This window comes from Cryptomeria japonica, chromosome 4 (assembly GCF_030272615.1).
Source record: "Cryptomeria japonica chromosome 4, Sugi_1.0, whole genome shotgun sequence".
NCBI classification, from domain to species: Eukaryota; Viridiplantae; Streptophyta; class Pinopsida; order Cupressales; family Cupressaceae; genus Cryptomeria; species Cryptomeria japonica.
The window spans coordinates 710,344,955-710,489,133 of NC_081408.1; positions in this window are offsets into that span (position 1 = coordinate 710,344,955).

Below are 144,179 nucleotides of genomic sequence, written 5' to 3' on the forward strand. Positions count from 1 at the left end.
AAAATCTCACCACAAGAAAATAGAATCAAGTTGCCTAAAATTGGGAGAGGATATTTTAGGTAGTGACAACATGACCCCATAGGTTCAAATGGATTGTCGATAAGTGTCACAGTCTCTGAGTTACACTATGTCAAAGTTTGTCCATTTTTTCTACTTTGAGTGCTCAAGGGAAAACGTCGCTACGAGGTGGCTCGTAATGATTGGACATCTTGGGGCACAAGACAAGGGAACACCTAGTGAAAACCCAGGCATCTGGATGCGTTCACACTAATGGTTCATTCCCACGACAAGCAAAATGAACGATGCACTATTTTGCGACATCTCATTGACAGTTTTTGATGGTTTTTGATGCGACAGAAAAAATCTCACCACAAGAAAATGGAATTGAGTTTCCTGAAACTGAGAGAGGCTTTTTTAGGTAGTAACAACATGACCCCATAGGTTCACATAGATCATCCATAAGTGCCACAGTCTCTGAGTTATGGGACGTCAAAGTTTGGTCGATTTTTCCACTTTGAGTGCTCAAGGGAAAACATCGCTACGAGGTAGCTTGTAACGATCAGATGTCTTGGGGAGTGAGACAAGGGCACACCTAGCGTAAACTTGGCCACCCAGATGTGCTCACACTGACATTTTGTTCCCATGATAAGTAAAATGAATGATACACTATTTTGCCACTTTTCACTGATAGTTTTTGACGGATTTTGATGCAACAAAAAAAATCTCACCACAAGAAAATGGAATCAAGTTGCCCAAAACTGAGATAGAAATTTTTAGGCATCAACAACACCACCCCATTGGTTCACACAGATCATCCATAAGTGCTTCAAATCTTATTTTATAGGTGATTTGAATGAATAGGTGTGTCTCTTACCCTAAGGCTGACTTGTTATGGAATAAAATTTAAATGAAAACCTTACCTAAGCTGACTCATCCTTAGATAAATTTCAAATCTTCTTTGTGTGCTCAAATCTTGTCTTAATTGGTTCTTGAAATGATGAACTTCACTCCATAAGAATGAGTTTATGAAATAATAACTTCACTTCAATCTCTTCATGCACGAAGGACTCAAAGCAAATTCACTCAATCAAAATACACAATATCAACATTACCGGTATCAATACTTGGGTATACGCAATATGAGCAATAGATAGTTTAAAAGTATATGCCATATGAGTTACAAGTAATGAACAAATTGGATCACATTTCAAGACATATACACAATGAACAAATTTGATCACAATTCAATAGCAAATAACTAAGTTTCAGGAATAGCATGGTTCATATATATCAATGAACAAATTGGATCGAATAACAAGTTTCATATATATCAAAATGAACAATAATCATGTACATATATCAAAAAATGGCACAGATGCCAAATCAATAATAGTTACAAAATTGTGGCATGTGCCATGTCTGTCAAAGTCGATATATACATATACAAATGTTGAATATATAAAAAATTGGTCCTTCAATGACCACAACTATAACTATATGTCTCTATTGGTATCTATGACTGTGGCAAATCATCAAAATTGAGCCTCTTCGAAGCAGTACGTGGCTCTGCAGGTGGCTGCACAAGGATAATTCAAATATCGAATCAAATATATTTTCTCAATATAGCATCAAAATAACTAAATATCGAACTCTAAATTGTTTGAAGTTGAAATGTTGATTACCTCATCTCTATCTTCTACAATTCAGTGAGGCTGAGGATCTGTGGGATGTCTTGAAGGAGGCTGTAACTGGTAAAACAACATTAATACATGTTAATGACATATATATCAAATAACACATAATAAATAAAAATGAATAGACTTAAAAACTAAAGCATACTGGAGCCTCAGATGGATGTGTTGTGGTTGTAGGAGGGAAAGTCACAGATGAATCAGTTACGACCATTTCCTATATCCATGGTAAGTGATCCAAAAGTAGTTAACTAGACGGTTTCAACTCTGTTGTGCACTTAGTGAAAAGGAGTTGATCTAAGACAAACATACCTTTTGCCTTGGTCGTGTTGGATCCCATAATATATGTGTAGGATTTTTACTGAAATGGAATGGTAGAATAACAGTAGGAAGTTTGGAAGGGGCTTGTAATAGTTTAAAGACAATCATACAAGTTAATAACCCAAAGTTGTTGACAAACTAGATAAAACAAATATTTTTAACATATGTAGAAAAAATGCACACCGAAGCCTCATATAGTTCTCCTATAACCTTAGGAGGCCTAGTCGAATATGGTGTAGCTATTACCATTTCCTGTATGAAAAATGATAACATATGATACAGACATAAAATGATTTAGTTATTTTGAACAAGCAAGAATGAAATCCAAAGTGAATATGAAGATATCACCTTTGCCCTCTGCTGAACCTCATCAACATCAGGTGCATTCATTAATTCCTTAAACCCCATATGTTTTCTATATATAGAACAAATAAATTAAGTGCATTTATCAATATCTACATATACATGTTTAATCATAATACATTTCAACAATTGAATTTAAATTGTAGTGAATTACCTTCTGTCATTTGGGTGTCCGAGAGGATATCTTTTTCTGCCTCGGAGTACTAAAGGATGGCTTTCTCACACAAGATGTCCTCGAGGCAGGTGGGGTAAACTAATGAAAAAAATTTAACATAAGGGAAAAGAGCATGTATTTAATATATCGCTTAAGTCAAAAATATATAAATCTAAATGGTACTGCATAGCTATCTTGGCCAAAGTCAATGGCTAAAAGCGTGACATCATCAAGTTGGGACATCTCAACCATTGATAAGCCCTAGAAAATATCAAGTAATGATAAATATAATTAACAAAATATATTTTGAATCCAATGTATTATTATATTTTTAACAAATTTACAAATCTTTACCTCTGGTGGCGAAATTACTCATGACCGTGGAGTCAACTGAATAGTATGTGGTGTACTACCACCACTTGTTGCACCCTGCAATGCATTTTATTTATATGTCACTTTAAAAATGTTCTAAAAATAAAAATTCATTTCTTTTTATAAGATTTAGTCACTTAATTGATAACATGTCATAAACAGAATTAAACACAATTGTGTCTGATATAGAGGGTACAACATATTGAGCACTTCGTCGATGAGGGCCACATCCTCTATAGTGGAAGCATGGCATCTACTCTCGCAACATGTACATGAATGAGATGTCCCACCATCCTCGTCCGCATTAGTGTCTACACCAGAACATACACCCTGGCAGGTGGGGCACATATGTCGAATGGGCTGGCTCGTGCCAAATGTTGCATGAGGTGCTGCTGATGAAGGAGGTACCACTGAGGAAGGAGGTGCTATTGTTTAAGGAGGTGTCACTAATGAAGGAGGTGCTGCAGGTGCTGGTACATCCTCTGCTCTAACCAGCTGTGTGCCATGGTGAACAATGATATCAGTCAGTGATGTAGCTGCCTGAAGAGTCTATAATTCCATAGAATCCTTCAAGGATATAGGGACAGTGACATGAACCATGGGTTTAGGAGTTGTACGCCTCCTATGTTGTGGGTCTACCACCCTATGGGCCCTAGGTCTATCCTGCACAAAGCCTCTCCCTCTGCCCTAGAATTGTCGGATGTCAAAGTAATTCAACTTCTCGTCGAGGATAAACTCATAATACAACTTTCTCAAAAAATATAGAGGCACCTCCCAATTATTACAAGGTGGTTGGTCAAAGACCATATACCACCTATCCCAAAAAGATTCTTTCAACCTAGCATAAACACACCAATGTATAGGAAACCGAGTCATATTTAGTTCTAGGTTGTTACTGGTAACATGATCGGTGAAAAGAGCACATATGTCAGCTTTACCTATGCCCTTTTTCTTCACTTGATCATATGACAACCCATCTGCATAACATGTTCGACATCTATCCCTTCATGAACCCCATTTCGTAACGTCCCTAGATACCTCATTTGCACTATTAGCCATTGTTTCTAGTGTTCTGGCAAGGGTTGAGTGGTGCTCAAGCTTAGAGGTCCTCAACCTATTCACCAATATAGAAATTTGGGCACTATTTTGTGCAAGGTGATTGATGAGATCATCTTGTATGGCATCTACCTGATCTAATGGAGGATGTGGAGGGTTTTGGGGTGGTGGTGGTTGTTGAGGAGCAACATTTTTAGGATTTTGAGGGTTTTCTTGTTTCTCTTGTGCAATGTTAACAGGGTTTTCTTGTGTTGCTTGTGTAGGAGGAGGTCTTTGTTGTCTATTTCATTTTTGGGATTGCTTGAAGAATCTGATATCAAATTAATAAAAACAAAACTTAAATCAATTAAAAAACCCTAAATTAATTAAAATGCAAAGAAAAATAATCAAACAAATCAAATCTTACCTGTTCGATGGGGTGCCATTGTTGAAAATTGCTCTCGATGTTGGGAAAATAAAAAATAGTTGCAAACCCGTGCGAGTTCTATGCTTTTTTGGCTTCTCCTTGATGTTGTTCCATGGGTTTTGGCGTTGAAAATGACCAAAACCCATGGCCTACACAAAAGAAATATGTTTCTCAAAACCCGTACGGGTTTTGAGAAACTTTAAATTTTTTTATTTTAAAAAAATGTTCCTCGAAACCCGTACGGGTTTTGAGGAACTTTTGGTTTTTTATATTGTTTTTTCTCTAGCCTTGGTGTTACCAACCCTAGCACATTTTTGAAATTTTTGAACCCGCACGGGTTATGAAATTTTTTAATTTTTTTTGGCATGTGGCCACTTTTTTGTTCACCATCTTGGTGCACTTACCCCAAATGTCAACTCAAATTTACAATCATTGGTTGTAATACCCTAAAAATGGTCATCCAAAACCATGGGCCCCTAATATCGACTAACGTGCTTAAATTCAATAAAATTCATCAAGGTCCTGAATCAAATAATCAATTTAAATCAATCACGAGAGCTTGATTAATTAATTCCTAAGGTATAAAAATGCAACATGGCAATTACAATTAATTAATTGATCACATTCAAAATTTAAAATAGAAAATCTTTTTAAAATCAAATATCTCATTTATTTAATTAAATATCTTTTGCATATTTAATAAATAAATAAAAATTGTCATAAATCTTCGAAAAAAGGAAACAAATCAAGAAAAAAGAATTAATTTGAAAAATATGGAAATTATGAGCACAAAAATTCAAAAAAGGAAACAAATCGATTGAACTCAGGAAAAATGGAAAGAATTTGAGTTGCTAATTTGAACTCAATCTTGTCTCTCCAAAATGGAATTAAATTGTCCAATCAAATCATTTCACTTGGATTTTGCTTCCTTTGAATCGATCTCAACCGTTCATTAAAGATGAATCCTAACATTTGGTCTCCATCTTGATTTTCCTATAAATTCAATCTCTCATTCTTCAATCAACATCCGATAATTTTACATTGTTATTATGCTAATATTGTGTTGTCTGGGTTATCAAGGAAATTTTGAAGAAGCTTTGCATAGTTAATTTATCAATCAACTTAGTTTTCATTTAGCTTTCATTTAATCTTAGAATCATTTAGACTTCTAGTTCATTAGCTTAGATTCATTTCTCTTATCTAGCTTCAATTTCTTGCATATAATCTAGCTTAGCTTCATTTAGAGCTTTGATCATTTAGATTGATAATCTCATTTCACTTAATCAATTAATCATGCATTCAATCTTGGATTTAGTTATTAATCTTGCATTCGCCTAGTTGCATGCATTTAGAAATCCTCCGTTTGAGTGTAGTCTATGTCACTGGATAACTTAGCAATCCACACTCGCACTTTCTAGGAGGCAATAAGCCAACTTTCAATGGATTTCATTTTGTTGTTTTTGATTAACTAACCCATGCAAATAATGGTTTATTGAAGTGTTTGTGCCCTTGCAGGTTCCCCAAATTTCACACATACATTTCTGGCATCCACCGTGGGCCCGAACCCACGAGTACAAGATTTCTAATGTTTCTTGAACATATTTTATGTTTGATCTTTATAAATAATAAACATGTGTTAAATTTGCAAATAAAAATATTTCTTTTTGCTTGTTCTTATGTGACAGTAAAAAATGGTCTTTGTTAGGAGGGTATAACTTTTTATTGAACCGTTGGATCTAAACCAATTTTTGATATGTTGTTTAAAAACAAGTTTTTGGTATTTTAACCAGGGAGATGTTCCTAATGTTGTCAGGTTCAAAGTTATTAATGACACTGTGCAATACTATCATTTTACTTGTTCTTTTGTGACAGTCAAAAATGGTCTCTATTCGAAGGGTATAACATTTTATTGAACCATTGGATCTAAACAAAGTTTTAATATGTTGTTTCAACCCAGGTTTTCTACATTTTCACTGAAGAGATTTGCCTAATTGTGTCTGGTTTGAAAGTTATGAATGACAGAATGCAGTACTATCAAAACTGTCATAACTAGGATAGTCATAAAGAATGGAAATTCTTGTTAGATTAGTTTAATTTATAGTTTGCATGCTAGAATTTTCTTTTGATTATTTTTTTTATGTTATTTTGGCAACTAATTTTGGGATTTTAATGTTTGCAGGTTCGCTTGGCAAAGAATTCAACCATTAAACATATGCTTGCCAAAGATTATAAACTCGAACTACTGATATCTTTGTTTTGCAGGTTGCCTCGAGAGATACAAACAAACATTCTATCTTCTTAATCGTTTTAGGAACACTTCAATTTGTATAAGGGAAAGAACTCTATTTTAAGTGTTTTTGGGAAAAAAATAGAGTAGGAGAGTATTCTCTTGTCCATTCGAAAAATTAGAAATCCAAATCATGAGGTTTTTTCTATTAGAGTTTGAGATCTGCTGATACCTTTAGAGGGCCTGCCTCCCGACAAGCCCCTAAGGCTCGGTGAGAGGGAATGACCCAAGTGAGTCCAAACAAAGCCAGGAATCCAAATCACTATAATAAAACACTTCTGGGGTGAAAGTCCTAGGAGACAGAATAATCGTTGACACTGCTTCATTTATGAGTGTCTCATGTTGAGCATCTCGTAGGGCCTCGCGGTCTAAATCATGCTTGTGTGACTACATGGTTTCAACATCCTGTTGGGTTTAATAATATAAATCGCGCTTGCGTGACAGTCAAGTATTCCTTCCGAATGAAACCCTTACTACAAACTTTAGGTTAGAAGATACCTGACTCACCTCCGAAAGGAGGATACTCTTTGTGCAATGGGATAGCTGGTTCCCCCCAAGATTACTTTCCATATCATGCCCTCATTAGTATTTGGAATCGGCTAATACGACATTGAGAATCCATTGCATGAGACTCAATGGACATATTCTGATTAGCTATTGGGTGTGTACCTAGGTTGCAGGAAAAAGTTTTCCTTCTCAACCAACTTCCATAGGGTTAGCGTGTTGTGCTTGTTATCATTTTACACCTACTATTTGTTGTGCTTTTTGTATACACATAACAATGGCTATGAGCGATTAAATAAATATTTAATATTTATTTAATAATTACTCTTCTATTAAATAATTAATTTGAAAAGATTAATTTATTTAATTCATTTCATGTCCTATTAATTAATTTAATTGAAACATTTTATTAATTAATTCATTTATCCTTTTCTTCTAATCAATTAATTAAATATCTAATATTTAATTATTCCTCTAATCAAAAAATTAAATATCTAATATTTAATGGTTATTCTTCTATCCTATCTAGTCTCAATTATTAAATGATTTCTTAAATTATTTAATCCCTTTTCCAACTCATCTTCCATCTCCACTTCATCTTTCCTTTGCCAACTCATCAATCATGTGGCTAAAGATATTAATATTTCTTAAATATTAATTCATCATTTATCTCCAACTTTCAAATTTAATGAAATATTGTGTATGTACACATATTTCTTAACCTTCTTCTATATTCTCTCCAACATCCCTACATCTTAGGAAGGACTTGAGTCCACTTGTCCTCTCATGCCTAAATCTTCTCCAACCATCCCTAGATTTCCTCAGTCAGCAACCCAGTCAAGGTGAGATGAGTGACACTTGTCTTCTCCTTCCCCCTTTCTCTCAACCTTCACCTTTTCTCACAGCCATCCAAATCTATAGATCTGATCATGACCATTGATCTAGGCCACATCATCTTATCCTCTCAAAGTCTATAAAAATGGGAGTTTGAGTTGAGAAAGAGTTAGTCTGCAAGTGAGTTTTCAAGTTAACCATTTGTGAAAACTTATGCATCCGTGAGTTTTAATATTGAAGCAAATAGCAAATAGCAATTAGCAATTTAGCATAATCATTTAGCATTGCATATCACAGTATCAGTTATCAGTCCATTCTTCATATGCCATCTTGGAAGCTATCAGTGCTTGTCTGAGAGCACATCATCTACAACTAGGAACAATGGAGTTAGGACATAATGAGACTTAAATCATGAAGGTAAAATAGTGTTTTTATTTTAATATTCATTTCATGTAGTTTCATTGATTGAGTTTGGATTTCCTATAGCATTTCCTTTGTATTTTGTGAAACTAACATGTTGTAGGTAGTATTCTAATGATGAAATTCAAGTCAACACACTTTTCATCCCTCAAAATAATTGAAAAAAAACCTCAAGACAATCATAAACATCAAACTGAAATTGAAAGACAAACTGAAAACTAAGTCAGTGATCAAAACTCTATCAAAACTCATCCTGGGTCAGTCCTAGGTCGTACGAGCCAACAACAAGTTAGCGTTTTGTCGTTATAGTCAAATTTAAACTCGTACAAACAAACATCATTATTGCCAAATTGTCATTCTAATCAGAAAGGTCCTCATACGAGTCAGAGAAGCAACTTGTACGAATCTATGTATCCATCGTCTGACCTTGAAAGTTACTCATTCTGGTCTCATACTCTATTGTATGAAAACCTGTCCTTAAGTCCTGAAATCAGTTAGTATCCTAGAGAAGACCTCTATTGTCCTTGTTGTCCAAACATCCTCTTTTCTACCATAGTCAATATCCATGTTTGATCGAGCATCAATATCTTATATGTCCAATCCTCAAGTGTTGAGAAGATGAAGCCTTAATCCAGAGGCTAAACTGAAAAAGAAGCATCCTAGTCCTAGGAAAATCTATAAGAGGATAAAGTTGTTATACATCAACCATTAGCTCTTCTTGTCACATAGGGTGTTCCTAAGACATATGTGGTTATACCTTCAAGGGAAATCTAATGAATTTGATGAAGAACCCCTAAGAAGTAGGGCTTTTGCTCAGAAATCCACATTCAGCTAAAGCTTAAACAAGGGAGGGAAGATCAATCCCCCTCTATTTCTAGAAGTTTGCATCACTTACACCAAGGCTCAACCTGAACCTCCAACCCTTGAGAGAGAGTAAGAAGTCAATTTTCCCTTTGTAGGACAAGAATTCTACTAAGATAACTACCTTGTCCACTTTTGTATCCAAAATATATCTATCTAATCTTAGTCTCCGTTAAGCTCATTTATCTTCATTTTTCAACAACAAACATAGAATTAAACTGAGAAAACTTGGATCTCGAGTAAAAATCTTCTTTATAACGTACCCTTGTGGTAGTGTTGTGTGATTTGTCTATCACATCCTAGCTAGTTCATCAATCAATCATCAAATCAAACCTTGATCTTTTTGATTATCTTAGGTCACATCTTAAATGGGATATATCTTTCTCGAAACCATATTTTGACCTCATCTCTTTATCTGAACATCACATTGGACAAACTAGCTCCAATTTGATCTTGACTTCTACATAACCTCCTATATTGGTCACATAAAGTTTCCCATGCCTTTTCAAACCCGAAGTTCTCATAAGAAAGTTGACGAAAGTAAGGACAACCTTTTTCATTACAAACTAATCCATTCTTGCAAATCAAAATTGTCATAAATCTCCATGGTTACCTTGGCCCAATAAATTCAAGATCTCAAGCGAGAAATATATGAAATTAAAGCCCAACAAAAATATTCAAAGACCCCTCTTGAGATAAATGATATCAAGAACACCAGACTTCAAGAAATACTAAAATAATTATATAAGATGGAACAAAAAGTAATTGAAAATCAAAAGCCAAGTCTCATACAAGATCACAAGATAACTTCACTAAGACAAAAAGACATTTCCTCCAAGTATCCCCTAGATAGACAGTTCACACCTTTGGGGCAATCTATCGAGTTAGCTTTGAAAGAGCTTCTTAAGCATAATCTTATCATATTTCCTAACAAGACCACATGGAGATGTGAATTTTTGAGTAATTATTGTGCATATCATAAGCATAACAAACATAAGAATTCAATGTGCATGGAATTAAAACATAAAATTCAATACCTCCTTGATGATGGTGTTATTGAAATTGAAGATCCTAATAATTCACCTAAGAAGAAACTAGATGTCATTATTGAGAATGATCAAAATTATGAACCTATGTCTAGAAATGGACCACATGTAGCCTCCATCTCTTCCATGATGTCTCCATCTCCTGAGGCTTCTCAACAACAATCCATACCATATTCCTCAAATAATGAGCCTAATGATGAAACTTTTCATATTGACCCTCAAGGGATCTCTCCTATGGAAATACAAGCTAATCCAAATCTTGATATAAGTTCCTCAGATGATTTAAAAATCTTAGACCCTATGCCATCATGCACTCCAATTCCAAACATTCCCACTCTAGAGAGTCCCACTCAAAATGCTTCCCCATCATGCAAAAACATGAAGACCTTCCAATAATCCTCCATGCATATCAACAACATTACCTCTTCCTTAGAAATGGTTTCATTTTAAGAGGGTAATCTGAAAAATGAAAAAAAAAGTCCTATCATTAAAATAGATCAAGACACCAAAACTCTCTGATCCTATCCAATGGTTGAAAAATATCCCACCTCCCTAGAATCCCATGATGATCCCTTTATACCTTTCCATTTCTTCCAAGATGAACTCCTTCCATCTCAAGAGAAAAACATCTTTCCAAATCCCATTCCTAATCCACTTCCTAAGGAATATCATGACGCCTCTTCCACCTTTTCAAACAATCTTATTCAAAATGAAGAGTCAAACATCCTTCCTACTCTATCCAATGATCCTCTTCCATGTCAGGATCAAAGGATCCCTTCATCTCCTTGTAATAATCCTCCATGTTCACCTCAAGGATCCATCATGCCTACTGTATGCGGGAAAAGTGGGCGAATAAAACTCAATATGTGAAAATATGGTTAAATACTAGTCCACACACACACATAGGACTTCTAGATGCAAGCTATGGAGTAACGTAGTGTTACTCAGCTTCCCAAGGAGGGTCCCATGGTTCTCTATCTCACAATGTCCCTCAAACCAACGTTTTTGCTCTCAGATCACTGAGCAAAATGGTTTAGGGATGGCAAATATGAGAACGAGAGATGCTTTTGATTGATTTTAGTATGAGATGTGTTGTAAGCTATATATGATGCTAAAATGCAATAAACTAAATGATAAGATGACAAGATTAGTATGAATACTATCCTAGCATACTATATTTAGTCTATGATTGAACTAAAATGATAAAGAAAGTAATCTAAGCATGCATATTAGTCTAATTTATGATCTAAAAGAGGCTAAATGAGGAGCATATATAAAATGAAAGCTTAAAATAATTTGAGCATAAGTGTGATGCTTCAAATTTGAAAGAAGATTGTTCAGAATGGAGGAATGAGAGCTCTATTTATAGCACAAACAGGGCAATGGATGGTCAGGATTGAAAGGTTTAATCAAGGGCCAGGTTTGAAAGTTGAGGATCCATGTGCACAATTTGTACCAATGACATGGTAACAAGTGTCAACATAGGATTGGGTTGAAAGAAGAGGTTGGAGGCATTAAAGGCCTGAGAAGACCTCATGGTTATCTAAAGGCTAAGGGTCAAGTCTAAGTTAGATTTACCCAATGGATTAAGATTTAATCCAAGGATAAACCTTTGTGCAAATGATTAAGAGATAATCATGGTCAAAGCATTAAAGGCCTGATGAGACCCTTGGGTTGGATAGAGGTTGAGTCAAAACAAATGTTTTAACCATGTGGGAAGGTTTGAATTAACCATTAATGGTTATTGGAGACTTTGGGGATTAAGTGGTTGAAGATTGGAAGCCTTTAATGGTTTTCAAAAACTTTAAGGGTTTTGGTGGTTGAAGGTTGAAAACCTTCAATGGTTATCAAAGACTTTGGGCCATTTGAGAAGTGACTTCCCTTTGCTTAGGGATGTGACAAAATTTAGAGGAGGGTTAGGTTAATTAGAAGCGATTAGAAGATTCTAGAAGGGATTAGGAAGGGGTTTGGGATTTTACAAGTGGATGGAGGGATAATAGGATTTAATTGAATTAAATGATTTTCATTCAATTTGGTTACAATTTGGAGAAATTAAATAAATTAGATTTATTCAATTTGGGATAACTTATTTAATTAAATTTGAATTTAATTAAAAGTGGATAGGGGGGATTTAATTGAATAAAATGATTTATTCATTAAATGGATATAGTGAATTTTATTTAAATAAATTGAGTAATTTATTTAATAAAATAGAAGAATGTGGATAATTTAATTAAATTGGATTTAATCAAATAGAAAAATGAACATAAAATATTCATTTAGGAATATGGTCATTTTTATACGTCTACACCTAAAAATCCCTCTCATGATCCTATCATTCCCTACATTCCACTTCCACCTCATAATGGACTCGCGTCTTCTTCCCAAAGCAAAGTGTATCCTACGAGTCAAAATATTTATAAAGGCAAAGGGGTAGACCTTCACAAGCAAGAACCCCTCCATATTAAAGAAAATATTAAGGTTCATGGCCTCAGTGACATTCCTCAAGATGTTGGTATCCCTACTAAACCAAAATCCAAATGCATGCCTTTCCCTTCATCCCTTCCATCTATTTTAGGACCCTATATCCCTCCATTTCTTATGCAGGATCAACAAAGACATACATCTTCGAGCATCTTTCATCCATCTAAAATACCTCCATATTATTCCTATCTATTCATAAATTATTTTCCTTCTCCATGCAATTTGGATGCCAACCATAAAAGTCACAAGTCAAGTAATCCACATGTATTCAAGGATCGACATGTCACATCTAATCGACATGTCAAAACAAAGAAAAATATGATCCAAAAAGAAGAAGAAAAATCTAAAAGGATGCAAAGGCCCACTAAGAAAAAGAAAGAAAAATCAAAATTTATATGGGTTCCTAAGGAACTTGTAGAAGCAATGCATTCCAAGGAACTACAAAAGCATAAAAAATCAAAAACCATGTGGATCCCTAAGCAGCTTCTTGAAGAACAACAGTCTAAAGAAAAATCAAAATTGGCATCGAAAATTGTTGTTCCTCCATCCAAACCTTCCAAATCCTTATGTCCCAAAATCCCTAGTTGTTCCTCCATCAAAATCTTAAAATCTAAGATCCACTTTTCGTCCATCACTCTATCCCTCAATATGTGTGCCAATGTTGATCCCACAAATATTTCCTTTCACTCCTACACCAACCTTTCAATATCCGATCCATTATCCAACACCTCTTTTTCACCCTTTCATCCCCCTTATCCAATCCTTTGCATAATACTTTACTCTAGTTTCATTTCATCATCCTACCAACATCTTTGAGCATACCTTCATAGCCATGATCTACTACAAAACATATTCCAAGGGTAACAATCCAAAGAAGCAAGACACTGCAGTCCTTCTTCCATCTCCTATCATGCATCCATTATCTTCCAAAAAAAAAAAAATATTGAAAAAAAAGTAAAGAGAAATAATCTCGTCCATGAGTGAAAACCACTTCTTGTGGCACCGTGGGCAAGTACCATGATGAAAACCTGGCAAACATGCATCATGCATAATCCATTATCCTTTTGCACTTTACACTTGGGGCAAGTTCCATCCATGTACATCCATATATTATCCTTCTTCCTCCATTATCTTTCATCCTCAATTATCCCTCATTCGCTCTATCTACATTCATATCCCTTTTCCACCTTTGATCTTGATAAGGTTAAGGATCTTTATAGGTTTTTTATGTCCTATATATTGCACTTGATCCCTACTCTTCCGCTCCTATCCATTATTTTATCTATTTCTTAATTTTATCCTTCATTGCCACCTTTGATCTTGCTTATCCTATTTGCCTCCTATCTAAAACCCATCTCTTGATCTTGATCAAAATTAAAGACATAAAATGTAACAAAACTCTTGACATGATCATTTCTTTGGACCATATGACATTCGTTACACCATACCCTTTCTTTATATTGCTATATCTGGTCCCTTTTCTTGGATTGACATGCTATCCTATTGCAAGATAGTCCTTGAAAATTGCATAAGCTTCCTCCATCATTCACTTATCCCTTTTTATCCCATTCATTCATTCACTTGCTCAAAATCACTTTTACCTTGCTAGACACTAGGGGCAAACATTAAAAAATCATAAAAAGTCCTGAAAAAAAATCCCCCCCACAAAAAAAAGGGATTTCTGCCAAGAAGGTAAAAAACCTAGTAAACAACCGCCTCTTGTGCTCACAGGCGCTCCATCTATCAACGTAACTTTGGCATTCCTTTCTTTTATTTGCTTCTTTTCCTGTTTTCTTTTTCTTGTGCATAATCTTTAGTCACTTCCGTGACCCCCTTGGTTCTCCTTAGAATCCTCATGGCTTACAATCGATCAACATTATATTCCTAGGGCACTTCAATCTTAAAGCCCTTATCAGCTCAACCAAGCCATCCTTGTGTCATTCAAGTCTAGATCGTTCACTCTGAGTCAGTCATCTATCTCCTACCTTATACAGAGTTTTGATCACTGAGACTCTATCAAACATGGAAAACAAGAACAACTGAAAATAACAACTCAAACCACTTGAGCTATGCTGACGTTTTCTTTGTATTTTGTCTTTTATATTGGCTTTCACTCATTATTCCTATTGGCTCCCAAATCAACAGATTGGATAGGTTCTAAAGAAATGCCAATTCCTATGATCAAACCCTCCAATTGACTTGGCCAACTTATAGAGTGAACCTATTTGGTTGCTAACTCTCTCACTTTAGGCTCTACAGGACCTAGGCGGGTATACCTATTCACCAGTTGTTTTTTAATGACCAGTGCTTTTTATAGTAGATTAAGTATCTTGATCTGGTTTCCTCCTATCTTATAATGGCATAAGTTCCTAGGATGGAGATATAGCAGATGAGTTCAAGATTGTTGTTGTAGAAGCTATTCGATCTATGTTTCCTACTTAGTTACTCCTATTGCTTTGAAATAACATATGATGAATATGGTGATAAGTGTAATTTGTAAATAGCCAGTGCCTTCTTCGCTGTATGGGCTACAGAGTCATTATATCTCCTTTAGGACTTACTGTGCGAACTTGTGAGACAGTTTTTAAACCCACCCCTTTATGGATCTGTCAGTTATTATTTCTTATGAGATCAATTGAATGCCTATATCATAAGTTGCTTGAATTAATTTAACCCTACCTTTAAGGGACCATTCAAGTAAGCACTGCAAAGAACAATTACAATTCACAAGCAGAACTTTTATCTCAACCTTATAACATACAACATAAATTTCATTCAAAGAATATGAATAACCTTATCTCCTTTAGATAATATCACAAGCGACTGCCAATAACAAAATGAAATAATCCACAACACATACGCAAAGAAAAACGACTGATCATAGTATGTATTCCATCAAAATTTGTATAACAGAAATCTTACAGGCTGTCATACATTGCTGTTTTGTTTCAACAATATCTCCTTTTTATATTACAAAAACCTCTCTCATATATATATGAGAGCAAAAGTTATTTATGAAAAGACATGTCTTTTCGAAACACTAATTGTTAATTTTGAACATTCCTAACAAACTTAAGTAAAAAGAGATTAAGAATTCCTAAGTGATGAATATAATCATCCTCTTTAAAAGTCTTGATCTTAATACTCTATTTCTTCAATTCTTCTCCTTGTGAAAGGTATTCGAATATGATCTGGTTGACAGTAGGGGCCATGTCTTTGCTTTGATCCAACCTTGATAGAGCCCGATCCTTGATGCTCATAAGTTCATTCCGCAAATCTTCCATAGACATTACTCCTCCTTCTTTATAAATCGAGGGCATTCCAATAGGGCTCCCATCATCCAATTCTTTAAGATCTCCTTTTAGCATATCTTCGAATTTAACATGATCTTCTATATATGAAGTCCCTTCAGCTTTCTCCTCTTGCGTCGTCACATCAATATTGTTTATCACTTCATGCAATCGTGTTTTTAACCTTTCATGCTCTCCTAATGCCTTAATGGTTCCAGTGTACACCCTCCAATAATGTTCGACATGTATAAGCATGGTGTTGAATCGGTGTTCAATGATATCATTAACCAATTTATCCATCTTTTACTGGATATTATTTACCTGTTTGGTAGCCTTATCCGCTTGATACTTCCAATACAGAACATCAGAAACATCATCCAAGCTCTGCCCTATGGGATATGAGGTATATTCGCTTAAAGGAGTTCCTGTCTCAAGTTGTAATATCTTCATTTGTAACTTTTGATTCTCCTCTTTAGATCTTTCATATAAGCCCTTATAGGTAATGTTTTCCCTGACCAAAAACTCTGTCTGATCCAAATTTAATTTGGTTACATCCAGGTTCAATTTTGCAGTGACCCTAGGGTCAGTCTTTCCAACCTGATGAATCATAAGGTGCCCAAAGGTTTCTTCAACATCCACAATAATTGGTCTTTTTCCTTTCGGATACAGTGCCCATTGTAGGAGAGCTTTTTGATCAGGATCATATCTGGAACCTAGGAACAATTTATCTATTTCTTGAGGCAACACTTGTTGATTCAAGTCCTGCTTCTTCAAAAATCCATCAAACAGAAGTGCTGAATTTATGTCCCAACCAGAAAAGATGATAACACCAGCCTCTTTTAATATTTTCCTCCCTTTCTCAGGGGTCATATCTTTCATGAGGGTATCGATTTCATCCTGTAGCCTTTTCATCTATTCTTCTTCTGGTCTCCCAGCCATACTTCATTTCACATGAGCCCCTTTATACTGGTACAAGAATGAAAGGAATTCCATTGAAGAAGCGAATCCGTCATCAGCAACAAAGTCCTCATGCTCTGTCATCCTTATATCAACTACATCTTTAATATTGAATTCACCAGTGTCCACATCTACCTCTGCTTCAAAACCAGGGGGATAATCTTCTCTTGGGGAGTCAGCAGGGATGCTACTAGCAGCAGATTTTGGTGACATGTGAGCCAATGGTTGACTATCCTTTTCAGTGTTGATAAAATGGAGGAACTGTGGGGGGACTCTATGCATAATCTCTACCTCATGTTGAAGTAGTTTTTTGGCTATTTCCAAAGGATCTTGGAGGTTTCCAAGTAGGTCTCCATCCACCATCCCCTTTGCTCTTTTCCATTTGAAGGCTTCCCAAGTCATTTCACTTCTTTCTCTCAAAACCTTGGCCTCTTCCCTTTCAAGGTTCTTGATTAAATCATCTGGCATTTTAGCCACATGTATTCCAGCTTTTAGTTTCTGTGACACCCTTGCAGCTCTTATATATCCCTCAGGATCAAAGTTCTCTCTAGGATCACCCAGAGTCATGCCATAATAATCTAATTTATTTTGAAGTAAATGATAGCTTTTGGAACTTTTAACAATAAAATCAGAAAACACCAATAACCCTGGCACAATGGATTGTTTACCAAAATCCGTAAGATGTTTGGCACTAGCAGCAGATAATTGTCTCACAATCTCTAGGCTAGCCACCCTGTTTGGTACTGTAATTGGAAGCATGTATGGCTTTCCTTCATACCCAAATACCCTAATTTATGTGTGATTATGGTGGCAATACCAGTCACCCCAGTTGTGATCAATCTGAGACTCTGGAGAGAAGTCTTTTGGCCTGAGGAATTTCTTAATTTCAGGAGACAGAGTATAATCTCTATGTTGTCCAAAGGCTGCACTAAGAGGTTTCACAAAATATTCCTAAAAGTGCCAGTATTGGTTGTTTATGAATCTTTGATCCCATGCAGAAACCCACAACTGAACTGGTTTCTTCAAACCATTCTTATCATAAGCTCTGATGCTGAAATCGTCTGACCAGAAATTGATTTCTTGTCCACAATAAAGAATGATGTGCATCAATAAAGAATACAACGAGAAATGGAAATTTACAAGGTCTCCTTTCAACTTTTCCAACCCATGATTTAGGGCTTCTGCAACATAAGTGGCATAGTCAAATGACCTAGGGTCTTTCGATTGTAAATCAGCACACAGAACCATAACCCCAATATCCATGAGAGGATGAGCCTCTAAGCCTAATACTTGGGCTGCAGCATAGTATGTATACTTAAAATACGGATGGAATTGGTTGACATCAAATGACACCTTGTCATTTTTACTGAATGGAACAAAGGACCCTCCTACTTTTGGCCAGTGAATAGGTAATCTCCATGTCCTGTAGATGTCCTCCAAATTAAAGAATTCTCACGAAAGTTTCTGTATATCAATTCTCTCTTCTACTTCCCAGTCTAGATCAAATACCATATCAATAGTCTATTTGTTAATCACCACCAAGGGATTCCCTCAGTAGTCGTATATGGTTTTGGTTTTCAGATCATAGCAATCTACCAGAGCTTTCATTAATTCAACATCCACAAATACATTCGGGACTACCAATTTCCCTAAGTTTTTCTTCCACAGGTTACTTATGGGCTCAGGAGCATCCCTTCTCTTGTAACTAAATAGGAACAACTCATGTCCTTTGATTTCAGTCCATATGTCTCCTAGATGTTCAAATCTATCTTCCAACCCTTCTTCTTCACTCTTGATCTTTTTGGACCTCACACTGGATGTCGGGCACTGGTCTAGCAAATCCTGAGTCAAAGCTCTACCCTCCTTTTTCTGTCATTTGGGCTTCTCCTCAGGGTTTAATTCTTTCCTTTTCCTACTCTTTTTATAAGAAGAAGAAGGTTCCATAATTTAATTAGTACGAGAAATCACACTTACTTGGAGAACTGTCGAGCTCTTCTGATTGTCGCTTACGAACTTTAGCAAACTTCTTGTAATTTTCGGTCTCTTGGCATCAATCTGGTTCTTATGAAAATTCGATCAATTCAGCTGTAATTGCATGGGCAACTTGTGCACAGTTAATATCTCTGCGTTTATAATGGCTATTCAAATGTTTAAACTTAATTGTAGATGTGACATTCTCCACTTGGGCTTTTAACTCCTTCGCGGGAAGTTCTGTTCAACTGAAATGATCGTGAATCAAGTTTTTGATGAAACCCTTGTCTTCGGCTGAATACTTTGATCTTTCATCGATATCACCTTATCAGCGAATGGCCTATGTCAAAAAACCATTTTCTAGTCTCCTCGAAATCATCTTTTCTTCGACGAACTTTCCTTCGATGAGTCATTCGCGAGTTTCATCGAAATCATATTTCGATGAGTCCTGTTCTTCGGTGAAAGTTTATGCAAGCCCTCCAAAACCCTTTTTCTTCGATGTCATTTTTATCGATAAAACCCCTTTGTTTTTGTTCGATATAATGTTATCGATGAGATTTGCTTTTCGATGAATGTTTTTTAAGTTTCTTCAGCAGTTGTATTCCCTCGACTTCACCTTTTGCTTTTTGCTTTTCACTTTTCGATGAAACTAGAGTATCAATGAGTGGCTTCTTTTATTTATCGAAAGAGATATTCCGCCGAAGACATCTTACATAGTGTTTTACACGTCATGTTCCATTTCGATGAAAGTATTCTTTTGGTGAAACTCCTTTCGAGATGCCCGACATGATATTTTGGCCGATGATCTTTTAGTTTTTTTTTCACGCCTATGGGAAGATTTTTTTATTTCAAATATAGTGCTCAACAATTCCCTCTGAGTAACTCAATGAAGTCTATCTTGACTAAGAGGTATAAGTATTGGGGGCATAATACCTTTCTTTGTTTTCTGCTTGTGGTTGTGATTCAGATGATTTGAAAATGTCCTATAAATTGGGTGTCTGTTATAAGAGCCTTCACATTAAGGTGAAATGGCCTCACATACCTCGACTCCATTTATATATATGCTTTAGTGAGGTCGAAACTATTTCGTTGTCTATTTTAAGTGTCTGCTATGTTTGCATGCAAGAAGTATTTAGGTCATCTTGGCCTCCTTTTGCCTTGGTTCTTATGTTTGGCTGCTATATCAAAGAGGACAAGACGTTCAGGTCATCCTAGCTCTTTATGCCTTGATGCTTATGTCTATTTCCTACATTTAATGCTCAATGATGATAAGAAAGTGGATCAATATCCAGTGAGTAGGTCCTAGTTGCATCTTCTACATTCATGTTAAGTTTTGTGCATTGCATGGTGAATCTAGCACACTATCAATGATTTTGGTCTTCTTCACCCGGAGCTTGAATTTAAATAAACCTTTTCTTCATGGCTAAGTGGTCAAAACCCTATTTTTCAACTTGCTCTGATTGGTGTGAAAACTAAACCCTTGCTTAATTTGACCGTCCTGATTCCATTTTCGGGATCGAAATCAAAATCTGACATCATCTTCCTAGTCAATTTCGCACAACTATGACTGCTTAGCACTTTCATCAAATTCTCATTCTTCTCTTCAATTTGTGCTCAATTTCTCCTCAATCAATGCTAAATCTTCAAATGGCCCTCTGAATAATTCTTTGCACTCAAATCATTAATTGCTTAATATTTTTATCAAATTGCTTGAAATCACTGCGCAACCTACTGATCTTTCGATTTTGATCCCGAGGGGGCATACTCATGACATCATCATCATCAGTGATCAGATCCTCAAAGTCGAGAATTTCTTTCAAAATCTTCATTACAAGTCGAGTAGCTAATCTTTACCGAACATCAAACAAGACCTTATCGCTAGGGGCATCTTAGCTTCATCGCTTCATATCAAGTTGATATTTCTTGATCATTTGAATCAAATCAATCTATAGGGGCATACATGTTTCATCGTATCAAATCAAGTTGATATTGTCTTCATCTGAATCAGTCTCTTAAAATTAATCAGTTTCATCGCTTTTCATCAAGTTGATTATTCATTTAAATTCAATCAAGGGTTTAAAGAGTATCTTTGATCGAACGCTCAATCTAAGAAGGTGTTCAGTTTCATCGCATCAAATCAAGCTGGATAGTTTATCTTTGCTCATCATGTCTTGATCCATCAAGTTCAAGATTTGTTTTATCTTCGCTCACTATGTATAGTTTAATCAAGTTCTAGATCAGTAAGATCCGCTTCTCGATCCATCAAGTTCAAGTTCGGTATCTTTTCTCTTCATTGGTCCTAGTTCAATAAAGTTTGGGATTAGTATCACTTTCAATCAGTCTGTTGAGTTTCATCGCTTCAAAAAAAATTGAATACCTCACTCTTCATTTGGTTCGTGATCAATCAAGTTCAGAACTGGTATCTCCTAGACATCAATTGTTCTTTGAATCAACGCGCTTCTCACATATCAATTCAAAGAGGGGCAAATGTAGTACCTTAAAAATGGTCATCCAGAACCATGGGCCCCTAATCTCGACTATTGTGCTTAAATTCAATAAAATTCATCAAGGTCCTAAATCAAATAATCAATTTAAATCAATCATGAGAGCCTGATTAATTAATTCCTAAGGTATAAAAAATGCAACATGGCAATTACAATTAATTAAATTCTCATTTAATTAATTGATCATATTCAAAATTCAAAATAGAAAATCTTTTTAAAATCAAATATCTCATTTATTTAATTAAATATCTTTTGTATATTTAATAAATAAATGAAAATAAATGAAAATCAGGATTTGAGGAAGATGGCTATGCATTTGCATGGGTGTCAGTCTAGGGCTGACGTGCCCTAGCCCGTGTCCTGCACTCTTCTTGCTTCATTCAAGAGGGGGGGGGGGGGTTCTTGCTTGTTTGGGGTCGGTTTTTGCTTGCCCGTGGTTGAGTTTTCTGGGCTGCCGCAGGGTTTTTTGGCAACCCTTTTCTGTTTCTTCTACTTTGGGTTGTTGTTGGGGGTGTGTGGGGTTTTGGGGTTGGGTTTTCCGCCCCTCTTCTTTTTCTTCTTTTGGTACTTTCTCTGGATCCATGGAGAATAGAGGATTATCCTCTTCTCAGATGATCTCTGAAGATTTGGATATGGCGGATCCGTCTCATTTGATGCATGCATGTGGAAAGGAACACATTAGTAATTCCCAATTAGGGGCAGGCATCTCTTCTTCAAAAGAGGCTTTTCATATGAAAAATGTGAATGTTTGTCTAGAGAGATCCCAAGATCATCCAGTTCTGGTTATTCAACCTGAGAAAATTTGAGAGGATGTTGAATATTGGTGTAATCATACTCTCATATGCAAATTTATCGGTCTTCGCCTCTCTATACCTGTTTTAGAGTCTTGGGCACGCTGTTTTTGGAATCCTGAAGGAGACATGGAGCTACTTATGGTAGCCAATAACTATTTTCTGGTTATTTTTTCCAACCTGGCAGATAGGAACAAGGCTTTTGAGGGTGGCCCTTAGTTTTTCAACCAGGTGGGACTCTTTATCAAACCTTGGCATATTGGCTTTACTAAGGAGCTTCCTTTTTGTGTGCCCATGTGGATCTGATTGTCGAGGCTTCCATTGGAATTATGGAGAGAAGATATTCTTCACTCAATCTCACTACTTCTTAGTAAACCTGTGGGTTCGGCTTCACAAACTCAAGATTGAAAGGTAATTTCCTACGCTAGTATATGTGTAGAAGTTGATTTAAATAATCCTTTACCAGACTCTATGGAAATTTGTTTGGGGACATCTTCTTGAATCCAACAGCTGGACTATGAGACCCTGCCATTTAGATGTAGAATTTGTCATTAATATGGTCATTTACAGTGGAGATGTCCCAAAAATAAATCTTCTAAATTGACTATTTTCAATCCTCCTCACTCTATTTTGGGGGAAGATAAGGGGAAAGCCCTTATGCCTAATGGTCCTACTGATAAAGATGGCTTCATTCCTGTCAAACCTCAGAATAAAGACAAAGGAAAGAAGAGAACCTGGTTGGATTGGCAAAATGATGTCACCCTAAATAGGTTTGATGTTCTAGATGATTTAGTCCAAGAGGAAGGAGTTCTAGTTGAAATGTCCTTGGGTGCCCAATTTCAACATGAGGTGCTAGATGGGGATTCCAAGAAAGAGGGTCAAGCCCTATCTTTGGGGAATCAACAGGATGTTCAAATAGTTATAGATTTGCCTTCCCCTATTTAGGACAACAGAGATCTTAGTGGGTCACAGGTCCCTGAAGGTGCAGTGGTCATGGAGTCTACTCCTCCTTCCACTATAGTGGCCTCGGGTTCTATAAAGAGTAACAAAGCCCCACTTGTTTTAGGTTTGCAGTAGAAGACCCTCAAAAAGAGTTCTTTAGACAAACCTTTAAGGAGTGGACGAAAAATAGATCAGGAAAAGGTTAAGCTTATTGGTGATAATTTGGTTGAGTTGGGGTTTGTGAAGCCCTTTGATTCCCACTTCTCTCAACCACATAAATGATTGTGCTCTCATGGAATGTAAGGGGGTTGAACAACATCCCTAGACAAAAGGTTGTTCACAAATTAATTGACTCAGAGTCTCCTGATGTTGTTTTTATTTAGGAAACCAAGTTATTAGTGGATAGTTTGGCTAGTTGTACTTTGCATGTCTAGGCCCAGGGCCTTTGTTGTGGTGGTTTTCTAGCAAGTCTTCCATTTCTATGGTTGCTTCTAGGTTTGAGACTGGAGAAAGATGCCTCTTATCTAATATTTATGCTCCTACCGATCTTGTGGGTAAGTCACATCTTTGGGCTCACATCAATCTTGTTCAGGCTCAAGATCCTTTTCTCCCCTGGATTTTGGCTGGAGATTTTAATGTCATTATTATTTTGGAGGAAAAACAAGGTGGGTTATTTAGGCTTGATCCTTCCTCAAATTTACTCAGAGATAATATTGGTCTCTTGAATCTCATTGATGTGAAGCCAATTAATGGTATCTTTACATGGAATAATAGGAGGAGTGGTGTTGAGGCTATCTCTAAAAGGCTTGATAGATTTTTGGTTTCCTGCTATTGAGTGCATGATAGGTGGTCCAACAGTTCATAAATTCTTGATTGGAGGGGTTCTGATCATTGGCCTATTAATATTTCTATTACATCTTTTAAAAGCTCCAAAAATCCCTCTTTCAAATTTTAATTGATGTGGATTCGTGATCATTCATTGAAGGATCTTATGGTTGATTGGTGGTATAAAGGGGTGCCTACCCATGGGCAGGCTATGTACACCTTTGGGAAGAGATTAAAACATGTGAAATATAGGCTGAAGAGGTGGAATAAACAATGTTTTGGGAATCTTCATAGACACAAGATGGTAGCTCAATCCAAGATGGATGAGGTTATGCATCAAATTAGGGATCAAGGGATGACTATGGAGCTTAGTATGGCCAATTCCCTTGCTCTTAAGGACTTAGAAGAGTGGGAGTTGCGTGAAGAGATTTTCTAGAAACAAAAGTCTTGTGTGGATTGGCTCCAAGAATCTGATAGAAACACAACTTTTTTTCATAATTTTGTTAAGGCTCGGAGGTATGGTAACTCTATTACCTCTCTCATATCTTTAGAAGGGGTTCATCTTTCATCTAAAGAAGAAATTTCTATGGAAGTTGTCATTTATTTTTCTAATTTGTTTACCAAAGAGGACCCTAAAGCTATGGTGGAAGAGAGGGCCATCTTGAACTGTATTCCCCCTCTTGTCTCTGTTGAAATGAATGATGCTCTCTTGTACCCCATTTTGTTGTTTGAACTTGAGGGGGTTGTGTTTCAAATGAAAAAAGGAAAGGCTCCTAGCCCTAATGAGTTTCCTATTGAGTTTTTCCAAGAATTTTGGGAGATTATAAAGTATGATATTCTAGATGTGGTTTAGGAATCTCATAGGAATAAATAAATTCTCAAATCTATGAATTCTACCTTCTTGGCTCTCGTTCCTAAGAAGGAGGGGGCTAATAGCTTGGATCAGTACAAGCCTATTGCTTTATGTAATTTTGTCTACAAGATAATCACTAAATTTATTGCTAAACGACTCAAACCTCCCCTCTGCACTTTGGTTTCTAAGGAGAAAGTTGGTTTCATTGATGGAAGACAGATCCTTGATGGAGTTGTGATAGAAATGGAGGCTATTCATTCGATGGCTTCCTCTAAGGAGAAGGCTATGTTTATTAAACTTGACATGGCCAAAGCTTATGATAGGGTGAGTTGGGATTTCTTAAGAATATCCTTTTGGCTTTTGGTTTTGTAGAAGAGTGGGTGAATTGGGTTCTTAGTTGTGTGACTTCTACCTCTTTTTTAGTTCTTATTAATGGGGCACCCTCAAAATTGTTTATCGCTTCGCGGGGGCTTCGGAAAGGGGACCCTTTATCTCCCTATTTATTAATTCTCATGACTGAAGGTATTGGCATATTTCTCACTTCCCAGGTGAGACATGGTCTTATTCAGGGTTGGAGTTGGAGCAATTCTCTAACTCCCTACTCTCATCTTTAGTTTGTGGATGACACAGGTTTGATGGGCAAGGCCAGAATCAATGAGGCAGTCAATTTTAGGAGAGCTTTGGATATCTATTGCAAAGACTTAGGTCAAGAAATTAATGAAGATAAATCATCCATATATTTATTTAATACTCCTTGACTTATTTAGAATAGGATTGCTAGGATCCTCAAATTTCAAATGGGGTCCCTTCCTTTGTTGTACCTTGGGATTCCTTTAGATTTGGTGGTTCAACGCAGAGATTTTTGGCAAAGAATTTTGGATAAATTTTGTTGCAAGGTTAATCATTGGACTTACATGTGGTTATCCTCTGCTGGAAGAGTGATTCTTTTGAATACTATGTGTAGATCAGGAAATTAGGAAAACATCAAAACAATACAAATTAGGACAATCACAAAACCTAAAACTACAATGAAAGCAATCCTAATCCAATCAATGAAGACATAAAGACAAGATATTCAAATTGAATGAAATTGAAGCAAACCGATGCATATATCTCCTTCATGTGGCTCCATTGTTCTTCTTTCACCTTCAAATTTGATGTTGATCTCACCTACAAGTGCAAAATGCAAGTAGAAAGCAAGTTGTTGAGAGATGAAATTCGCAGCATAAGGCTACTCGAAAGTGTGATTGATTGATTTATTGATTGATCCTTTGATTGAAGAAACTCATCCAATTTATAGACAAATTGGAGAGAGGACAAGATTAGCATGAAGAGATTTGAAAGGAAATTCAAATCAAGAATGGAAACATTATGACAAATGACCAGTTGCTATGCAAGGAGTATGACAAATTATGACAAATTATGACAAGTTGCTATGCAAGATGCATGACAAATTATGACAAGATTGAAATAGAAATAGAAATTAGAAATTAGAAGAAATTGGCAAATTAGAAAATTGAGGAAAAAGATGAAATAGAAATTAGGTGAATTAATTAATAGGTTTTCATCCATTAATTAATTCATGAAAGAGACCTAGGACTAAATAAATAGATTTATTTAACCCACAAAGAATAAGAAAAGGATTAAATGAACAAATCATAAAACCCTAGAAATAATAGGACAAGGAATTAGGTCAAGGCAACAAGAAATTAATGTAGGTTTGATCATGATTTTGATTGACAAAGGACCAATGTTGATAAATGATTAAAATTGGTTGACAAAAATCAATGACAAATTGACCAAGATTGACAAGGAGATCAAATTGATAAGTGCCAATTGATGAGGAACAATGACTAATCGATCCAAATTGACATGATTGAAAAGGACAAGGATCGATGATGAATTGATCGCAAAATGACAGGATTGACAAGTTGATAAGGATCAATGACGAATCGATCACAAAATGACGAGATTGACAAGGACAAGGATTGATGACGAATTGATCGCAAAAATGACGAAATTGACAAGGACAAGGATCGATGACGAATCCTGAAAATTGCTATCGACAAGACCTAATTCAAAAGAGAGAAAAATGAAGAATGCAGAAGGACTCGATGCTCGCAAATGATAAAGACCAAGTGCGAACATAGAAGAAATGTTAATGCGACGCAAGAACCCTAAAATAAGGCAATGCACAAATGTTAAAGTATGACTCCACAAGCGTTGACCATTTTTAGATGTCTACATTTTGCCCCTCTTTGAGACAATGCGATTCTAAGCGTTGTTTCAAAGAAATGAAAATGCCCCAGACAATAACAATGACATATGAATGAAAATGTAGATGTCTAAAAATGGTCAATGCTTGTGGAGTCATACTTTAACATTTGCCTATTGCCTTATTTTAGGGTTCTTGCGTCGCATTAACATTTCTTCTATGTTGCACACTTGGTCTTTATCATTTGCAAGCATCAAGTCCTTCTTCTACATTCTTCATTTTTCTCGCTTTCAAATTAGGTCTTGTCGATAGCAATTTTCAGGATTCGTCATCGATCCTTGTCCTTGTCAATTTCGTCATTTTTGTGATCGATTCATCATCGATCCTTGTCCTTTTCAATCATGTCAATTTGGATCGATTAGTCATTGTTCCTCGTCAATTGGCACTTATCAATTTGATCTCCTTGTCAATCTTGGTCAATTTGTCATTGATTTTTGTCAACCAATTTTAATCATTTATCAACATTGGTCCTTTGTCAATCAGAATCATGATCGAACCTACATTAATTTCTTGTTGTCTTGACCTAATTCCTTGTCCTCTTTTTTTTAGGGTTTTATGATTTGTTCATTTAATCATTTTCTTCTTCTTTGTGGGTTAAATAAATCTATTTATTTAGTCCTAGGTCTCTTTCATGAATTAATTAATGGATGAAACAATACAAATTAGGACAATCACAAAACCTAAAACTGCAATGAAAGCAATCCTAATCCAATCAATGAAGACATAAAGACAAGATATTCAAATTGAATGAAATTGAAGCAAACCGACATAGATATCTCCTTCATGTGGCTCCATTGTTCTTCTTTCACCTTCAAATTTGTTGTTGATCTCACCTACAAGTGCAAAATGCAAGTAGAAAGCAAGTTGTTCAGAGATGAAATTCACAGCATAAGGCTACTCGAAAGTGTGATTGATTGATTTATTGATTGATCCATCGATTGAAGAAAATCATCCAATTTATAGACAAATTGGAGAGAGGACAAGATTAGCATGAAGAGATTTGAAAGGAAATTCAAATCAAGAATGGAAACATTATGACAAATGACAAGTTGCTATGCAAGGAGTATGACAAATTATGACAAATTATGACAAGTTGCTATGCAAAATGCATGACAAACTATGACAAGATTGAAATAGAAATAGAAATTAGAAATTAGGAGAAATTAGAAAATTAGAAAATTGAAGAAAAAGATGAAATAGAAATTAGGTATTAGGAGAAATTAGCAAATTAGAAAATTGAGGAAAAAGATGAAATAGAAATTAGGTGAATTAATTAACATGTTTTCATCCATTAATTAATTCATGAAAGAGACCTAGGACTAAATAAATAGATTTATTTAACCCACAAAGAAGAAGAAAGGATTAAATGAACAAATCATAAAACCCATTATTTAACGTCAGGTTCACCAAAATGTAGATTAGGAAATTGGGAAAACATCAAAACAATACAAATTAGGACAATCACAAAACCTAAAACTGCAATGAAAGCAATCCTAATCCAATCAATAAAGACAAAAAGACAAGATATTCAAATTGAATGAAATTGAAGCAAACCGATGCAGATATCTCCTTCATGTGGCTCCATTATTCTACTTTCACCTTCAAATTTGAAGTTGATCTCACATACAAGTGCAAAATGCAAGTAGAAAGCAAGTTGTTGAGAGATGAAATTCGCAGCATAAGGCTACTCGAAAGTGTGATTGATTGATTTATTAATGGATCCCTTGATTGAAGAAACTCATCCAATTTATAGACAAATTGGAGAGAGGACAAGATTAGCATGAAGAGATTTGAAAGGAAATTCAAATCAAGAATGGCAACATTATGACAAATGACAAGTTGCTATGCAAGGAGTATGACAAATTATGACAAATTATGACAAGTTGCTATGCAATATGCATGACAAATTATGACAAGTTGCTATGCAATATGCATGACAAATTATGACAAGATTGAAATAGAAATAGAAATTAGAAATTAGAAGGAATTAACAAATTAGAAAATTGAGGAAAAAGATGAAATAGAAATTAGGTGAATTAATTAATAGGTTTTAATCCATTAATTAATTCATGAAAGAGACCTAGGACTAAATAAATAGATTTATTTAACCCACAAAGAATAAGAAAAGGATTAAATGAACAAATCATAAAACCCTAGAAATAAGAGGACAAGGAATTAGGTCAAGGCAACAAGAAATTAATGTAGGTTCGATCATGATTCTGATTGACAAAGGACCAATGTTGATAAATGATTAAAATTGGTTGACAAAAATCAATGACAAATTGACCAAGATTGACAAGGAGATCAAATTGATAAGTGCCAATTGATGAGGAACAATGACTAATCGATCCAAATTGACATGATTGAAAAGGACAAGGATCGATGACGAATCGATTGCAAAATGACAGGATTAACAAGTTGATAAGGATCAATGATGAATCGATCACAAAATGATGAGATTGACAAGGACAAGGATCAATGACGAATTGATCGCAAAAATGATGAAATTGACAAGGACAAGGATCGATGACGAATCCTGAAAATTGCTATCGATAAGACCTAATTCGAAAGTGAGAAAAATGAAGAATGCAGAAGAAGGACTTGATGCTCACAAATGATAAAGACCAAGTGTGCAACATAGAAGAAATGTTAATGCAATGCAAGAACCCTAAAATAAGGCAATTTGCAAATGTTAAAGTATGACTCCACAAGCGTTGACCATTTTTAGATGTCTACATTTTGCCCCTCTTTGAGACAATGCGATTCTAAGCGTTGTTTCAAAGAAATGAAAATGCCCCAGACAATAACAATGACATATGCATGCCCCCTCAAGGAATTGGCCGGAAAAATCCAGAAAAGAGGCCAAGTGATCAATAAGAATGATAGAAGATGATCCATTTATTGCTACAATAACAATGACATATGCATGCCTCCTCGAGGAATTGGCCAGAAAAATCTAGAAAAGAGGTGAAGTGATCGATAAGAATGACAGAAGATGATAGGTTCGAATGGACTGCCAAGACTGACGGAAGAAATGTTAGTAAGCAAAAATTAGATAGAGGACAGTTAGAGATGAAGGAAAACTTGCTTTCACAAATGCACATAAGTAGGTGAGAACCTTTATTTAATGTATCAAAGTGGATGCAGAGCATCATGGCATTGAAGGCCAGAGCTAGAATGCAACCCTTTTTTCAAAAGATAGACACATCGCACACAAGGAATGAGTGAAGCATCCTAGGGTGCATACATCAAGGGTCGAGGTATGTACTTATCACAGACACCCAATGATATAGTTGCCCCAGTTTGTGACAAACATTCCACAAATAGCGAACACAACAAAAAAGGAAAGGGACCATGAACCATCCCGATCACTCTAAATCACTCAGTGACATCATCGAGCAACATAGGAACATGATCAAAGCCAAAGATAAATCAATAAAAAGATAAGATGCACAAATTCAACCAAGACAAACAAACAGTCTGATCGTCATTGTCAAAAGTGGAAAACAAGAATGATCATGCTATCTGGTTTCAGGGAATACGGTACCCCATCTAAGATAGAACACAGTTTGGTTTCAAGTATACCAAACCCTGTATAAGACCCATGATAATGTTGACAAGGACCAATGGTAATGTTGATGCTATTTTGATTGATGTGACAATTGTGATCAGGTTGAATGCTTGCTTGGTCGAACAATTCATCTATTATTATGTGATTTCATTGAAGCACAATGTTTGATTGATTGTCGTTGGATGTATGTTCAACGATCTGTCTATGCACAAAGGGTACCATTTATTGATAAAATGCAAAATGCCAAAGAAATTGGTTTTTTTGGATTTTGATGTTTTTCACTTTGTAGGAATTTTGAGTTTTTTTACAATTTTATTGTTCGTTTTTCAGGACTTTATTTGACTTTTTAGGGATTTTTTTCAAGACATTATTTGATTTTTAGGGATTTGTTCAGGACATTATTTGATTTTTAGGGATTTTGCCCCCAGTGTCTAGCAAGGCAAGGAATATGACAGATGAATAAATAGGCTTTCTGAAATGTTGGTGGATAGAGGGAAGACAAAGGCCTTTTATCATGGAGACAATACAGATGCAATTTTCAAGGGCTATTGTGTGATGGGACAAGAGACTGGATATGACAATGTAAAGCAGGAACATGGCATGATGGACATGTCAAGAGGTTTTTGAAAAACATGTTTTGCATTTCACGTCCTTATGTCAGATCAAGATCAAGGGACAGAAAGAGTGTATGGATAGTGATAAGATATGGATAGGATAAGCAAGACCAAGAATGGATAAGGGACATGGACTGAAGGTCAGGATTGGCTAAGGGATAGTGGCAGAAAGTTGCAATAAGCTAGGGAATATGGATGAAAGGTTGTAATAAGCAAATGGATAAATGACCAAAAGCTATGATGGACTAAAAGCTACAAACAAGATGCATGATGATCATGAAGATCCTTAGCCTTGTTAAGATCAAAGGTGGAAAGGGAAACAGGACATGAGGGACAATAGGATAATGGAGGAGTATGACATGGTATGATAGGATAATGGAACAATGAAGGACAAAATGATATGATAGGATAAAACCTATCCCCAAGTATGGTATGCAAGAAGTTCATAGATTACGCATGATGCCTATTTGCCAGGTTTTCATCACAGTACTTTCCCAAGGCGCCTGTTTGCCAGGTTTTCACCAGTGGACGAATTATTTTTGCTTTACTTTTTTTTTTCACTTTTTGTAGTTTTTTGTATTTTTGAGCTTTTGATTTTTTATTTTTTTTGTATTTTGACTTCTTCAATAGAAGATGGACACATGATAGGGGATGGAAGAAGGACTCAAGCGTCTTTTTTTTTTGGATAGTAGCCTTGAAAAAAATGGACCATGACCTTTAAAAGTATGCTCAAAGACGTTGGTAGGATAAGGACATGGAAAAAGAGATGAAATTAAGGCAAGGATTTATGCAAAGGATGGGATCAAAGGGATCGAAGGATGGAAAATATGCATTGGATAATGGATAGGGTATTGGAAGAATTGGGCTTCACAGGATAGAAATGTTGGCAAGATCGACATTGGCACACACCTTGAGGGGTGATGGACTTATGGAGGAAAGATGTATTTTGGATATTGAGATTGTGACGGAGGAAAGGCTATGGATTTTGGGACATAAGGGCCCAAAATGGATGAAGAAGGTGATGGAGGAATAGAATTGGAAGGTTTGGATGGAGGAATATCAATTGTAGATGCCAATTTTGATGTTTCTTTAGGTTTTTGTGCTTCAAGGAGCCGCTTAGGGATCCACATGGTTTTTTATTTTTCATGCTTTTTTGGTTCCTTGGAGTGCATTGCTTGCACAAGGGATTTAGGAACCCATATATATTTTGACTTTGCTTTATTTTGCTCAGTGGGCCTTTGTGGCCTTTTGGATATTTCTTTTTCTTTATAGATCATATTGTTCTTTGTTTTGACATGTTGATTATATTGGACATGTTGATCCTTGAATACATGTGGATTTTTAGACTTATGACTTTTATGCTTGGCATCCAAATTGCTTGGAGGAGGAAAGGAACGCATGGATGGATATGAATGAAATGGAGTTCTTTTGGATTGATGAAATTTACTCAAGTATGTGTGCCTTTGTTGACCTTGCATAAAGGATGAAGGGATATAAGGACCTAAGATGGATGGAAAGTATGATGGGGAAGGTGTATGTTTTGATTTTGATGGAGGGATACCAACGTCTTGAGAGTGAGTTGTGTAGACATGACCCTTAAGATCTTCTTTGATATGGAGGGGTTCTTTCTCATGAAGGTCTACCCCTTTTCCTTTATGAATATTTTGACTTGTAGGATACTTTGTGCTTTTAGAGGAAGATGACGCGAGTCCATTATGAGGTGGATATGATATGAGAGAAATAATGAGATCTTGAAGTGGATCGGATTGCACCAAAGTGGAAGAACCCATTATGCATGTCGAGGGTTCATGAACATCTTGCACTGACATGTTAGAATCATGAGGGGGATTAGGATCATGAGGGGGACTAGGATTGTGTAGTGGACATGGTTCAATGATAGGCTCTTCAAGAGATGGAATGGGAGAAATAATGGGATCACCAAAAGAAATGCGATCTTGGAGTGTATATGGAGCATTAAGACAAGGAGATGGAGGAACAAAAGTATCTTGTGGAGGATTTAAAGGAATAATTTGATCTTGTGTTAGAAATGAATTTGGAAGGATACTTTGATCTTGACAAGGAGGAAGATCATTGGATTCCTCTTTAAAGGTGCTTTGCTCTTGAATTTTAATGGGATCATCAGAAAGGATGGAAGGGATATCTGGAATGTCAATGGGATTTGAAAGGACATTTTTTTCATGAAATTGAATGGGATCATTTGGGATTGGATGGACTGGGATATCTTGATCTTTCTCAGGGAATGGAGTGTCAATAGGACTTTGGATAGGATGGACAAGAATAGGGGAATCGTCATGAGTGTCTGGGAAGATGGGGTCCTCGTCAACAATTGGATGGGATGATAAGGTTTCAAGATCTTGATCTTGATTTTTTTTAAGACACGTTTCTTCATGCTCTAAATTATCCTCTTGACATGAGGTTGGACTTTGGATATGCATGGGGGATTCTGACAAGGAATCAATGTTTTGCATGAAGGAAATGCACTTTGAACATTTGTGATGGATTCTGGCAAGGAATCAATGCTTGAACATGAGGAAGAGGGACTTCGAATGGGGTCCCCTAAAACAAGTAATGGCAATAAAGTGCATGGTGGCATTGGGTCTTATATCTCTGAAACATGACAAGGATTTGCATCATGAATTGGATTATCTTGGCAATCAATTATGGATAGCCCTTGGATAATTTCATCCTTGGGTGTATTATTTGATGAGGACAATATGGAAGTTTCCTATGAAACTTCTAAAGGTGTAGGGATAGATGCCACTGGGGAATCAATTTGTTTGTCGGGGGATGAGGCATTGCTAGACATAATTGTATTATCTTGATCTTCCTCAAAGAACTCACTTGGTAATTTTCTTAAGATCCTTGCAATAAGGCCACCTTTCTTTCGAGGTTTTGACATAGTTGTATCTGGAATTTGAACTTGTTTGGAAAGAATTTGGTTCTGGTCTGATGTCATGTTTTGATTTCGAACTAGATGTTGATCAAATTGGTTTGACATGCTCAAAATTTGGCTTGGTGTGTGCTGCAACCTTTGTTTTTGAATGTTTGTTTGTGGTTGTTGACATTGATATGTTGATTGAACTTGTTGATATTCCACCATCGGTTGAACTATTTGTGGACATTGTATAGTTGGTTGTGTTGGTTGTGTTGGTTGTATATGTTGGACCATTGGTTGTGTCTGTTGGAAATGTTGAACAAATGGTTGTGATGGTTGAAAATTTGATTGATAGTAAACACCTTCTTGTTCTTGTTGTGAAAATGCATAATGTTGTTGTCTCTTTTCTTGAAATTGTTTCATCATCTCTATTTGTGAGAGGAGATCTAGTATGTTTGATTGTTCAATAAGAGATCTTACATCAATTGGCTCAATATTTGGATTTCGACCTAGAAATTTTTGAAACATTTTGGACATTTGTGATCTATTCTTCTCACTGTTTTTCACTTTTTGTTCCAAAATCTCCTTTTCTTGAGCTAGTTTCTCCTCTAGTTTTTGTATTTGGACATTTACATCATCATGATAAGTTTGATCCAAGTTCTAAGACATGTAGAGATTGGATTGACATGATTGATTTCTCAATTGTGATGACATGGCTTCGTAAGAAGGTTGAGACCTCATTTCAACAAACATGTCACTATGAAATGCAACCTAAAAGGATGATAATGCAACTTAATGTTTTTGGACCTTTGAATTTTTGGAATGACAACTAGATGCAACTAAATGCAATGAAAATGTGACCTTGCTTTGGACCTTTGAGTTTCTATGGTTTGATAATGTTATGCAACTAAGTGCAACCTATTTTTTTGTTATTATGTCAAGAATTTTTGGAAATGATATGCAATCTTAAGCAATGGTAATGCAACCTATTTTCTTTGTTGTTTTTTGAGGTTTGGACAAACTTTTTGGAATGCAAACCTAAAGACTCAACCTTAGGAAGTTGAAATGAAGCCAAGACCTTAAAGGACAAAGGACCAAATGATAATAGGACAAATTGACAATGTCTCACCTATATGCTTGGATACTAAGCTAGGTTTGACAAAAATGATATTAATGAAAGGACAAATTTTAGACAAGGTCAAGACTCCCTAACAACAACTTAGGGTATCATCCAAAGTTTTGATTTTTCAAGTTTGACAAACCAAATTTTTGAGACTAAATGCAAGAAGGCAATGATTATGACAATGACTTAGGATATGACATGAAAATGATCTAAGGATATGATATGACAAGATGAAGCCAAGACAAGATGACAATACAATGATAAGGATATGTGAAGACCAATGACTTGGAATATGCAAAATACAACCTAGGCAAGACCTAATTTTAGCATGACAAGGATAATGCACAAATGTCACCTAAATGGAAATCTACCTTGGATATGACAATGAAATGCAAACTTAGGGAAATGATTTTGAACCAAGTGCAAAATGAGGACGCTTGCAATGAAAAGGACTAAAATGAAGGGAGATGACAATATGCCCTAGGACCTAAGTTAGACTATGCAGAACCTAGCCTAAAGTGACATGAATTTTGAAACAAAGATATTCAATGTTTTGACAAGCCATGTTCAAATGTTGGATGAATACTTGGACAAATTTGGACTTTTGTTTGGATTTTGTTTTGAATTGAAGGTTGTTGATTTTGAAAACCCAAGTTGATTATGAGCACTTTTGAAAGTTTGTTTTTGATTTAACCTTTGACAATCATGGAAGACAAAATATTTGTTTGACTTTGACTCAAGACAATCAAGCACATTCACAACAAATCCTATGGCTGGCAAGGGCAATATCTATTGAATCCTCTAACCATAAAATACAACACTCAGCCAGATAGCTAAACGCTTGGTAGCACTGGCTCCCCCTTACAGTGAACTCACTTCTCGGGCATACCAAGCTTCGAGTTCAAGGGGCATCACTTCCCAAGAACTTGCTATCTCTAACTGAGGAGTACATGAGAGGTGTCTTCGGCATGTGCATATCACAATGCCTGAGCCAATAGATAGAAGGATTTTGGCATCTAAAAACAAGAGATTCTAGTAAGGGCATCCGTTCGGGTGGGTATTGATCCAGCGAATAAATCGCCGCAATACCATTCCAGCACCCGTTGTCTACAACTTTCATTGCATCCACAGTTATTTAGAGTGGTTCGGAAGAGCTTGGCTTTAGCCCATCACCACTTTAGGTCGTTCCCTCTCACCAATGCCTGTGCGAAGTGCCAGGCAAATCGAGAGGTAGGCCCAGTTCTAAGGGTTAAAACATGCAATCAAATTAAAAATAGACAAAGCATGCATGGTGTTTATTAACCTTTAAGAAATGAAATGTGCAACTACTTTAAAAATTGAAAGCAAAATGTTTTAATGAGAGTCTTTGACCGCATCCTGCATAAGATTCGTTAGTAGTTTCATTTTTAGTCTTCATCCCACGTAACACCAAGATGCTACATAGAGAATTAGCACCAAAGAAAAACTAGAATGCAAGAAAGAGAATCAAAATAAACAAACTTGCAAGTAAAAACAACTGATTTTACCTCTGTTTCTGGCCTTACATAGGCACAAAATGACTCAACACAGGTGCATAACCCATCAACACAGGTGCAAAACCCATCTACATAGGTGCAAAACCCATCAACACAGGTGCAGAATGCCTCAACATAGGCACAGAATGCCTCAACACAGGCGCAGACCCCATCAACACAGGCACAGAAGTGCCCAGAAAGCTTCGAGTTGCCCTGTTTCTTGAGTTTTTCACCTGCAAACAGCTCAAAAGCACTCAAAACATGGTTAAGGGGTTAGTTCACGTCGGGTTCACCAAAATGTAGATCAGGAAATTAGGAAAACATCAAAACAATACAAATTAGGACAATCACAAAACCTAAAACTGCAATGAAAGCAATCCTAATCCAATCAATGAAGACATAAAGACAAGATATTCAAATTGAATGAAATTGAAGAAAACTGACGCAGATATCTCCTTCATGTGGCTCCATTGTTCTTCTTTCACCTTCAAATTTGATGTTGATCTCACCTACAAGTGCAAAATGCAAATAGAAAGCAAGTTGTTGAGAGATGAAATTCGCAGCATAAGGCTACTCGAAAGTGTGATTGATTGATTTATTGATTGATCCTTTGATTGAAGAAACTCATCCAATTTATAGACAAATTGGAGAGAGGACAATATTAGCATGAAGAGATTTGAAAGGAAATTCAAATCAAGAATGGCAACATTATGACAAATGACAAGTTGCTATGCAAGGAGTATCACAAATTATGACAAATTATGACAAGTTGCTATGCAAGATGCATGACAAATTATGACAAGATTGAAATAGAAATAGAAATTAGAAATTAGAAGAAATTGGCAAATTAGAAAATTGAGGAAAAAGATGAAATAGAAATTAGGTAAATTAATTAATAGGTTTTCATCCATTAATTAATTCATGAAAGAGACCTAGGACTAAATAAATAAATTTATTTAACCCACAAAGAATAAGAAAAGGATTAAATGAACAAATCATAAAACCTTAGAAATAAGAGGACAAGGAATTAGGTCAAGGCAACAAGAAATTAATGTAGGTTCGATCATGATTCTGATTGACAAAGGACCAATGTTGATAAATGATTAAAATTGGTTGACAAAAATCAATGACAAATTGACCAAGATTGACAAGGAGATCAAATTGATAAGCGCCAATTGACGAGGAACAATGACTAATTGATCCAAATTAACATGATTGAAAAGGACAAGGATTGATGACGAATCAATCACAAAATGACAGGATTGACAAGTTGATAAGGATCAATGACAGATCGATCACAAAATTATGAGATTGACAAGGACAAGGATCGATGACGAATCGATCGCAAAAATGACGAAATTGACAAGGACAAGGATTGATGACGAATCCTAAAAATTGCTATTAACAAGACCTAATTCAAAAGCGAGAAAAATGAAGAATGCAAAAGAAGGACTCGATGCTTGCAAATGATAAAGACCAAGTGCACAACATAGAAGAAATGTTAATGCGATGCAAGAACCCTAAAATAAGGCAATGCACAAATGTTAAAGTATGACTCCACAAGCGTTGACCATTTTTAGATGTCTACACTATGGTGCAAGCGCTTCCCATTTATAGGTGTTTTGTGTAGGCTTCCCCCCTCTAGCTTTGTGAGAGAGTTTGATGCTCTTTCTTGTCAATTTCTTTGGTCTGGTAGTTTTCTTTCTTCTAAGTGGAGTTTAGTTAAATGGGACTCTGTTTGTAGACTGAGACATAGGGGTCTTGGCCTCAGATCTATTGCTTTGGTTAGCAAGGCCTTGGCAGCTAAGTTGTATTAGAGGTGGTGTAATAGTTAGGATTAGGACTGGGCCATGATTTTAACCCACAAGTATCTCCCTGGTGCTAATGATCATGAGGTGCCTCATCTTATTTTAGTGAGTAGGGGCTCTTGTATCTGGGATACTCTTAAAAAGGTGCCCAACTTATTAAAGATGGCCTTTTCTAGATTTGTAATAGAGGCTTTGAAGCTCTTTTTTGGTAGGAATCTTGGGATGGTCACTCTCCTATTTTGTCTAGTTATCCACAACTTCAACCTCTTTGCAACATTTTCACTGATGCGGGATGGGTTAAGGTGAAGAATTTTAAAACAGTTAGGTGTATTGGACAGGTTGAGATGACTTGTTGGAAGGATCCTCATGAATGGCCCTTGGGTGGCTCAAATGAGGATCATGTGGTGTTGGTTAATATCTTGGAGGGTAGGTTATGTAGTTCCCTTAAGGAGAGAGATATTTTGGCTTGGGGTCCTAACCCAAAAGGCAAGTTTTTTGTTTCTGAAGGTTTGAAATAGCTTTTCTTGACCTTGGTGGAAGAAGGTTTGAAATAGCTTCTCTTGACCGAAATGTAATTTTTTCTTATGGCTGGTTACTCAGAGGAAATGCCTCACATGGGAGAATATTCGTAAGAGAGGCTTCCAAGGACCATCTATTTGTTATCTTTGTATGCATAATGAGGAAGACTGCTCTCACTTGTTTTTTCTTTGCCCTTTCTCTAGGGAGATTTGGAACAAGTGGTGGGAGGCTTGGAAACATGCTTTTTTTAATGCTACCTCCTTAATTGAATTTTGGGATAGCTTGGGCAGACCCTCAACAAAGACCTCTTTTCTTGAAATGGCTTGGGCTATTGGGCCAACCCTTATTATCTGGAATTTGTGGTTGGAAAGGAATCATAGGGTCTTTTGTGATTCACATATAGGGAGTTCTCAACTGTGGTAGAAGATAGTTAATAGGCTCTAGGAGACAATCTCGGCTAAGTGTAATTTGTCTAAAAATGTTGATTCGGGTGATTATGCTATTGTAAGGAATTTGCAATTGGAAAACAATAAAATGGACCATGCTGTTGGAAATACATCTCGACATGCAAAGCAACAGATAAGTAGAGATAGAAGGTGGATTCCCCCTCCAATGAGAATCTTAAAAATTAATACAAATGGCTCTTCCTATGGGAATCTTGGACATGTAGGTATTGGAGGTATAGGTAGAGGTGATGATGGTTGTGGAGTTTTTTTCTTCTCTATTTATATTGGGAAGCACTCTAACAATCTTATGGAGGCCCTAGCTATTAAGATTGTTGTTGAGCGAGGTTGTTCTTTAGGATGGAGGAAGATTATTTGTGAGTCAGATTCTCAGATTGTTGTGAATAGGTTGAACAAACAAAATTTTAATGATGTGAGTTGGCAATTAGCTTCTATGGTCAGACAAATTTTACAACTATGTAATACATTGAAATTTGTCTCCTTTTGTCATATTCCTAGGGAGTGGAATAGAGTGGCTGATTGGTTGGCCAAGTGGGCTTTAGAGAATTTTGATGGTTGGGATTTTAGTGGAAGGGATGGTCTACCTCCTAATTATCTTAAAACTTTAGACAGGTTAATGCTCGAAGATAGGATGATGCAAGAGCACCCAGTGTGATGATATGATGAAAGAATAAGAATCCGGTCAACTACTGAGAGGGGGGGTGAATATATAGATAGAAAAACTGATACTAACTTCACCAATCTCAAAATCAATCTCTCAAAGTAAACTTAGAACTATCAATGCAATATCATTGTCAAGATAAAAACCCTCAAGATAAACTGGTTGACTGTTACAACAAACTAACAGTAAACAACTTCAAACTCATAAACATCCAAATGCTTTTACTTATGTCAATAAAACTTCATTTCACAATGTTTTTGATTATCATGACTTATAAAAGTGGATTAAGTAGTTAAGAAAATCAACCATAAGAACATAACCACAAAAACATTCACCACCTAACACAATATTTTTGAGGTGGAAACCCAAATGGGAAAAACCACAGTGAGATGAGACTCACAAGATAACTATCTGAACTCTTCTGAAGTTCGCCTTGTTAAGAGCCTAGCCTGTTAAAGCCTTACAAAAGTCCTGTTAAGAACAAATCCTGTTAGGGACCACCCGGTTAAGGGATTGACTATAATGCCTTGTTAGAAGCAATACCCTGTAAGGAGTAACCTCGGTAGAGGATTTGAAAATCCAAGCTAATGGATCACCTGGTTAGAGGATTTAAATAGTACCAAGCTTGTTAGAGCTTATCTAGTTAGGGGATTTCAATTCTACTATAATTGTTAGAAAACAACAGGAGTTTGCTGATCTATTTTGAATAGCACTACACTTGTTTGTTCAGATCCTTTTCATGCTCCTATTTTCCTTTACTCAAACTGTAGATACACCATCTGGTTTGGCAACCACACACTCAACTAAAAATTTGTGAACTCTGAAACTAAACAAATCATCAACCTTATAAAAAAAATCAATTAGATCGGTAACACAACAAAAACCTAATTCTCTCATAGAGATTACAAACAAGTCGGTTCAAGTATGACCGTTGGATTACATAGCAATCTCTGCACATCAATCAAGAAAATATCAACCACTCCTTGATCACCACTTCATCGAACTCAGTAACTCATCACATGCTTTATATTCCATGCAATATACTTGCTCATTCCCTAGACAAAAACCATTTCATCAATGCACCAAAATCACTTGAAATTGTCTTCATACAATAATCATACGTGTCATAATCATTACCACTCACCATCAGATCATAAACCAATATAGCCAATTCACCAAACTTAATTGGTTAGGGTTTATCAAAACAACAGGTAGGATTTATCGGTTGAACTCTCCAATACATAGCAATACCGGTTCACTCCACAAATGTACCTACTGGTTACAATTTCCTTCACTTAGCTCTTCCTACCAGTTACAAAACAATATTACAACAATATCATTACCGGTTAATTGACATCAATGACAATATAACATATCATTAATGCAATCTTCATGCAAATGCCAACACAGTGGTGTAGGATCAATTTCCCTTTTATGTTTGTTTCCTTTTCATTGCCATTTTTGAATCCCTTTGAGGCTCCGAATGAGCCTGGTTTTTGGTGTAATTCCAAAGTAGCTAGTTTTCCAAAAAGGTATAATCATTGGAAATTCAATAGTAGGATCTAATGCTATGGTCACTAGACTTGGTAGTGGTGGTTCTTTTAGGATCCTTTTATTTTTTGGTGTTGTCTTGGTGGGCCTAAGGCTTGATCTTTGTATTTCTGTGATTTCTAAATAAATCTTTACCCCTTTCTTCAAAAAAATAAAAATAAATAAAAACTGCCATAAATATTCAAAAAAGGAAACAAATCAAGAAAGGAATTAATTTGAAAAATAAATTGGAAATTATGAGCACAAAAATTCAAAAAAGGAAACAAATCGACCGAACTCAAGAAAAGTGGAAAGAATCCGAGTTGCTAATTTGAACTCAATCTTGTCTCTCCAAAATGTAATTAAATTATCCAATCAAATCATTTCACCTGGATTGTGCTTCCTTTTAATCGATCTCAACTGTTCATTAAAGATCAATCCCGAACTTTGGTCTCCCTCTTGCTTTTCCTATAAATTCAGGTTCTCATTCTTCAATCAGAATTCAAGAATTTTACATCGTTATTATGCTAATATTGTGTTGCAGGTTATCAAGGAAATTTTGAAGAAGCTTTGTATAGTTAATTCATCACTCAATTTAGTTTTCATTTAGCTTCCATTTAATCTTAGAATCATTTAGACTTCTAGTTCATTAGCTTAGATTCATTTCTCTTATCTAGATTCAATTTCTTGCATATAATCTAGTTTAGCTTCACTTAGAGATTTGATCATTTAGCTTGATAATCTCATTTCTCTTAATCAATTAATTTTGCATTCAATCTTTCATTTAATTATTAATCTTGCATTTGCCTAGTTGCATTCATTTAAAAATCATTTGTTTGAGTGTAGTCTAGTCACTAGATAACTTAGCAATCTAAGAGCAATCCACACTCACACTTTCTAGGAGGAAATAAGACTACTTGCAATGGATTTCATTTTGTTGTTTTTGATTAACTAACCCATGCAAATAATGATTTATTGAAGTGTTTGTGCCCTTGCAAGTTCCCCAGATTTCACACACACATTGGTAACCTAATAATTGCATTATATTCTACAATTACAAAGTTATCATTGATCTAAAATGAGTATAATATAACAATATATCCTATGATTCCAACTACAAAAGTTTTGACAATAAAGCTTTTCAAGTCTCTATATAACAACCAGAGAATCTTTTTATTCATAATACTCTTCTTTAAGTATTAGAGTAAAACAAAAACCCCTTTTTAATAATGTTTCAGTCAAAGCATATTACAAAGCCTCTATTTTTATTTTCAATAGACTCTGTTTTTTTAATCAGATGCAATACCAATTTTTTTTTGCAAATATATGTCTTTTTATATCAAAAAAATGTCTTCATTTGTAGCCCTCGAATAGGGTTACCAAATCCTAACTAGGGTTTGAAACAACACCGAAAAACTAACTATCATAGAGATAAACATTTTTTTTCTGATATAATTGATCAATGAACAATATCTATTTCCTTTTCAATGAAAAAAGTTTCCAATAGAAATTACAATGAGCATCAAAATATTTCTTTCACAAATTTTATTTCTTGTTCTCTTTCATTAAATAGAAAGCATGCTTTAATCTTTCCAAAACTACAAACTTCCTTTCAAAAAATCACAGAGATCTGAAGAGATATTACCCGTTTTACCGAGTCACAATACCCTACTAAAAATTTGCACCAAATTCCCACAATATTGGCCAAAAGAAGCACCAAAATGGTCTTAGATGACAGGAGACCAACATATTTGAAACCCAACAAAAGATTCAAGCTAAGCACACCTCAATTCTAGTTGAAAGAATAAACATGACAACTAGGGTTCAAATGGTAGATACGGAAATACCAAAATGCCCTTTTGATCTTTTTTTAAAAAACTTAGTGAGTTCCGTTTTCATTTTTTAAAACCTTTTTGAAGTCCACAAATAGTATTCTAAATGCACCGATGAAATACAATTACCTACCAAGTGAAATCCATGTCACCTTGTGACGTGTTGGGCCCACTGTAATATCAGTCATGAAACTTATGTGAAGTCATTATATGATGACCACACTTTATAAAGTTCTTTAACTAATATCAACACCAATAACACTATATAAGTGCTTACTAATCTTTTATCAAGATCATATGCTGACATCACTAAAAAAAAACAATGCTCAATTACAAAAACTTTACGGTTGACATATAAACATATGTGAAGTGCCATGTAATTCAACCCTTTTTGTCATCAAAGACAAATAAGGGATAACAAAGACTATTTTGGATAACTACTCAACATTTTTAGATGCCATGATTGTTAGCATTTTTTATGATTATGCTATGATTTTCATTGACAGACACACACTTGCATTGAGATCACTTTTATATGAATGAGTTAAAGCTCAACTAGAATTTGTTGCAATTGATATGTTGTATTTTAGTCTTTAGACTATTAATGTTTTGCAAAATGTGCTTACCGGTCTGAAGTGGTATCTTGACCCCAAGTGGTTTGCGGATCTCAAGCAGTACGAAGGATTAAATGGTAGAACACACCTATTTCCTAGTCTTCATTTCTTTGACAAACTGGCAACTGGTACTTTGATTGAAACCGGTATTGTATGAACCGGCAATACTCTGTGATGAGTTACCAATTGGCATTTGTGATGAGTTACCATCCACCGATTGTTTGACGGTGCCGACACTCTGGTGGTACTTTTTGTGTCATGTTACCATGTATGTCTAGATTAATTGAACCTAGGAAATTGGATTGTAAACCTATTGGACCGACATGAAATCAGATTCCTTAATAAGGACATCATGTCTAGGGTTTTAGGTGTGGCTAGGGTTTAAGGTGGTTGATGAGTTTTTGTAAGGAAGTATACAGAAGATAAGTTTAGGCCTGAAAAGAGACATAGAGAGTGAATGTGTTGAAGACTGAAGTAATGCTACAATGCATTAGCTATGAGCCATAGTGGATCTAACCAAGCAATCTATGCTATTTGCTAGATCAATCTCTTGTTGATTACTCACATCTTCGACAAGTCTGAAGCCCTTAACTGGGTAGGCTCAGAGTAGCCTTTGTAAAATCCTCTAACAAGGTGGTTCACATCTGTGGATCTAAAATCCTCTAGCAAGGTAGTCTTTGATTGGACTTATCTCCTAATAGAGATTGAAATTCCTAACAGGATCTGTTTTGGTAAAGAACATTGTATGACTTTAACCGGTCTAACCTTAACCGGTCTGGTTCCTATTCTGTAGATAGTTACTTGTGAGTTTCATCTCACTGTGTTTTTTCCCATTTGGGTTTCCACATCAAAATCTCTTGTGATATGGTGTTTGTACTTTTGTGGGTGAATGCATTATTTGCTATTTGGTTTACATATGTGCTAACTGGTTTGTCTGCTAAACTATTTTACTAGTTTACTGGTAGTCTAGTAAAGTGTTTAAGTACATTGATTTTTGGCATACTAATTCACCCCCCCCTCTTAGTATTCATCAATTGGTATCAGAGCCTATCTTTCTATAAGTCTAATCACTTGGAAAGAGATATGGGGGAATACACTATGAGGAAACTTACTCATCGGCTCACTCAGTCTGAGCAAGCCTATGATGATCTTATGGTTAAATATAAAGCTTCTCAGGCAAAAAGGAGAGAACATGCTAAAAAACTGATGGAGCTATCTGAAAATAGTTCTTCTGATGAAGCAGATATGGAAGCCCTAATTCAAGAAGTAGAAAAGCTGAATGAATCAAACTCGAACCTAAGAAAGGAGCTGGAAGGACTGACTATCCGAATGTGTCAAGAGCTTGAGAACTGGAGGAAAACTGAAGATCTGGTGAAAGACAAAGATCATGAGATCTCCAAGTTGAAGCAAGAGATCAGTGCCCTAACTACTCAACTCCATGAAAATAGAATGGAAAAAGAAGAAGTACAAGGTGAACTGAACACAACCATCTCTGAGAATGCAAACCTGATGGAGGCAAATGCTTCTATTTCCAAAGAACTCTCTGAGTCAAAGGAAATACTTGCTAAGTTCAACAAGAGTACTGTTAAGATAGAGCAAAAGCTTAAATCTGCCAAACCTATCAAGAATACTTATGGACTTAGTTTTTTTGGTCATGAGGAAGGTGAGACCTTAGGTACAAATGTTGAAACATCAAAGAAGCAACCGACATTCAAAGGTAAAGGTAAGCAAAACTTCAAACCTGTTTTCTTTAACTGCCTTAAAGAAGGACATACTGCCAATGTATGTAGGAGAAAAGCCTATAATAATTTTCCTTACTTTATAAACAATGTACCTAGATCCAATAAGTTCAATGGTAATTGTTATGCATGCAACAAGTATGGGCATAGAGCATCTGAATGCAGGTCTGTCATGAACAACACTGGAAGATATCCTCAGAGGACTCAAGGAGTTGGTCTGGAATCTTTTGTGAACCGGAACCCCAACTGATTTAATGCCTTTAATCATCAGTCAGAAAGCGGTGGCTATCAAGCAACAACCAGATGGAGAGAAAACTATTGGATTTGTCATGGTTATGGTCACTCTGCGGCAACACGTAGAAGGAAGAATGGAAACATGAACAATGGACCTTGGAGAGCACCTGGAATGGTTTCCTATCACTGCAACAAACCGGGTCATTCAACAAGATTCTGCAGAAGTAGAAAGAGTATATCGGATGATATACCAGTCACTCAGGAAGGAACTATTGATGTTGAAACTGTCCAAGTGGATATGAACAAAACCTAGAAGAAGAAACCAGCCATGTTGCAAGAAGAACCAGTTTCTGCACCTAGTGTGGAAATCATGGAACCGGCAAACTAAGCTTCAAAAAAGCTTAGGGGGAGAAAATGGCAAAATGTTTCGTACCCCCGGTTTACACTGGTAAAAGACCTTAACTGGTGTGTGATACTTGTCTTATGGCAGAAGACCGAAAACAGTAAAAGGCAAATTAGGGTTTATGCCCTATTAGTGGAGCATTAATTGCGGTAGGTGAGGAACCTGTTTAAAAGAAATTTTTGAAATCATTTCTCACTTATCATTTTTCAAGCAAAGAAGTTTATCGAGTACAAAGTGAAGAAAAAGTGATTTGTGCTACGATTCAGAGAATTTTAGAAATCTTGAAGGAGATTCAAAAGCTAATTGCAAACGGTCAAGAGAAGAACACAAAGCGGTAATTGTGCAACCGAAGAAGTGTAAACTGAAGTTCAAATTGCGAAGCCCTAAATTTCAATTTGCGAAGGTATTTTTCATAATTCCTCGTTTATAATGGCTTCTGCATCTCATGATAGTTCCAATGCAACTGTTGAGTCTATGAATTTCATAGAACGTAAATCAAAATATAATGCCTTATCTCAAGTACCGGCTGGTGTTATAGTAGAAGAAGGGATTTTTGATTACATAGACTGCAAAATCAAAGACCTAGGGTCTCTTGTGATCCATTCCCAGCTGAGCTTATTTTGTGGAAAGGACAAGAAAATTAAACCAGAATTCAGCATTCTGAAAAAGAAGAAACTCCATAATGCAGTTTACTTTCTTGAAGAATTTTTTGATGATCACATTAGGATTATTTTGAGCCGGGTACATGGTGACAAGATGTACCTTGAGCAGACACATGATATCACACCGGAAGCGATTCATGCTGTCACCAATTTTTGCAATATAGGGGAAGTGCCAGCCCTAAGGAAGATCAGCAAGACTGAAATGACCAAGCTCACCGTTCAGTGAGCGACTCACGGGGCATGACCGTCAACTCAATCAAGGACGATTTGGTCAAATATGCCTGCATGGTGATAGGTTACCAGAATTTCTCAACAAGAAGAATTAATTCTATCTCTACTGCAGTGGTAAATGCCACTTACAGGATGATGAAGGAAGATGCATCGTTTGATCTGTGCACCTACATGCAAAGACAACTTATGTTGAATCTTAAGTCAATCAAATAGGACAATGCACTAAGATTCAAGTTTGGACAACTACTGGTTGGGTTGTTCTTTTATTTTCAAGGCTACTTTCTAGGAGTAGGTGACATTTAGTGGTCTGTCGATCAACCGGTAACAAAACAAATCAAGGAGATCCTACAAGCGGTTGGAACCGGCTATCCGGAAGTGCTAAACAAATATTTTGACGAGTTCAGGCGTAAGATGAGCCAAAGGATAAGGATATCCGGTGACATAGTTAAGAAGTATCAGGAGGACATATGCTTCACCATCGGAATTGATGTGTGCATAATGGAGGTGGTCAAGCCCAGACAAGAGGAAGTGGAGCCTATGGGCTATGAAGTAATGTACGATATGCTGGATGGGTATGCTTCTACCCTACTTGCCTTGCCTCTTGATCCTAAGGAAAAGAGAACCGACACCTATTTAGAAAGGGTGACACCGGTTGAAGAACCCTCAGCAAAGAAAGGAAAGGTAGTGCCTTTAGCATTGGCACCAGTTACTCCATCTAGTCCTAAAGTGACCAAGCGGTCACCTGCTAAGAAGAAACCAGAAGCAGCACCTGCAAAAGTCTTCGAGAGGAAGAGGAAGACTAAGAACAATTCACCTAACTCAGAAGAAACTATGTCTAAGGAAAAGCCTAAGAAGACTAGGCAAGCAAGGAAAAAGACAAAGAATGAACTGACATCATCTGCACCAGTAAATATTGACATATTGTCAAAGAACAATTAAAAACATTAGGAGAAAATTGTTAAATGATTTAGTAGATCATTTTGTTGATTTTAATGATGAAGAACAGGAAGAAGTAGAGAAAGAAGTTATAAGGTATTTATGTGCTAATGACCGGTCGCCTTCAGAAATTAGATCTGAGACACCGGATTCTTTGTATTAGTCCTTAGACAATAAATGGTGCATTGCCATAGAGAAGGAGTAGGAAATTAAGGAGAAATTTTTTGCTCAACACTTTCCCGACCTGTCAAATTCAGAGTTGTTTGATGTCATCAATCAGAATAAAGGACTCTTCTTCACCAGAAGAAGAAGACTCTGGTGATTGGAAGGAAGAATTGATGATGTTGAAAAAGACACTCATCTTCTTATGACAACAGCGGTTCACAAACACAAAGTGTGACTAGCCAACAAGAAGGCTGAGCAAGAACCAACTATATCTAAACTGAATGAAATATTTGATGATGAAGGCAATCCGGTTGGTGAACCTACAGAAACTATTGATGTTGATGCTCTGGAGGAAGAGGATGCTGCTTAGGACACACCATCAGAAGAAATAGGATAGGAGAAGCAGACTAAAAAGGTAGAAAAGCAAGTAGAAGACAAATAGAAGGAAGCAAAGAAGTAGGAAGAGGAGAAGAAAAAGAAAGATGATGAAGAGGAAAAGAGAAAAGAGGAGGAGAAAAGAAAAGAGGAAGAGAAGAGAGCAGAAGAGGAGAGGAAGAGACAAGAGGAAGATAAGAAGAAGAAGGAAGCGGAAAGGAAAGAGGAAGAAAAGAAAAAGAAAGAAAAAGATGATGAGGACAAAAGAAAAGAGGAAGAAGAGAAAAAGAAACAAGAAGATGCAAAGAAGAAGAAAGAAGAAGAGGATAAGAAAGAGGAGAAGAGAAAGGAAGCAGAAAAGGAAGAGGAGAAGAAAAAGGAAGAGGAGAAGAAGAAGGAAGAGGAGAAAAAGAAGGAAGAGGAGAAGAAGAAGGAAGCAGAGAAGGAGGAAGAAGAAAAGAAGAAAAAGGAAGTAGAAAAGAAGAAGGAAGAGGAAGAAGAGAAAAGGAAGGAAGCGGAGAAGAAAAAGGCAGAAGAGGACAAGGAAGAAGAAGCAGAAAAGAGCACGCAACTGGAGACTCCAAAGGCAACCGATAGTCAAGCCAAACCAGCTGAACTCACCAGTCCTATTGACCTCCAGTCCACAAATGAAATGGAGCTACTACAGAGTATCAAGGTTGCTCAAGAATGCCTTGAAGTGATAAGGAGGAAAAAGGAGCAAGATGTGATCCAAGCTGTAGTGGACACACTTACCGGTTTGATGCGCGGTACAAACCTCCCAACTACTGATTCATCACTAGCTCAATTAAAGCTCCTATGCACAGTAGTGGATGATCAAGTTTAGAGTTTAGAAGAGGTAGTAGAGGCAAGTGCCAGGAAAGAGCATCAGAAAGCTCTGAATGTTGCTATAGTAAAGAAGCTAAATGAGCTCCGGTCTAATCTTCAAAAAGCTCAAAAAGATATAAGGGATGCTCTGGATGAGGGGAATCTACTACTCAGTAATATTTTCCAACCCCATCTCTTCTATGATGATGTTGATTCAAAGCATCTATCACAAACCATAAAACCTTCATTCAAAGGTAGACTTTAAACTTGAATCAAGAGGTGCATATAAAAAGATAAAACATTCTTCTCAACTCCAAACCAATTTCAAAGGTTATATTACATCCCTACAAACCTTCATTCAATATTTTAGATCATAAAATTCACCATAACATGAGAGAACAAATTCTTTATTGCCATGGAATACCCTAGTTCAGGGTTTCATCCTTTAAAAATATTTTCACCAATATAACCACAAAAAATTCAATTCTTAACCAAATTAAGTAAAACAAAAAGAAATGGAAAGGTGATTCAGAGAAATTTCCAAAACATATAGGCTTTCTTCATTATGATCCCTCATGTGACCACACCAAATGCTGCAATTGGACTGTTGCTGCCTTCACCAGTCTGCCTTTCACCATGAACTATAACAAACAGTCATCAATAACTTTTTACATATTTCTCATAAATAAAATCACTTCAAGAAGAATTTATATTACTGATTTAAACAAGTTCTCTCCAAATTTCAGCCAGATCCAACAGTTGAATCAAAAGTTATGATCATTTTCCCAAAATCAGGTAACCCTTGGCAGGGTTTTGACAATTATTGAAAAAACAAACATATCTTATCAAATACTCCACAAAAATGCACAAGAAAGGATTCATCTAAAATATATTTCATCAATATATCATTAAATAACATCTAAATATAAAAATTACACCAAATGTGATCCTCCATGGATCTATGACAGTCATAGATTCCTTAAAACCTCATGACAGTTTGAGGGTTTGATGGATAATCTTTGTCAAATCCCCTCCAAACTGATCTACCTTCTTGATTTTGACCAAAAATGGTTTTATAAACTATTTCCAACTCCTTTCTAACTTCTCCAACCACCTCATAACCAATGTATTTCATTTTTACACTTTTGTTGCACTTTTTGGCAATATTGCAACTTTGCAATTTTTACAATTTTTGACATAAATGACTCGAACTCTTACATGGACACTTTTAAAACTTCAATATGGACCAAATATGATATCTTTCAAAAAAATGGCTCATTTAGCCTTAAATATTATGATTCAATTGACTCAAATAACCTTAATACATTATGAATGACTCAAATACACTAAATTGTTCATATTATGACTTTTGACCTCCTGGTATGCTTGTGTGCTTAGGTGCCTCTGCACCAGATGTGCTCACACAGAAGAAAAAGCTTCAATCAAACTTGTAGTCATACATGAGCACCTTCAAGTTTCCATATGACTTTTTCATAGTTTATAGACAAACCATTCAATGATTTCATATCCAGTCTACAAGAATAGAGCTTGAGATTAGTAACTGGCCACGAGATTTGTAGGAGCTTTAACTGATTCTCCTCCCACGCCTACAAATACTTTAGAAGTGCTATCTAAATCTGGATGCCTTAATGGTGACTCAAGAGATGAGAACATTAGATTTCATGGAAGAGAAGGTCTCCCAGATGTAGATAGAGAAAGAAGTAGCCACCTCCCTACTTGAGTCCTGGTCTTTATCTATGAAACAATTTTTGCAGGACTTTAAATCTATTTTTGACAAGTTTTATTCCTTATTGTCATAAACTCTTATTATTTTTATACCAAATGAAAGCAGGGGTTGTTCAGCTGTACTTTATCATTGTTGGCAAAGGGGGAGAAGTATTCTGGTATTTAAAATTTTGATATATGCTCTGAATATCTTATTGTCTATCTCTGTATGCAAATAGTCATGCATTATGTTGTTAACTAAAGGGGTAGTGTATATGCTTAGGGGGAGCAATTTTGCTTATGGCATGATTTTGTTGTAAAACACTTAGATGTCAAAATTTTCCTAAGAGTTGCCATCAATGCCAAAGGGGGAGATTGTTAGCATTTTTTATGATTATGCTATGATTGTCATTGATGGACACACACTTGCATTAAGATCACTTTTATATGAATGAGTTAAAGCTCAACCGAAATTTGTTGCAACTGGTATGTTGTATTTTAGTCTTTAGACTATTAATGTTTTGTAGAATGTGGTATCTTGACCCCAAGCAGTTTGTGGATCTCAAGTGGTATGAAGGATCAAGCGGCAAAACACACCTATTTCCCAATCTTCATTTCTTTGACAAACTGACAACCGGTACTTTTCTTGAAACCGGTATTGTATGAACCGATAATACTCTGTGATGAGTTACCAATTGACATTTGTGATGAGTTACCATCCACCGATTGTTTGACGGTGCCAACACTCTGGCGATGCTTTTTGTGTTGTGTTACCAAGTATGTCTAGATTCATTGAACCTAGGAAATTGGATTGTAAACCTATTGGACCGAGATGAAATCAAATTCCTTAATAAGGACATCATGTCTAGGGTTTTAGGTGTGGCTAGGGTTTAAGGTGGTTGATGAGTTTTTGTAAGGAAGTATACAGAAGATAAGTTTAGGTCTGAAAAGAGACATAGAGAGTGAATGTGTTGAAGACTGAAGTAATGCTACAATGCATTAGCTATGAGCCACAGTGGATCTAGCAAAGCAATCTATGCTATTTGCTAGATCAATCTCTTGTTGATTACTCACATCTTCGACAAGTCTGAAGCCCTTAACCGGGTAGGCTTAGAGTAGCCTTTGTAAAATCCTCTAACAAGGTGGTTCACATCTATGGATCTAAAATCCTCTAGCAAGGTAGTCTTTGATCAGACTTATCTCCTAATAGAGATTGAGATTCCTAACAGGATCTGTTCTGGTAAAGAACATTGTATGACCTTAACTGGTCTGACCTTAACCAGTCTGGTTCCTATTTTGCAAATAGTTACTTGTGAGTTCCATCTCACCGTGGTTTTTCCCATTTGGGTTTCCACATCAAAATCTCTTATGTTATGGTGTTTGTACTTCTATGGGTGAATGCATTATTTGCTATTTGGTTTACATATGTGCTAACCGGTTTGTCTACTAAACTGTTTTACCGATTTACTGGTAGTCTAGTAAAGTGTTTAAGTACATTGATTTTTGGCATACTAATTCACCCCCCCTCTTAGTATTCATCAATGATAGGAACAAAAAATGACAAAATTATTGTTCTAGCATTCATAGCTATATGGAAAAATATTTTTTTCCCCAAGAATGACACTCCATTTTGTAAAGAAAACATGGAAGATCCTAATATGTTCTTAATGATGATGTGCAACTATAAGGAGGCCATATTATAAAGAGATAGTAATCTCAATGATTTTTATAATGAATTAAATACTAGATGGAATATAGAATCAATCTCATCCCCATGTCACCTCAATAGGATTTGAACAATGTCATTTCCAGATTCATGGAATACATGACAAAGGAAAAAGTAGTAGGTGTCATGTGGCCAAAAGTTATTTATTGTAAAAATTGGTGCTTGGTAGTTCCTCAAATATGGTATATTGTTAGGATTAAGGTGATATCTACCTTGTCAATTCTATGACATGATTCCATCATCCTTAGAAAGTGTTCTAAGGCACTTAGGATGTATTGAGAAAATATTTTATAATTTTTGGTTCTGACTGTTGTTTGTAATACATTCATAAGGGGTGATGGGTTACACTAGCATTGGTATAAGTGAGTTGTGAATATAAATATTTAATAATGTTTTCCCCACTTATGGATGTTTAGAATAAGATATTTAATGACTTAAGAAAGTGGGAAAAGAGTGACCTATGGGCTTCTCCAAGTGGGAGCATGGAAGAGGCAATAGGTGTCTCTTGGATTTTGGTCATTTATTACATTTAATGTAATGTTTATCTTGCAACTATAGGTGTCCATGTTGTAGAGAATGTATTGGAAGCTAAACCAATGTATTTTTGAGTTAAATGGAGGCATTCTAAGTGTTATGATTGTAAGTAATGAAGAGTCTTCTTGGGAACCTTTATTGGTGGTTTTGGTGCTCTTGCTATTCTATAAATTCAGCCTTTAGGTGTACATTTTATGTGCAATAAAATGTGGAATAGTTGATTGTAATTTTGTTTGAAGGAATGTAGGACAAATGAGAGGCATAAAGAGGTTTTTCACATGTGCATAGTTGATGCTATGGTGTTGGCAAAGAGGGGAATGAAAGTGACTGTATTGTAAGCACTTTTATTGTTGTTAATACAAGCTTGTCCCCTCTTCTTGGTGGAGTTTTTTCTACAAACATTTCTCCACGTAAATCTTGTGTTATGTGTGGATGTTATGTTGTTTATTTATGCCTTATTTCTTCTATCTAATTTGAATGTAAATCATTATTTATTTTTATTATAAGTTCACATAAGATAGGTTTATTAAGCAAGGTTAACGACCTAATTTTTGGCATCATAAAGAAGAAGGAACTAATCATGGGTTTTCCATAATTAAGACAACTTAATTTTTAGATTTGCATTTTTATGTTATTCATGCCTTGAATCTCATCATTTGATTAGTTTATTGGATAGAGAATTATCTCCACAATCTTTAATGTTGATTAGTTTATTGGATAGAGAATTATCTTCACAATCTTTATTGGTTTCTTATCTTGGCAAGCTTGTGGAAATCATTTAAAAGTAATTAAATGTATCCATGTAACATCATAACCATGCAATATTATCAATCACTTTTCTTAAATTCACCAAATTAAGTTTAAGGTTCTCATGTTCTCTTACACATTTCTTTGTCATCTTTTTTGATAGGTTCATCTCAACATAAGGTTCATTCGAGTCACTATTATCATTGTCAACTGAATCCATACACTTAAATCAACATTTGTACCAACACTTTTGGAAGTAGGTCTGAAACATCACTAGGAACAATATTTTTATGGAGTTGATAAGAAACAAAAGCTTGTTCAATAGCATCTTGATCATATGTAGGAACAATAAGATACGGGTTATAGATATCCTTTAGACCATTAGGCCATCAAGCTAAATCAAGTACTTTATCCAACTCTAGAGAACTTTCCCAAGAAGAAGCAGGGGTAGCAACAAATTTTTCTTCTTTCACAACATCTTGTTGCACACTAGCCTTTTTTGGTTCTCCTTTATCACTTTCCACCATTATAATGTTTTCACTCACTTTCTCAACTGGACTCATATTAGAAACAAAGGAAGAGGCCTTTGCAGATAACATCCTAGTTCTTTTTACTTTTGTAACATTGCCTTTTTCAGGCAAACAAACATCATCAACTCTCTTACCACCAAATTTCCCCATGAGCTCATCAAAAAATTTGAACCTTTTTGTACTCATATCTTTAGGTGATTCAAGAAGAATTTCAGCAATACCTATGCATTAATCCTTAGATACTTCATAGGTAATCTTTCAAACCTGTGAAGTCCTCGACACTATAACCTCCATAAAGAAATTGTCCTTATCTACCATGAAAGTAATCTCATATTTATACCAATCTACAACATTAAGAGAAATTATATTTTTGCTAATCATCTCCTTTCAGAGATTTATAAAGAACTTACACCAAGAATCCTTACTATCATCCAAATTATCCAAATAATCTTTGACTTGGGCACCAACAATCATATCTTTTCTCCATACAACATTTTTCATTCTAGGCAATGCGTTTAGAAAGTAGAATACCAAACAAACAATAAGAGAGCCATACCAAAAAGGGTAATTCTCATCGTTTGTCATTTAGAGATTTCCTGGAAACTATCACCTCAAGAGGTCACACAAGTCATAATCCTTGTTCTCCTTCACCATTTGATAAGTCACATAGACTATCATAGAGGAGGAAGATCCTTCTTGATTTTTAAATTAAACTTTGTACAAAATACCCATCATCGCATATCTCACACCCAAATATATAATGTTGTTGTAATATGGAAAAATTTAGGGTTTCTACCATTAGATGTATGAAAACCACTAATTTTTCATTTAGGGACCATTACATTCAAAAGAGGAAAGGGAATCCACTAGATTCAGTCATAAATCAGACAAGGACTAAATACTGAATGGATTTGGGTTAATTGTATGATAGTTTTATTCTTCTTTTGTAAGTTGAATTGCTGAAATTAGGAAAGTGTTGAAAAATGAAGGTAAAAACATGTAAATAGTAAGCTACAGATGCAGGATTAAGATGGGCACCTAGAACTAAGCAAAGTAAGTTGAGTCAGATCTAATCTTTGAAAGACCTCCTAAAATGTTAGGACTATGGCGGTGGTCACTCTGGTCCTTCGCACTTTTCGCTCACCAAAGATGGTTGATTCATTTCTACAAATAATGCTTATTCTGAGAAGTACAACTCCGTACCTATTTCTTGCACACAAAAAGAAGGGGAAATAGGTTGGGAATAGGGGATTGCCTTAGGTCAAACCCATGTTTTGGAATTAACTATGAAATTGAAATAAAGATAATTGAAATTGTTATAATGAAAGGTTCTCCTTTTAAGGAGGATGCTAAATTATGACTAAAAACCAAGTGATATACCTCGTTGTGAAGTTTTGTTTGTCTCCACATGGAATTAGGGCTTGATGAAGTCTTTAACAAAATAGGATGAATGATATCTACTTCAATGCTTGAATCTTGACTTTATTATTTTTTCAAGGCCTGAAGGAAGACTGATTAATGCTCAATTTCGCTTGAATGTTTGATTGCTTGATGTCAAAATTTCCTTGTGAATGTATATCAAAATGAGAGGGGAAATCCTCTTTATACACTTGCCCATCAGGAAAATTGACTAATTTTCCGACATGAGCCTATCAGCAAGAGACACTATTCCAGTGATTCTGGTTGAGATTGGTGCTTGATACATGTTCAGGGGTTGTCATTGATGGAAACTCAATTCATAGATCACATCCAATGTACATAGAATTGGTTTACCGAAAGTCATTCTGTTCATAAGGCATAAGTCTGGAAGGTGGAACAGAGTTATTGGTAGAGCATGAGATCATGGTGCATATCTTGATTTTGGTGATCTATTTTGGGTTGTGGTGATCAAGGCAGTTTATTCAAGTTTTGAGACAAATTACTTCGTGATCTTGATATCCAGTGTTTAATTGTGTGCTAGTTTAGAGCTCTAGTATCTAGTATTTCATTTAGGGCAGAGCTATTCTAGAGTAATGTGTGTTGCAAATTTGTTGGGATGATTCTAGTGATCATTTTCACATTTGAGGTGATTGGACGGACTTATGGGAAGTGTTTTATAATCTTATTTTGGTCTACATTTGGATCTATGATCGGATTGAGACAAATTGGTGGAACACGTTTCATGTTGCATGTTATTTGGTTTTTGGAAGTCAACTCGGTAAAAAATTCTTTTTGATGATGTGGATATATAAGATTGGTTCAGTTAATCATTTTGGCATGATAGAGATACAAGGAAGTCTGGGTGAGAAAGTTTGTAAGTTAAATGAATATTTTGTTGCTCTGGTATGTGATAGAGAAGTATTATAGAGTAGAATAATCGATCACTTGGAGAAGATAGTCAGAGCCTAACCGAAACTATACTTTGGCATATATAGATGCTACACTTCAGTTTAGATACTGTTGTAATCATTTTGTAATAGCCAGTATGGCAGTGAGCCTTCCTCCAGGTTGTAGCCCTTTTGTAGTTGAGCAGTGAGCTCTAGGTAGTGAGCCTAAATGCAAGTGTATTCCACTTTTGTAATATTGTTTTACTACTGGCCATAGTATAATAATATTGCGGGTACTCGATCCCACCATGATTTTTCCCTTTTCAGGTTTCCATGTAAAAATATCGGTGTTCTAGTTGTGTGGTTGTTCATTGTATGTTTTTGCACTTTAATTACTTTCTCATGCATCTGGTGGTTTAAGAATCAACTTGATAATTTTATGAATAATAAAACACTGATTCACCCCCCTCTCAGTATTCATTGATTCCAACAATTAGTATCATAGCTTTGTGCCTCTAAAGAAACCTAACAACTTGAGGAAGATCTGAAAGACTGAATCAATGGACTTTGGTTTGCAAAGACAATTTAGTGTGGCACTTGAAGACCTTGATGCGACAATGAAGGAAAAGAGTAGCCTGAAAAGAAATATGAATGTAGCTGAAGACTTCATTAATACATTGAAAGATAAGTTGAACACTTCTAGAGAAAAGAGAAAGGAGTTGATGGATAAGCTATAGGAAAAAGAAGAGAAAAATGTTGACAATCAAGTCCTACAAGGTAAGATAGATGAATGTGATAAGTTGGCCAGGGAAAATACAATTTTGAAGAATGAAATGCAATATATTGTCATGAAAATGACTAAGGATATTGAAGACCGGAAGAAGAATGAAGAAACCTTGACTCAATCATTGAAGGACATATATGATAAATGTTGCAGATTGACATGTGGGAATGATTAGTTGAAGCATGAATTGGTGCAAACAAAGAATGATGCACAAGAACTTGAAAGAAAAATCATAATTCTGAGAGATGAGTTGACCATTGCTAATGAATACAAAGATAAATTCAAAGCAAGTTCAGCCTGGTTAGATGAGATGCTGGAAAGTCAGAGACATGAAAAATACATGTGAAGGCTTGGATTTGAGAAAGGAGAATCCTTTGGTTTTGGTCAAAGAAATCATCAGCAGAAGAACAAGAAACCTCTAGTAAGATAGCCTAATGCTTATAAATTCAATGGTAAATGTTTTATTTGTAGTAAATTTAGTCATATGGCAAAACAATATAGAAGTAGAATGAATAATGGGATGATGAATAATATGAACAATGGTCCTACCTTTGCAGGTCAATGTTTTATATGCAACAATTTTGGTCATAAGTAAAACATGTACATAATAGTGATAAATAACTTTTAGAACAAGAGATTCTATGCTTGTGGGATGTTTGGACATATATCTAACCAATGCACGATGAGACCAAATCAGATGAACTTTAGGCCAGTGAAGATAAATGTTGTCTGTCATGCATGCAACAAACTAGATCATATTTCAAGATATTGCAGAAGCAAGAATGCTTCGGTGAATAGGAACAAATTAGATGAGAAAGACAAAGAAAAGGTAGATAAAATCAGAGATCAACATAAGAATATGTGGGTGAAAAAGGAAGAGTCAAATGTGCAAAATAGCTCCAAACCTAAATCCGATGATGGAACCTCATTCGATAACTAGGGCATTTTTGCCTTAGTGGGAAAATTTTCATGCAAATCTTTAAAACCTCCTTGAGGAGATTTGTAACCGGTCAAGGATAGTTGCAGATAATGGAGATTAGTTATGTAGCTGGCAACCAAAGATTTTGTAACGGATTGATAATCAAATGAATGAAATGATGAAAAATAGTGTAACCAGAAGACTTTAGGGTTGAGCATTTATTACAACTTGAAATTGGGTTTTTGGTGGATAAAAAGGCATTTTAATAGTTCATTCTTCATAATGCGAACAAGAGAGAAGAGCAGAGAAATAGAGTAAAGAAGTATTTCGTAGCTAAATCTATGCTCGAAATAATCTATCAGCAATTTCCCGCACCCGGTTGAGAATCGTAAGGTATTTTCCATTTACGAAGTTATCTTTCCATATCCATATTTTGAAATGGCATCTGCATTTGCATTTGGTGTTGTGACTCCATTGGTGGTTAAAATTTCTGAGAGGGCAAGGCTTGTGTTAAAGAGGTACCCATTCAAATCCATAGAGGATAATCCAGAAGGTGCATTTTCTTTTGTTCTATATGGTGTACTCCACAAAAAAGATATTAGGGAATACATTCATTGCAACATAGAGGAGCTTGGGAATGCAAATATGCTTTCACTTTATACCAAGCACATGATGGATAGTCTAGGAAACTTGAAGCTGGAATACAAGTTGTTGGCATATGGACACTCCAATGAGACATTGTATGTGATTGAAGGTTTTGTCATTGATGGCAACCTTGCAATCCTATGGCACCGGCAAGACATTATACCGGCAAAGCATTACATCGACAAGACATTGCACCAACATCAACGGAACACTCTACACCGGCACCGGTATAGAAGAAAGAAAGTATACCGGCACAGAGGCTGACAGGATTTTTGTTATGTAATATTTTGTTTATTATTGTAAGCCAACTTGGCAAATTGTAAAATGACTATTATATATAAAGGATATCATTGTAGACATTTATAGAAGTGATGGTAGAAGCAAAATGGAAAATATTAGGCAGACCTAATGTGCGAAATATAGGTCAGAGGTATATGTAAAGAATAGAGCAGGAACCGGTACTGAATCTGGCATTGAAGATGCTATTGTAAAGCAGTACAAGTTATTGGATTAGTATAATCCTTATTGTAAGTCAGTGTGACTTCCCATTGAGTAGTGAGCTCTAGACAGTTGGCCTTCCTGCATGTGCAGGCCCCTATTGTAAGTAATATTCTCTTATTAGCCAGTGAGTGAATATTGTGGGTCACAAATCCCACCGAGGTTTTTCCCACATTGGGTTTCCTCGTTAAACATCTTGTGTTATGGTGTACTTTTCATGTGGATATTCTTGATTCTATTTATTGCATTATTTCTTGCATACCGGTACACTGTTATATTATGTTCTGCATGTTTTAACTTAAGAAACTCTTATTACTAATTAAATACTGATTCACCCCCCCCTCTCAGTATTTGTGGGACCCTTAACAATTGGTATCAGAGCCTGGTCCTCTATTTTCAGAAGCCTAACAGCTTGAGGAAGATCTTGACACCGGTAAAAAAGGAAAATCTGATGAAGCAACTTGAAGGAGCTCTTACAGACTATGATGCAAAGAAATTGAAAAATATCAAATTAGAAGATGATTTAAAGGCAGCTCAGGATATCATTCAAGAACTTCAAGAAAATTTTACTATTGCAAGAAATAAGAGAAGAGAACTTTGTGAAAAACTACAAAATGAGAATGATGAAAAGGAATCACTCAATGATATGATAAGCAAGTTGAAACAAGAGATCATGACAACAAAAAATGAAATGCAGGATATGACTATGAGATTTTGCAAAGAGATTGAGGATAGGAAGAAGAATGAAGAAGATTTGACCAGAAGACTAAGTGATGCAACAAATGAGAACACAAGACTTAGCTATGAAAATGACATGTTGAAGATAGATCTGATGCATACTCAGAATGACTCAAATGAACTAATGAGACAAAAAGAAATCTTGGAAAGAGAACTAGAAACTGCAAATCAAAACAAAGAAAAATTCAAGAAAAGCTTAGAGGAACTTGGTACCTTGCTGAAGAATAAAAAACCTAAAGGTGACACTCAGGATCACAGCAAATACTCAGGATCACAGCAAACCGGTAAGACAACCTAATGCTTATAAATTCAATGGAAAATGCTTTAACTGTAATAAGTATGGTCATAGAGAAAATGAATGTAGATCTAGGAATTATCAAAATATCAACACACCCACCAGTCAATGTTCAAAATGCAACAAAGTTGGTCATAACTCTGAAAACTGCAGAATGAATGTGAGATGTTATGTTTGTGGAAGATTTGGACACTTATCAAATCAATGCAGAACACAAACCGGCATAGGTTATGGGAAAGCTATTCAGAAGAATAATGTAACTTATGCATGTAACAAGATTGGGCATATTGCTAAATTTTGTAGAAGTAAAGGAACACCGATAGACAACAAAAGTGCTAGCTTGAAAGGTAAAGAAAAAGTTGAAGAGGTTAAGCAAGAATTCTCAAAACAATGGATTAGAAAAGTTGATCTAAATATTGGGAATACTTCTCCACTGGTAGAACCAACCAATGCTTCACCGGTAGGAAAAAGTGATACTTCACTGGCAGGATAGAGTAGTGCTCCACCGGCAGGAAGTTCTTCATCTAATTGAAGAAAATTTCCTTGAGGGTTTGGCAATCTAATGACACATATGCTAATTATTCCCTCGGTTAGAGATAAGAAGTTGAAAATTACTTATCACTAGCAGACAATGTTAAGTGAATACTTAACCAGCATGTAATAAATGTGGTAGATGGAGAAAAGACATTATAAAATAAGGTTTTGGCTCCATTTCATTTCACCATGATTTCAAATTTTCAGAGAGCACGAAGACTCTGAGCTAAGGCATTTCAAGCAAGAAGCAAGAACACTCCAAGCAATTATCCATCCAAGACAGTAAAAGGTATTTAATCATGGCATCCACCTCTACAATTGAATACATAGAAAACCCTACTGTTGTTGAGGTAATAAAATGACCTAGGCCCGTATTTCAGTTAGTTCCCGAGATAGCAAAGAAGGATGATACCTTAGGTGCATTTTCTCAAATTCTTAAGGGAGCTGTATATGCTGAAGACCCCAGAATGTACATCTACTGCAACATTGAAGAGTTAGGAGATGAGGAAATCAAAACCATGTATAAAACCATAATATGTGATAACATCGGCAATGTGAAGGATGAACACAAGATTATTGAAACCCTAGGATTTACAGAAATCCTTAGCATTCCTAAATTTCCTAAGGATGTGATTAGAATAGTTTTAAGCAGAGTACATGGAGAATTTTTCTGGTTAGATGCAATTCATAAGATCACCAAGGAAGCTGTGAAAGTTGTCATAGGGTTACTGACCACCGGTAAGAGACCAAATAAAACCAAGAAGGTTCCAAATGACCTAGTTACAAAACTAACTGGTGCAACATTTGACAAGAGATCTCTAAGGGTTAATGATGTAAAAGATATCAATGTGAGATTCATAAGTATGATATTAGGTTATAAAGCCACTCATGCTAATAGACTTAACTCAGTTTCAAGTTTATGCATTAAGAGTGCTTATGATATGGTAACAGACAATGCAAAAATTGACATATGTGAATGGTTAAAGGATGAACTAATTGACAACATTGGAAAAATCAAAAGGGACAAGAAAGGAACTTTCAAATTTGGAAATCTATTAGTATGCCTAATGCTACACACAACAAAATAGGTTCCCAGTATAGGTTATAAAGAAATTGGATATGACATATCGGTAGGAAAGCAATTGACAAAACTGTTCAATAACATGGGTGAGAACAAGGAGAACAATATTAATGACTTCTTTCAAGCATTAAAGACCAAAATGAAGAAAAGAATAAGGTTATCTCAGAAAATAGTAGACAAATACAAAGATGATATATGCTTTGTCATTAAGAAAGATGAAATCTGGATGGAAGCGGTCATGCCAAGAACAATTTGGGTAACCGAGATGGGCTATGAAACAGATGACCACATAGTTGAAACATATGCTAAAGCACTTCTGGAATCCCCCAATGAACCTAAAGAAGAAGTATTTGGTAGTGCTGAGACTATAGAAAGCCAAATACAATCAAAGAAAAGAGTAAAGAAGGTTGAGGCATTTGTGAGGAAAGGATCCAGGCAAGCAAAATCCATTAAGGAAGATGTATTGAAGAAAACCCGCATAACAAAGGATGAGTTCGAAGCTCCACAACCTGAAACTCATCTATCACCAGTAGGTACTTCTTCAGAAGGTGACATGCCAGCAACTTTTAAAAGAGTTGTAAGAAAAAGAGATCCCTCACCGGCAACCACTCCTTCACCTAGAAGGACAAAGCAAAAGCAACAAGTTGTGAGATCACCGGTTAGAAAGGCCACACCAAAGAAGAAACTCACACCTAAGAAGAAGAAAAGGACAAACAGAGACTTGGCACTCTTGATGTACTGCTAAATGAAATCATAGAGGAAGGAAAATTGAAGAAAATAGGAAAAATCTATGACACTCTAACTGCTGATGAGAAAGAACAAGTTGAAAACAGTGTTATACTGCATATGGACATGTACAAGAAATTTTTTATGGAAGTAGCAAATGAAATTCCTGATGATTTATTCAAAAGACTTGAGGCCAGAAGGCAAGCAGTGATAGAATTAGATAAGAAAATAAAAATTGAGAAACTACTTGCTGTATATCCGGTAAACTCTCCTAAGTAAATTGATGACTTGATTGCTCAAGCAAACCGGTCAGTATTCTCTATTGCACACTGGCATATTTCACTGATGGCAGGAAGAGTTACTGAAGTGACAGAGGAAATAGAAGATGGATGGGATATATTCTTGGTTGACAAAGAAAAACAAGAAGAGTACAGGAACCCTAAACCTATAAAGGTATATTAGAAAGATAGGGACAAGCGGAAAGGCAAAGTTGGTGGACCACCAAGCATCAAATTTAAAGACAACCTACCCCCACTGGTAAAAACAACAACTACTGAAGATCAACCGGTAGCAGAAAGTATGGATGTAGAGGATAAAAATCCTAATTCTGAAGTTCTATATATTGTAAATGTTGATACTCAGAAGATCAACATAATAGTAGATAAAGATTCAACTGACAAGTCAGATATGGCTAATGAGCCTCCGGTAGCAGGGGAAACAGAGAAACTGGCAGAGGATATAGAGAAAAAGGTAGAGACTAAGGCACAGACAAAGACAACACAACATATAGAGAAACCAACAGAGCTAAAGGCTCCGAAATAGATACATAAGGAAACAGTGCCACCGGTAAGTAGTGAAGTAGGAAAACCAATGCTAAAAGAAATGCAGACACAAACTGACCTGCCACAGGTCAATACAAGCATGGTTACTTCCACCGGTACTCAGATTGTTGGATCATCATCAGTATTCAAGTCAACAAATGTGACTGAGGTATTACTTGATTCTATTAAGAAAATAATTTACTGTAGCTCACAGGCTTATAAAGAAATTGATGATTCCATACCAATTTTGAAGGTAATTGCACCTAACTGTAATATAGATAATAAAGATTGTTTAGGGCAATTGGATACATTGTGTAAATACATTTCAAAAAATATTGAGAAAATAAAGGAAGAATCAGTGAAGGATAAGGTAGAGACTAAAAAGCAGAAATTCTTTGATGAGGAAATAAAAAAGTGTAACAAAATTTTTGACACACTTCTACCAGAACTATGTAGTTTGTTGAAAGAATACAAAAATCTGTATAAAGATACATGTAAAACAAACTTTTTGACTGTAGATATTAACAAGAAAATAAGCAAGACATAGGATGAGATAAATAAACTTGCAGACAACTTTGTCAACTCACCTGATTCACTATGAGTTTTTGAAGAGCAGATAGCAAATTTTGAGGAAGAATTACTCAAATTGGAAAGAGAAAAAGAAAGAATAATAAATAAGGCAAAACATGTGAGATCTAAACTGAGTCCAAGATTGGACTATTTAGCATCTCTACAGAAGGAAATTTCAGAGGCACTAATACAGGGCAACAAAACATCGGCAGAGCATTTGTAGCATCTCACCGGTATAGTAAAGAGGACTAAAAAAACAATAAAAGATAATAAGAAGTTTATGGATAGTATAAACTTAATCTTGGGAGACCTTTTTCAGATTATAACCACCCAGCTACAAGGTTGAGGTTATGGATAGCTGAACCTACAAACTCTACTGACATCTTGACAAGCTTTGTCATTGATGCCAAAGGGGGAGTAGTGGGATGAGAAAGTTCAAAACACAGGAATCATATGCTCAGGGGGAGCTCTCACATTTTTTTTGGTAACATTTTTTGGACTGCACACTTTTTGGACACTTTTTGAAATTTCTCATGAGTGTTGCCATCAATGCCAAAGGGGGAGATTGTTGGCATATGGACACTCCAATGAGACATTGTATGTGATTGAAGGTTTTGTCATTGATGGCAACCTTGCAATCCTATGGCACCGGCAAGACATTATACCGACAAAGAATTACATCGACAAGACAGTGCATTGGCATCAACAGAACACTCTACACTAGCACCAGCACAGAAGAAAGAAAGTATACCAGCACAGAGGCCGACAGGATTTTTGTTATGTAATATTTTGTTTATTATTGTAAGCCAACTTGGAAAATTGTAAAATTACTCTTATATATAAAGGATATCATTGTAGACATTTATAGAAGTAATGGTAGAAGCAAAAGGAAAATATTAGGCAGACCTAATGTGCGAAATATAGGTCAGAGGTATATGTAAAGAATAGAGCAGGAACCGGTACTGAATCTAGCATTGAAGATGCTATTGTAAAGCAGTACAAGTTATTGGATTAGTATAATCCTTATTGTAAGTCAGTGTGACTTCCCATTGAGCAGTGAGCTCTAGACAGTTGGCCTTCCTGCATGTGCAGGCCCCTATTGTAAGTAATATTCTCTTATTAGCCAGTGAGTGAATATTGTAGGTCACAAATCCCACTGAGGTTTTTCCCACACCAGGTTTCCTTGTTAAACATCTTGTGTTATGGTGTAATTTTCATGTGGATATTCTTGATTCTATTTATTGCATTATTTCTTGCATACCGGTACACTGTTATATTATGTTCTGCATGTTTTAACTTAAGAAACTCTTATTACCGGTTAGATACTAATTCACCCCCCCCCTCTCAGTATCTGTGGGACCCTTAACACAAGTCACTGCAAGACAAGGGTTTCATCTAATTCATCCATTTCCCAGTGTTCGACAAAAGAAAATGGGTTCAATACATTATGAGTCGAGTTCATGATGAATTCATGTGGCTGGATCAACCCTATAAGACCACCAAGCAATTCATTGAAGAAGTTACTTATTTAAGTGCAACTGGTGAAGTCCCCGAATTGAGGAAAATATAGAATACAACACTAAAAAAGATTACTAGATCCAAGTTTGCCAGTCGGTTGATGATTATGAATGATATTATAGAGCACGATGTTAGATTTTCCTTGATGGTGACTGCATAAAAGATATATCAATCCAACAGGCAAAACTCTATATCCAACATTACCATATTTGCAACTTATGACATTATGAAGGAAGGGAAGATGTATGACCTTTGCTCAGTGCTTCTCAGTGAATTATTAAGAAACCTAAAGAAGATTAAGCAAGCAAAGAAGCATGTGTTCAAGTTTGGTTCCTTGGTAGTTTGCTTAGCTTTGTATTTCTTAAATGAGATACCTGGTATTGGGAAGATTCAATGGGGTTATGATAGATCAGTGCAATTTAGATAAAGGAAGGGTTGTAGGTTTAGGAAATACACTTGCTCAGAAATATCCCTTTTGGGGTTATTTCAGATCTTTTCAAGCCATAATGCATAATAGGGAAAGAATACCTAAAGAAATTGTTGGGAAATATGAGAAAACTATCTACTTCATGGTCAATAAGGACCAATGTCATATGGAGGTAGTTGAACCAAGAACTATCTAGATCATGCTAATGGGGTATGAGGTGAATGCTATCACACTTGACGTGTATGCTCTACACTTGTTGACTCAACTAGTAGATGAAAATGAGGAGAGGTTTGGTACTTGTCAAGAGAAAGACCTTGATTTTCACAAAAAGTTTACTTGACCTGCTAGGAAGAGGAAAGTAAGGAAAGAAGTAGAGGAGTTGGCGGAACAGATGGGCATATCTAAGGAGGTTATACAAAGGGAAAGAGAATAGAACATCCCGAAGGAGGAAGAATGGCAAAATTAAAGACTAAACCTATTTCCACCCCTCTGAAGAATGCCAAGACAAAACAATCTTAGTTTGCACCTACTTCCGGTATGTAGATGCCCATTCCTCCATCCAAATCATAATCTACATCAACCAGTGAGGAAGAGAAGAGGAAGAAGGAGAAACCTTAGAGAGTATATGTTGTTGCCACTACTAAGGACATGGAGACATAATCTAATGAGGTAGTGAGAAGTGAAAAAGATAGCCACCAACACTAGAGTGGTGAAGAAGCCACAATCTGGAGGAGCTCAACAATCAAAGAAGCCTAGAGTAGAAAGTTAAACGTCTGGAAAGGCTAGAGCCAACAAGAAGTAGAAATATTGTAGAAATATGAGATAGATAAGCTCTCAAATCTAGTAAGATTGAAGGCACATTTGAAATTGTGCCTCCATTAACTTTGAAAGAGTTAATTGATGAAATTCTTAAGGATGAAAATTTAAGAAATGTGTATATATATTATGAAAAATATGATGATAAAGATCAAAGGGCAATTGAAGAAGCAATTGTAGAATATATGGATGTATATAGTAAGATATTAATAGGACTTGCATCTATTATCGCTAAAAGTCTATATGACATTTTGGATGCAAGATGGCTTACCGCTAGTTAGGAGGATGAGAAAATAAAAGAATATGTGCTAGTAAATCTATCTTATGTTATTTCTAGAGACAAAGTCACCTAGTTATTGAAACTTTCCAAGGGTAGATTCCAAAGAAAGAAAAGGGTAAATAAGCTTATAATAGGGAAGAAATATGAGGTGATAAAAGAAACTGAAACAATTTTGAGACGGTTTTTGATAGATTAAAGAGTTGATGTGAATCCAGAGGAACCCACTCAAGACACATCTATTCTGGAAGTAAATATAACTGTCCCTAACAATTCAAAGGATTAGTCACCTAAGAAATCCACTCTGAAAGGAAAAACCAATGATCAAACTCCGGTTGATAATGATGATATCTCCAACGTTTCTATATAGGATCCTCTGATTATAGAAGTTGTGTCAGAAAAAATAGCTAGGGAGTCAATAGATGTGGAGAAGGATGCAGATGATGGTAAGAAAGATGGAAAGGTTGAGAGTATGTAAGTTGTAGATAAGGAGAAAGGGGAGGGAAAGGAAGATCAGGCTCCGACAATAGAGGCAAGAGACACTAGTGTTGTTAAAGGGAAACAAGTTATTGTTGATCCAGATGATTTTAGTCAAGGGTCAATTGACTTGAGTTCCTTATCTCCCATTCAATCACTTAAATTGACAACCCTAGCTCAAGCCAAAGCTAGTGAGGACTTGCTTAAGTCCCATTTTTCTGATAAGGAATTAGTATCATTGGCAGGGGATATGTTGGAAAATATTATGCCATATTTCAAACCTCTGATCCCTTTGATAAGCTCAAAGATTTGTTAGGTGTTGTTGGTACTCACTTTGATTATTTGGAGAAGGTCGCGAATATTAAAGTCTTGAATCAATTCAATCCAATGAAGCTAAAGAAATTTTTGAAAATGATTGAAGATGATAGAGTCAATTTATTTATTGCTCTAAAAAATATACATGATGCAATTGATGAAGGACGTAACATATACAAGTCATTTCTAATTTTGTCCAAGTTCACTACAGACATTGACAATAAGATAAGGGAATGTGAAGGTCATCTAGCAAGTATTTCACAGTCATACACACCACAATCTGCTCTGGATAACAATTTTTGAACCCCAAGTTTTGAATATATTGAATAAAATCAAGAGCTTAAAAAAAGAAAAGGATATAATTTTGGGTAGAGTGTCTGAAGTGAGAATTCTCATTACTACCCAAATAGATTCTTTGATGAGTAGTATGCAGGATGCAGTAAATAAACCTATTTCGGTAGATGCAGAGGGAGTAGAAATGCATAACTACCTCTTCAGTGAGATGATAACCATGTTGGAGAGCCTAAAGAAGGCATGGGATAATCATGCTATCCCTTAGAACAATTTTTACATACATCTTTAAATTTTGGTGAGTAGTTGCACATACCCTTGTATATTGATTTTGGCAGATTATTTATCTTTGGCATTCTTGTCAAAGGGGGAGAGAGAAGAGTAAAAAATAGTATAAATTCTTAGGGGGAGCTTGTACAAAATTTGAAGTCTTGTAGTATTGAGTGTATAGTTCAGTTTTCATAGTGTTGCCATCAATGCCAAAGGGGGAGATTGTTGGCAAGAGACACTATTTTGGTGATTCTGATTGATATTGGTGCTTGATTCATGTTCAGAGGTTGTCATTGATGGAAACTCAATTCGTAGATCACATCTGGTATACATAGAATTGGTTTACTAGAAGTCATTCTATTCATAAGGCATAATTCTAGAAGGTGGAACATAATTACCAGTAGAGCATGAGATCATGGTGCATATTTTGATTTTGGTGATGTATTTTGGGTTGTGATGATCAAGGAAATTGATTCAAGGTTTGAGAAAGATTACTTCATGATCTTGATATCCAGTGTTGAGTTGTGTGCTAGTTTAGAGCTCCGATATTTGGTATTTCAGTTAGGGCAGAGCTATTCTAGAGTAACGTGTGTTGCAGATTTGTTGGGATGATTTCGGTGATCAGTTTCGCATTTTAGATGTTTGGAGTGACTCATGGGAAGTGTTTTATCATCTTGTTTTTGTCTGTATTTGGATCTATGATTGGGTTGAGCCAACTTGATGGAACATGTTTCATGTTGCATGTTATGTGGTTTTTGGAAGTCGACTCGGTAAATAATTCTTTTGGATGATGCAGATATATAAGATTGGATTAGTTGATCATTTTGGCATGATAGAGAAACAAGGAAGTCTGGGTGAGTGAGTTTGTAAGTTAACTGACGATTTTGTTTCTCTGGTATGTGAGATAGCAATACTATAGAGTAGAATAACCAATCACTTGGAGAAGACAGTTAGAGCCTAACCAGAATTGTACTTTGGCATATATAGATGCTACACTTCAATACAAATATTGTTGTAATAATTTTGTAATATCCTGTAATGTAGTGAACCTTCCTCCAGGTTATATCCCTTTTGTAATTGAGCAATGAGCTCTAGGCAGTGGGCTTGAATGCAAGTGCATTCCACTTTTGTAATATTGTTTTACTACTGGCCATTGTATAATAATATTATGGGTACTCAATCCCACCATGGTTTTTTAATTTTCGGGTTTCCACGTAAAAATATCGGTGTTATGGTTGTATGGTTGTTCATTTTATGTTTTTGCACTTTGATTACTTTCTCATGCATCCGGTGGTTTAAGAATCAACCTGATAAGTTTGTGAATAATAAAACATGGGTTCACCTCCCCCTCTTAGTGTTCATTGATTCCAATAGAGCCGACAAAGAGAGGGGAATCCCACTCAATTTTGGATTGCAAAAATGGGTTTAAAGGGGGCCCAAATTAGGGACCATGGCATGGCGTGATGGTCCCAACAAGGAATAGGGTGCCACACTATGGTCCTACCCTATTTTGGGTTAGGATCAAGGATCCCAAGGGGGGTGAATCAAGTTTGATGACATTTATGAGGGGTATGAGCATAATCAGGTCTTTGAATAGGCCAAGTGGTGCAAAAACTAAGGTGAAGACCCAAATGCGAGCAAAATTGCAAAGAGGTACAATTTTAGGATGCTACATTTAGCCCCCACTTTAGTGGGAGTACGAAGTCACTCATACTCTTCGTAAAGTATGAAGTGTTCACATTGAAAAAAATTCACCAGGTCATTGAGGAGGCAAGATACACCAACCCCCAAGTGGAATATAGGATCTCACAACTTTGATAACAAGATAAAAGGGACATCATGAGAGAAAGAGAGAAAAAAAGAACCATGACTACAAACCAGTAAGGTTCTCTTACTATGAGTCATGAAAAGAAAGATACAAAAAATTACAAGGCAAAATATTGATCTCACTAAGTAATTTAAGTATCAAGATATGCAAGAGAGGCAATCATTGAGCCGAGTGTATGCGCCCACATTAAAGCGATTATGCACATCTTATCGGGAGTAATTGCTTTAAGGTAGGATAAACCCAAAAGGACAAGCACATTATCACAAAAATAAGCTCCCAAGAGAGGACAAATGAAAGGATAATGATCATAACAAAAACACAAAGCACAGGGTGGTTTCACTTAACTCTACTGTCAATATAATTTTTATGATAATTAATGTATATATCATGTATGTGTATGCATAGAATTTTCCTCATCCCACAAAGAAAGGAAAACCACCATGGAAGAAGGACACATGTGTCTTTTTATTCAACATGGGAGAGACCAAAAGAGATCTCAACACTTTGCATCATCCTAAAGTAGGTAACACTAGGGACAACAAATAGAAGAATTGAGATACAAATAGAAGAAGGTCACAAACAAGAAAGAGAGGAGAGAGAATCTATGGTGATAATGAAGCTAATAAAGCATGTAATCCATCCCTCAATCGTGCTTATCATTGTTTCAGGAAGGTGGACAACATGCAAGAGGAGCGACATTGAGCACAATAGATGGAGCTATCACAAGTTCCAAACAAGGACCATGCTCTAGTGATGAGTCGTTTTGTCTGTTACTTGGAGCTAGGATTAATGCTTTTGAAAATATTTTAGATAAATCATTGTTAACATCAGCATATTCATATTCATCATGTGAAATATTAAGATCAACATTTTCATCATTAACAACATTCTAACCTATTTCTTCATCAAGATTAACAAAAATAGTAGCTCTAATAGGAATAGAAATTGAACCATCATTTGTCTTAAGTATTTTGTCTTAGAGAACTGGGTTGAACCTTTTTGGTTAGGAGAAGGTTGATAAAATGGTATTATGTCAGTGGTTGGTGTCTTGGGAGAGGAAATCATTTGGTAAGCAAGTACACGAGCTCTAGAATGACATCTCCATTGGTGTTCTCTTGCACAATGGTTTTGTTTAGTTTTAGCTCAAGGTTGTGAAGGTTTAGGTTCACTAGGAATATGATTATTTTCTTCTTTTAAGGAAGGATGCATAGGAGAAGGTCTCTTAGGTTGAAAGTTGTGATATTTCAGACAGTTCCCTTTGTAAGATGTAGGAAGCAGAATTGCACTATATAAAGGAGGAATAGAAGGTGTAGGAAGGAGACCAGGTCCATCATGAGGAGGAGGAATAGGTCTATCCTTAGGAGGAATAATATGTTTATTCTTAGAAGGAGGAATAGATTGACACTTAGGAGGAAGAGCTTTTATATCCTTGGGAGGAAGAATAGACTCATCCTTAAGGAAGGAATATATTCTTCTTTAGGAGAAAGAATAACTCTATCCTTAGGAGGAAGAATATAATTATCCATAAGAAGAGGCATATGGTCATTAGTTAGAGAAAGACTAAGTGTTGGATTTATAGGTTTACTCAAGGATAAAATCATATCATTTTTTTATTTTTGATACGATTTAAAGAGACCGTCACTTCTAGGCTGAAGAGGTGTGAATTGTTTTGACCAAAAGTAATCAAGAAAAAAATCTCCATGCCTCATTGTAGGTTGATACATGCTATGATTTTATCATCATGAGGGAATTTCAAACACTTATGAATGATAGAAGTGATCACTTTCATGGAAGAGAGTCGAAGATGTCCCAACTTCACATGAAATTGATCAGATATAGGAATGATAGCAAATACAACATCTAAAGATTTAGCACCAACTTCAATAGGAAGTATGATAGAACCAATAGCAGGACAAGAGAATCCATAAAAAACTCTAACTATCACATTAGTTTTGTCATATGTCACTTGATGCAATTACAAATTATAAAGAAATTCTTCATTTATCACATTAACCATACAAGTCGGATCAATGAGCACCCCTCAAGAGGGTATGCCTTTGATCTTCGCAGAGATATATAATGGGCGACCAGGTGCTTCAATAGTCTCCCTAGGATCAAATGTAATGCATAAGTCCTTAGGAGGCTCATTTTGATCTATAAGGTTCACCAAAGTACTAGACTCAAGGCCAAGATCATTGGGAGAGAAGATAAGATGATTAGTCTCAATCACATTAGTGGAATGGGAGGGTAAAGGACCAGTAAAAATTTGAAGATTTTGATTAGGAGGAGCTATGGATTTATTTCTTTTATCATTCAAACCAACCACATATATGGTATTATTATCAATCAAGTGTTGAATCTTACTCCTTAAGGAATAACACATTTTAGTGTAATGACTGGGTTGACGATGATATTATTGGCAACAGACACTGTACTGGTAGATATTAGCGCATGAGGAATGTTTTGGGGTTGTCATTGATGGCAAATCAGTTCTGAAATGATATTTGGTATATGTAGAAATGTTCTAATGGAAGGTTGATATCCATTTTGCTTAAGTCTGGAAGGTGGAATACAATATGCGACAAAGTATGGGTACATTGAGCATAAATCAATTTTGGTTGTATATTTTTGGTTGTGGTGGAAGAGGTAGTTGATTGGATGTTTGAGACAACTTGATTGATAATCCTAGCCTTCGGTAATGATTCTTGTGCAAGATTGAAGATTCGGTATCCGATATTTTAGGAAGAACGGGGTTATTCTGGTGTAATGTGTTATGCAAAATCTTTCAGATGTTTTTGGTGATTTTTTTTGAGTCTGAGGTGATCGAGCTAACTTGTGCAAAGCATATTGTCAATTTTTTTAGGTCCACATCTAGATTTGTAATTGGATTGAATGACTTATGTTACATGCTTTATGTTGCATGTTATGCAATTTTCAAGCCGACATGGAATTGATTTGATTTGATGGTGCAAATATATAAGATTGATTCATTTGAGCATTTTGTGGATAGATGTGACTGTGTGAAGGTTGTATGAGTGTTGGTGTATGGCTTCACTTGCATGGTTGAGAGATTGGTTCTCCAATATTTGACATAACAGAGAAGAATAGAGAAATGAGACAAAATAGTGGAAGAAGTCTATTTGCACTTAACTGCAACTGCATTTTTGCATTTGTAGATGCTACTCATTAGTTCAATCATTCTTGTTATCAATTCTAATCATTTGTAGGATAGTGAGTCATCTGGGGTTGCAACCCTCATTTTTAACTGAGCAGTGAGCTCTAGGTAGTGTGCCTGAATGCATGTGTGTTCTCCTCTAGTAATATTATTATACTCCTAATTGCAGTGTTATAATATTGTGGGTTTCAATCCCACCATGGTTTTTCCCTTTTCGTGTTTCCTCATAAAAATTCTGATGTTATGGTTTTGTTCTTGTTTGCATTGAGCTCTACACTTTTCTTTTATTCATTTACATCTGGTGGTTTAAGAATCAGTTTAAGAAAATTGTTAATTGTAGAACAATGATTCACCCCCTTCTCAATGTTCAATGATTCTAACAATTGGTATTAGAGCCTAGTTCCTCTAAGGAATCCTAACTGCTTGAGGAAGATCTAGGAAAGTGAATCAATAAACTCTAGTTTGTAGAAACAACTTATTATGGCACTTGAAGACCTAGATGTAGCAAGGAAAGAAGCAAGTAACCTTAGAAGAAATTTGAGTGATGTAAAAAATCTCATTGAGTCATTGAAAGAACAAGTCAACACATCTAGAGAGAAGAGAAAGGAATTGATGGACAAACTCAAGGAGAAAGAAGAGAAAAGAATTGATGAACAATTTCTAAAAGACAAGACAGATGAATGCGGAAAACTTGCTAGAGATAATGCAGTCCTGAAGAATGAAATGCAATCCATTATGATGAAGATGACAAAGGAGATTGAAGACATGAAAAAGAATGAATAAAGTCTGACTCAGTCATTGAAGGATAGATCTAATAAATATTGTAGATTGAATCATGAAAATGACATGCTGAAGCTTGAATTGATACAATCCTAGAATAATGAGCAAGAGCTTGAAAGACATATCATAATTCTGAGAGATGAACTTACCACTGCTAATGAATACAAAGAAAAATTCAATGCTAGCTCAGCTAAGCTGGATGAGATGCTACAAAGTCAGAAGAATATAGGTGATATGGGAGGACTTGGATTTGAGAAAGGAGAAAGCTTCAAATCTGGTCAAAGAAATCATCAGAAGAACAAGAGAGCTCTGGTAAAACACCCTAATACTTATAAATTCAATGGTAAATGTTTTGTTTTCTATAAATTTGGTCATATGGTAAGTCAATGCAGAAATAGGGCTAATTAGAATAATTCATCATTATTCGGATAATGTTTCAATTGCAATAAATATGGTCATAATTCAGTTCAATGTAGAAGTATGGCAAATAGGATAAATGAGAGATGCTATGGAAGATTTGGACATATTGCTAACCAATACAAATCAAGAGGAAATCAAGGTAATTTTAGGCCTAATCAAAGAAGCAACATTGTTTTCTATGCTTGCAATGAATTTGGTCACATTGTAAAATATTGTACAAGAAATAATATGAGAAAGAATGCTCTGATAGAAAAGAACAAAGAAGATGAAAAGGGCAAAGAAAAGGATGAAGAGATCATGTTGGCATTTGACTGAACCGGTAAAGACTATTGTGATATGCAACCGGTAAATGATTGATTGGTGAATGTGATGAAGAGATTGAGATTCAAGTTTGATGGCTAAGTCTTGTGTTGTCATTGATGGAAATAATATTTTTGTGTTCATCTAAGTCTTGGAAGCCAACCGGTTAGGTATAACTGGTATAGATGACAGTTTACTAGTGAACCGACAAATAGGTTCTTAACTGGTAAATAAAGATAGAGTTGCATTCATGCAATCAGTACAAGAAATTGATGAAGAGTTGAATGATGCAGTTTTATAGGAGTGATGGAGATAGGTATTTGGAGCTATGTTCATGACCGCATTGGCTGATTCAACCGAACAAGCAATATTTAATGTATAGAGTAGGTATTTTGATGAGCACTTAACTGGTAGTAAGAAAGTCACTTTAATTGGTAAAAGGACACAGGTTTTGATTTGTTATGTCAATGACTAACATAAGTTCAATGTGTAATATTATTTTGCCTAGATTCATTGAACCTAGGAAATCATTCCAAGGTTGTAGCCGACTTTGTTGATGTCTATAAAAAGTGTGATGAGTTATGAGATAGACATAAGATCGAAGGCAAACATTGAGATTGTGATTGTGCGGTGATTAGTGAAGCTCTATATTGATGTGTTAATGATGTTTTGAGGATATGAAGAGGATCTTATCAGACATAGAGGTGTTACATGAAGATCATTTGAACTGTTGTTATCCTAACAGTTACAATAGTAAAATCCCCTAACCAGGTAGGTCCTAACAAGCATCACTTTGTAAATCCCTTAACCAAGTAACTCTAGATCAAAGTGTTAAATGCTCTTGTGAGCTTGATTCTAATAGGTCAAAGCTCGTAACATGGCTCATCATTTAAATCCCTTAACCGGGTGACTCCTAACCAGGTCTGCTCCTAATAGGGCATGTTTGTAAGACCTTAACTGGTCAAGATTTCTATTCCACAGATAATGAATCTTGTGGGTATTAACTCCCACCGTGTTTTTTCCCTTTTGGGTTTCCATGTATAAATATCTCATATTATGTGGAATTGTTTTTATTGGGAATTAGCTTATGTGGTGATATTCCTCTTATGCTTATTAAGTTTTAAGTTGTTTAAGTTGGTGATCAGATTCATATTGTTTTTGCTTGCACTGATTCATCCCCCCTCTCTGTGTGTTATAAGTTTATAAGATCAAAGAGTAGAACAAGATGATGTGGGTTAAAAAGGATGATTCAAATGCAGCAAATGGGTCCACACCTAATTTCGGTGTTGGGTCTTGATCCGATAACTAAGGCATTTGGCCTTAGGGGGAAGCTTTTCATGCAAATCCTTAAAACCCCCCTTTTTGAGATCTATAACCAGCTGCAGAAGGTTGTAGATAATTGTAGATGGTGTTAGGTCTCAGAGGAAACTAAGAGGGGGGGGGGCTGAATCAATTGTCTCATATAATTTAAACCAAAACAACTTAATCAAATTACTGCTTAATACCGGTGAACCAGTCTGTTATAATTAAGTTGTTTTGGTTTAAATTATATGAGACAACTGATTCAACCTCCCCCTCTCAGTTACCTCTGGGACCTAACAATTGGTATCAGAGCCAAGTCCTCTTTTGCAAAAGTTTAACAGCTTGAGGAGATCCAATGTCTACTAACTATTTCAGGAAGGACAGTCCTAAACTTGATGGAACCAACTATGGCATATGGAAGATCAAAATGGAGACACATCTAAATTGCATTGGAAAGGACATCTGGGAAGTTAAAAAGAATGGTTATACTGCTACTACTTCCAGTCAGCCTAATCCACCTAACTTGACTAAAGATGAGGAAAATGATTCCAAAGCAAGAGAAGCACTTTTGAGCGCATTAACAGATCAGCAAATCATGGGATTATCAGACAGATCAACTCCTAAAGCTATTTGGGATCATTTGGAAACACTGAAGGAGGAGATTCCACAGTCAAAATTGCAAAACTTGAAAGCTTCCAGGTCAGGTATGAAAATCTAAAAATGGAAGAAGATGAAAGGATTTCTGCTTTTATGGAAAGAGTTAATGAAATTGTTTTGGGTATTAAATGTTATGGAGGAACCTTAAGTGAAGATGAAATTGTTTCAAAAGTTTTAAGAGGATTTCCACTGGTATATAAAATGAAGGTTACTACCATAAATGAGTTAAGAACAATGCCTAATACATCAGTAACTAGGGATACATTGATTGGAAAACTTTTAGCCTTTGAAATTGAGGAATTTGGTCCCATTGCTACTATAAAGACAGATTTAGCCTTTAAAGCATCAACATCATCTGCATCATCATTTGACAAATCTGATTGGAAAACCTTTTATGCAAGAGAACTTGAGGAAAGCAGGAAAGAAAATGAAGAACTTGAAGAGCTTGAAGCACTATTTTCAAGAAAAATGCCTAAAGGTCCAGTTGGGAGTAAGTATGAAGGTAAAGCACCCTTTAAATGTTTTAACTGTAATAAGATTGGTCATATGGCTTCAAGATGCCCTGATAGACATGCTAGACTAAGAAAAGAAGCTAGAAGGACATGCAAGCCTAACCCTGAATATCAGAGATATAGATTTAAGAAGAATAAAGACAAATCTTGTTATGTAGTTGATGAAGGAGTGACTAATGATTCTAATGAAGATCCGGCAGACAATGGATGGGTTTTTGTTGCTATAACAGAAGATCAACTAGCACCTGCAGTCCAACTGGTAGAGCAGGCCTTGGCAGCTAAAATTGAAGTAAAAGATGAATGGATCATTGATTCTGGATGCTCACATCATATGGCAGGAGATAAAGGTAAATTCTTGAACTTTCAAGAATATAATGGAGGCTTAGTAAGATTTGGAGATGACAAAGCTTGTCAAATCATAGGTAAGGGTTCAATATCTCTTGATGGTAAGAATAACATTGACAATGTCTACTATGTTGAAGTTTTAAAACGTAATCTTTTGAGTGTTGGTCAATTAGTTGAGAAAGGATTTCAGCTACAATTCAAAAATGGAAAATGCAAAATCATGAATAGAACTAGTTTAGAAATTGCAACCGGTAATCAGACTAGAGGTAATATCTTTCATTTGAATAACAATGAAAAGACATGCTCAATTGCACATATAGATGAAAGTTGGCTATGACATAAGAGACTCTGTCATGTAAACTTTGATTGCATGGTAAAAATCAGTACTACTAAGGCAGTTGGAGACTTACCTAAAATTGTCAAACCTCACAATACAATATGTAAGGAATGTCAATTTGGAAAACAAGCTAGAGCTAGTTTCAAAAGTTTCCAGAAAAATCCAATAATGCTCTTGATTTAATTCATACTGATTTATGTGGTCCAGCTAGAACTAAAAGCTTACAAGGTGATAGATATTTCATGCTAATCATTGATGACTATTCTAGAATATATTGGGTTACTTTTCTCAGAGAAAAATAAGAGGCACTTGGAAAGTTTAAGTTGTTCAAAGCAATGGTTGAAAATGAAACCGGTAAGAAAATCAAATGTTTAAGATCAGATCAAGGAGGAGAATTTACATCTAAGGAATTTAATGCATTCTGTGAAGTGAATAGAATCAGAAGATAGCTATCAACACCTCGGATACAACAACAGAATGGAGTTGTTGAAAGGAAAAATAGAACTATCTTGGATGCAGCCAAAAGTATGTTATCAGAAGCAAACTTACCCCATGTATATTGGAGAGAGGCAGTAAGTATAGCCATCTATACATTCAACAAAGTTCACATCAAAGGTGAAACCAGTAAGACCCCTCATGAATTATGGTTTGGTATTACTCCTACTCTTAAATATTTCAGAATATTTGGAAGTAAATGTTACATTAGAAGAGATGAGTACATTGGGAAATTTAATCCTAGAAGTGATGAAGGAATATTTTTAGGATATTCATCTAAGAGTAAAGCATATAGATGTTTTAACAAGAGATTGCAGAAAATTGTTGAGAGTACAAATGTAAAGATTGATGAACAATTTAGAGGAACTTCAAGGTACATAGATTCTGAACTGGCAACAGAAATTATAAATGAACCTACACTGAATCCACTGGTACAAAGTCACTTGCTTGCTGGTGAATGTTGTTGGATCTCCAAAGTGCTAGAGTTTTAGTAGGTGTTGACATCAATGACAAAACCATACCAAAATACCAACAGATGGTTGTGCAGATGATCTTGAGAGATATTTGGAAGATTTCATGCCGATTTGATGTTTCGATACAATAGTCATAAAGTTTAGAGCATCTGAGAGAACTTTAGGGTTGAGCATTTATTGCACCTCAAAGCTAGGTATGTGAAAGATAAAAAAAATTAACATTCATTTTCTACATTGCGTTCAAAGCGAAAGAGAAGAAGAGTGTGGTGAAGAAGAATGTGCAACTAAACTAGAGCTTGTGGGGATTCGATAAAGATTTCTTGTATCTAGTTGGATATGAAAACATATTTTCTAAGTTCAAGCTATTTGTCCATAACCTAGAATTCGATAATAGCATCATCTGGTTCTGGTGTGGTGACTCCATTGGTTGTCAAGATAACTGATAGGGAAAGGCCAAAGTTCAATAAGCATCCAAATAAATCAATGGAAGATGATCCGAATGAAGTATTTTCATCTGTTCCATATGGGGTTTTGCATGTTGAAGATATTAGGGCATACATCCACTACAATATAGAGGATCTTAGAAATGCTAAAATGCTATCATTGTATACCAAGCACATAATAGATGGCATGGGCAACCTAAAACCAGATTTCAAATCCTTGCAAGACAAGTGTTTTATTCAATTTGTGAAATTTCCAGTTTTCGAAGAACCCAAATGGGTTAGATACATTTTGAGCAGGGTCCATGATGAATTTATATGGCTAGATAAATCATACAAGATCGCCAAGAATGAAATCCAAGCAGTAACATGTTTGAATGCAACTGGTGAAGTTCCTGGTCTGAGAAATGTAAAGAACATGATAGTCATAGAGGTAACTAGTTCTTAGCATGATAGCAAATTGATGACAATCAATGACATTATTGAGTATGATGTGATATTTTCATCCATGGTAATGGGGTATAAGACCTATCAATCTAACAGTGCAAACTCAATCTCTAGTATGACAATATATGCAACCTATCAAATTCTTAAGGAGGACAAGATATATGATATGTGTGGAGTACTTCTGAGTGAACTAATGAGAAATATGAAGAAGATAAAGTAGGATAAGAAGCATGTTTTTAAGTTTGGTACTCTGATTATTTGTTTAGACTTATATTTCATAAAGGAGAGCCCCAGTGTAGGTAAAATTCATTGAGCATATGAAAAACTAGTGGTGGTGCAGATCAAAGAAGCCTTACAAGGATTAGGAGATGCTCAAGCATAGAAAGATATCCTATGGGGTTACTTCAAATCCTTCCAAGGCATAATGCAGAGCAGGGAAAGGATCTCAAAGGAGATTGTAGAAAAGTATGAGGAAACCATATGCTTCATGGCAGAAATTGATCAATACTTGATGCAATCTGTTGAGCCAAGGATAATATGGATCATGCCCATGGGGTATGAAGTTGATGCAAATACTCTTGATATGTATGCTCAACATCTTTTGATAAAGTCAGTGGATGAAAAGGAAGAGAGATTTGGGACGTATAAAGAGAAAATTTTAATTTTGCACTCCCAATTCACTAGGCCCAGAATGCAGAAGAGAGTGAGGAAATAAGTAGAGAAACTTGCTAAAGACATGAGAATAACAAAGGAAGCAATCTGCGGGGCCAGAAAGAAGAACATCTTGAAAGAGGAGGACATGGTTAAACAAAAGAAAACTAAACCATCCTCTACTTCTCATAAGCCAAGGCAAACTAGGTTAACACCCTCTTCAGGTGCTCAAAAGATTGTCCCTCCACCTAAGCCTCAAACTAAATCATCCAATGGAGTAGAGAAGAGGAAGAAAGGGAAGCCTAAAAGAGTCTACGTGGCAACCACTACTGAAGAAGAGACAAAATATGATGAAGAAATGAGATAAGTGAAGAAGAACGTTACCTCTGCTAGGGTAGTCAAGAAGACACCATCCGGTGAAGGTTATCCAAGAAAGAAGCAGAAAGTTGGAGGTGAGAAATCTAGAAGATCTCAACCCAACAAGAAGCCCAAGTCTGAGCTTGATGAAGCTTGAAGGTAACTACACTATTGTGACCCCCATTTCATTAAGTCATATTGTTGATACAGTAGTAAAGGAAGGAAATTTGAAGCATGTATTAGAATGGTATGAGAATCATGATGAAAATGATAAAAGAACCCTAGAAGAAGTCGTTGTAGACTACATGAATGTGTATAGTAAAGCCCTACTAGAATTATCATCAATAATTCTAAAGGATCTATATAAGATTTTGGATGCTAGAAGGCATATGACTAGTTTAGAAGATGAGAGAATAAAAGAGTATGTATTAGTTAATTTGTGCTCTATAATTTCTAAAAGTGAAGTAGACAAACTCCTTAAGATTACAAAGAGTTGATTCAAAAGCAAAACCAGAGTGAATGAGATCATGTTTGGAAAGGTTGATGAAGTGGCTAAGGAAATAGAAGTAATTTTGAAATAGGTTTTGGAAGAGCATAAGTATGAGATAAATCCGGTGAAAGATGACACCCATCTGAAAGTGCATACATAGGATACCTCCACTCCTAATGAGAAAGAAAATGAACATGCTATAGTTGGAGATGATACTATTGATAATAAAAGGTTATAGACTCCGGTGAAGCTGATTAGAATCCTTAGGTAACAAATGATGAATTAGAGAATGCAATTGAGGAGGTTGGCGATGAGAAGGGAGAAGTTGGAGAGGAGGTAGAGAAGGAGATGGATTGAGATAAGGTTGAATAGGTTCCAACAGTAAGAGACACCTTGGATGAGGGAAAACAGATTATCACAGACACAGATCTCACCAAAGGGCCTATAGATCTTAATTCTCTATCTCCTATCCAAGCACTCAAGCTTACAACACTTCCACAAGCCAAAGTGAGTGAAGACTTATTGAAGTATCACTTTGAGGATAAAGAACTGATATCTATGGCTACAAATGTATTGGAGAATTGCCATATTTTAAAAAAGATACAACTGACTCACCCTCTGATAAGATGAGGAGCATGCTAAAGTTTGTGGACTCCCATTTTGTATCTTTGGAGAAATATGTTGAAACAAAGGTTCTTATCCAATTCAATGCTATACGGTTAAGGAAAACTTTTAAAATGGTTGAAGGTGATAGGGTTATTTTGACTATCGGTATGAAGGCCATTCAAGAGGCACTAGATGAAGGTGGTAAGATTTACAAGTCATGTCTTCTTCTACCTAAGTTCACAATTAAAATTGATAAGAAGATCAAGGAATGAGAAGGGAAATTAGCCGGTATTTCTCAATCCTTTGCCCCCCAATCATTTTTTGCCAGTAATATTGAAGCTCGGGTGATGGCTCTACTTGACAAAATCAAGAGCCTGAATCAGGAGAAAGGCATAATAGTTGGTAGAGTGGGAGAACTAAGGAATTCGATAACTCCCCAGTTGGACACCTTGCTGAGCAGTCAACAGGATGCTATGAATTCTCTGAATAAGAGTGTTTCGTGTGATCTTAGAGGAGCTGAGATGCATTCCTATTTGTTTAGTGTTCTTATAAACTTTTTAGAGAACCTCAAGAAAGGTTGGGATGGTCACCTGCAATCCCCAAAGATAATTTTTGCAGACATTTTTTAATTTGTGTAAGTTATTGAGTTTACATGTGTACATAAATTTTGGTAGATACATACCTTTTCCAATGATATCAAAGGGGGAGAGAGAGGAATGAGAAATTATGTATATTCTTAGGGGTTGCTTGTTGAGTTTTCAGTGTATATCAGTTTTGATCTTACAGTGTCATTTTTCATCAAGTGTTGCCATCAATACCAAAGGGGGAGATTGTTGGCAAGAAATATCGTACTGGTAGAGATTAGTGCTGAATGTTTTGGGGTTGTCATTATTGGCAACTCAGATCTAAAATCAAATTCGGTATATGCAGAATTATTCTACCAGAAGGTTGATATCCATTTTTCTTAAGTCTGGAAGGTGGAATACAATATGCAACACAATATGAGTACATTGAACATAAATCAATTTTGGTTGTATAGTTTTGGTTAGGGTGGAAGAGTTAGTTGATTGGCTATTTGAGACAGATTGATTCATAATCCTAGCCTCCAGTATCCGGTATTCTAGTAAGAACGGGGTTATTCTGGTGTAATGTGTTACATGGAATATTTGGGATCTTTCTAGTGATTGGTTTTGAGTCTGAGGTGGTTGAGCTGACTTGTGCCAAGCATATTACAATTTATTTAGGTCTGCATATGGATTTGTAATTGGATTGAGTTGACTTATTGTTACACCTTTCATGTTGTGTGTTATGTAGTTTTCAGACCGACATGCAATTGATTTAATTTGATGGTGCGAATATATAAGACTGATTCATTGAAGAATTTTGTGGATAGATGTGAGTGTGTGAAGGTTGTATGAGCATTGGTGCTCCAATATTTGACAAAGCAGTGAGATAGAACAATGGAAGAAGTCTATTTGTGCTTAACCAAAACTACATTTTGGCATTTCTAGATGTTGGCATTTTGAGTTTATTGGCATTTTGCATAGAGTTTGCATTAATGATATGTTGTCATTGATGTCAATTGAATCGGTAAAAGGTATTCATGTTATTTTTGATATTGTTGTTTTTGATATTGGCTAGTAACTAGTAAGAAGAGATTGTAGATGATGTTGTAACCAGTATGTAAAGTTTATGAGTTGAACCGGTGAACCGGTATAAAGGATCAAACCTTTCTATGTAATGTAACTGGTAAACCCTATCAGTTGTTAAACCCTAACTGATCAAGTTTGCTAGTTTATTATTTGATGAGTGATAATGATGGAGACATGTGTGATCATTGTATGAGGATAAATTCAAATTGGTTTAGCGTGTTTGCTTATTTTCTAGGGAAGGAGCAAAGAGGATTGCATTTAATGCACAAAGTGTGATGAGTTACAAAGTCCTATGGAGCAGTGATCATGGAGCGGTTAGAATTGTCTTGAAGAATGTGAAGAGATTGTCATGATTTCTAATGGTCAATATTGAACCGACTTGTTTGTAATCTCAATGATGAGAATTAGGTTTTTGCTGTGTTACTGACCTAATTGATTTGTATTTAAGGTCAATGAAGTTGTTTGTAAAGGTTGTTGGAAAGATTGGTAGAAAACCTGTTCAGTGTGTGGTTGCCCAACTAGTGAATGGATCTGCATTTTTGAGTGAAGGCAAATTGAAGTTTAGAAGGATCTGATCAAGCAAATGTAGTGCTACTCAGACAAATCAAGAAAACCTGTTGTTTTCTAACAATTACAGTAGAAGTAAAATCCCTTAACTGGGTAAGCTCTAAGAAGCTTGGTTACTCATTAAATCCTATAACAAGGTGGTCCATTAGCTTGGATTCTTAAATCCTCTAGTGAGGTTACTCCTAACAAGGTATTGTGCTTCCAACAATACATATTTGTAAATCCCTTAACCGAGTGATTCCTAACCAAAATTAGTTCTTAACAGGACTTATTGTAAAGCTCTAACAGGCTTTGGCTCCTAACAAGGTGAACTTCGAAAGAGTTCAAATAGCTATCCTTGTGAGTCTCATCTCACCATGGTTTTTACCTATTTAGGTTTTCCACATATAAATAGTTGTGTCAAGTGGTGAATGCTTTTGTGGTTGTGATCTTATTTGTTGATTTGGTTAATTTCTGATAAGGCATGTTAAGTAGAAGCATTGAGAGATGAATATGTTGAGTTAAGATTAAGCATTATTGATATTTACAAGATTGAAAGTGTTTACTCTTAAAAGTTGTCATAATAGTTAAACCAGTTAATGTCAAGTATTCCTAAGAATATTGATCTTGAGTGAGATATGTTTACTTTGTTTGACCGAGTTTGAGCTTGGGAACTTTGTATTAGTTTTTCAATATACTGATTCAACCCCCCCTCTCAGTATTCTACCAGATACTTATTCTTTCATCATACCATCAATTAGTATTAAATCTATCCAAGTGCTCTTTATCTAAAAGCCTAACAGCTTGAGGAAAAGATCTTGTAGATCATGATGAAGAAAGAAGGTCCGAAGTTTAACAAAGATAACTATAGAATATGGAGTGACAAAATGAAGATTTACATTAAGAGTCTTGGTAGTCAATATTGGGATCATATAGAACATAAGTATACTACACCTACTGGACCCCTAACTGATGATCAGAAGAAATAGCAACAAGAAAATCACCAAGCATTAGAAGCTATTATTAGTTCCCTATCTGATGCTAAATATGTAGATGTACATGGCCTTGAAACTACATATTAAGTATGGAAGAAACTTGAAGATATCTATAGCGGTGATGAGCATGTCAAGATTTCTAAAGAAGAGAGTTTAAGAGGCAAGTTTGATGACATGAGAATGTCTGCAAGTGAGAACATCCAACAGTATGGTCAAAGGATCAAAGAGATAGTTGGAGAGATAAAGAGTGCAGGAAGGAAAGTGGAAGATGCCACAGTAATCAATAAGGTACTGAGAACCCTACTACCAGTATATGATATCTGAGTTGCAAGTATCTAGGAGCTAAAATCCATTGAGAAGACAAAGGTAACTCTTGACTCTATTATTGGCAAAATTACTACTTTTGAATGAAATGGCTATGATGGTAGTGTACAGAAATTAGAATCTACATTCAGAGCTTCTATCTCTGACAAATCAATGAGAAGAATTAGAGATACTAGCAATAGCTATTAATCTAGATCCAACAGAGATGCTAATGATGAAGACAACTTAGTGGAACTTGAAGCATTGTTGGCAAAACGACTGCCTAGAGGCACTAGTAAATATAGAGGTAAGCTACCTTTAAAATGGTTTGCATGCAACAAGATTGGTCATATAGTAGCAAACTGCCCTAATGGTGAAAATGATTACAAGAAAGACAAATTTAAGAAGTACAAGGGTAAAGGCAAGAGAGATTGTCTTGTAGCTATTGACAGTGGTATTACTGATGATGAATTTGATGATGATGTTAGTGAAGATATTGTGTTTGTAGCAATTAAGGAAGAAGTATTAGATCAGAAGGCACTAGTATCTAGAATGGATAACTCTGATGATTGGATCATTAATAGTGATTTTTTGCATCACATGACCGGTGATCGAAGCAAATTTCCTTCCCTAAAGGAATTTGATGGCGGTGTTGTCAGATTTGGCAATGACTCACCCTGTATGGTAAAAGGTAAGGGAATTTATTTCTCTTAATGGGAAGAGATGTGTTGATGATGTCTATTGGGTTTAAGGCCTAAAGCACAATCTGTTAAGTGTGGCACAACTTAATGATAGAGGTTACCCACTGGAGTTCAAAAATGGTATATGCAAAATATTTGACAACAAAGGTGAACTAATTGCAACCGGGAAACAAAGCAGAGGTAATCTATTTCATCTCAATCCTAAAGTTAGCAACTGTTTGATTGCAAATAGATGATAGCTGGCTTTGGCATAGGAGATTTTATCATATAAATTTTGACAATATTATTAAAGTAAGCAAGTCTAAGATAGTAGGAGGTCTACCTCAGCTAGACAAATCGGTTAATGCTCTTTGTAAAGAATGTCAACTAGGAAAGATGACTTCTTCAACTTTCAAGAGAAAGTCCTTCTCAGTAGAGCACTTGTTAGATGTGGTTCATACAGACCTATGTGGACCAATAATAACAAGAAGCATTCAAGGTGACAAATACTTCATGATCGTCACTGATGATTTTTCAAGGATGATGCGAGTCACATTCTTGAAGGATAAGAATGAAGCTTTTGATGAATTCAAGGCATTCAGAGCCTTAGCTGAGAAAGAGAGTAGCAAAAAGATAAAATGTCTAAGAACAGATCAAGGCACTGAATTCACTTTTGCAGAGTTCACTAAATATTGTGATGATAATGGTATCAAGCGGCAGCTTTCTGCACCAAGGACACCACAACAGAAAGAAACAACCGGTCAGTGGTTGAAGCTGCTAGAACTATGTTGATACAAGGAGGTGTATCAAAAACCTTTTGGAAACAAGTTGTAAGTAAAACTGTCTACACAATGAACCAAGTTCTGGTAAAAAGAGGTAAGGACAAAACCCCATATGAGTATTGGTATGGGAGATCACCTGATGTTAGCTATTTCAAAATATTTGGTAGCAAATGTTTTATTAAAATAGGTGACTACATAAGCAAGTTTGAAGCTAAGAGTGATGAAGGCATATTTCTTGGCTATTCCACCAAGAGTAAGTCCTATAAATGCTTCAACAACAGGACACAAAAAATTGTTGAGACTGCTGATGTTCATGTAGATGAATGTCTTGAAATATTAGAAGGAACCAGTTTTGAGAAGAAGGATGAAGATCCTTGCATTTTTCTTTCAGAACTTTAAATTAGAAACCAGTAAAGCAAATCCTGATGTACTTGTTCAACAACTAGAACAAATAAATTCAGAGGAAGATGACAATGAAGAAGCTGAACCTGAAGAGAATGATCATGTTATTCCTAGGTATGTGAGATTGAATCACATTGAAAAAATAATTAAGGATAAGGATGTTGGAGTACTAAATAGAAGGAGAATAAGAGAACTCTTGCATGATATCCACCTTTGAACCCATAAATTCTAAGGAGGCATTTGGTGATGATCATTGGGTGAAAGCTATGGAGGAAGAGTTAGAACAAATTAAGAAGAACAACACTTGGACCCTGGTACCCCGACCGGTAAACAAGAATGTTATAGGTACTAAATGGGTATTCAGAAAAAAGTTAAATGAAGATGGTGTTGTAGTTCACAATAAGGCAAGATTAGTATGCAAAGGTTATGCACAAGAAGAAGGAGAAGACTATGGAGAAAATTTTGCACTAGTAGCAAGACTAGAAGGTGTCAGGACACTACTTGCATTTGCATCTCATAAGAAGTTCAAAGTATACCAGATGGATGTCAAGTCTACATTCTTGAATGGGATACTGAAAGAAGAGGTTTATATAGAGAAGCATGATGGTTATACATTGACAGATAAGGAAGACATGGTATGCAAATTGCATAAAGATTTGTATGGACTAAAGAAGGCACCCAGAGCATGGTATGAATGACTTCATACTCATTTGATGAAGATAGGCTTTGCTAGAACTAGTGATGACAACAACATTTATCTCAAGTCTGAAGGAGATGATATACTGGTCATTGAAGTATTTGTAGATGACATTATATTTGAAGAAAATGATGACATGAGTAATTGTTTTGCAGATGAAATGAAGAATGAATTTGAGATGTCATTAGTAGGGGAAATAAAAAATTTCATAGGCTTACAAATACAATAGATGAAGAATGATATTTTCATTACTCAATCCAAGTATGTGAAGGAGGTTTTGAATACTTTTGCTATGAGTGACTGTAAACCAGTTGGAACCCCAATGGTTATAGGTTGTAAATTATCCAAGGAAGATGCATCTAAGTCTGTAGATGAAAATGAATTCAGATCAATGATTGGCAAACAACACTATATTGTTCACAGTCGACTGGATATTGCCCATGTAGTTGGTATTGTGGCTAGATTTTAGAAGAATACAAAGGAGGCACATCTGATGGCAACTAGAGAATCTTTAGATATCTGAAAGGTAATGTTGATTATGGATTATGGTATCCATATGGTGGATATTTTGACTTGCAGGCATACATAGATGTTGATTGGGTAGGAACTATTGATGACTGGAAGAGTAATACCGGTGGAGCATTCTTTCTAGGAGGAAGGATAGTCTCACGGAGTAGTAAAAAGCAAAGTTGCACTTCAGAATCTACTGCTGAAGATGGATATGTAGTAGCTTATATAAATTGCACACAAGCTATGTGGATGAGGCACATTTTGGAAGGCTTGAAGATGAAAATCTCAGAACCTTTAAAGATTTTGTGTGATAATACAAGTGCAATAAACATTTCTAAAAATCCTATTTTGCACGCAAGGACTAAGCACATTGAATTGAAATATCACTTCTTGAGGGAAAAAGTTCAAAGTAAAGATGTTATCTTGGAGCATGTTTCTACCAAGGAGCAACTTGCAAATATCTTTACCAAACCTCTACCTAAGACCACTTTTGAGTATCTTAGAAGTCAATTAGGGGTTGTCCCTCTTCATGAAGTCATTTGAACATGATGCTGATTGCATCAATCCTTGAATTAATTGTAGAATCTTATATGGATTGATGAAGGAGTGGATGTATTCCACAAGGAGAGCATCAAGTTGCAGAATGACGTTGATGCACAGTGAGAGAATAATTACATGTTTTACTTTCACTTTGGCATTGTTTCCAAAGGGGGAGAATAATTATGTGATTAAGGAGAAGAATTATGTGTTTGATAAGGTGGATACTTGATAATGTAAACCAAGATTCCTACTCACCAGCGGCAGGCTGAAGACACATAGAGAAAGGTGAATACTTGGTAATGTAAACTAGGATTCCTATTCACCAATCTCAGTAGCAATTAGAGGCATTGATATTTATATTGCCATCAATGCCAAAGGGGGAGATTGTTGGCATTTTGAGTTTACTGGCATTATGCATAGAGATTGCATTAATGATATGTTGTCATTGATGTCAATTGAACCAGTAAAAGGTATTCATGTTATTGCTGATATTGTTGTTTTTGATATTGGCTAGTTACCAGTAAGAAGAGAGTTGTAGATGATGTTGTAACCCGTATGTAAAGTTTGTGAGTTAAATCGGTGAGCTAGTGTAAAGGGTCAAACCTTTCTATGTAATGTTACCGGTAAACCCTATCAGCTGTTAAACCCTAACTGATCAAGTTTGTTGGTTTATTATCTGATGAGCGGTAATGATGGAGACACGCATGATCATTGTATGAGGATAAATTAAAATTGGTTTGGTGTGTTTGCTTATTGTCTAGGGAAAGAGCAAAGAGGATTGCATTTGATGCACAATGTGTGATGAGTTACAAAGTCCTATGGAGTAGTGATCATGGAGCGGTTGGAATTGTATTGAAGAATGTGAAGAGACTGTCATGATTTCTAATGGTCAAGATTGAACGGACTTGTTTGTAATCTCAATGATGAGAATTAGGTTTTTGTTGTGTTACCGACCTACTCGATTTGTATTTAAGGTCAATGAAGTTGTTTGTAAAGGTTGTTGGAAAGATCGGTAGAAAACTTGTTGAGTGTGTGTTTGCCCAACCAGTGAATGGATTTGCATTTTTGAGTGAAGGCAGATTTAAGCTTAAGGATCTGATCAAGAAAATTTAGTGCTACTCCGACAGATCATAACAATTACAGTAGAAGTAAAATCCCTTAACCGGGTAAGCTCTAAGAAGCTTGGTTACTCATTAAATCCTCTAACAAGGTGGTCCATTAGCTTGGATTCTTAAATCCTCCAACAAGGTTACTCCTAATAGGGTATTGTTCTTCTAACAATGCATATATGTAAATCCCTTAACCGGGTGATTCCTAACCAGAATGAGATCTTAACAAGACTTATTGTAAAGCTCTAATAGGCTTTGGCTCCTAACAGGGCGAACTTCAAAAGAGTTCAGATAGCTATCCTTGTGAGTCTCATCTCATTGTGGTTTTTACCTATTTGGGTTTTCCACATATAAACATTTATGTCAAGTGGTGAATGCTTTTGTGGTTGTGATCTTATTTGTTGATTTGGTTAATTTCTGATAAGGCATGTTAAGTAGAAGCATTGAGAGATGAATATGTTGAGTTAAGATTAAGCATTGTTGATGTTTACAAGATTAAAGGTGTTTACTATTAAAAGTTGTCATAATAGTTAAACCAATTAATGTCAAGTATTCCTAAGAATATTGATCTTGACTGAGATATGTTTACTTGGTTTGACTAAGTTTGAGCTTGGGAACTTTGTATCAGTTTTTCAATATATTGATTCACCCCCCCTCTCAGTATTCTATCGGATACTTATTCTTTCATCATACCATCAGTAGATGCTACTCATCAGTTTAGACATTCTTGTTATAAATTGTAATCATTTGTAGGACAGTGAGTCCTCTGGGGTTGTAGTCCTCGTTTGTAATTGAGCAATGAGATCTAGGCAGTGTTCTTGAATGCATGCCCATTCCCCTCTTGTAATATTATTATACTTCTAATCATAGTATTATAATATTGTGGGTTTCAATCCAACCATTGTTTTTCCCTTTTTGGGTTTCCATGTAAAAATTTCAGTGTTATGGTTTTGTGCTTGTTTGCATTTAGTTTATGCACTTTGCTTTTATTCATTTGCATCTAGTGGTTGAAGAATTAGTTTAAGAAAATTGTTAATTGCAGAACACTGATTCACCCCCCCTCTCAGTGTTCATTGATTCCAACAGATATTGGCAAAAAGTTTTTTAATCAAAGGAAGGGGAAAAATGCTTAGTTGTATCAATTGGTTTAATAGGAGGAAGTTTCAACACAATCCTTTGTAACAATTGGAACATAATATTATTCAAAGATTCATTAAGAGGAGTGAATTATTTTATAAAGTATTTGGACAAAGGAGGCACACCTATTGCGGTTGATACTTGAATTTTGTTGTTGTCATTGAATTTGATGAATCCCTTATTCGGTTTGAACTTCACAAAAGGTTTTTGAGCACTTTCACTTTTATCATTCAGAGCCATTGAAGAGGATTGTTCCAATTGACTCACGATAAGGTGATAATTGTGAAGTATTGTGTACAACTGTGTTAAAGAAGTAAATTAGAAAAGAGAAGTTTATCCCTAATATCTTTTTACAAATTAGAACAAAAAATTCTTTGAATATCTTGATTAGGCATAGGAAAAGAAATTTGAGAATACAAATGTTTATATCTACCAATAAAATCAATTACTTTTTGTTCAACACCTTGCTTACAATGCATCAAATCAATCAAAGTAATCTTAGGACCAATATTATTGTGAAATTATTGAATAAAAGCATTATCCAATTTTTGAAATGAAGTAATAGAATAAGGAGGAAAAGGAAAATACCATTTCAAAGCTTTATCCCTTAGTATTCTAGTGAATAATTTAGCCAAAAATCCTTTGGTCATGAGCTAAGTCACTACACAAAGTTTGAAATATTTTCACATGAGTTAAAGGATCACCTTTTCCATTATAAATCTTCAATTGAGGGACTTCCACATGTTTAGGAGGGACATCATAAACAATGCCATTAGATAATGGGCTCACTACATCAAATGTGGTCACACTATACTTAGATTGACTCATGGAAGCTATTTGTTGTTGTAAGGAAGACACTGTTTGGGCTAGACTATTCACGGTAGATTCAATGGAAGGATTGAAATTGGAAATGTTGGATTGAGAAGGAGGAGTGACATTGCTGAATGAAGGGTTTGAGAATAAGGAGGGATATTGTTATATGAAGGTGGGGGTTGAGAATAAGGAGGTGGGACACTATGATAGGTAGGTATGGGAGAGGATTGGGTAACAAACGGAAGACTCATAGTAGGAAGAATGAAGGAATGGAGGAATTATTATTAGAGGAGTTATCCCCTTGACTAACATTTGTAGGTATAACATTTTGTGTAGAGGTAGCCATGATGTTAGATGTAAAGTTGGGAACACTAGCCATAGGGGTAGTCATAGGAATGGATTGATTGTCTTGACTAGGAGGTTGTGTATAGCCAAGGACTTAAGCACAAATCTTCATAGACATAATATTAGTGTCAAGAATATGAGAAATACCACATAAGATATCAACACCAAGTTTATCACTTTGAACCATTCTTTTTAATCCATCAATCAATTGTAGAGCCTCACTTTCTAGGTATTGTTGACTCATCCATTGTTGAAGATTTTAAAATAGATTGTCAATCTTCATCAATTGGTTGAAATTGAAATAAAGAGAATTGAGATGATTGTAATGAAAGGTTCTTATTTTAAGGGAGATGCTAAATTATGATCGAAAACCAAGTGATATAGAAGTTTTGTTTGTCTCCACATGGAATTACATCTTGATGAAGTCTTCAACAAATACCAATGAATGATATATACTTCAATGCTTGAATCTTGACTTTATTGTTGCTCCAAGGCTTGAAGGAAGATTGGTTAATTCTCAATTTCTCTTGAATGTTTTATTGATTGATGTCAAAATCTCCTTGGTGTGAATGTATATCAAAATGAGAGGGAAAATCCTCTTTCTACACTTGCTTGTTGGGAAAATTGAATGATTTTATGACATGAGCCAACACGGAGAGGGGAATCCTGCTCAATTTTGGATTGAAAAAATGGGTTTAAAGGGGGCCCAAAATAGGGAGGACTGGGGTGCCATGCCCAGGTCCTACCCTATTTTGGGTTAGGATCAAGGTGTCCAAGGGGGGGAAATCAAGTTTTGTGATATTTATGAGGGGTACATGAGCATAATCAAGTCTTCAAATAGTCCAAGGGGCACAAACATTGAGGTGAAGAGCCAAATGCGGTCAAAATTGCAAAGGGGTACAATTTTAGAATGCTACAACTATCAATTTAGAGGGGTCACTTATTAGATACAACTCTAGTTAGCTTGTTCACTTCCTCATTCTTCATTGATTTTAGAATAGACACCTTTTTGGTAGAGCATAAATCAATCACATCCCTTAGGGTTTCCTTGAAAATTAGATATGGTCAATCCAACCATAAGTAATCTTTGATAATTCTACTCAACACAATCCTTACTACCTAGATTCATCAAAACCCATAGGAATATTTCTCTAAGTCTCCAACCCCATTTGTCCTACTAGAATAATCAGGTTTAAACCTTTGAAAACCGTCAACTAGATAAACTCTCTTAAAATCGTTGATTTTGCTATGATCATACTCATCCATAGAAATATGAATGCAATAGTGGACATCCTCTTTATGTAGAACTTTGTTGGGAACAATAGAAAAAACACTAACTGATTCTTCTACCATAGGAATAAATAAATGAGTATTGAAAATAAGTCGAGGCTCATCAAGAACACTGACAATTTAAGAACTAACAATTTGAAATATCACAAACTTGAAAAATACCTACAATCTAATGTCACTCATCTTATCATTCACCAGCTTCTCAATCGCAATAGCACTAAATGAATTTAAGAAAACAATATATACTTGTCATTTAGGATTTCAAAACACTGATCCACTATACATCAAAGACCATAGAAAAAGTTCTAGATCACCAAATCTACTCAAAAACCACTGGAATCACCTTCATAAATTCTACCAGGTTGAGAATGACTCAACATTTGAACCATAGGGGGGCACAAGAGATGTGCGTTAAGATCTCCCCCACAAACAATGCTATCTGAATTAATTTCCAAAAGAAGGGTTATCACCCATAGTAGGTGTGGATCCTATTGGGAGTCATTAAATTTGAGTGAATTTGAGAGGCCCAATTCAAAATTTTGCCCTGCATTTCCAAATGATCATAAAATGAGTCAGTTTGAATGGCCTAGTTAGAGAGAGGGTAAAATGGAGCCAGTTAATTTTCAAGGGGTAAGGCTTTGGAAACCTATTGTACACCTTTCATTTGACCTATGAAATGATGTGCTACTTTCAGATTTCATTTTGGATCAATTTATCAGGTACACATTTCAAGGGGTGAGTTGAAAGTGCATTTTAGGTGCAAATGCAGATTTTACTAAGTAGCCTACTTTGAGTGCTTATATCTTTTGCCCTGTTGATCGTTATGGAAAAATTAAAAATGGATTGAATTGTATGCATAAATGTGAGTCAACATGAAAAATTTCAAGTCTCTAGCAATTCATTTGCTCAATTTTCAAAGCTCGATCTGTTTGCAGTTTGTATGTTTTGACAAGTCCCTGTTTCAGGACCTATTTGGAGCCCTGTTTTGCATAAGTGTAAGAGTTGCCTCAGTGAGTGTCATGTCAGAATGTTTGTTCTAGGATATTTCTAGTATAAATGAATAGCTATTTTTCCAGTTTCAAGCTCCTGCCAATCCGTTTGATCGGTTTTCAAAAGGGTTTCTTAGGCCATCTGTTTCAGTGATCCGTACTTTCATTGTCGTATCAGTTAAAGTAGCCATTTTCATGAGGGTACCATTTGCACCCAGTCAGTCTTTTGGTCAAAATGAGTATTCTAAGATTTGATATGTACTTCAAGGTACCTATGCCTCAAATTTGAGGGTCTACGAAGATCTTTTGATATTTTTAAGAAAGGCATCATGTGTTGCCTGAACATTGACTTCATCAGGTCTGCAGTGCTGACAAAGCCAGTTGGTCATTTTTGACAATTAATATCTCTTCACTCGGGATTTGTCTTGAAAAACCATTTCGTAGAGTTCATTCTTGTATATTAGAGTACACGCATGTCAGATGGCGTGGTCTAGAAAGGTGTTTTGACAAGTTTGAAAATTACTTCTTCGCGATTAAATGCAAAAAAGTGGCGCAAGTGCCTGAAAGTTGCAAAACTTAGTTTGATGATTCGAAAATGGCGCCGATCGATTCCAGAGGTATGTTTAAAGTTCCTGAAGCATTTCTAAGGTCAGTTGAATGAAAACAAATTTTTTTTTAGTTGAACCTGTATATGGTGAAAATGGATAACAATAATAACGATATTGAAAGGCTAAATGAATTCAACCACAAAACCCTAGCCTAACAACAACAAAGGTCCACCATAACATATGAAGATTACCTAAGACAATGCAAATCAAATGAAATCACAAAGATTATACCATCACATGTCCAATAGGGTTTGGATCTCCATTCTTCCTATCTCCATTGATCTTGCTTGATATATTTGCTCTCAGATTTTATGTGCATAAGAGCTCAACAAAGAACGAAATGTGGTTGCAAGTAGGATCGCCTATGTTCAAAAGCGTAGTGTAGTCAAGTAGTCAATGGGGGGGTTTGATAATGAAGGAAGCATCTCCTTATATAGAAGACACTATATGAAATGGAGGGATAAGATTGAGAGGTGTAAAAGGAGGTCGGCTATGATTAGAGGGTAGGTAAAAGAAATAATAAAATAATGAAAGGGGTAGGTAGTGTTTGAATTAAGAGATGAATGACATGTGTCATAGGTAGAAAAGGCTAATGAATTAATTAAATAAATAAATATTTATTTAATTAATAGAAGGAGTGAGATCAATTAAATAAATAAGATATTTATTTAATTTAGGAAAAGGATAATTTAAATAAATAAATGTATTTATTTAAATGAGAAATAAGGCTAGAAGAGGATAAATGAATTAATTAAATAAATAAAGATTTATTTAATTAATAGAAGAATTAGGCTTAGATAATTAAATAAATAAAAATATTTATTTAATTAGACATGACAATTTTAGGTGTCTACATTTTGCCCCTCTTTGAGATAATGCGGCTTGTCGTGTTGTTTCAAAGAAGATAATATGAACTGATACAAAGTTGCCCCAAGATGGAAATGATATGCCCCCTCAAGAGATTGGATGAAAATATGTGAAAAGACCATAGACAATCTCTCGATAAGAAAGACAGGATAGAATGGACTGACTAGATAAAGTGACAAAGTCACAGGATAATGAAGACTGACACAGGAGACTAGGGCTAGGGTAGTCTATAAGATAGACCATGAGGGGAAAACATCCTTATTGTCATCCACACATCCAAGAGATCAGAGTGTAGAGCGAGATAGAGCAGCAGCAGTCAATAGTGATGGCAATGGCTCACAGATTCGATCGCACTCGCCGATTTCAGAGGCCAACAGATGCAGGAGAGTTGGTAAGTATCTCAAAACCTCCTTGTACTTTGATGCATTTATTGTTGTCATTAATGCATGCTAGGTAGAGTAATAAATACGCTTAGAATAGGGTCCAAAAAAATGTCAAAAACATGTAGGTGCATCTGCGTTGGTGCCAAGTGTGTCTATGGTCGCTAGGCACGTCTACATTGGTGCCAGGTGCGTCTATGTATGGAAAAGCGTCTATGCAGAATGCGGTTGCGTCTGTGTCATGCGGGCGCGTCTATGAAATTCAAGCACGTCTGTGCAGAGCATAGGCACGTCTATGTTTTTCAGGCGCGTCTGTGTTTTTCAGGCGTGTCTGTGCAGTCTATAAGCGCGTTTATGTCATGAAAGCGTGTTTGTGTCTAAAAATGAATTTGTGTCTGCTAGGTCAAATCGACAGTTCTGTGATGAACATACGCTATCGATTAGATAAGCTATTGAGAGGATACACTCAAGCATGTCCTCTAGAGAAGACTAGGATAGGTCAAGGCACTTTGTGATGAACAGTGAGTACCAAGACATAGTACTTTGTGATGAATAGGGAGTACCTAATGTGAGCAACACTTTGTGATGAACAGGGAGTGCAAAATATGTAGTACTTTGTGATGAAAAGGGAGTACCACTAGGATAAAAAGAAACACTTTGTGATGAACAGTGAGTGTCACTAGGATAGAGTACCATATGTATGTAGATAAAAAAGTAGCATTTTGTGATGAACAGTGAATGCCACTATGACTGACATGATTGATTTGATTGACTGCAGGAGTATTTGCCTATGTTGGAGTCATGGGAGAGATTCCCATCGACTCAGAGGTTGCAGCCTGAGTTGACATTCGAGGACCGAGCTGCGAGTAAGGCTATGGGATTGAGACATATTCTGTATGTGCCTGAGTTTTAGGTGAACATGGGATTGCTGACTGCACTAGCGGAGAGATGGCACTCTGGGACTTGCACTTTTCATTTGCTGATGGGGGAGATGATAGTCACCTTAGAGGATGTATACAGGATACTGCGAATATCGATTGATGGGGAGCTGATTCCGTACGATCGAAATGGAGACAGGGATGCCCTTAGACGAGTGTTCTAGGATCTGGGACTAGAGATGAGGGTGGGACATGTGGCATGGGATACCATGACATGGATAGGATTAGCACTACCAACAGTGTTGGCAAGAGTTATCAGTGGGTTCCTCTATATCAGTTTTGTACCATTTTTTATGATGATGTAGACACCTGCGGGTGATTGTAGCCATATGATTTTGACATCATTGTATCATGACACTTATGATTTTAATATATGAGATGATTCATCTTTGCGGTAGCTATATGCATGCGTACCTATGTGATGAGATGTTCTTATGTGATGCTTATGATATGGATGCAAATATGTATATGATGCAATGCAATATATATTTTTTTTGTTCTTTTATGTTTTTTATATGTGTATGCATGATGCAAATTTGAATGTTTGTAATACAGATGAATATGATAATGCAAATGTAAATTGTGCTAACAGGTGTTGTGTGCAGGATGTGATGTAGTTGAGATATCTATATGTATGTATGAAATGCTTATATGAGGTAATGCAGGTGCAAACTACATGAAATGCAAATGTTTTTGGTGTGTCATTATACTCAGTCATGTCTACGCGGACTCGAGAAGGACAATGGAATTCAATCAAGAAAGCGGGATGGAAGACAGAAGATATGAAAGTGAAAGAGCTTCTTTTGCGTTATCATCATTGAGTTTTATTATGGCAAGTAGGTTATGACAATCAAGGCATATGTTCGACCCAGAAAGTCATTGTACCTGTTTGCATGGAGATAAGACAGTCACAAACAAGGAATGACCCAGTTCACACTAGACTCACAGTGTCCTCATATCCTTGGACAAGTCATAGCATTACTAAGAGACAATCCACAGACAACAAATACAAATAGGTGACGATACCCCATCCTCGCCTTTCTAGTCAAAGACATCCTGGAGATAGAATCTCTAGTCAGAGACATCCTAAAAAAGCTAAAAGATATGTCACCAAAAGATAAAATCAAAAGAAAACCAAGACTCGACACCAACATCCACTGTAGTCCTCAAATTTAGTGTCTCTTGTCACTTGTATAAGTCTTATTTGATTGTGGTCACAATGTTTACTTTCATAGAAAGGATAGATAGCACTGACCCATATGTTGTCTGAGTCTGTTGAAAGATTTGATTTGTTGAAGCCCATTGTTGCTGCTGTGTCTCATCTGAAACTAACTGAATCCATGAAATTGATACTTTATTGCGGAGAAGATGAAACTTTATTGCGGATCTATGATGCAAATGTTGCTTTATTGCGAATTGTGTGTGGATAGACTGAAGGAAGCTGGAAGAAACTATACTCCTCAAAACATGTGATGTTCTCAGTTCCACACCCATCACTAGATGTAGGATTTGCCTTAGCCACAGATAGGATCTGATTTATTATGGATGGAAAGGGAGGTGAAAAGGGAGGTTTATTATGAATGGCTAACCAATCTTGGGTAGATCAATAACAAGCCATGATGGGAATGGGTAAGTTTATTATGAATGAATAGGTTGTGAGTGTGTGCAAAGTGAAAGGATGAGATGGAATCCTGAAGGAGGGAGAAGCAATGTCTCTACACATGGCGCTGGTGACCCAGTTTTCACCATGGTACTTGCCCAGGGTGCCACCGAAGTGGTTTTCACCGTTGGACGAAATTATTTCTCTTTACTTTTTTTTCGATTTTTTCAATGTTTTTTTTGTGTCACAAGGCACCTGTTTGCCAGGTTTTCACCAAGTAACAATTTTTTTTGTTTTATAATTTTTTTTGTATTTTTGAAATTTTTGATTTTTTTGTATTTTTTTGAATTAGGATATTCCAAAGAGCTATGTGTAGAACCTGCGAAGGTGCATGCTGTTGATAGGATCCTCCAAAGGTTCACCTTCTGTAGTTGAGAGCTGATATGCCCCAGATCCATATGCTGCTATAATGATGTAAGGACCAAGCCAATTTGGTTTGAACTTGCCCTTCTTCTCTTTGTCTTGCTGATTTTTAGGATTTTCTCTAAGAACCAAGTCCCGTACCTCAAATGTGCGAGGCTTGACTTTATGATTGTAGCTGCATTGTTCCTTGACTAAATGATGTGTAGCTTGAGTGACTGTCTTCCTTGATAAAGGAACTAAGATAGAATTACTAGTGTGTGGACTACGTAGGCCCATATGCGTGTCACCTAAAGAAGTTTTGGCATCCCTGATAACAAAGTCCCTCGAGGAAGCTCCATTAAAGGTCCATGATGTATCACCAGAAGGGAAAGGATGTGTGGAACGAGTGGATGAGCTATGAAGGCTTATGATTGCGAAAAGAAGTGAAAGTAGGATAGCATGATGGAGACTTAGGATCAACAAGTATGCTTTTTGACTTGAAATTTTAGAACTTTTGCCCCCAGTTATTTTGATATTAGGGGAGATCAACTCTTTGTCTTCTTGCTTCATAGGATTTTTATCCTTGACTTTGATCTTTGCAGAGTCCAATAACTTTTGATTTTGATTTGGACTAAAGAACTTCTCTTTATTATTTACTTTTAGATTTTTCTTTTCAAAGCTTGATTTTTGATCCCCAATGAGTAAGGGCTTTTGTAATTCTTTTTGATCTAAGTTTGGAAGTGGAGTGGAAATGGAAGGAGTGGATGAAATGATAAGGCTATGTGAGCTCTCAAAAAGACTAGCGATACACTCAATAGATTCTTTGTTGGAACCACTCTTAGGACTATTGATATCAAGAGTTGCTTGCACCACTAAAGGAGATTTGTATTTAGACTTAGTAGCCACAACACTAGGTGGTTCACACCCAATTCCTTGCAAATTGTTTGTAGATAGTTCCTGTTGACTGAATGTCTTAGGAGATAGTGGGAATTGATCAACATGAAAGATATACTCACCACATCCCATGTCTTTAATCTTGAACTTTTCTTTTAGCTCTGTTTGCTTTGATGTAGAAGCTTTCAAGGATTCTGGATCCACATATGCTGAAGATGGAACAACTTCTTGATTTACTGGGATTGTTATTTCTGATCTATGGCGCAAATTGTTGTAATATATGAATGGATTTGGATCACCTTTTATGGTCACTTCAACTCCATTGTGTGGAAACTTGATGCATCAATGATATGTAGAGGGTACTGCGCTCATCTCATGAATCCATGGACGTCCCAACAATATGTTGTATGTAAGCTCTAGATCAAGGACATGACAAACCACATCCTTTGTAACTGGCCCAACTCTGAGAGGTAAGGTGACTATGCCTTTGGATGAACGTTCTTCATCATCATATGCCTTGATGGTAATTTTGTTTGTAGCATTCACAACTTTTTCAGAATATCCCAATTGTATTATTGTGTTCAAAGTACAAATGTTTAGACCAGCTCCTCCATCTATCAAGACTCGTTTTATTCGATGTTTGTGTAGGAAGGCTTCGATGTGTAAAGGTGCATTATGTGGCTGACTTACGGAGGTGTCATCAGCTTTTGTGAATGTGAGAGAGTGTGGAATGGAAAGGTATCCCACCATGGCTTGAAACTGGTCCACGCTCAGATCAGTAGGAACGACAGTGTCTCTCAAGATTTTGTCAAGAATAACTTTATGTGCGGGGGATATGTGTAAGAGCTCAAGAATTGAAATAAGTGCGGGTGTCTTCCCTAACTATTCTACAAGGTCATACTCAGGTTTGGTTGATGAGGAAGCGGTGCTCTTGGCTAGAGCACCTTGCAAAATGATTTTACCTCGATGGGTTGTAACATGACATTCAGAGGTAGGTTCGAAAGAAGATCCAACGCCTTTTAAGACAATATTGGGTCTCTGGGTAGAATTCTCAAGGTTTTTGTCCTTGATGATAATGGTAGAGATGTAATTGTCCATCAAGATGTGATTTATAGTTGAATCATAGTTGTAGGATGCTCTAGTATAGTTGGTTTGATCATCTGTGACTTTAGCTTTTCCTTTGTCATGTTTTGGGAATGGTTCCTTAAACATCTCATGTTCTTGATTGGATGAGTGCCCTTCAATCTCAATGTCACCCCTATCAATGAGATCTTGTATGATGTTCTTCAGTCGATGGCAATTTCCTATCTTATGACCCTTTCTCTTATGAAATTCACAATATTCATCATCATTCCACCAATTTGGTTTAACCTTTGGTTCATATGGAGGAAAATCTGGAATAGTGATTACCTTGTTTGCCACTAGCTTTTTAAAAACTGACTCAAGTGGTTCTCCCAATGGAGTGTACTTCCTTCGTGATTTATAAGTTGTTTGAGTATTCACCTGATTTGATCCAGAAAAAATGAATTTGGGTCGCACTGTATTGGCATCAACAACACCATCATTGACTGTGTTCTTGTTTTTATTCCAAAATCTTGGCTTGTCTTTTCCTTTAAAGTCATCTTTATTTTCCTTGAATATCTTAATGACTCCTTGTTCAATTAGGACCTTTTTTGTCACTAAGCCTTTTTCAATGACGTCCTTGAAGGTGGACAAACAATTTTTCCTTAGATCATAGCCAATGTCTTTGTTAACATTTTGGGTGAACATTTCTACCATTTGTTTTTGTGGAATTTCACAAGAGCATCTGCTGGCTAGATTCCTCCATCTTTGTAAAAATGATGCAAAAGACTCTCCCTCTTTTTGCTTGGTGTTGCACAAAGTAGTGACTGATATGTCTGTCTCTATATTGTAGGAGAAATTTTAAATAAATGCCTCTGCTAAGTCACCCCAAGACTTAATTCCAGGTGGGAGATGGGAGAACCATTCCATAGCTTGATCTCCTAAGCTTTGTGGGAATAATCTCATCAAATATGTCTCTTCTACTGCTACCTCAATGCAAGCTGTGAAAAATTGTCTTATGTGTGCCTTAGGATCCCCTTTTCCTCTATACTTATCAAACTTAGGTGTCACAAAGTGTGTAGGAAAAGGAGGCATTGGAATGCTCTTGTCAAATGGATAAGGACATATGTCTCTCATTGTGTATGTTGGCTTTGGTGTTGTTATGTCCTCCATTTTCTTTTGTAAGTCCCTGATTTGTTGCTCCAAATTGTTCTTAGGTGGAGATCGACTTCTTGGACCATACCCTATGCTTGAGGCACCAATTGGAGGAGGAGCATGTTGCATATATGGATGATATTGATCATACACATGTTCATATGGAGGAGGTCTATAGTGATGCTGCATATATGGACCACTTGGTATAGATTCATGTTGAGGAACAAAATATCTATTTTGTCCATGTATACCATACTCTACAGGCATGTCATGCTCTAATGTGTTGCCCCCAAATTTGACACGGGGTTTCCTTGTGTCCAAATTTTGAGCATGCCTTTGGATATCCAATTGCTTTAGTGGTAGGTCTTTAGCATTAGCATGTGATTGAGCATATTTTTCTGCATAAGACTTCCATAATGGTCTGCGAAGGTGAGTATCATATGTTTGACCATGTGTATGTGGGACCTCTGGTTTTTGAAACAAAGATGATAGTGATTCGGGCACAAGATGTGGTCTTCTATTACCTCCACTATTAGGCCTCCTTTGATCCATGTTGGAGTGAGGTTGTTGCAAAGGTCGATTTTCCATTATTTGAGACATGTCAAAATCATGAGGTATCTTGGCTCCACTTTGTGCCATCATTTGTAAGAAGTATTGTCTATCTCTCCTCATTATTTCTTCAACCAATTGATTGAAATGGGGATTCATAATGGTGTCTTCCACTTCTGCTGAATGTACAAAAAAGTTGTCCATATTGTCATTGTGTGTATCATTATTGTTTGTAGTGTCCATGTTCTCAACATTTGGAATGTTTCTATAGGCATCCATGTCAGGTAATGTAGTATGATCAGAATTGAAAAAGATATCATTGTCATACTCATAGGAACTCATGTTTGCGGACTCTTGAGCCTCTTTAGCTTCTCTCCTAGATTTTTGGGAACGGGTTTCAACCATGAACTAGGTATTGACCAAGATGTGTGAGACTAGATGAAAATGGAAAGAGTATGGAAGACCAAGAGTTGGATGGAATGTAAATGAATCTGAGGTGTACTTGCAATGTCCAAAGTGTAAGACCAAGTATGTATGTAGTAGAGTAGGTGTGACTTCCAAAGAGATGATAGTTTCTCTTGATGAGGTAAGTTGACCTTGACTCTAAGTAAGACCAAATGAGACCCAAAGGTGATAGACCTTGATGAGGGACCACTTAGCAAAATGTTGTTGTATGTAATGTGTTGACAAAGTATGATGAGGACAAGCAAGTGACCTTTTGACTCAAGTTTAGACAAATGTAAATTTAATGCAAGATGTAAAGCAATGATGGACTTTGTGAGACCCAAAGACAAGTTGAATGCTAGATGAAAACCTGGAGAAACAACCTAGGAAGCTCAAGAATTCCAAAACTGATTGCTCTTGTTTGCTGGACTGTAAAATTTTTCCAATTTGTGAAGTTGTTGGTTGTGACCAAATCTGAATGTTTGACTGTTTTTCGTGACAAGAGGACACAATGCTGATGAGGACTCAATGTTTGCAAGTGTTTAGACTCAAAATGACTCCAAGAAAAGTGTGTTGTTTGATGTAAAAATGTTTTGCATACACTTGAAGGCACAAAAGACACAATGTTTTGTTGTTTGGTCTTGAATGTTTTGAATGTTTAAAATAAGTCAAGCACAATTCTTATGGCTGGCCAAGACAATAGTTGTTGATCCCACATAAGGTTTTATCCCCGAGGCTACGCTATTCAGAGCGGATACTTAGATGCTTGACCTCACTGGCTCCACCCTCGGTACTCACTTCTCGGATCAGCCAAGCATCAGTCCCCATGAAAACTCCCCGTGGCAAACTTTGTATCTCTACTAAGAACCGTATGTGTGTGGGCTGCTACCAGAGGTCCGACCTCCTGCCTCAACAACTAGAAGGATTTTGGCTTCTAAAACAAAAAGGTGCTAGTAAGGGCATCCGCTCGTGTGGCCATACATGCGACACTTTCAGCTTTGTAAATATAGAAGGCTCCCAGCCGGTAGGGGTTACGTCCTACAACTGATCAAATAAATTTGATCAAACGGGTTTATGGGTAGACATAGTGTCGGTATGAACTAATCAACACACGTTATCCATAGTTTTCACCATGAATACAGTTGTTTATAATGGCTCGGAAGAGGTGGGTTTTCCTCGCTACCACTTGGGTCATGCTCTCCTCACTAGTAGTCCTAATGACCACACGGGGAGACAGGCCCTCTAAAGATGAAACAAAAAGAGCCTATTGCTCAAGACACAAAAGACAATGATTCAATTTTAGTGCACCAATTGAAGTGTTTGCTAGTCTATGAAAACAAGGCACACAATAAAAATCCAAAAACCCTTGCCAAGGACTTGCAACAAAGATTTATTAGTATTTTGGATTGTTTGAAATAATCACCCCTTCCTGCAAGCACACAAGTTAGGTAAATTTTAGATCCAAAAGACTTTGTGAAATAGGGGCCTTCAACAATGAATTTTGTTGACCAATTAAAAGATTTGATTCATCATAAAAAAAGATCACCTGTAAAATTTCAACAGATTTTCAAAAATGTAAGAAAATCCAAAAAAATTGCTAGTTTGCTCCAAAAATTAATTTTTTATGAAAAATCATAAAAAATTCATATAAAATGCAAAAGCGATCCAAAAAATCTGAATTTTTTACTGGAGAGTCCCGATGGTCTTCCAAACCTATATAATTTTTTTTTTGCAACAAATCCAAGTAGTTGGTGAGATATGAGTAAAATAATGTAAAACCTTAATTTTCAAAGATCTGATTTTTGAGGAATGATTTTGAATCAAATTTAAAATCACAAAGAATAGATCCTATGTATAATTCTGAGAGATTTCCAAAAATGTAAGAAAATCTAAAAAATTTGCTAATTTGCTCTCAAAATTAATTTTTTATGAAAAATCATAAAAAATTCATATAAATTGAAAAAGTGATCCAAAAAATCTAAAATTTTTACTAAATCCTTCAAATACTTTTTCTGACCTGCACAAAACATTTTATGTCAAAATTCAAAGCCGTTTGTGAGATTTGATCAAAATAAGTAAAAACCCTAATTTTTAAAGATCTAATTTTTAGGGAAATATTTTGCATCAAAATTAAAATCACAAAGAACAAATCCTATGTATAATTCTGAGTGATTTCTAAAAATGTAAGAAAATCCAAAAAATTCTTTCATTTGCTCTCAAAATTAATTTTTTATGAAAAATCATAAAAAATTCATAGAAAATGAAAATGTGCCCCAAAAATTCCGAATTTTGTATTGAGAGCTCCTGATACTTTCTTCAACTTGCAAAAAACATTTGGTGTAAAATTTCCAAGCCTTTTGTGAGATATGATCAAATCTCTCCAAGATCTTGATTTTGTGTCCAAAACCCTAGCTGGACAAGATTATTCTTCAAATTGTTTTACAAAACAACAATATAGGGTTAGAAATATCTGCAAAAAAACACAAATCTAACAAAAATACATGTCCCACGGGGCGTGCCAAAATGTATATGGTGAAAATGGATAACAATAATAACGACACTGAAAGGCTAAATGAATTCAACCACAAAACCCTAGCCTAACAACAACAAAGGTCCACCATAACATATGAAGATTACCTAAGACAATGCAAATCAAATGAAATCACAAAGATTATACCATCACATGTCCAATAGGGTTTGGATCTCCATTCTTCCTATCTCCATTGATCTTGCTTGATATATTTGCTCTCAGATTTTATGTGTACAAGAGCTCAACAAAGAACGGAATGTGGTTGCAAGTAGGATCGCCTATGTTCAAAAGCGTAGTGTAGTCAAGTAGTCAACGGGGGGGTTTGATAATGAAGGAAGCATCTCCTTATATAGAAGACACTATATGAAACAGAGGGATAAGATTGAGAGGTGTAAAAGGAGGTCGGCTATGATTAGAGGGTAGGTAAAAGAAATAATAAAATAATGAAAGGGGTAGGTAGTGTTTGAATTAAGAGATGAATGACATGTGTCATAGGTAGAAAAGGCTAATGAATTAATTAAATAAATAAATATTTATTTAATTAATAGAAGGAGTGAGATCAATTAAATAAATAAGATATTTATTTAATTTAGGAAAAGGATAATTTAAATAAATAAATGTATTTATTTAAATGAGAAATAATCCTAGAAGAGGATAAATGAATTAATTAAATAAATAAAGATTTATTTAATTAATAGAAGAATTAGGCTTAGATAATTAAATAAATAAAAATATTTATTTAATTAGACATGACAATTTTAGGTGTCTACAGAACCCACTTTGGGGCCCGACCTGACTCATGCCCGTACATTGATTTTATTGGCACTTTGTTTACTAGGAGAATTTTAGAACATTTAAATGAGTGATATTTAATTGATGGAATCTATAGTTCTTTTGCATGGTATTGGCATGCATATCAATCATAAAGGCTATCAAAGGTGTTTATATTATCTTATCAAGAATAATGCACACCTTCATGGCTACAACACTGTGGAGATGGAGCATACACAGTTGTTGTCACACCCTAATTAATGGATCCATTTGCTAGAGTTCAATGAGAATCCTCCCTCCATGTGTGAGCAACTCCAAGCAAAGAAAATGGAATTGAAAATCAAGAAAATACAAGAACGAGAAAAAGAGCTAATTGATTCAGAAAATGCAAAGTTGCAACTTCAGAAGGAACAAGAGTTGAGTGAAATTGCTTAAGATAGGTAGTGTTTAAATGAAGTAATGCAATTGGCTAGTGAAAAGGCCATTGAAACCTTTCAGCAAAAGCAAACAGTAGTCCTCTCCTCCCTATGTGATGGTTGAGGAGACATTGCTGAAGGCTCAACAACCATGGCGAGTTTCACTTCCAGTGTGGCTGATAAAAGAGGGGTTTAAAGTAAAGTTTCAGAAAATTGCTAGTAGCAAAGTAAACTCCAAACATGCTCCCTGCGTGGAAAGTGAAATTGGAAAAGGCAGCAACTTCCAAACAATGAAATAGCAGCCCCTGCATGGTATGGTGGAGGACAAGACAAGAACTCCAATGGCAAATGTGAAGGCAGTGTGGCATGGGCAAAAGCTTATTGAAACATTAAGTAAATGCAAGTTGCAAAATGTTCTTCCCCTCTCACGTGGATGAAGCAACAACAACTTCAGCAAATACAAACAACAGACCCCCCTTCTCCTCACTGTGCATGGTTTTTATAATGGGGGCAGCATTAAAAATCTTTAAAATCAAATGCAATTGGCATGTAAATGGTCGTTTCTTCATCGCTGCATAAAGTTTGGCTCTGAGAAGATATTAAAGTCCCAAACAAATCCATTGGAAACCATTAAAACTCAGGAAAACCTTGAAAATTGCAGTGCCAGGCAAAATGCTTTATCCCACATTCGTTGGGAAATGGGAGTTTTTAATATTTAAATGCACAAACACACTCATTCATAGTGTCAAAGCCTTAGAGGCTTTTGACGGATGGTGCTAATGGGCGCCCAAGGTGGACGCCACGTGTGCAGGCATGGATCCCAAGGTGACCAAGGAGGTTGATGAGTGGCAACTTGGTGGACCCCATGTAGGCACGGATCCTGAGGCAGATGAGTTTTGCAGAGAAAAGGTGAGTTAAAGATTGAGCATGTCCCAAGGAGATCGACGATCGACGTTGATTTGCAAGCCAAAGGTGCTCGCCAGTTAAGCTCTGTGAAACAGCGAAAAGCTATGTGATTTCAGAGCCCGAAGGTGCACGTCCATTAGCCATTGTGAAATGGCAAAAGACAGAAAGACATCTCGCGAGTCTCGCTGAGGTGTCGCTAAGGTGGCAATGATGTGGCAACAAGCAAGCAACAAGTGGCGCTAATGAGGCAGACAAGTGGCAAACAGATGATGTGTCATCCCAGTGGGTCCCATCAGCCAATCGGAGGCTACCACGTGGTAGGGTGTCAGGGCAAAATCAGGCCAAAAATCAAAGTTAAAATCAAATTTAATATATAGTTGAAACTATATAAAAAATTCAAAAATTTAAATGATGGTGGCATATGAAGGATTAATTTGCCCAGAGGTCCATTTTTGCCCAAAATACCAAGTATTATATATCGCCGGAAAGCTCTCGGAATGAGGAATGTAGTTATACAATTTTTTTTAACAATTGTGAGATATTTTGAGAGCAGTTTCCATAGGAAAGATGAAGGAAATGAAATTCATTTAGAAGAAAAGACACTTGGCAATTTCGGTTGCAGGCCTAACATTTTTCCCTCCTCTTCTTATTCCCATTTTCTTCTAATTGTAAGGGTTCCAGAATTTTGGAGGAAGTGCTCCAGATTTCATGGTTTCCAATTCTGAGGATTCTTCAAGATTGTATAGGGTAGTGCGTCTCTTTTAGTAATAGAGTATCTTCTTGTTGTAAATGTGTTTGTTGCAGGTCATGTATGTGTAAGGCATATAGATAGTTTATTGGATTGTCTCTAAGCATTCTCTATTTTCAATAAATCCAGTCTTCAAGGGAGTCTGGGTTTATCCTCCCAAAGTGGGAGTGTAAGGGTTGTTTTCAGGTACTCTTCAAGTAAGAGTTTAAATTCTGTGAGCAATCATTTTGGATTCAGGATAATGTCTGGATATGTATAATCCTTTGTCTGAGTTTAGAATGTATTAATGTCAGGCATTAATACAGGGATATCTTTCTTAATAAATTAGATTTGCAATAAAGGTTTTCATTTTCAGTTTGATGTATGACTCTATTGCCCTTGGATAAGGCACTGATCTTGCAGATTTTGGGGTTTTCTCAGAGATTTAAAATAAAAAATCAAAATATCTTTCCTTGTTTTATGTTCTATGGGAATGTTTCATCCATCTCATGCTTCAACTTAGTTGAGATGTCAATGTGGATCTAGCCCATCTACAGTAACCTCCTAGTTGTTAAGCCCTGGTGAGATCTATCTACTTTTGTTGATGCTATCATATGTGGGTAAATGAATCTGATTCAATGCATCAAAGGGTGTCCCCCCTTAGCTCTAGTAAAACCTAAAGTGTAGGAGGATCATTAGGATCCTATGTTATGTTGTCCAAGCCCTGAAGTGTTTCATTGATTGAGATTGGCTTTCTCATAGATTGATTTGTAGGTGATCTTGGGTTAATCAGTTTTGGTGAACAACAAAAATGGTGACTCTACTGGGTACATAAATGGATTTAAATGTTTGATTGATAAGGTTAGAAGTTGAATGTATTCCTTGTCTTGTCAATTTCATATCTAGCCAGTCTGTCCATTGTGTATGCACAGAGTTGAAAGAGATTTTATGGTGAAGAGAATGTTCCTTGTTTAGGATCTGTAGAATGATATGTTTTTCATGTCATATTTTATAAAAGAGTAATAGTAAATTCATGTTGCTGAGTTGTGAGCAAGTCCTTGCAGCTGTATGCAAATTTTTCCCCAATTCCTTATTTGGGCGATGACTCTATGGTTCATACCAGTGTTGAATGTCTTTGCAATTAGTATTGCATAAGGTTTTTATGGTTTGATGTATAGTGCAGAGATACAAGTTATCACTGCTAATGCAGATTTACAGATAAATTCTTCATCATAAAAGTTTGATATAAAGTGCAGTAGAAAGATACACATAGATTTGGTGTTGATTTCCCAAATCTGTATGTGTTAAATAACCTGGAAGAGTGTTTATTGCAGCGAGATTGAAGGAGACAGTAGAGAATTGAATTTGTGACTGAATGGCATTCTGCTGTTCAAAATGTCCTCTATGCAAGAGGTGGCGACTCTGAGGTAAAAGACAGTGCTGAAAGTTGAAATAAATGCTCAGATCTACAAGTCTTATAGCTGCAAACACTTAGGTATTTTCAGAAGTTTCAATACAAGATGTTTGTTCTGAAAATTTGAATGAGTAATGTAGTTTTCCCATTAAGTGAACAACACTAGTAAAGAGGGAAAAGAGAGGAATTACAAACTCATTTGCATATCTATTTTGCTGAATGTCTAGCATATATGTTCTTCCGTAGTATGCAAATTTGAAGAAAGCTTTGTGTCAAGCAATGTTATGAATAGATTTGAATGAGGATATGTGCTTGAAGTGTTTCATTATTCAACGCAAGGCTATGCAATTATTTGTAGAAGCGAAAAGAAATGTGTAGTGAAGTTTTTTAGCCTTGTGTATTTCCACATAGAGCCATGCCTAGTGAAGTGTCACAACCGTACAATAGGAGAAGTTTCATCATGAACCATTATGCTACTTTGAGCTTTGAAGGTATTCCGGGTTACCCAAATCCTATACCCATAGAAATTAGAAAGTATTTACCAATATTTACTGGGAAGAAATCAGAATTAGCATGTCAACATGTGAAGAGATTTTCAGATTTGATGGGAGAGTTTGAAATTTGTCAAGAAGATGTATGTATGAAGTTATTTATCCAGTCATTGAAAGAGGATGCAAGGGATTGGTTCTCTTTCTTGCCAGCAGATTGTATTTCCTCATGGGAAGAATTGATTTCAGATTTCATAGACCAATTTGATGAAAAAGTGAGTGATTGTGATTTGCTAAAAGAGTTCACGTACATACAAATCAGGGAAGGTGAATTGGTACCAACATTTAATATTGGGTTTTCACAAACATTGTCCAAAATTTCCAGTAAGTATAATTTTGATGATAAAGTATGTTTGGAGATTTATATGAGTGCATTTGACGAGAAGATGGGTTTCTTATTGAGAAATAAAGAACCCACAACCTTGTATGAAGCTTTTAATACAACTAGGGACATTGAAAATAATTTGAAATTTGGGATATCCAAGAGGTTTGTGTTTGTTGTTGTTTCTCATCAAAGTACCTTCAATGGTGAAATACCATGTGAAGCTGAACAAATCATTCCTTGTATAGGTGCATCAAGCTCTGCAGTTCCAAATGGTTTTGCTGATGCATGTGATTTAGATTTAAATGAGAGTCTAGAATCTCTGCTATTAATCCCGGTTGTCTCTCACAGTAATGATGGAATGATCAGTGGGAAATGTTGTGATAATACTGATACAGAGGTAGATTTGTATAAAGGATATGTACCATTTGATTTGTATGTCGATTATGCTGATTATGCTGATTATGTGACTACAAATTTTCAAGTAAATCATGCATCTCCCAAAGGTAGTGATAATGAAATTAATGAAGATGATGACCATCGATCTTTACATGTTGCTGATGTGTTTGATGTTGCAATACCAAATACTGAGGGATCACCAAGTGTTGCTGATTATGTAAGTGAAAATGTGCAATATGATGTAAATCAGATTTTGATTAAGTCTGATAAAGCTGAAAATGAAATTGCGGATGATGCTGATAGTGTTTTCAGTGCAAGTATACCAAGTGATGAATGTGTTTCAGAATGGAGTGGTGCTGCTGATTATGAGGATACTGAGTTCTATTTTCAGCACCTTGAAGGTATACAAATGAACAATGAAGAGCAATTTTAGAATAAGAATGATCTTGGCATGAGTTATTCACTTTCTTATGATCAACAAATGAATGCTAGTCATGCAGCTGATGATGGTTATGAGATTTCTTATTATTCATCTTGTGAAGATGATATAAGAGGAGACCAAGTTATATATTTCAGTCATGAATCTGAAAATGAAAGTATTTTTGAGGATAAAAATATATGTGACAGTGTGGATAGTGTTCTATTTTCAGATTTAAATGAACCCATATTTGAATGCTTTCAGAATTTGAAGTACCATGAAGAGGATGTAAATGTTGATAGTATCCTTGACTGGATATGGAGTTCTTTGCCTTGGATACTATCGTTCATGGTGTTGATTTCATTGGTGAAAATACTGAAATTTCCCCTTGTGTTGAACAAGTTTTTAATGATGATGAAGTTCCAAACAATAGTAGCATGTGTTGTAAGAATTTACTTCATGATGAAGATAAGAGGCATGGGTTGTGTGATGACTATTTCAGGCCATAGATGAAAGTTTTTTAGGCGGATATAGGTCTGAATGAGAAAAACCTAGCTGAGGATTTGCTTCAGCCAGAGGTATGCATTTTTTTCCATTTATGGGATATTGAGAATGCTGATGTATTGAGTTTGATGAACAAGGATAGTATAAAGTGTGATCAGCATAGGGAAGTATCACATCTAAGCCAAAATGTTTATGTTCCTTGTTTGCATCAGTTGATTAGTAATGTCCCTCATTCTATGAATTTAAATGATAACAAAGCAAGTGCTGATGAGAATTACAATGTTGAGAGTGAATGTTTTATTTTTGAAGTTCAGCATGATGATGCCTTTGCAAATGATAGAATTGATTGGGATAGTGAAATGTATGGCAGCTTGTGGGAAGACCTCTATTGTGTTTTGTCTCATGATTTCACTTTTGTTGAAATAGTGTGTGATTACAAAGTTCAAAATCAGACAAAAGGTATGCACACCAACTGTTATAGTAATGAGATGAAAGAGGTGGATTATAAGGATTATGCTCAGTTGTTATTGAAAGGTGCCTTTTTCTGGATCATGGTATCAGATGATGAGAATCAAATTTTTGACAGAGGTAAATATTGAGGAAAGTGGAGCAGTTTATATTCAGTTGTCAATATGTTTGTATATCTTGTATAGTTTCTTTGCTTTAGTTGTGTGGTTTTCAATAAAGTGCCCTGTTGTTTGGGTAGAATAAGGAAGCCTTGCTATTGAGAAGAGAAGAGAGTGATCTATTTTTGGGTGGTCTGCTCTACCATCGATTCTAAATTCTTGTGTTGATCTTGCAATCAACCATCCCCAGTTAGAGCCACTATTGGGACTCATTAAATTTGAGTGAATTTGAGAGGCCCAATTCAAAATTTTGCCCTGCATTTCCAAATGATCATAAAATGAGTCAGTTTGAATGGCCTAGTTAGAGAGAGGGTAAAATGGAGCCAGTTGATTTTCAAGGGATAAGGCTTTGGAAACCTATTGTACACCTTTCATTTGACCTATGCAGTGATGTGCAACTTTCAGATTTTAGTTTGGATCAATTTATCAGGTACCCATTCCAAGGGGTGAGCTGAAAGTGCATTTTAGGTGCAAATGTAGATTTTACTAAGTAGCCTACTTTGAGTGCTTATATCTTTTTCCCTGTTGATCGTCATGGAAAAATTTAAAATGGATTGAATTGTATGCATAAATGTGAGTCAACATGCAAAATTTCAAGTCTCTAGCAATCCATTTGCTCATATTTCAAAGCTCGATCTGTTTGCAATTTGTATGTTTTGACAAGTCCTTGTTTCAGGACCTAGTCGGAGCCCTGTTTTGCATAAGTGTAAGAGTTGCCTCAGTGAGTGTCATGTCAGAATGTTTGTTCTGGGCTATTTTTAGTATAAATGAAAAGCTATGTTTCCAGTTTCAAGCTCCTGCCAATCCGTTTGATCGGTTTTCAAAAGGGTTTCTTAGGCCATCTGTTTCAGTGATCCGTACTTTCATTGCCGTATCAGTTAAAGTAGCCATTTTCATGACCGTACCATTTGCACCCAGTCAGTCTTTTGGTTGAAATGAGTATTCTAAGATTTTATATGTACTTCAAGGTACCTATGCCTCAAATTTGATGGTCTACGGAGATCGTTTGATATTTTTAAGAAGGGCATCATGTGTTGCCTAAACATTGACTTCATCAGGTCCGCAGTGCCGACAAAGCCAGTTGGTCATTTTTGGCAATTAATATCTCTTCACTCGGGATTCGTCTTGAAAAACCATTTGGTAGAGTTAATGCTTGTATATCAGAGTACACGCCTATCTGATGGCATGGTCTAGAAAGGTGTTTTGACCGGTTTGAAAATTACATTTTCACGATTAAATGCGAAAATGTGGCGCAAGTGCCTGAAAGTTGCAAAACTCAGTTTGATGATCCAAAAATGGCGTTGATCGATTCTAGAGGTATTTTTAAGGTTCCTGAAGCATTTCTAAGGTAATTTGAATGAAAACGAATTTTTTTTTTAGTCGGACCCACTTTGGGGCGCGACCTAGCTCATGCCCGTACATTGATTTTATTGGCGACTTTGTTTACTAGGAGAATTTTAGAACATTTAAATGAGTGATATTTAATTGATGGAATCTATAGTTCTTTTGCATGGTATTGGCATGCATATCAATCATAAAGGCTATCAAAGGCATTCGTATTATCTTATCAAGAATAATGCACACCTTCATGGCTACAACATTGTGGAGATGGAGCATACACAGTTGTTGTCACACCTTCATTAATGGATCCATTTGCTGGAGTTCAATGAGAATCCTCCCTCCATGTGTGAGCAGCTCCAAGCAAAGCAAATGGAATTGAAAATCAAGAAATTACAAGAACGGGAAAAAGAGATAATTGATTCAGCAAATGCAATGTTGCAACTTCAGAAGGAACAAGAGTTGAGTGAAATTGTTTAAGATAGGTAGTGTTTACATGAAGTAATGGAATTGGCTAGTGAAAAGGCCATTGAAACCTTTCAGCAAAAGCAAACAACAGTCCTCTCCTCCCTACGTGATGGTTGAGGAGACATTGTTGAAGGCTCAATAACCATGGCGAGTTTCACTTCCAACGTGGCTGATAAAAGAGGGGTTTAAAGTAAAGTTTCAGCAAATTGCTAGTAGAAAAGTAAACTCCAAACATGCTCCCTACCTAGAAAGTGAAATTGGAAAAGGCAGCAACTTCCAAACAATGAAATAGCAACCCCTGCGTGGTATGGTGGAGGACAAGACAAGAACTCCAATGGCAAATGTGAAGGCAGCGTGGCATGGGCAAAAGCTTATTGAAACATTAAGTAAATGCAAGTTGCAGAATGTTATTCCCCTCTCATGTGGATGAAGCAATAACTTCTTCAACAAACACAAACAATAGACCCCCATTCTCCTCCCTGAGCGTGGTTTTTATAATGGGGGTAGCATTAAAAAGCTTTAAAATCAAATGCAATTGGCATGTAAATGGTCGTTTCTTCCTCCTTGTGTGAAGTTTGGCTCTGAGAAGATATTAAAGTCCCAAACAAATCCATTGGCAGCCATTAAAACTCAGGAAAACCTTGAAAATTGCAATGCCAGGCAAAATGCTTTATTCCACATTTGTTGGGAAATGGGAGATTTTAATATTTAAATACACAAGCACACTCATTCATAGTGTCAAAGCCTTAGAGGCTTTTGACGGATGGTGTTGATGGGTGCCTAAGGTGGACCCCACGCATGTGGGCATGGATCCCAAGGCAACTAAGGAGGTTGATGAGTGGCAACCAGGTGGACCCCATGTAGGCACGGATCCAGAGGTAGGCGAGTTAAAGATCGAGCATGTCCCAAGGAGATCGACACTTGACGTTGATTCACAAGCCAAAGGTGCTTGCTAGTTAAGCTCTACGTAACAGCAAAAAGCTCAGGAAAATCAAAGGTTAAAGAGTGAGCAAGTTCGGAAGATTCGACGGCCTGTGCGATTTAGGTTAAAGAGTGAGCAAGTTCGGAAGATTCGACGGCCTACGCGATTTTGGAGTTTGAAGGTGCACGTCCCGTAGCCATTGCGAAATGGTGAAAGAAAGGTGGCAAGTCCAGGTCGAAAGATAGCTCGCAGTTCCCACTGAGGTCTCACTAAGGTGGTGATGATGTGGCGATAAGCAAGCAATAAGTGGTGCTGACAAGGTGGATAAGTGGTAGACAGATGATGTGTCATCTAAGGTAAAGAGTGAGCAAGTTCGGAAGATCCGACGGACTGCACAATTTCGAAGCCTGAAGGTGCACGTCCGTTAGCCATTGCAAAATGGCTAAAGATAGGTGGCAGGTCTAGGTGGAAAGATAACTCACAGGTCCCGTCGAGGTCTCGTTGAGGTGGTGATGACATGGCGACAAGCAAGCAACAAGTGGCGCTAACGAGATGGACAAGTGGCAGACAATGATGTGTCATCTGAGGTGTCATCCCAGTGGGTCCCATCAGCCAATCAGAGGCTGCCACATGGCAGGGCATCAAGGAAAAATCAGGCCAAAAATCAAAGTTAAAATCAAATTTAATATATAGTTGAAACTATATAAAAAATTCAAAAATTTAAATGATGGAGGCATATGAAGGATTTAATTCGCCCAGAGGTCCATTTTTGCTTAAAATACCAAGTATTATATATCGCCGGAAAGCTCTCAGAATGAGGAATGTAGTTATGAAGTTTTTTTCAACAAATGTGAGATATTTCGAGAGTAGTTTTCATGGGAAAGATGAAGGAAGTAAAATTCATTTAGAAGAAAAGACACTTGGCAATTTCAGTTGCAGACCTAACATTTTTCCCTCCTCTTCTTATTCCCATTTTTTCCTAATTGTAAGGGTTCCATAATTTTGGAGGAAGTGCTCCAGATTTCATGGCTTCCAATTCTGAGGATTCTTCAAGATTGTACAGGGCAGTGCTTCTCTTTCAGTATTAGAGTATCTTCTTGTTGTAAATGTTTTTGTTGCAGGTCATGTATGTGTAAGGCATATAGATAGTTCATTGGATTGTCTCTAAGCATTCTCTATTTTCAATAAATCCAGTCTTCAAGGGAGTTTGGGTTTATCCTTCCAAAGTGGGAGTGTAAGGGTTGTTTTCAGGTACTCTTCAAGTAAGAGTTTAAATTCTATGAGCAATCATTTTGGATTCAGGATAATGTCTGGATATGTATAATCCTCTGTCTGAGTTTAGAATGTATTAATGTCAGGCATTAATACAGGGATATCTTTCTTAATAAATTGGATTTGCAATAAAGGTTTTCATTTTTTAGTTTGATGTATGACTCTATTGCCCTTGGATAAGGCACTGATCTTGCAGATTTTGGGGTTTTCTCAGAGATTTAAAATAAAAAATCAAAATATCTTTCTTTGTTTTATGTTCTGTGGGAATGTTTCATCCATCTCATGCTTCAACTTAGTTGAGATGTCAATGTGGATCTAGCCCATCTACAATAACCTCCTAGTTGTTAAGCCCTGGTGAGATCTATCTGCTTTTGCTGATGATGTCATATGTGGGTAAATGAATCTGATTCAATGCATCAAAGGGTGGCCCCCCCTAGGTCTAGCAGAACCTGAAGTGTAGGAGGATCCTTAGGATCCTATGTTATGTTGTCGAAGCCTTGAAGTGTTTCATTGATTGAGATTGTCTTTCTCATAGATTGATTTGTTGGTGATCTTGGGTTAATCACTTTTGGTGAACAAGGGATCCAACTTCAATCTGCTCTTCAACTTTATCTTCTAATTTCATTATCCATGTCATCTTCATTTTCTCCTTCTCTTCATTAATATCAATTTTTTTTTAAAAATAAATTGTCTTCTCCTTACTCCCGTAGTGTTCCACAATATGTCCCATTTCATTACAACTATAACATAGAAGACTTTGTTGTGTTTTACTTCCATTCATTTTGTCATTTCTACTTCTTCCAAAATTCCTATTTGACCTACAATCAACAACTTTATGCCCATATACATTGCAAACATAATAATATCTATTGAAAGAACAAACATCTCTGCTAAAACTTGTGTTTCCATATCTATTCCAATTCAATCTACTTTTATATTCACTAGTTTTGTGTCCAAATTTATTGCATGAAAAATAGTTATCATTAGAAGACAAGGAATACCTAGAAAGAGTAGGGGGAGATCTCCTAAAGTTATTCAAGTTTTGAAATCTCTAGAGGTTTCAATCTGAAATAAAATCATTATGATCTTTATTAGAGTTCTTCAATTCATTCTTTATATTTTTATTTCCTTTGTCCTTCTTATTGGATGACCTAGAACATTCACCATTTTCAAAGACAAGTCCACCTTTATCTTTACTTAGTTTTTTAGAACTGGCATCAAGAACTTCATTTTCACCTTTGAGTTTTAGTCTAGTTTCAATTTGTGATCCTTAGTATCTTTTAGTTCCTTCTTAAGTCTGATCACTTCTTCAAGTCATGAACATTCTTAAATATTCTCATCAATCTTTGTTTTAAAATCATCAATGAGCTTCTTTCCTTTATCAAGCAATCTTCTTAAATGAGTAATCTTTTCAACTGTCTTCTTGTGTTTTTCTCTGCTTTCATTCAAGTCTGCCAATGAATATCTTAACTCTCCTTCTATATCAATGACACCATAGACATCATCCCAATAAATCTAACCCATAGTATCCATATCATTCGATTCCCCCCCAAACATAGTGTTCAAAATCTTGGATCTACCTTAGTGGTTAAAATTTCTCTTTAGGAACCAAAGCTCTAATACCAATTGTTGAACACTACTAGATGTTGAGAAGGGGGTGAATCAACATATGTAAAAACTTGATTAGATTAAAACACTTAAACAATAACATTCATTCATCATATGTGCATAAAAGTAAGTAACCAAAATAAAAAATGTAGCTACAAAAGAACACCAAGATTTTTACATTGAAAACCCAAACTAGGAAAAACTATGATGAGAATCTGACTCAGTATATATGTATTAATTATTTACAATGGTTTAGGCCATAGGCCAGGGAGCTCACTACTTTGGACTCGCAAGCTAAGGAACACAACCTTAGGACAAGATATAAAAGAGATACTTACACAATCAAAGATCACTTCTTCATGGAAAGATACAAAATACCTGCCCAAATACAATAGTAGTAATAAGAGATTGTACTGCAAGAGAGAATAGCATCTACTAAATATGTAGATAATAGTTCCAACTCCCATCTCTACACTATAACATAGCTAGATCATTCTATCACCTTAAACTTGCATCACATTTTCATCATACTATACTTCATTCCATGCCATATCTTTAATTACCATACAATTATATCACAATTTTATAACCCAATTGATTTGGCCATTATATACTAACTCCTAATCAACAATAATCTCTATAGGTCTGCCTAAAATATGTAACATGTATATGCATCATGGATGTAAAAAATTGCATGTGAAAGGTGAAAGAGACGTGTAAATATTCACACCAAGTCAACACACCTTCCAAATATCACCAAAATTACTTTACACACAATCGCTCAAACCAAAACACATAGGGTAGTTCATATGAATCTATTTTACCCACACCTATTCTGGACCCAAAAATATGATATGTGAACCACAACAAAAGTCACATATTGTGCTAGGGACATAATCCAATGATTCAAAAACACCCATAAGGAACTATAAAGATGAGGAATGTAGTGTATTCCTTTGCAACATCCTGGAACTACACAAACTCTGATTACAGACATAAATATGTCTCACAGTAAACATCTATCTAGCTGAAAAACTTAAATGTAAAAATATTAGTCCACCATAACCATTCTACTCCAATCCATAGATCTATCTGATACATGTCTGGTACAAACATACATTACCCGACAAAGATACTATTCACGATAGCATTTTTTAGACCAAGCAAAAAGACACCAGTCCTCTGGAAACACAACATATCATAAACACCTACCATCCAGAGTACTTACAGTTAGATTGCATGGCATACCCACAAGTTCCTAAAAGCACCACATCATTCTCCACAAAAAGTACATATGACTCTACATCATATAACGTACTGATAAACATTCGGACCAGCAACTACATACAACTAGTATCAAAGACTTAACTAGAATATTGTTAGACCATATACATCTACATCTTGACACTTACAAACAATAGCTAGACCACCAACAATACTAGATGTCAACAACCAAACCACCAACAATTTGACATCACAATAGCACCACCAACAACAACTAGACCACCAATAAGTTTTACATCAATGACAAATAAAACTCATACATGCAACAAGAAACAAGTTTAATAATGAAGGCAAGGTGAGTTGGGACAAAGCCAGATTAGTATGTAATGGTTATGCTCAATTTGAAGGTGTGGTTTTTAAAGAGACATTTTCTCTAGTAGCTACACTAGAAGCTAGTAGAATATTTTTGGCACTATCCACATTTAAGAATTTTAAAGTGTATCAGATAGATGTTAAGTCTCGACTTTTGAATGGAGAGCTACAATAAGTTTATATTGAACAATTGAAATGATTTTAGTGCTTAGACAAACTAGATTTTGCATGTAGATTGAATAAGGATTTATATGGACTCAAGTAGGCTCAGGGACACATCTATTCTGGCTCCAAAATGGTAGTACAGATTGAATAACACGCATGTTAGTTGTGCATTTTAGATTGTCAATTATAGAATAAACGGCTGCGATTGACTAACATCTCGCTATCACATTGTACGAAAGGTTCATTTCGGAGCTAGAATAGTCATGACGGCTCAAGGGATTTATATTCTAGGTTGGATAGGTATTTAGAGCAACAAGGTTTTAAGAGAGGTTGTGAAACTGACAAACTTTATATAAAATCTAATGATAATTTGTTGTTGATTATTGTAGTTTCTGTTGATGGTATTATCTTTGGAGGAAGCAGTTATGTTATGTGTAAAAATTTATGGGATACAATGAAAAAGGATTTTGAGGTGTCAATGCTTGGTGAGTTATCTTTCTTTCTTGGTTTATAGATTTCTTCGTTAGAAAAAGGTATATTCATTTAATTGACCAAATATATATATATAGGAGATGTTGAGAAAGTTCAAGATGGAAGACTATAAACCAATAGGAACATCTACAATTACCAAATGTAAGTTGAGAAATGATGATGATCTTTCTCCTATAATGCCCGCCAAAATACCCTAGAGAAATAAACCAAAATCTACTAACAAAAAGATAATTTTTTCTTTCTCTTTTAAGACAACTATTACAACTACACTATTACTAGTATTTATTAATGCAACATTACTACCATTATTCATCAATGAATTGTTAACTATATACATGAATACATAAATCAACAAGAACATAACGATAGAATCATATTATGCAAGAGAAATAACCATTTAATCATTAACATAATGTTGGGATCCAGGAACACTGAGAGGGAGGGGTGAATCAATGTTTTGTCAGTAAGATAAGATTTTACCCTTTTATAACATACACATATACACCGGTAAACAAATAAACATATAACTTGAAGAAAATAAACTATCCACATGAATGAACACCATAACATATAGAATTTATACATGGAAAACCTCAAAGAGGAAAAACAACGGTGGGATTTGTGACCCACAATATCAATTCACTGGCCATATGAAAGATATCACATATAATGGGGGCCTGCACATGTAGGAAGGTACATTTCTTAGAGCACACTGCTCATCACAAAAGAGTCTCACTGACTACAAGCTTCTATTGAAGTAAAATAATGAAAATGAACTCACCAAATGCATATGCTATGTCAAATAGAGTTCCAGTTATAGCTATGCTCTATACTGGTTCATAAACCTTGAACACTACTACTAGTATCACCTTCCCTCCAAGAATGTATTACAAAACATTTACAGATCATTGCATGATACAACATTCACATACAAATGATCTTCGCATTCCACAATCCTCATTCACAAGTTCTATCCTCACACAAATTACCGATATAACATAATGACCTAAACAGCTTGACCTATATACCCTTACAAAAAATATGCCTTATGTTGGCGTACAATACATTATAAAAGATATACAATGTCGGCTTTATACAACAATTATTTTCTAAATAAATCTTCCTTGATGTCAGCTTCCCTGAAGTACTCGATGTCGGTGTCGGTGTTTGTGTAGCCTTGGATACTCCAATGTCGGTGTCTTCTAGTAAATGCATCCTAATGTCGGTATAGGACTTCCATCTGATCGTGTTGCCATCAATGACAATAAAATGAATCCAATGAGTGTCAATTACCGACAATCTCCCCCTTTGGCATTAATGGCAACACTCATGTGAAAAATGGATTCCCTGTCGGTTCAACTGAAATATGCTCCCCCTGAGCAATACACTCATTCTGATATTTTGATGTCCTTCCCATATGTTCCTGTCTGATATTTTTCACATTTATACACTCCCCCTTTGGCATCAATACCAAAGACTGGTGAGAGAATTGAAAGAATTTAGAACAAAAGAATGAATAAATATTGTTTATTTTACTGGAGCTTGACTAATTTAAAATTTTTGGGTAAGCCTTATCCAACAACTATAGGTATGTATCCCAGTCAGTTTTGAAGGTTTCAGATATGGATACAAGTCCACTTAGTATGAAGGCTAGTGTTTCCTTCTCTTTGACTTCTACTGGTGTGGGTTTAGCAATAATGTCCATACACTCTCTTTTATGTACACCCAGTGAATCCAATCTGGGACTCACCAATCCTCTAAGACTTCTTTCTCTCTGAATGATTTTATCTCTCTCCTTCTCAAAAGAAAAAAAATTGTTCTCCAAGGACAAAATTTGTCCATCAATAGATGTTGTTAGTGAGGTTAATCCATCAAAAGAATTAGCAATGTTAGCTACCTTATCATGTAATTCCTTTAATCTACTATCTACAGTTGTTGTAAGAATTTCTATGTTACAACACACCCTGTAGATATTTGTACACTATTTCAAACAATTCTCAATAAGAATGAGTTTAACTTCAATTTTATTTTTCTCTGTTTCAATGATTTGGTCAAAGGAGGCTCTCTTAGCTACAGTAAATCTTTCTAATGCCCATCGGTCTGATATCTGTTGCAGTGATTAAAAATTGTTAGATATGTGCTATGTTAGTATTTTGAGCTTGCCAGAAGGGCTTGCTTCATTTTTCAATATTATAATCAGGGATTAATTTATGCAACATTGTAACTGATTGATCTATAATTCACTTATCCACAAATCCCTCCTTTAATAATTTTTGAGTAGCCATCATCATTAACTCAGTGGAACTCATCTCAGTGACTAATTTCTTCTTAACTTGAGAAGTGTCAATTTCTAAAGCCTTTGCCAGGGAATCAATATTAACTGCCAGTGTAGACTCAAATCCCTTTACTTTTACCTTAACCTCTTTAGCAGTGGTGGCTTCGCCACTTGGTGCAGTGTCAATTACTATTGGTGGAGTATTATCCACAATATTCTCAGTACCCTGTACATTGCCTTGCTCAAAAATAGTTTTTGTTGGTACAAATTGTACACTCTCCTTTATTGCCGGTATACTCAAAATTGGTGTTGAACTTCACAAAATACCTTTCCCTTTTGATTTATCTGGAATGGTGGAAGTTGTTTCCTTAACAAACTCTTCATGAGATGTAAGAAAGTCTGGATTCTTCTAGAAGAATTTTTCCCAACCCTCACTGGTCTCATTTATCACCTCATTAACTATGCCCATCATTAGGCTTATTTGTCGAGGTTTACTACTGAAAACTGTCCTATTAGAAACATCAATACATCTCTTCATTTCATCATTACTAATAGCACCATATAAAGTCAAAAGTTCTACCTCTTTGATCTCCCTATCTCTCTTGACTATGTCAAGTCTTCTAGCATCTAGTTTATTGTACAATGATAGAGGTATTTCGTTCAAAATTTATATTAAGGCTTTCTTATAGATATGTATATGTAACAAAATTGCCTCTTCTATCTCATTCTACTCATTTTCTTCTAAATCCTCATAACACATAGATATATTTTTTAGAATTCCATCCTTTGTAATTTCATCAATTAATTCAGCACAAGTCATTTTGGTCTTACCGGACTCAGTATCATCACTCTTCTTCTTTTTGCTTGGGGTTGCCGGAGTCGATGTAACTGGTTTTCTCTTTTGTATAAGCTTCCTTGTCAGAGGTGGGGGTGGAGTAGGTTTAGTTTCCTTTCTTACAAGTCTCCTCATTGGCTCCACCTTCTTCTGCTCTACTGGTGGCTAATTTGCTTTCTTCCTTTGTACCCTTTTGAAAGCTAGAGGTTCATTGTCCTCAGGGTCAGAATCAGAAGTGATAGTAGAAATGTAAGCTTTGGGCTTCTTTACTTCTGGTGCACTAGCCACTGCCGGTTCTCTTGCCAGTTTAGATCCAGAACCCATTTCAGTATCTATTCTGTGAATGACATTCTGCACAAATCTAGACATCTTTTCTATTTTCTTCTCCCTTCTCTTCTGGTTGAAGCCAATTTTGACTTCAAAGACCTTCTCTTTTGTCGTGCCAAAATGCTCTGTTTTGTCATCCAATGGGGCATCTAGCAACATTTTTGCATAGATGTCCAGAATGTTATCATCTACCTCATATACAAGCTCTATGACCCATATGGTCCTTGGTTCAACTACCTCCATGAGGGTTTCATCGGTCTTCACCATGAAACAAATATCAATGGAGTACTTCTCCACAATGTTCTTTGATAACCTCTCCCTTTGCCTAATGTTTTCTTGAAATGTTTTGAAGTAACCCCAAAGTTTCTCATCTCTTCTGGTACCAAGACTGGTGATTGCTTCCTTGATCTTCATACCTATAGGTATGTCATGAGCCCAACGCTTCTTTCTTAGACCAGGTAGCTCATTCAGGAAGTAAAGCATTAGACAAACAATGAGATTTCCATATCTAAAAGTTCCTTTCTTAACTCCCTTTATCTTTCCAAGATTTAACATCAGCTCACTCCTCAACCATTCACATAAATCATATTTTGCATCATTCCTCAGCATCTGATATGCAACACAGATGCATGAACTAGCAATATAATTCAATCAGCTAGATTTTGTTACCTTATAACCTATTATCATGCTTGCAAACTTCACATTTGTGTCGGTGATTGTGTTGATCCTCATTGATCTGCTATCATGAGTTACACCGGTGAGTTTCTCAACCTCATTGTTGGAAATTTTCTTGCTAGGTTCTTGTCCGACTTTGGGTAAGCTGGTGACTGCTTGAATAGCCTCCTTAGTAATCATGTAAGGACAATCCAGCCAGATGAACTCGTTGTGAACCCTACTTAGAATGTATCTGATGATCTCATCCTTGAATTCTGGTATGTATAGAATACCGGTTAACCCTAGATCCTCAATAGCTTTGTATTTTGGCTTAATGGTTTTGAAGCTTCCCAGTATCACGGATTGATACATGCCTTTGATTTCCTCTGTGCCTAGATCCTCCAAGGTGCAGTGAATGTATGCCCTCACATCTTCAACATACATCATGTCATCAGGAACCCTAGAGAATGCTCCCACAGAGTCTTCTTTCTTAGCAATAAGGGGAACCTCCTTGAATACAAGCCTCAGCCTATCCTTGACTTCCACAATGGTTGGATTTGAAATAAAAGTAGAAGCTGAAGATCCAGATGCCATTTCAAAGAATACCTAAAAGTGAATGCCGGTGGAAGATTGAGTGCTTCTCAGATAAGTGCTCGAAACCCTTTCAAAATGCCTTTTCTCACTCTTAATTCACCTGAAATTTTCCTTTTATTCACTCCGAATACTTGAATGTTGGGTGAGTGAAAATGAATCCACTTTCCCCTTTTATCACTGAAAAAACCTTAATCTTTCTCTATCATAAATGCTTCATGATCTACCCTACCCGATGCCAGTTTCATAGTCTAATGTCGGGTGAACTTTCAACAATGATGAACTCAACTGCTTTGTTCTACTGGTGGAGTTACTGGTATTGTTGCATTTCCACTTTGTCCTTCAGATTTTCTAACCCATCTCTTGGTGTGATCTTGTTGTATTTCATCTACCTTCTTCTTTCCTTTCTCATTATCTTTATCATTGCTAACCGATTGAGTCTTGCTTCTATAGTACTTAGCAATATGACCTATTTTGTTGCATGCATAACATGCAACATTATTCTTTTGAATTTCTTTGACATATCCAGTGTCATTCCTTGACCTACATTGATTAGAAAAATGTCCAAACTTTTCACATGCATGATATTTAACATTCATTCTACAATCTTCTATCTTATGACCATACTTCTTACAATTTGTGCATTGATCGTGAACAAAATTGTAGTTTTGATTTTCTCTATTTCTACATTATTTAGCCATATGTGCAAATTTATTGCAAACAAAACATCTATCTTTGAATTTATAAGCATTAGATTGCCTTACCAGTTTCCTCTGTTCTGATGATTTCTGCACACCAATTGTCTGATTTGCAGTACCAGAGCTTTCACCTTGTACAAATCCAAGTCCTCTAGAATCATCACTATGCCTTTGTCCTTTCAATAAGTCAATCAATTGTGCAGCACTGATCCTAAAATTTTCTTTGTACTCACTTGCAATAGTCAGGTCATCTCTTAGAGATATTACTTGTCTTTCAAGTTCTTGTTCATTATTCTAGGATTGCACCAAACTAGTTTTCAACATATCATTCTCATGAGCCAATTTGTCACATTCCTCATATTTGTTCTTCAGAGATGCAACAAGATTTTCTTCTTTCTATCCTCAATATCCTTAGACATCCTCATAGTCAGGTCTTGCATTTCATTTTGCATGAGCATGTTTTCTTGACTTAGTTTCTGACATTGTTCCTTGAGAGCATTATCATCATCTTGTTTTTGCAAAAGTTCCTTCCTTTTAGCTTGAGCTGATGATAGCCTTTCTTGCAGGACAAGAATGAATTCATTTGCATAATTCAGTTCATCTTGTAGTTTCAAGTTCTTCATCCTTTCAACATCATAATATTCAAGAGCCATCTCAAGTTGCTTTTCCATAGCCATGCCTAAAGATTCTGGTTTCAGGATCTTCCTCGAGCTGTTAAACTTCTTTCGAGGTACCAAGCTCTAATACCAACTGTTGGGATCTGAGAACACTGAGAGGGGGGGGAGGGTGAATCAGTGTTCTACTGGTAAGATAATATTTTACCCTTTTATAACATACACACATTGTGAGATTTTGCCAAGATCTAGAGGCAATGGAAAATGTCTCACAATGAAATGGTTAGAGCATGATTCATTTTCAATAAACACAAAAACCATTAAAATGAGATATCAAGGAAGATTAAACAAGAACATCATGAAAACAAGACCACATAAATGAAATATACTCATGAAGCTCCCATTGCAAGTAGCTCTTCCTTGTCCTCCTTGCCTCCATGAACTTTGCTAGCTCCAAAGTTTGAAAAATGGAGAGTTGGAGAGAGATGTGGATTGCTCTCCTTGTGCTCAACAAGGTAAGTGGATGGATTGTTGGATTGTTGGATTTGAGTGATGGATTATGAATTTGATAGATTTGAAAGAGGATTTAGAAGAGGATGAGAGGAGAATAGAGAAGCATGAGGATGCATGAGAAGTGCATATGTTGTGAGGATAATAGGCTCCAATTTATAGATTGGAGAAGGCCAATGGAGGGCCAAGATTGATTTGATTATGAAGGGTTGAGATTGATTTTAGATAGAAGGCATGGATCAAGGGTGCCTTGGGAAAATAAACAGGAATATAAAATTCCTTTGGAAAAAGGGGGGAGAAATTTGAATTTCAAACTTGAGGAATTAAAAATTCCAAAGTAAGGATGCATTGAGGGATTCAAAGAAATTTGAATTTCTTTGAGAGACTCAACGTTGATGTGACATGAGTGGGAATTAAAAATTGGAGAATAATGATAAGCATGATTATGAGATATTCTAGAAGGATTAATTAGGCTAAGTGGGATTAGGAAAAGTGATTTGTAGGAATCACATGACTAGGTTAATTAACTAGAATTGATTAACTAAGTAGATTTAGAGGAAATAATTATTGAGAGGACTTTAGAAGAATAGGGAAATAATTAATTTATTTGATAAATTAATTATTGGATAGTAGTGACAGGATTAATTAAATTAGATTTAATTGATTCTAAGAGGAATAAGGATAACACAATTAAAGTCAATTAATTATGTTGATAGGCTTAAATTAATTAAATATTAATTTTAGGTGTCTACATTTTTCCCCTCTTTGATATAGCGTCATGAAATGATGTTATATCAAAGAAGAATAAAACATAGTGGAAGAAAAGGATAAGGACTAGTAGCATGATGCCCCAGTCATGAGATGAGGGAGAATTATAAGGAGGAAGGATGATGAGGAAGTAGTGGTATGCCCCCTCGAGAGAACATGTGGGTTCGAAGAAAATGGGTGTGCTCTCGAAAGGAATTAGAAAAATAAGTGATGAAAGGATTAAGATAAAAGAGGGAAGTAGGATGAGTTAGACTGTTGTGAATGAAATGAGACAAAGAAATGATAAATGGATTGGATTTCTTATTGAGCAAGTATAGAGAGCAAACCTAGATTTGATATTGCCATGGATAGTCTACACCACTGATTATAAGAACTAGGATGATATGAAGATCTGAGGCATGGAATGACACTCAGTCAAACAGGAATGCCTTGCACACAATCATGCAAGTGTTGATAAACACTAATGCAGGGTTTCTAGTTCATATAAGGAAGACCTTCAAACACACCAGGCCATGAAAACTATGCCCCATTATACACCAGCCAAGACATACCAAGATATAGGATGATCAAGGCAGTCTTGACCAAGTATAGTCTTGGGACACAAGATGAAAAACAAAGTGAAAAGCTTAAGCATGCAAATAACATGCACATGACCAACTAATATCTCTTGCCAAGAGTAGGATATGGATTTGGATAAGCTGTCGGACTAGGGAAGGAAGCATCTCGATGGGTAGGTAATGGATTGATTGATGGATATCAAAAGACAAGTTGGATGTGCAAGATTTGCAGGTGAGAGGATTTCTGCTTTTGATTTGATTAGCTTAGTATGGATGGGTGCTTGGATTAGGCACAAGTCAGTGTGAGCTTAGGTAGATGGGAAAGCTCAGTTTGATGGATTGGATAGGATTGGAAGACAGATACATGATTAGATAGGATGAAAGGGGGGATGTATGATTGAATAGGATTGGATTGGGGATGGGATTATTGAATAAATTGGAAGAGATGGAGAATATGATTGAATGAGATAGGTTTGGATTAGAAATTGGATAGGATGGGGTGGATTGGTGGATAGGATTTGATTGAATGGAACCAATGACAAGGGAGAACCAAGGATTGGTAAAAGGATGGATGGAAGGAGGGAGTTATTGTTTGGATAGGAGATATGTGGATGGAGTGGATGGATATGGATAAGATATGGAGGAATAAAAGATGGAGAGTAGGGTGATGGAGACCCAAGAACCATGCTACAAAGGAGGGCAATGCCCCACACTAGAGGTAGTGGAACTAAGGATGCAAGGATGGTGGATAAATATGTATGAGGTGGGAGGATAATGTGTAATGGATATGGATGGTAGAGGATTAAGGCGATTAAGGCTTGAATGCTCCAAAGCATGCATGCATGACTGTTTTGCCTCTTATATGATCAAGATGAAATATAGGAATGGAGGATTTATTTTGATAGAATGAGGGATATGAGATGGAGGATATGGATAGGATAGTCAAGATCAAAGATAGGATAGGAGAATGGACTTAGATATGATGTTGATGGATGGGAGGATTATGTGGATGAAGCTTGCCCCAAAGTGTAGAGTGCAAGGGGATGAGGGGATTACACACGATGCTTGTTTGCCAAGTTTTCATCATGGTACTTACCCAAGGTGCCACAAGAAGTGGTTTTCACCATTGGATGAAATGATTTTTCTTTACTTTTTTTTGTTTTGATTTTTGCATTTTTCTTGATTTTTTTATTTTTTTGATTTTTTGAATTTTTGGAATAGTTTGGATGGAGAAGGATAAGGATGAGTGGATATGGAAGATAGTGGACACGTGAAGGAGGAAGGGAGGACTCAAGCATCTAGTTCCATAGATGGTATCCCTTAGTATTTCTTTGAACGAGAGGTATGCTCATAGATGTTGGTAATAATAATTGGGGAGATGAAATGGATAGGGGATGGAAGATAAGGATTTGGAAAGGATTGGACTAATGGAATGGGATTGTGAGAAATGGATGGTGGATAATGGATGGGGTTTTGAAGAATTTGTGGAAGATCAACATTGACACACACCTTGAAGGGTGTTGGAGTAGTGGAGGAGAGGATTTTGGATTATATGTAGATTTTGGGAAATGAGAACCCAAAATAGAGGAAGGGAGTAATGGAGTTGGGATGGTGGATTTTGGGACATAAGGACCCAAAATGGATTTTGAAGATGGAGGAGTGTTAGATGGAGGATTGGGAGACTTATGAATGGATGGTGCTTTTGGATTAACAAGTTTGGATGCCAATTTTGATTTTTCTTTGGGATGCATTTCTTCTTTGGTAATCCACATAGTTTTTTATTTTTTCTTTTGGGGCCTTTGTGGCCTTTTTGATTTTTCTTTCTTTTGGATCACATTTTTCTTTTGATCATGTCATTTTCAGGGGACATGTTGATCCTTTGATTTTTGTGGATTTTGAGCTTTATGCTTTTTAGATTGGGCATCCAAATTGCTTCCAATAGCAACAGGATGGGTGCATGAGAATGAAGGATTGATAGATTTTATGGATGGGATGGTGGAAAGAGAGTGTTGGGAGGCATCCAAGCATGTGTGCCTTTGTTGATCTTTCTTAAGGATTATTTGAGGTGATGGAGTGGTGGATGGAGGGATGTAAGGACCCAATATGGATGGAAGAGATGGAGGATTGAGCATCAAAACATAGGGGCCCAAAATGGATGGAAGGAATGAAGGGTTTAACTTTGGAACATAGGGTCCCAAAATGGATGCGGAAGATGAGAGATAATGGGATTTTGATTTGTATGGAAATTTGTATTTAGGAGGAATAGAGGATGTACCAACATCTTGAGCACTATCTTGAGGGCCCTTATTATTTTGGAAACAAGATGCGAGTCCATTTTGAGGGGGATGAGATGCGGATGAAAGATTAGGATCTTTAGATGGATTGGGATCATGACATGGAGATGAAGGGGTACTTTGATCTTGACTAGGGAGGGTATCATGAGATGGAGTGGGAGGGGTGATTGGATCATGAGATGGAAGAGGATCATGCAATGATAGAGGAATCATACGATCATGAGAGGAAGTGGAAGGGATGGGATCATTAGATGGAGTGGAGGGAGATGCATCATGAGATGGAGTGGAGGGAGATGTATCATGAGATGGAGAGGTTTCTATGCTAGCATGCTTTAGAACAAGCTTTTGGCATGTTTGGAGTTGTGGGGATTGTGTGATGGAGGAAGGTATGGAAGCTTTGATGTGAGTAGATGGGGAAATAGGAGTATCATTAAGTGTGGGGGATTGGGATTTGTTTTGAGGTGGAGATGATTGGGGTGGATGGAGGATTTGAGGAGACTTGGCCACTTTGCTTTGAGGTGAGGATTTTGTCTCCTTTGCTAGCATGTCTTGGATAAGATTATGGATGATGGATTTGGAGGATGTGGACAATATGGATTTTGGAGGATTGGGATTAGACGGAAAATTAGGATTGGATGGGGGATTAGGATTAGATGGAGGATTGGGATTGGAATTGGGATTGGAATTGCATGGAGGATTAGGATAATGGATTGGGGAATTAGGATTAATGATTGGAGGATTATGGAGTAAAGGATTTGGATGGGGAGTAGAGGTAATGAATGTATTGTAGAAGGATGGGGATTGGGATGTAGAGGGGGGGGTAAGATGGAGGTATACTTATTTGATTAGAGGATTATGTGGATGAGGGGTAATATGGAGATATGGATGGGGAATAAGATGGAGATATGGATGGGAGATAATATGGATTTCCTTGTCGAAGGTAGAGGAAGGATAAGAAATATGGTATAGATTGGGATTGGGTGTAATGTGTTGAGGTGGGATGGATGAAGGTATGATGGGAGAGTGGGAGATTATGGGATTAACTTGGTAGGCAGGTTCGTGAATTTCCATGAGCATCTTCTCATACCAAGCTTTGAAATTTTGGGTAGTCATGTTGAGAGTGAAGGATTAGATTGGAATTGGGAAAGATTATGAAGATGATGTTAAATGAAGATGAGTATTTGGATTTGGCTTGCAATGATGATGGATTAGATTTGATTAGGTTTGGATTGGATTGGATTTGATTTGGATTGGAATTGGTTCAATTGGATTGGTCCTTGGATTAGGACTTGATTTGATTGGATTAGTTGATTGATTGAATGGATTGGATTGAGTTGGTTTTGATTTGATTTGATTGGATTTGATTGGATTGAATTGAATTGGGTTGGATTAGGTTGGATTTGATTGGATTTGGTTTGATTGGATTGGATTGGATTAGTCCTTGGATTAGGATTTGATTGGATTTGGATTAGATTTGGATTTGGATTTGGATTTGGATTGGAATTTGGATTTGGATTTGGAATGGAATTTTGGAGATTTGATTGGATTAGAGGAAGAATCAATATTAGTTGAGGAAGGATGATTGCTTGAATTGATGAAAGTGGATTGGGGATTGGAGAATTTCTTGGATAGATAGAAATGGATGATGACAAGATGGAGTTTGGAAAGAGGTATGATTGATTGGTTGTGGGGGGTGGACTTGGCAAGAGATGTCAAGTAAAGAAAACACAATGATCAAAATAAGTTAGACTCAAAAGACACTCATGCTCCTTCACAACATATCCTATGGCGAAAAAAGACAATAGTCAATGGATCCCAATTGGTTTCCCAGCTATGCTTACCCAGAGTGGACACTTAGATGCTTGACCCCACTGGCTCCCCTCCACGACACTCACTTATCAGGGCATCCAAGCATCAATTCCCATGAAAACTCCTCATGGTGAACTTTGTGTCTCTACTAAGGGTCGTAAAAATATGGGCGGCTTCGGAGGTCCGACCTCCTGCACCAATGACTAGAAGGTTTTTGGCCACTATGAACAAGGTGTTTAGTAAGTCTTCCCGTTAGGAGCTACCCTTCGAAGTTGCGCAAGCGCAATTGAGGCCTATATCCCAACGAAGCACCAAGAACTTAGTAGTCAGGCAAGCGTGATTAAGATCTCTAGGATCCTACTAAGCACCCAATGTGAGAGTGAACTCTCATGTAGCCCCAACCATTGACCCTTTCGTAGTCAATGGCCTATTTATTATAGTGAGTTGGGAACCCCAGGTCTAGGTGTACTCACTTGGGTCATTCCCCTCTTACCTTCTCAAAGAGAAAGTTGGGAGGGCAGGCCCACTAAGGGTAAGCATGCAATCAAACAAGAAAAGGTTCGAGGGTCGGGATTTCTGATTGCCTATGTAGACAAGAGCATACTCTCCTAGCTCTACACTTTCCTCAAACACAAAAGAAAGAGTTCTTTTACCCCTAATTAGATCTAGGTGCCTAGAATAAAATAATTAAGAAAAACACAATGTTTGGTCAAATTTTCTTAGGTTAGGCAACCTGCAAAAAAGTAGATTAGTAGTTTGAAAATGAAGTCTTCAACAAGCATCCTGCAAAAGACAACAAAATGACAAAAATATTATTTTTTTTATTTTTTGAGAATGAGTAGAAAAACAAGAATAAAAACTTTTCTACTAATGACAAATGTGGAGTTGGAGGAAACTTTGATGGGTAAATGGGGTTTGACTAGGTTTTTACCACTTTCCAAGGGATAAGCAAACATAAAATGGGGATTTTGGAGGAGAGATGAAGGAATGGAAAAATTTCTCCACAAGGGACAAAGAAGCAAAAATTGGAGATGGACAATATGAGAAAATTTGGAGGTGATTGGCTAAAAGTGGAAGGAGTTATGGCAAACCCTAAAAATAGAGGAATGTGAGATTTCGGGCTTCAAAAAGTGAAATTTGGGATAAGGTCCCCAAGGAAGGAAATGTGCAAAATGGAATTGTGGGGGGATCTAGTGGAGTTTGGAAGAAAACAGAATTGAGATAAAGAAGGTATGACTAAAAACCAGAGTAATTTTTTTTTTTTAATTTAATTCTTGCGGACACGCTGATTTGCAGACAGTCACGCTAATGTGTAGGCGCTCGCGCTAACAAACAGATTATTAAATTAAACAAAGCAGATAACAAGAAATGAAAAAATATAGTCGCACTGATTATCAGGTGCTCGCGCCAATGCGTGGGCGCTTGCGTTGATACACAAGCGCTCGCGTTGATTCACAGGCGCTCGCGTTGATACAACTAATGTTAGCGCCCAAAATTCAAAATTCAATTTTTTACTAAAAATGCTCAAGCTAATCTCAGAGCGGTCGTGCTGAAGCAGAAACAAAAAAGAAACAGAAATGAGGAGATAGAAGAAGATAGAAGAAGAAAAATGCAGAGGAGATAGAAGAATGTTCGCGACGGTCGTGTTGAAACATAGAGCCGCCAAATTTTTTTTTGAATTTTTCCTGCAGTCGCGTCGAACTCAAGGTGCTCACGCTTATTCAGAAACAGTCGCGCTGATGCACGTGCAATCGTGCTGAAGCGTGAACCTGCAAAAAACCTTCACAAAAAATTGTTAAATTCAAGACGTGGGTCCCACCGGGCGTGCCAAAATGTCTCACAATGAAATGGTTAGAACATGATTCATTTTCAATAAACACAAAAACCATTAAAATGAGATATCAAGGAAGATTAAACTAGAACATCATGAAAACAAGACCACATAAATGAAATATACTCAGGAAGCTCCCATTGCAAGTAGCTCTTCCTTGTCCTCCTTGCCTCCACGAACTTTGCTAGCTCCAAAGTTTGAGAAATGGAGAGTTGGAGAGAGATGTGGATTGCTTTCCTTGTGCTCAACAAGGTAAGTGGAAGGATTATTGGATTGTTGGATTTGAGTGATGGATTATGAATTTGATAGATTTGAGAGAGGATTTAGAAGAGGATGAGAGGAGAATAGAGTAGCATGAGGATGCATGACAAGTGGATATATTGTGAGGATAATAGACTCCAATTTATAGATTGGAGAAGGCCAATGGAGGGCCAAGATTGATTTGATTATGAAGGGTTGAGATTGATTTTAGATAGAAGGCATGGATCAAGGGTGCCTTGGGAAAATAAATAGGAATATAAAATTTTTTTGGAAAAAGGGGGGAGAAATTTGAATTTCAAACTTGAGGAATTAAAAATTCCAAAATAAGGATGCATTGAGGGATTCAAAGAAATTTGAATTTCTTTGAGAGACTCAATGTTGATGTGACATGAGTGGGAAGTAAAAATTGGAGAATAATGATAAACATGATTATGAGAGATTCTAGAAGGATTAATTAGGCTAAGTGGGATTAGGAAAAGTGATTTGTAGGAATCACATGACTAGGTTAATTAATTAGAATTGATTAACTAAGTGGATTTAGAGAAAATAATTATTGAGAGGACTTTAGAAGAATAGGGGAATAATTAATTTATTTGATAAATTAATTATTGGACAATAGTGACAGGATTAATTAAATTAGATTTAATTGATTCTGAGAGGAATAAGGATAACACAATTAAAGTCAATTAATTATGTTGATAGGCTTAAATTAATTAAATATTAATTTTAGGTGTCTACAGAAAAAACAAATAAGAGAGACAAAATATATGATAGGAATTAACTGTATTCTATCAAGATGAAAATACTGATCAACTGGATCATCAATTATTACATACAATGAATATGAGCCTGCTTATATAGGTAAGGCTAGGGATATGTGAGCACACAAACATGACATGCGACTCAATAAGAAACAAGGGTAGGTAAGAAATAGGTGTGGGTAGGTAGGAGAAACAATAAAATATTCCACATGAGGTGGATCACCCACCAAAGGTGGAGTGTAACAATAACATCAACACCATAAAAGGTGGAAATTATCCTACACACACTATCCCAATGTGGCACAAACACCCAAGTGTCTCATACCCAAACTACTATTAAATGCATGTACCTAAGTAAACTTAAGTAAAGTGTAATAATATCCAAGATGAATAATTATTTACACCAACACCCCCCCTTAAGTGCAACTTAGGGGAATGCACTAAAGTCTACAATGCAACTAATAAATGCAAAATGGGTCCCAGCTACGAGGCCATGTTAGATACCCATGTACAAATGCAAATGCAATCTCCCATAAATGGAGAAAGAGAGAAAAACCCGATGGGAAAAAACCATCCCCCAAAAGAGAGATGAAAACTAGATACAAAGAACTATCATAGAAGTATGTGAAGGACAAAACCCCATGTGAGGAAAAAGTCCCCCCCATATGAGAGAAGAAGAAGAGAGACTAGGAAACCCTCCCTCAATGTGGAATTTGCACCAATGATAGAAGCTCGAAGATGAATGAAGAAAATGATCCATGAATGTTGAACCACGTTCCTCGCCTTAGGAAGAAACAAAACCAAAGGTGGATCCAAAAAGTCTCCCCAATCATGAAGGGAAGATGAAGCAAAAATACTCATGATGAAAGGAATCTCTGAAAAACTACTCAAGTGTCCCCATGTTGATGCTGAAAGTTACCCCCTCCAAAGGTGGTAAACTATGCCACACTGCTGAAAAAAGGCACTCCAAGATCTAGTGGAGATGAATGTAGAACAATATCCAAAGACTCATATGTCTCCTCAAAAGATAAAGAGACCTCCTCCAAGTGTTGTACAAAAGTATCCATAATCATGTCAACCTCTAAAGATTGATCATGTAGAGAATGCACAAGAGGGTCAGAGTGATCCCTCGCAACATTCAAAGAAGGATCTTCATCAAAGAGAAGATGAATTTCATCAATGGTGTCTCCCAAATCTGTAATGTAGGACTCCACAAACAAACCTGCAATGTCTATCAAGTAGGTATCCCAATAAACTGAAGCTGGAAGACATGAAATATCCTACTGCACTGAATCATAAGAAGGTAAAATTGTCGCACTAGGTGCATCATCAGGTGAAATATGTGGTGTGATATCGATAGAAGGAGATGAAATGCAAGGCTCAAGAACAAGGTCACATGTGAGAATCCCCAAGTTCAAATGCCCAAATTTCTCCTCAAAATCTGAATCAACATAGGAAGAATCAACCTCATCAATAGGACCAAAATGTGAAAAAAGAGTACAATTGAGATGCATGATCAGCCACCCTAGTTGCAATGATTGCTCCACTCTCCAAGTCTCTAATGATAACTGAATCAGGTGTGAACTCCACAGTTTTCCTAGTTGCCCCATGTGTGATTTGATAGATGGAAAGAAGATTGTTTGTCAAATGGGGTACACACAACACATCATTGAAGGAGTTATCCCCAATAGAAATAGATCCTTTCCGAATCACATCCATGTATGCATGATTGCCCATCAAAATCTGCGACATGTGGCAAGGCTCAAATGCAGAAAACATAGACTGTGAAGATGCCATATGATGAGAAGCCCCTGAATCTAGAATCCATCTCTCTGAATCATGATTTGTAGTAGCACAAAGAGCTTGTCCATTTCCTTTATCTATCCCAAAAGAGTGATCCTTTCCTTTATCCTTGGAAGAAGAAGTCGATGTAGATATTCTAGAAGGTAGGTTGATTCTATTCTTCTCAAGAAGATTCTTTAACTCATCAACATCCTTCTTATAACAATGATGTTCATCATGTCCTGACTTCTTGCAATATCCACAAAAAAGATTATTCTTATATGATTTCCTCTTAGGTGAGAATGGTGAATCACCTTGTTGTGGAGAGGAAGATTGTGCTCCATCTTGTTGTTGTTTTGACTTAGGTTATTTTTTTTCTTGTCTTTTCCTTGATTGCTTTGATTCCCTTTGTTAGCCACCAAATCTTGTGACTTTGAAGATTTGAGAATCCCTATTGTGGTCAACTTAGATTGCTCAAGTATCAACATCTCCATGAATGAATCAAATGAGGGAGAAGTGTATGAGGAATCTTGAGATAACCTATGGGTGTGAAAACTAGATACAAAGGTTGCAAAGGCTGCATACTTTGAAGAAAGGTTTTCCAACAAGTTATAAACCATTTGAGCATCCTTTTTATCAATTTCACAATCCTTTAGCTTTGCTCTTAGCTCAGTTGCTTTTATGACATAATCTTGGATTGTATCAAAATCCTTGGGATCCAAAATTGTGAGTTCACTATCAAGCTTGTAGCCCTTAATCTCATCAACTTGACCATACAATTTCTGAAAAATATCCCAAGCCTCTTTAATTGTTGTATAGTTATCAATGTGAAAAATGAGGTCATCTGATACATACTTTCTAAGAGTTCCAAGTGCCATAGCATTCTTAGTAAGTCATTCAATTTGAGCATTAGGATTAGCATTAGGACCAGGTGGTGCTGTTATAGTTTCATTTACATAATGAATGAGTAATTTTTCCATTAGTTTACTCCATGCCTCAATCTTCCATGATGCATAATTATGAGGAGTTAAAAGTTGAAATTTAGGAGAACCCATGGCACCAAAATTAAAAGACACAAGATAGAGAGAGGCACAATCACACAAGACACCCCCGCAAAATACTCAATCAAGAAACCCCCCCAAAAAAGGTGATTTGGCACTTTATACTTAGTGTGTATACAATGGGCTACTTGAAAAACAAAGCAAAGTGGACTTCTAATTTCAATTTACAACTTCTGAAAATGATGTCTAAGAGACTTCAACAAATACTACTAGTGATCTAAACTTGGATCCAAGCAAAATACAAGTACCAAATGAAGAATAATGATGAACAGTAAATACTCAATAGATACTGAGGGGGGGGGGGGTGATTCAGTATAGACAAAAACTTCCTTAAACAACTTAAACTGCAAAGACTGCACTAACTGGCAAACAATATCACTGATCTAAAACAAGGCACTACCGGTAACACACAGTATGACTGTGAAAGACATAAACTGGTTCATCTGGATCATCTTCAGACCTAACATCTCATCTCAACTTCACCTATATGCTTAAGCAAGTAATACATAAAAAATACAATGACCACAGGATCAACATGCTTTACCGCTTAATAGAAAACACTAAAACATTACATGAAAAATCATCACACACAACACACTGATTTTTCACGTGGTAACCCAACTGGGAAAAACCACAGTTGGGATGAATACCCACAAGTTGTTCTTGAACTCTTCTGAAGTTTGCTCTGTTAGGAGCCTAGTCCGGTTAAAGACTTTACAACAGGTTCTTCTAGGAACTGATCCTGCTAGGGATCACCCGGTTAAGGGATGGCTAAATATCTGGTTAGAGGTTAAAACCCTATTAAATTTTACCTTGTCAAAGGATTTAAAAAACTCAATGATTTTGAGTCACCCTGTTAAAGGATTTATAAAAATATTGTTAAAGCCACTCGTTAAAGGGATTTTCCAACTACTGAAATGGTTAGAAGTCACCAAGTAATACACTGATCTGATAACAACATTCAATACCAAGGTAGATCCACTTTAGTTCCTTTACATTTACAATCACACTCTATAGATCTCTACTCACTGCACCGGTCTAGCAAGAATCACTTCACACACATTCATTTGCCAACAACTTCAAATGGAAATCATCATCGACCTTATAGACAACAATTAGGTTGGTAGCCAAAACCTAAAACCCTAAGCATCTAGGTTAACAATATAGCCGGTCCAATCCGTTCAATCACATTACACAGGGTAAAACAATCTTGAACAAATCTCAAGACGTTGTCCATCGTTCGTTCTTCACCACTTCTAGAAGCTGATAACCCATCATGCGCTCTCCACCGTTTACTGAGACTTCGCACATTCCCAAGGTAGATAGAATGAATCTTCTTCATGCAAGATCCTCAAGGAAATTCTTCACATGCACAAGGCTGATGTGATATCATGATCTGATCTTCATTTCAATGCAAACTCATAAAAGGATGTCATCAGTTGAATCACATAGACTTGAAATGCATCAACCAGAAACCCTAAAGCTAAGACTACCAACTAGTAGTCATATCAAATGAAACTTCAATACAAACCTTGCATATATCGGTTCACATTCCAACATACTGGTTCACCTTTTCACATATACCGGTTCACATCATCATACCGGTTCACTTCATACCATCATACCGGTTCTCTTGCTAGTTTTCTTTCTTCAATATACCAGTTCATACTTTAGCATATTGACATCAATGACAACATACAATATCATCATGTCATCCAGCTCTACACATATGCCAACACCAAATAGGCCAATAAATGACCAAATACTGAAAGTACAATTTCTACTTAAAATTACTACAAACAAATGGCAAATTATGAAATTAGATGAAAAAATATGCACTTTCAAAAAAAAGGTACCTGAAAAGGAGTCCATATGAGCTCAAATGAAACCTCCAAAGTTGTAAAAATTGGGATTTCATGATTTCCGAAAAAAACCTGTATTTGAAAATCAGAAAAATCCTACACCACTGTATAGATCATGAAATTATACCCCAAAACAAAAAACATTTCTCGAAAAAATGAGTCTAGATGAGCTAGATATCGCTATTTGAAAATTGCTTGCAAAATTATAACTTCTGGAAAATTTTCGCCATAGCTTCAAACTTCAGATGCCTCTAGATTTGGCCTTCGAAGTCCGATTTGGATGAAACAAAAGGTAAAACTGACTTTCTTGGACCTCCTCAATCTAATGGTAACCTCAAATTTGACCCATCAAGCTTCAATAATAACCTACAATAGAAAGCTCCAAAATACACAACCTCAAATAACATCAAATTTCTCTCAATTGGAAAACTAATGACACTCTAATGGCTTTGATACCATGTGAGATTTTCCCAAGATCTAGAGGTAATGGAAAGCACAAATAAGAGAGACAAAATATATGATAGGAATAAATTGTATTCTATCAAGATGAAAATACCGATCAACTGGATCATCAATTGTTACATACAATGAATATGAGTCTGCTTATATAGGCAAGGCTAGGGATATGTGAGCACACAAACATGACATGTGGCTCAATAAGAAACAAGGGTAGGTAGGAAATAGGTGTGGGTAGGTAGGAGAAACAATAAAATATTCCACATGAGGTGGATCACCCACCAAAGGTGGAGTGTAACAACAAGATCAACACCATAAAAGGTGGAAATTCTCCTACACACACTATCCCAATGTGGCACAAACACCCAAGTGTCTCATACCCAAACTACTATTAAATGCATGTACCTAAGTAAACTTAAGTAAAGTGTAATAATATCCAAGATTAATAATTATTTACACCAACACATATAAACTGGTAAACAAATAAACATATAACTTAAAGAAAATAAACCATCCACATGAATAAACACCATAACACACAAAATTATACATGGAAAACCTCAAAGAGGAAAAACCATGGTGGGATTTGTGACCCATAATATCAATTCACTTGCCATATGAAAGATATTACATATAATAGGGGCCTACACATACAGGAAGGCACATTGCCTAGAGCACACTACTCATCACAAAAGAGTCTCACTGACTACAAGCTTCTGCTGAAGTAAAATAATGAAAATGAACTCACAAAATGCATCTACTATGCCAAATAGAGTTTTAGTTATATCTCTTCTCTGTACCAGTTTATAAACCTTGAACACTGCTACCAGTATGACCTTCCCTCCAAGAATGTATTACAAAACATTTATAGATCATTGCATGATACAACATTCGCATACAAATAATCTTTGCATTTCACAATCCTCATTCACAAGTTCTATCCTCACACAAATTACCGATATAACATAATAACCTAAACAACTTGACCTATATACCCTTACAAACAATATGCCTTATGTCGGCTTACAATATATTATAAAATATATACAATGTTGGCTTTATACAATAATTAAAAAATGATTTTCTAAATAAATCTTCCTTGATGTCAGCTTCCCTGAAGTACTAGATGTTGGTGTCGGTGCCAGTGTCTGTGTAACCCTAGATACTTCAATGCCGGTATAGGACTTCCATCTGATCTTGTTTCCATCAATGACAACAAAATGAATCCAATGAGTGTCAATTGCCAACACATAACTCTATATAAACTCATACAATGCAAATCCATTCCCTAGGGTATCTCAACATCACTACTTGACAAAATCTTAACAAATCATGTATTCATCTTAGAACATCATATTCTATTATCCATCTATTCATTCACTTTTCATACAACTATGAGAAATCCTTAACAAATATGCATAACTTAGTTACATAGCATACTCTTTAGATTCTTATAGAAACTACCAAATTGAATACACCTAATATCCATTCTTTCATTCATCATAAAAGCATCAAAGATTACATAACCATTCTCTTCAATAAGACTAGATTATCCTTTAAGTTTCATTACATATCTCTAAGATAACTAGGTCATTTACCTAAGCAACATAATCCATTTCCTAAATAATTTGTATTTCTTAAATAAGATTTATAACAACAACCACCATTCTTCCAGCTTAATTTCCATAAGATTATGTATACAATTTAATTGTACAATTTCAATACAATACAAATGTATAAATACTAACTCTACCTTTTCCACATAGAACTCATAATCTAACATTACATAATGAATACCCAATACATCAATGAATGTACAATGAGAACTCCTCCTAAACTACTACATCATATTCCCTTTTCAATTACATCAAAAAATACATGAAGATAGATAACATAGGGGCACATAATCTCTTCTACAAATACAAATCATCATGATACAATATTTTCTATTCCAAGTACATAGAAATCAGCTCCAAAGATTATCCACATAATGA